Source organism: Nelumbo lutea, chromosome 1 (genome assembly GCF_056320005.1).
Source record: "Nelumbo lutea isolate HS-2025 chromosome 1, American lotus-T2T, whole genome shotgun sequence".
Lineage (NCBI taxonomy): Eukaryota > Viridiplantae > Streptophyta > Magnoliopsida > Proteales > Nelumbonaceae > Nelumbo > Nelumbo lutea.
Window position 1 is genome coordinate 149,981,622 of NC_142684.1, and position 121,896 is coordinate 150,103,517.

The 121,896-nt window shown below is 35.9% G+C and overlaps 6 protein-coding genes across 16 annotated transcripts; 4 read left to right on the forward strand and 2 right to left on the reverse strand.

Annotated features, from left to right (window-relative positions):
- Positions 1-13,270: 13,270 nt before the first annotated feature.
- LOC148878327 (uncharacterized) lies at positions 13,271-22,136 on the forward strand. 2 transcript variants are annotated; one of them, XM_088965141.1, is made up of 3 exons: positions 13,271-13,610; positions 19,358-20,659; positions 21,751-22,136. In XM_088965141.1, the coding sequence occupies exons 1-3, from the start codon at positions 13,428-13,430 to the stop codon at positions 21,976-21,978; spliced, it is 1,713 nt and encodes a 570-aa protein (XP_088821267.1). In that variant the 5' UTR covers positions 13,271-13,427; the 3' UTR covers positions 21,979-22,136. The 2 variants fall into 2 exon arrangements, with proteins under 2 accessions (XP_088821267.1, XP_088821268.1); XM_088965142.1 differs by having other exon boundaries at positions 21,807-21,987.
- Positions 22,137-31,485: 9,349 nt separating this feature from the next.
- On the forward strand, positions 31,486-41,431 carry LOC148878328 (lysine-specific demethylase JMJ29-like). 7 transcript variants are annotated; one of them, XM_088953062.1, is made up of 16 exons: positions 31,486-33,119; positions 33,247-34,037; positions 34,187-34,249; positions 35,140-35,274; positions 35,369-35,672; positions 35,768-35,904; positions 36,061-36,160; positions 36,257-36,389; positions 36,466-36,529; positions 36,625-37,321; positions 37,449-37,778; positions 39,776-40,207; positions 40,298-40,370; positions 40,453-40,538; positions 40,657-40,776; positions 41,052-41,431. In XM_088953062.1, the coding sequence occupies exons 5-16, from the start codon at positions 35,385-35,387 to the stop codon at positions 41,124-41,126; spliced, it is 2,535 nt and encodes an 844-aa protein (XP_088809188.1). In that variant the 5' UTR covers positions 31,486-33,119; positions 33,247-34,037; positions 34,187-34,249; positions 35,140-35,274; positions 35,369-35,384; the 3' UTR covers positions 41,127-41,431. The 7 variants fall into 7 exon arrangements, with proteins under 7 accessions (XP_088809188.1, XP_088809183.1, XP_088809174.1 ...); XM_088953057.1 differs by having other exon boundaries at positions 31,486-31,683; positions 34,161-34,249; XM_088953070.1 differs by having other exon boundaries at positions 31,487-31,557.
- A 17,005-nt stretch (positions 41,432-58,436) lies between these two features.
- On the forward strand, positions 58,437-70,569 carry LOC148878329 (O-fucosyltransferase 2-like). Of its 2 annotated transcripts, XM_088953090.1 has the most exons (11): positions 58,437-59,276; positions 65,214-65,303; positions 65,417-65,516; positions 65,854-65,915; positions 66,104-66,192; positions 67,197-67,317; positions 67,426-67,569; positions 67,742-68,079; positions 68,206-68,446; positions 68,537-68,607; positions 70,084-70,569. In XM_088953090.1, exons 1-11 carry the CDS (start codon positions 58,713-58,715, stop codon positions 70,085-70,087), a joined length of 1,824 nt encoding a protein of 607 aa, XP_088809216.1. In that variant the 5' UTR covers positions 58,437-58,712; the 3' UTR covers positions 70,088-70,569. The 2 variants fall into 2 exon arrangements, with proteins under 2 accessions (XP_088809216.1, XP_088809207.1); XM_088953081.1 differs by lacking the exon at positions 68,537-68,607.
- A 4,455-nt stretch (positions 70,570-75,024) lies between these two features.
- On the forward strand, positions 75,025-78,888 carry LOC148878330 (O-fucosyltransferase 20-like). Its single transcript, XM_088965886.1, has 6 exons — positions 75,025-75,649; positions 75,883-76,075; positions 76,361-76,450; positions 76,587-76,870; positions 77,600-77,867; positions 78,438-78,888. Exons 1-6 carry the CDS (start codon positions 75,048-75,050, stop codon positions 78,687-78,689), a joined length of 1,689 nt encoding a protein of 562 aa, XP_088822012.1. The 5' UTR covers positions 75,025-75,047; the 3' UTR covers positions 78,690-78,888.
- A 12,527-nt stretch (positions 78,889-91,415) lies between these two features.
- LOC148878331 (Lycopene beta/epsilon cyclase protein) lies at positions 91,416-111,548 on the reverse strand. 3 transcript variants are annotated; one of them, XM_088953141.1, is made up of 18 exons: positions 111,193-111,548; positions 109,294-109,411; positions 108,998-109,185; positions 108,789-108,896; positions 108,132-108,196; positions 105,918-106,023; positions 103,882-103,965; positions 103,260-103,406; positions 103,044-103,172; positions 101,884-101,951; positions 93,736-93,769; positions 93,557-93,641; positions 93,179-93,246; positions 93,017-93,105; positions 92,857-92,938; positions 92,656-92,742; positions 92,098-92,189; positions 91,416-91,920 (listed from the first exon to the last, which is right to left on the reverse strand). In XM_088953141.1, the coding sequence occupies exons 1-18, from the start codon at positions 111,508-111,510 to the stop codon at positions 91,824-91,826; spliced, it is 1,965 nt and encodes a 654-aa protein (XP_088809267.1). In that variant the 5' UTR covers positions 111,511-111,548; the 3' UTR covers positions 91,416-91,823. The 3 variants fall into 3 exon arrangements, 2 of the variants coding, with proteins under 2 accessions (XP_088809267.1, XP_088809274.1); XM_088953148.1 differs by having other exon boundaries at positions 92,857-92,892; positions 92,992-93,105; XR_016101787.1 differs by having other exon boundaries at positions 91,614-91,920; positions 92,857-92,914; positions 92,992-93,105.
- A 3,037-nt stretch (positions 111,549-114,585) lies between these two features.
- On the reverse strand, positions 114,586-120,363 carry LOC148878332 (serine/threonine protein phosphatase 2A 59 kDa regulatory subunit B' gamma isoform-like). Its single transcript, XM_088953105.1, has 3 exons — positions 120,064-120,363; positions 118,352-119,879; positions 114,586-115,428 (listed from the first exon to the last, which is right to left on the reverse strand). The coding sequence occupies exons 2-3, from the start codon at positions 119,624-119,626 to the stop codon at positions 115,039-115,041; spliced, it is 1,665 nt and encodes a 554-aa protein (XP_088809231.1). The 5' UTR covers positions 119,627-119,879; positions 120,064-120,363; the 3' UTR covers positions 114,586-115,038.
- Positions 120,364-121,896: the final 1,533 nt, after the last annotated feature.

Sequence of the window (121,896 nt, forward strand, 5' to 3'; positions counted from 1 at the left end):
TAATAATTTTTATTCTTTTATTATTTTTAAATGAAATTTTGATTAACTTTAAATAAATAAAAATAATTATAAAATCTAACATTTTTATTAATTCCACTAATAACTAACAGTTATATAGGAATGACAACTAAGAGAGTTTAGGGCAGGGCACCCCATCCCTTTCCCTACCCCATTGTTAAGACACTCTACCCCATCCTCGCCTTGTCCCTAATGTCACACGGGTTCAGGGCAAGGTAACCACTCCTCAATGTCGGGCGAGTTCAGGGGCAAGGCACCCCACTCTTCATCAAGGATGGAGAATCCTTGAATTTCCCAGCCCCGTCCCCAGTATTGGGCGGGTTCAAGTAGAGATGTAAATTAGGCCATACTCGATTGGCACGACACGACCCGCATGTGGCCCACACAAAGTGCGAGTTGTTTTGTGTTGGCCCACAAGGCATCTCGGGCTGTGCCTCCCTCCTCTAGGATAATTTGGGGGGTTGGTTTGGCACGGCCCACAGCCCCAGACCGCACGGGCTCGTGTCATGCCGTGGGACGGTCTGGTCCATGGGCCAGGCTTTGGGCTAGGCCATTACACACACCAAGCCAGGCTCAAGGCACGACACCTACTCCCTGTTCAAGGTTTTTAAAATTGGACCAGATAGAGAACCAACCGTTCTAGGGTCAAATGGCCCGATTGTTCAGTCGGAACGGATACATTGCTCTAACAAAAAAAAAACAAAAATTTAGAAAAACAAGAAAATGCCAAAAACTGTTGTCCAGGTTGACAGATCGACTGCCCAGGTTAGCAGTTCGCTAACCAAATAAACGATTTTTGGACAAAAAGCGGTTTTGGTGAAACGTTGTTTGGTTCCCAATTTTTCCAGTCTAGCCATCTGGTCTGATCCAGTTTTGAAAACATTGTCCCCGTCAACCCAATATTCAATTTGATGATAAAAATTACCAAAAGGACATATTGAGTATCAACCACATGGTAAATTTCTAAAAGTACACTAAATTATCTTTAATATTCAAAAATGTAATTTTATGAAAAATTTGGAAAATTTATTGTACTTGTGTAATTTTGAAAATTTATTCAAATTTATTTAAATTTTTATTAAATGATTTATTTTCTTTTTAAATGGTTTACTTACAGAATTATATTAATTTATCTTATAATTTCTAATATAAACTAACCAATAATTTCCTTTTTCCAATATTTTTCTAATTTATCTTAATAATTTGTGTAATTATTTGTTCAAGTTATAGTTTTCCATTTCCCATAGTCATTTATCTTTAATAATTTTCAATAATTTATAATGAAAATTACATAAATTTTCAATGGTTTCCAAAATCTATCAAATGTAATAAATTTTCATAAAATTTCTAAAATATTCTAATAATTTTTGATAATTATTTAATGCATTTTAAATAAACTTTCAAATACTTTATATCTTTTAATTTCAAAAATGTTATTTTACAAAAATGTAATTTTATGAAAAATTTTCAAAATTTTATTACATTTGTATAACTATGGGGATTTATTGAATTTTTTTAAATTGTTATTAAATATATATTTTTTTTTGGTAGTTTACTAACAAAATTACACTAATTTATCTTTTATTTTTCAATATAAATTAATTAATAATTTCATTTTCTAACATTATAATATTTCATTCCCCCATTATAATAATTAATTAATAAAGAGTTTGCAATTTCTATAAAATGTTGTTAATGAGTTAACTAATAAGAATATTTAATAATTTTTGGTAATTTATAAATCGTACTAATAATAATATTTAATTTTTGGTAATTTACTAACCGTACTTATTAACTTTTGGTAAAAACACTATTTAATACTCATTGAATATGGGTGGGATTAAATATTAACCATATTTAACTATTTATTAATTAATATGAATATTTTAAATGAGGGAAAGTGGATATAGATGGGGGATGCATTTTAGATATTGATTAGGGAATGAGTCAATATGATATTTTCCTATTGGTTTAAATAAGATACCTTAGGAGAGAGATTATATGAATATTTTTAGTTAGTTGGGTGACATGGCTAAATGGGAGTAGTGGGAAGGGGGGAGGAGAGAAAGTCAAATGCAGGAGCTTTGTTAAGATAAAGTAAAACAATAGAAATACATAAGAGCATATAATTGTTTTATATTTTAACGTTTTAATAAACAATCCGACCAAACTGAATCAGAGTTGGTCAATTTTCTAGTATTTTAAATCGGCTTTGGTTTAATAAATATATATTAATATTTTATATTTTATATTTAATTTCTTAATACTGGAAAGTAGGAAAATTCACATATTTCTTAGTCCAAAATATTTATATCATAGATTTAACTTTTGTAATTTATTTTTTTAATAATATCATTGTAATTTATGAAATTTAAAGTTAATTTTTAAGTTTAAATCTTTTGAACAAACAAACTAAACTGAAAATATACCCAAATTGATACAAACTGCGGACTTGACCAGATCGATTTGGTTGGCGAAACAACGTGCAACTGAATTGAACCAATCACTGAACACTCCTAATATCAACTAAATTTATAGTCTAATATCTAATAAACAATAATAGTTTAATCTCCAATAATTATTGAAAATTTATAGCAAACGTACACAATCATTGAAAATAAGTTTATAATGAAAACAAAATCGATATGTAATAAAAATACAGTAATTACAAAAATAGATTTATAAATAATTATTGAAAGCATATTTATAAAAAACAATAAATAATTACTAAAAATAAAATAAATATTAATTATAGTATATCTAAAAAATAATGAATATACACTATTATTGTAAAATTATTACTAATAAATATAAGTTTTTGATAGTGATTTTCTATAATTATTAATTGATATAAGTGAAATTAGTTATTTACAATATTATTTAGTTATGAAATAATATTGTTATTTAAATTATTAAAATATTATTTATATATTGAATTTAATAATCTATAAAATTATAATTGTACTATTATTACATAATTTGTTATTAATTTTGTTAAGTATTAAATTTTTATTAATATGAATATTATGAATTCTATTATAATTATTATTTTTTTTTACTTTTAAGATTTCTTTTAAATTTATTACATAATTTCATTATTTTAACTATTTAAAATTTTGTCATGTTAAATATTTTGTCATTCAAATATTTTAATAATTTGTTAAATATTTAAAAATTCTCATTATTTGAACTTTATTTATTTTAATGTAATTAGGTAATATTAAATATTCTGTTATATTATTTATCTATTTTTAATGCTTTTATTTAATATTTTTAGTTATTGAAATATTTAAGTAATGTTTTACTTTTTAATGTTAAATTTTTATTATTGAATAATTCCTAAAATTATAATTTATAGTTTCTACCTAATTTCATGACGAATTTTGTAAAAGTAATATGAATATTATTAAATATATTAATTTTTTGTGTTTTGAATAAATATTTTAAATTTAGTATATAATTTAATTATAACATTTAAATAGTTCTGAATTATTTTAATTGGAACTTTCTTTAGATAATAGATAAAAAGTGGGGAAGAGGTTAAATATGAATTAGAGATAGTTTAGGAGATAATCTCTCTACTAAAATTGAGATAATTTAAGAGATAAATAGGAGTTAGAGATAATTTAGGAGATAAATATGAATTAGAGACAATTTAGGAGGAAGTGGAGGAAAGTGGTGCCAGTTGGCTAAACATTAGAAAAGTTTTATGGTTGTTAGTATATGTGATTTACTTATTGGTTTAATGGGTAATTATGTAGAATTAAAAAAAATAAAAAATTCAAAAAAACAAAAAATTAAGAAGGGGGTTTCCTGCAAGGAGAGCTATGCTGACATGGTAGGACTAGTTTTAATATAAATATATAGATTATTAAAGAAGAAATTTCAATTGGTCTATGGATATGATAGATCATCCATAGAATTATAATATACTCAATTGTTATGATCAAATGATAAAATAATTAATTATTATTTATTTTTTAATTCTAAAAATATTAAACAAAAAACATTAAGGAAGAAATTTCAATTGCTCTATGGACATGATAGACAAACCCATTGATCTAAAACATATTTAGTCTTTATAGGTAGAGAAAAAAATTACATTTTCAAATTGTTTGTTAATTTATATTTTCCCTAAATATCTTCATGAAATTTCCCTAAATCTACTCATAACCCAAAAAAAATTGTGATTTTGAATGTAAGAAAATATAGATCAACATAAATTTAAACATTCAAGAAAAAAAAATCACAAGATATTATAAAAAATATAAAAAACTTACCTATTTTTCCATATTTTTCAAAATTTGAAAAATTTTCAAAAAAATTAACGATGCTTTCTCCCTTTATTTTTTCAGTTTTTTGCTGTATATTTTTCTTCGATACACTACCAATATGCGCCCAATACACCCCCGATATGGTCCGGTACATATGAAAAAAGACGAGACACCCAATTTCCATGTGTATCTCGTATCTATTTTTCAAAGATATGATACCATACACCCAATATCGTATCAAAATTTTAAACCTTGGTTAGGATAAGGTGAGTTTAATATTGTTGGTTGATAAAGAAAAGGGAAAATTCTTGATTAGTACCATGTATTTTAGAGGTTGTCTCAAGTCAATCCCCAAACTTTAAAACGTGTCTCTACAGTACCTGAACTTTCAAAATGTGTCTAATGGGTCCCTACCATTAATAGTTTGTCAGTTATCTGTATCACATAATGACGTGTCACTAGGGGTGAGCACTATTTCGTTCAAACCGAACCAAAAATTTTGGTTTTGGTTTTTTAGTTATTGGTTAAATTGGTTTGGTTATTTCAATTTTTGGCTAATTCGGTTTTCAGTTTTGGTATTTAGAATTAAAATTTTGGTTAACCGAATTAACCAAACTTTTTATTATTATATGTAATATATAATATATAATATGTAACATTTAATATACAATATATTTAAAATTCGATTTAAACCGAAAACCGAATCGAAAATTTTGGTTTTGGTTTTTATTTTTTAATTTGGTTTTTAAAATTTCAGTTTATTCGGCTTGGTTTTTAACCAAATAAACCAAATGCTCACCCCTATGTGTCACTTAAAACTTTTCAAAATGTCAAAGCTACCTTCAAAAGAAGACATTGTTCATTATCTTGTACTAAGAATCAAGAAGATTTCCCTAAGATAGGGTTTCTTCTTTATCTCCCCCAAATATAGAGCAATCCCAGTTGCAGGAATCACTAGCAAAATCTAAAAATAGAACTTAGATTACCATGAGTAAAAACCCGATTCTAAAGCACCAAATTAAGAGCACGAAATGAATTTGGTAACTGGTATGGAGAAAAATGTAGCTGAGAGAAGCAAAAGGAAAAGAAAATACCTTTTACGGATTCTTCTTTCTTTTACCAGTTTCTTAGAAATTCTAATCACTCCTTTTGCAAACAAATCTAACCAAGAAAAAACTACTAACGAGAATTGGGAAGAAGAGCGAATTCAATTAGCAATCCACAAAACTAAACCCAATTTCATAACCCACACGACCAAAACCACAAAGATGAAAAAGATGAAAGAATGGTAGGATCCATCTAATGGACGCCATAAAGGTTGCGGAATGGATGGGCGAATTTTAAAAATTTTCCTACCTTCTCCCAACTGGGAATCATATTCCCTAAATTTAGAATACAATATTCAAGGATCCTACTTGAACCATAATCAAACCAGATCTGTACCAAAAGACAAATGGGAGGAATATACCTGATCCGGAGAAGCACTATCTCCCAAAGTTGGTGTTCACGCCCAAAGAATGCTCCAAGATCCGTTCCTGCTGAAGATGACACAACTGTGGATGGAACGGAACCAGCAGGGTGCGTCCTACACACTGGATCATTCACAAGAATCCTCTGGAAGTACTAAACACTGAATCTTTTTCAGTCTTTCTTGCAAGACTGATGTCAAGAACAGATTTCTTGACTTTCTTTTTCTGCAAAGATCTAATCTTGCAAAAACAGATGGCGGCAGCAGGAGGAGAACTCCAAAGGCGAAAAAGCTGAACTGCTTCTTCCTTCTTTTTCTGGAGTATGAGATCTGATCTCAATTCGCAGGAACCTTTCTTGCGATTTCTCTTGGTTCGAAATCTGTTGTAATTCTCTCTTTCTTGGTTAGGGTTTCTCCTCCTTTCTTCTTGATTAAGAAACCTCCTAATTAGGAGTTATCCCAATCCAAATCAGTATTTGGATAGAGGATAATCTTAATCCTATCTGCAGATAAAGTTATCTTACTCTTGATCTTATCAGGAGGTTACCAGATTCAAATATAATTTGAATTTGGTCTCCAAGAGTGGATAAGGCTAAAGGCCCAATCCTTTTACTAACATTAATCTCAGATTCGCCCCAAGGATGGGTGATCATATCAGCCCACCTTGAAATGGGCTTCTGGCCCATTAAGTGTTCAATGTCTAATTACTTTCCAATCTGCTGCCCAGTTGGGCTTCTTTGTATGGCATGGGACCCAAGCATTGATCTACACACCAACCACATGGGATCGGCCCAGCCTTTAATACAAGGCCCAGTCGAATTCACTGAAAAACTCAATGAACCCCTTGAGTCCATCATATGGACCCTATGGGCCCAACACTTACATTAAGTAGTCCCTGGGCCAAGCCATCTTATAAAAACCCAGGGACTGTGGGCAGGTGCAAGATTAGCCCATCAGGTATTATCCTCAATGGTCTTACACTTAACCTCTCAGCCCTTAATGATCAAGCACTGCCCGACAAGAGAGGACCTCTCCCTCGGCTGCAAGGAACAGTGCCGCACTCTCCTCTCACATGGATCCCGGGAATTAAAACCATTTGCAAACAATTTGAAACTGTACATATATATATATATATATAAATATATTAATTTTGCAAAACAAAATTCCAACGATTGAAATCAACTACCGGCAGTTTGGTTTCCATCAGAGAGAGTGCATTCCCGATCATTACCCTTTGTCCGACAAAGTGGCTGATTCTGTCACTATGATCACCCACTCAGATGAATTCTCAAACTGCCCCAACATACCCAGGTTTTGATCCCTGCTAAGGATCTCACTGATTGGCATATCAAAGGCAGTCTGATCCAACACCTAGTGAAGTGTCATAATCGAGTCTAGGGGTCAGGTGTAACTTTCCAGTTTTACCCATCTATCTCCAATGTACAGGGCAATACTGGAAATCTGGTCTGGTTCAAGGATTCAAGTAATCCCATACTGCATGTGCCTCGGGTCTTACCCTAGTGGCTGAGACAGGCCATCCCAACACTTGGTGGCACACCAGTATTAGCCTTGGCAGGATAAATCTCCCCAGACTTATCCAACAGCTGTGAACATTTAAAACTAACACGAGTCTCTATAAATGTCCAGTTTTAGGGTTTTACACAGAATTAAACCAAACAACATGAATCAAACATGCACTTTATTTATTTCCACTAAATAACAAAAGTACATCAAATCAGATTGAAGCTAAGGGCATACAAAAACTGTCTAACAAAAGAAGCCATAGAATTTCAAAGTGTGCAAATCCTTCAAAACACTAAGATGGGTATTAATTAATTTCTTAAGTTATTCTCAAGGAAAGATGTCCTACTACCTCTAATCATTTTATTTTAAGAACTAAAAACAAAGAATCCATAGAACTTGTTAGATGGGTAACAATCTTTAACATTTCTGTCTTTAATCTCAAGGTAGAAGACAATGAATAGTGTTTTCTATCAAAAGGTAGTTTTGACATTTCCAAAATTAATTGATGGGCTGTTAACAACAGGGACCTATTAGGCACATTTTGAAAGTTCAAGTACTACAAAGACATGTTTTGAAGTTCGGAGACTGACTTGAGACAACCCCTAAAGTACAGGGCAATGATTAAAGTATCAATATCAAGCAACTTAGATACGGATACGGATACAGATACACTTTGGAAACACATAGATATGGACGAAAAATATGGAAACACTTGGATACGCTAGGGAAACACGTAAAAAATTTCATAATACATTAATAATATTATATTTAAGGTCAAATAACCATAAATAATGTATAAATACTTAGAAAATATATTTTAATAGTACTAATGGGGACCCACGCGATGCACGTGATTTATTAAGAAAAAGCTAAATAATAGAAAGGGTCATTTACTAAAATACCCCTTATAGTTTCATGGATTTACTAAAATGGGTGGAAGACGACCCGATTAGATCATCTTCTTCACCTGCATGCTCAAACGGGTCCTACGATGACCCACTTTTTTTTTTACCATTTATTCACTTTTTACAGTTTTTTTACATTTTAGAGTTGGTTTTGGACATTTACAAGTGGAAATGATTGAACCAACTTGAAAGAATTTTAATTGTACCTGTTTATTGTGTCTGTTTCTTTAAGCTTTCAAAGGCCAGAACCGACTTGAACGAAGTGTTTCTTGGTGGATTTACTTTTGATTGGCGAGAGCTGCATATTACGTGGATTTTTTTTTTTTAAAGAAAATTCAAATTTTTGAGAAATTAGGAAAGGGGTGGGGGAGAAAGGAGAGACGTGCTGACATGTCACGTTCAATTTTAATAATATATATATATATATATATATATATATAGTTAATTACTGTGGTTTATTTATTTAACAATATTTATTACATTGTTTTAAAAAATTACTATATTTATTAATTAACAGTATTTTATTTTAATTACAGTATTGTATTAACAGTATTATAATTATCTGATAATTATGCGTAATTCAATTATCTGATAATTCTAATTATCTGATAAATACTATTAAAAATAATTGAATTACAGCTTAAAGATAAATACTGTGAATTATATTACTGTTAATTAATACAATCTTAAATTATTATGTTAATTAAAAATACTATTAATAGTATTAACACTATTATAATACAGTAATAACTGTTAATACTATATTAACTACATTGTTTTTAAAAAATACCATATTTATTAATTAACAGTATTGTATTTTAATTACAGTATTTTATTAACAGTATTATAATTATCTGATAATTATGTGTAATTCAGTTATCTGACAAATACTATTAAAGATAACTGAATTACAGCTTAAAGATAAATACTGTGAATTATATTACTGTTAATTAATACAATCTTAAATTATTATGCTAATTAAAAATACTATTATTAGCATTAACAGTATTATAATACAGTAATTAATATATTTTAAATAAATACAGTAATATAATACTGTTTATTTTTAAGCTGTAAATCAATTATCTGATAATTATGTGTAATTTTATGCTATTTATAGCTTAGATTATAATTACTGTTTAATACTGTGAATTATACTACTGTTAATTAATAATTAGTGTTAATTAGTTAAATGTAATTTTCTGATAATTACTGTTAATTATAATTTATAGCTTAACTTATAATTACTGTTAATTACAATTTATAGCTTAACTTATAATTACTGTTAATTACAATAATTAGTGAATTACTTTTAATTAAAAATATATTATTTTTTAAAAAATAATGTATTTATTAATACTGTAATTATTTATGTGTAAATAAATGTAATTTTTTGAAAATAATTACTGTTTATTAGAATTACTATTAATTATTAAATTACCATATGTTGATTTTTGTTAATTATATAAATAATTATTGTTAATTATACAAAATAATTACTGTTAATTTTGTAATAATCACTGATTATTATAATTAAATAGTATATTCAATACTGTTAATTAATAGATACAGTATTTTTTAGAATAATGTTAATTATTAAAAATTATGAAAATACTGTTAAATATAAACAATAATTACTGTTAATTTTATTTTTTTTGAAAATACTGTTATTTAGTAAATACATTAATAAATACATTACTGTTAACTGCAGTTTATTTTTGTTACTTTGTTTTTGGTTATTTTTTGAAAATACTGTTATTTAATAAATACATTTTTATTAAATTACTGTTAATTAGTAAATGCATTATTTTAATAAATACATTAATTATTAATACTTGTAATTAATAAATACTGTATTTATTAAAATATTGTAATTATTTAAATGCCATTAAATGTAATTTTTAAAAATAATTACTTTTAATTAGAAATACTGTTAATTTTCTGATAATTACTGTTAATTACAGTTAATTTAATTAAATACTGTAATTAATACTGATGATTAATAAATACTGTATTTTGTTAAAATAATGTAATTTATTAAAAATTGTGAAAAATTATAGTTAAATTTAATTAAATACTGTTAATTAACAATAATCAATTATGTTGTATTAACAATAATTGATTCATTAAAAGTAATTAACAGTAATTAATCATTGTTAATGTTAATCAACATTAAATTTGTTGACGTTAATTATTGTTAATGTTAATCAACATTAATTATTGTAATTAACCGTGTAATGTATGGTTGGTGCGAACCGTCTGTAACACGGTTTGGGTTCAGACGTACACGATATTCTATAAAAAGCGGGTCATGAAAAACCCATTTTCGTTGTCTTCTTCGCCCGACCATTGAAACGGGTTCTGTGATGACCCGGTTTTTTTTTTCTTTTTTTGCTATTTTCTCTACTTTTTAATGAGTCAATTTTATTTTTAATACTCTGCATCAGAAAAACACTTAATAATGCACCCAATAATGCAAACAAAAATAATCACCTAATCAAATATGTTTTTCGCAAAAAAAAAAAAAAAAAAACACCTAATACCTGGTATGTGCAAGCAAATTGGAGAATGCAAAATAATGTTGGGATGCTTCTTCCAAGATAAATCACATCTGCTCGAGTGAATTCAAATTTGAGACTTGACTAAAGTCATACTGAAAAAAGAAAAGAGAAAACATGCTTGGGAGTCCAAGGATTTTTGTAGAAAAGCTTGGAAGTCCAAAGTTCCTAGGCTTCCTATAAGATATGATCTAATGGCAGACATGAGCGGGAGGAGCTTTGGAAGTCCAAACATTCCTAGGCTTCCTATAAAATTGCTTGTGAGATAATTACGTGGATTAAAAAATAAAATAAAAAAATAGAATTGGGGGTTTCCTACAAGGAGAGACATTCTGACAGCATGTCCAGTTTTAATATATATAGATATGAAAAAATATATTACAATTAGTATAATAGGATGCATAGATATCATAAAATTTTATTGATAATGTACCAATCAAGAGTCTAAAATGCAAAACATATTTTCCTATTATATTTTAATTACTATATCAATTGTTTTCAGTTTTACTGATTTTACTATTTTACTTTAACAAAGAGGTCAACCGAATATTAAATTCTCTATGTAAATTAAAATATCAATTAGTATTTTATTAAATGTATAATTAATTTTCTAAAATAAAAAAAATGGTATAATGTAGATTAGTAGATTTGATAGATTCAATTTAATAATATATTCTTGAATATTTTGTAAACATTTTTTTTTGTTTTTATAAATAATAAATACCTTGGTATTTAATGTAAATTAAAACATTAATTAATGATTTTAAAAATATATAAAAATTTTAAATGCATATCATGTGTAAATTTATAAATTTTAGTTACTAAAAAAATTATTCTATTATTAATATTTTATTTGCATAACTTTCTTGAGATTCAAATAATATTTTGATATAAATTTGGATTTGATATTTACTTATTCCATTATTTTATAAAATACTAATTTTGAATATTATTTATATCAAATCTATTAAAATTTTTAAGATACATATCACATGCAAAGTCATAATTTTTAATTACTATAATTACAATTCCATTATTAATATTTTTATTTCTATAATTTTTTAAAGTTAAAAATCTTTTTTATATGAATGTGAATTTGATATATTATTTATTCTATTATTTTATAAAATACTGATTTTTAATATAACTTTTTTTATTTTTTAGTTGAAATTAACTTTAATATATATTATTTACTTGAATTACATTTAAACAATAAATTAATAGAAGTTATTTTATTTTACTTATAAATACAAATAATGGATTAGCATAATGGCTTAGGGGAGTGAGCGTTAAGCACTCTCTTTGCTCTTGACTCGGGTCCCAGCAACTCTTATTTTTAGTGGAAGGGTATGCGCATGCACATGTGTCTCGCAGGTAGCGTATCTCGTATATCGTACCGATATGTATAGACCAATACAATGTGATACGGATTGCATGATCAGTATGATACATTTAGCAAATTCCGTGCCTGATAATAATGGGGTGTATCGTCTATCTCAATCCTTGATACAGGGTATTGATCAATTTTCCTTATTTTTATCCAAGTATTTGGCATCTATGTCATTACTTGAGAACTGTTTTCTCAAAAAACAGTGTTGTATGTGTAAGGTTTAAAGCATTTTTTGCTTGGCATCGATGTTGCCACCTGGGTCTGATCCCGCTGTTCTTGCTGCTTCTTTTTCATCCTTTTTCTTACATGTTCCTTCTCTTCTCCGTTATCACTACGTTTTCATATCAACAGAAGTGAAGAACCGAAGTTCGACACTGCACTAAATGAAGAAAAAGAGAGTTTCAGATCAGGACCTGATCTAACGCTGGTGTAAATATGGAGTTTTTAGACCAGCTCTATGAGCCGCTTCTAGGGTTCTTAAGGCTGCATTTTGAATCGGTGTAAATCAAGAATAGTGTAAAAGTTTACATCAGTTCGATTTTGTCCACGTTTGAAAAGAGAGTATAATCATGATCAACGTAAAACTCCACTCTGGTTCAATTTTGCATATGTTTGGATGGAGTAGAATTTTACATCAATAATCGATGTAAAATCTATTAAACGTTAAATTTTATACCAATTATCGATGTAAATACTAAATCGATTTTATCGATGTAGAACCTTACACTCTTCACCCATTGCGTTTTTCAAAAAGCAATGGTCAGTTTTACAGTTCAATGTAAAATGTCATCGGTGTAAAAGTACACAAATGACGTTTTACACTGATTCTAAACACAGCCTAAAGGAAAAGAGGAAAGCCAATATAACCAGTTTTTTGGGGCAACCGCATCGATGCCAAGCGAGTCCTGATCTCCTGTTCACAAGAACTCTGTCAATGTTTACCTACATAACATTCCAATTACACAAAGAGCATCTCATCCTCCTACGTAATATACTATGCAAAGAGATGATTCGAAATCCCAATACACGGGATAGTGTGTAATGTGAGTAGAGTTTTTTATGGGCAGGAGATTCCAAGTCATGCCAAACACCGCCTAAATGGTCTTCCGTCCCACATTACACACTAGAGCTCGAAAAGCTCATCAACTTATAAAAAATTAGATATTTTTCGGTTTCTCTTCATTGGTTTCTACTGGAATTGAAAATCTGAACTCATTTGATCAAACCCTCTCCTTCGAATAGGAAGAAAGTTCGATCATTTACTCCAAAGATTCCCGAGAGAGAAATAGAATGGATTTTGAGTTAAGAGCCGCAAGAGAGAAGCTTGAGAGAGAACTGAAGGAGGGGAAAGAGAGGGCGAGGCTAAGACTCCAAAAAGAGAGGAAAGCCAAGCAAGAAGCCATTCGCCAACGAGAAGCCATCGAAGCCGCTCAAAGAATTCGTAGGGTTGATGCTGCAGAAGCACAACTCAAGGTAAGACCTCCCTCATTATTGCTTTTAGTTTGGTTTGATTGGTCGGTTTATGCGTGTTTACGATCTTTTGTTTATCTTCATCTATTGATTCCATCTATGGATGATATTCTTCCTCCCTCACTGAGAGCATAGGTTGTGTTTTATTGTGAAATAGGTGTTAGACATTCTGGTATGCCCTTAGCTTCAATCGGATTTGATATACTTTTGTTATTTAGTGGAAATAAATTAAAGTTCATGTTTGATTCATATTGTTTGGTATAATTCTGTGTAAGACCCTAAAACTGGACATTTATAGAAACTTGTGTTAATTTTAAATGTTCACAGCCATTGGATAAGTCTGGGGAGATTTATCCTACCAATGCTGATACTGATGTGCCACCAAGTGTTGGGATGGCTTGTTTTGGCCATCAGGGTAAGACCCAAGGCACATGCAGTATGAGATTGCTTGAACCCTTGAATCGGACCAGATTTCCAGTATTGCCCTAGACCTTTGAGATAGATGGGCAAAACTGGAAAGTTGCACCTGACCCCTAGACTCGATTATGACACATCACTAGGTGAGTGGTCATAGTGACAGGAGATCAGGAGATCATAGTGACACATCATCGGGCTGTCTTTGATGTGTCAATCAGTAAGATCCTTAGTGGGGGTCAAAACTTGGACATGTTGGGTTAGTCTGAGAATTCATCTGAGTGAGTGGTCATAGTGACAGGATCAACCCCTTTGTCGAACAATGGTAATGATCGGGAATGCACTCTCTCTGATGGAAACCAAACTGACGGCAGTTGATTTCAATCGTTGGAATTTTGTTTTGCAAAAATAATATATATATATATATATGTATATGTACGGTTTCAAAAGATTTGCAAAAGGTTTTAATTCCCAGGATCCATGTGAGTAGAGAGTGTGGCACTATTCCTTGCAGCCGAGAGAGAGGTCTTCTCTTGTCGGGCAGTGTTTGATCATTAAGGGCTGAGAGGTTAAGTGTAAGACCATTTAGGATAATACCTGATGGGCTAATCTTGCACCTGCCCACAGTCTCTGGGTTTTTATAAGATGGCTTGGCCCAGGGACCACTTAATGTAAGTGTTGGGCTCATAGGGTCCATGTGATGGGCTCAAGGGGGTCACTGAGTCTTTCAGTGAATTCGGCTTGGCCTTGTAACAAAGGCTGGGCCGAACCCATGTGATTGGTGTGTAGATCAATGCTTGGGTCCCACACCATACAAAGAAGCCCAACTGGGCAGCAGATTGGAAACTGGTTAAACACTGAACACTTAATGGGCCAAAAGCCCATTTCGAACTGGGTTGATATGATCACCAGCTCATGGGGCGAATCTGAGATTAATGTTAGTAAAAGGATTGGGTCCTTGACCTTATCCATTTCAAGAGACCAAATTCAAATTAGATTTGAATCTGGTAACCTCCTGATAAGATCATGAATTAACTAACTTAATCTGCAGATAGGATTAAGATTAAGCCCTATCCAAATACTGATTTGAATTGGGATAACTCCCAAAATATTGGGAGGTTTCTTAATCAAGAAGAAAGAGGAGAAAATCCTAGCAGAAATATCAGATTTCAAACTAAGGGGTTTGAGGAAGCAAGAAACACATCCTGCAATCTGAGATCAGATCTCTCACAGACTCCAGAGAGAAGAGACAGTTCTGCCCTCTTCGTCCCTGGACTTCTCCTCCTCCAGCCGCCGCCACTCCCTGTTGGAAGATTGGATCTTTGCAGTAGCAAGAAGTCAAAAAATCAGTTCTTGATAATAGTCTTGCAAGAAAGACAAAAGGATTCGGTGTTCAAGGTTTCCAGAGGGTTCTTGTGAAGAATCCAGTGTGTAGGACACACCCTGCTGGTTCTGTTCCATCCACAGCTGTATCATCTTCAGCAGGAGCAGATCTTGGTTACTTCTTTGGGCGTGAACACCAACTTTGAGAGATATTATTTCTCCGGATCAGGTATAATCCTTAATGTTTCCTTTTGGTTCAGATCTGGTTTGTTTATGGTTCAAGTAGGATCCTTGAATAATGCATTCTAAATTTAGGGAATATGATTCCCAGTTGGAAGAATGTAAGAATTTTTTTTTTGAAATCCGCCCTCCATTCCGCACCCTTCTTGGCGTCCATTAGATGGATCATACCATTCTTTCAATAGGTACATTTGGATTTATTTAGGGGAAACTCTAATTATGAACTCTATTGATAGTAGAATCGAATATAGTATCTACCAATATGATATTGGAATTTTAACTATAACCTTCCATTTTGCATCAACTAAGTGAATATTACTTTTGGAGCTTGTTTGTCTCTACCTGAGTGGAATTGTTTTTGTTATCTAGTCAGCTGAGCTGTTACTGCAGGTTCCCAATTTAATCTGTGTGAACCATATATCATGTTCCATGCGTTTGAAATCAACTTAATTGATATTGTCGATTGCCGATGCCTCCTTGGGCAGATATTTTTTCCACTTGATTGATTTTAATTTCGAACTTGTACCAGAAATAATAGTTCTCCAACTTATTGGCTGGGTCCATAAAGAAAAATCAACGAACTGCATTGATTTTGTAAAGTTCTATAAAAATGCTACTACCTGTTAAAAGAAAAGGAGAATAAATGGAAGCAAAGAAACAAATAAACCCATATATAACCTTTGTTCACTCAATTGGATGCAATCTATGTTTGTTGGAAGCCCATAAATGATTCTCTAAGACTAGTTTGTTTATTGATGCTTTCTTTTAGGGGTATTCAGTCGCCAATTTTTTTTTTTTTTTTTTAAAACTGTAAGGTAAAGTATCTCATTATATGCCAAAAAAAGTTACAAGGATAACCCCTATACAATGAGATTCTGTACAAGGAAAAACCGAACTGACCCAATTACAATAAGCCCAATAACAACAAAAAATCTTACAAATTCCTTACAAAACGAAAATTCTGATAAAAAAAGAATTTGTATGTCTATTCTTGAACAGAGAGTGATTTGCCAACCAAGAAAACACCATGCCCAAAACTTTTTTGAGAACCTCTTCTTTTGAACCCTGCCTCCCCTCAAAAACTCTGCTATTTCTTTCACAACACAGTTGCCAGGAGACTGTTTTAGGGATGATGCTCCAAGCTACTCTTTTAACCTTGCTTAACCCCCCTTAAGAACCAAGCACCTATGAAGTCACATCAGCCGGGAAGCACATCTCCACCCCAATCAAATCCAACATTCTCCCCAAATCTAGTACACAAACTCACAATGCAAAAAAAAAAGACTAGTGTGTTCCACACTCCTATTACACATGATACCAAAAATAGTGTATTCCACCCTCATTCACTCACCAAAAATAGCAATTGTGTTCAGTGTCCTATTAAAATATATGGAGGAAAGAAAGGAAAACCAAAAGAAAAAGGAAAGCCAAAGCAAAGTAGTAAGGCAAATTTTATCTTTGACCTGTTTTGTTTTCTCTCCAAAAAGGAAGAGAATGCAAAAGGAAAACAGTGGAGCATGAGAGGGAGCAAATCTGGCTTGGCTCTCCTAAGAAAATCTTTGTTTCTTTTCCTTTCTCTTTTATTTTTATTATTTTTTGCTTGTTAAGTTGACGATACACATTAGAATTAAGTACAAGCTTTCTGCTTAGTGATTTAAAAACTGATTTTCTTTTAGAACCAAAGCCCCTATGAAGTATTGTACTATAAATTTCAAAGGATGCCTCATCTTTTCATTCACCAGTGCCAAATGGCAATATGGCAGGAAAACTCAACATCTTACATAAGATTATCCGAAATATCCATCAACTAGGAAGGTGAATGAAAATCTCCCCTTCTAGGTTTTCATCGAATCCTGAAGAAACTCTGCTGGATGGTAGAAAGAGGGCAAAGGCCTTTTTGCTTAGGCTTTATATGGTTAATAAAAGAACATTATGATAAGAGTGAAAAACCACTTGCTCATGGTTGAAACCTTGAAAATCCTTAAGAAATAAAACCTAAAACACCTACTATCTTTCCTATGAATGTGGACTCTGCATAGGATTTCCCGTCAAAGAATTTATGATTCCACTCTTCCTTGAAGCTCCAAAGAATGGAGTGAAGTTCTACAATATTCAGGAAACAAAAGTGTCTTTTCAAGATCCATGGCTTGTATTGGTCTTGTTTATTTTGTTTCCAGGTTGCTATCCTTATTTATACATTTGACCTCTAAATGTATTTAAAATGTTCTTGTTGATAAATTTCACCACCATTTATAAATGATTTAGGCTGCATTTTGCATTGGCTATTGCATATCCAGTATCCACAACAAATCTCTCCTTATGGATAAGGAGGCTTTGTGCCTTATGGATAAAGATGGATATGATAGGTAATAAATTTTGAGTAGAATCAGGTTCTTAAAAATTCTACCTAATCATTTTAAAATTGGAAAGGGTAGTCTAGTTTAATGAGCTGATACTTGTTTTAAACCATGGTCTGGAAGGTATAATGGGTACTACTGAATTTCATTAATGCTTTTAACTGAACATGTTTGCTTGTAAAACTCTTCAAAACTCATGGTCTGAAGAAGATATAGAGCAATAAGTAAAAGAAGCTTCTTTCATTCTTATCTCTTACCCGACAAAATAGTTTTTTTCTCTGTCTATAAGGATAAGAGCTTTTATTTTATTAATGCTCCAAAATCAGTCGTTTCTCCTTATGCCAAATACAGTCTTAATCCTCCAATACAAAAGTTCCATCCTGTATACCTGTCATTAATCATGTAATTTTTAATGGGTCAAATTGTTATTAAATAGTATATGGTAATGCCCATTATCACTACAAAAATAAATAATTAAAGAAATAGCAAATAAGAAGAAAACAAGGCAACCATTTAAAATAGAAATTTCAATCTCTAAATGGTAGGACACTGCGATGCAATGCAGCCATTAATCTTTTGTGGTAGCATAAGGACCTCAATGATTTGTCATTGGCTTCAACAAGAAACATGATGTATTAAGAATATTAGGGTTAATTTGTATTAAGGACCTCAATAATCAGTCACAATTGAACTGCAAAGATCCTCTCTTGGGCTAGTACATCCGACATAACAGCTGAATCATTATTTTGTAACTAGCACACTTTCAAAATTATGTGAAATCATATATGATGTACCAGTATATGTTGCCTTCACCCCCCCCCCCCCACCAAAAAAAACAGAATATTTGAGGAAACAGAACCTAGAACAAGAGAAATCCAATTATCACACTGGAAATTAACTGAGGCACTTATTCGGGTGTTTTGAAATTGAAGAACTGTTGAACCTTGAACAATCACCTATAGTATCCAAACTGCCGTTTGTTAAAGGACATTCTTTGAAACATAATATAATAGGCCAAGAGACTCCATTTTGAAAAATTGTTGTCATTCCCTAAGATCCCCTATATATGATGGTTATTAGATTGCAAACATGTTTAGATACATATACAAACTAATTTTATCACCAATAATTGTTGATTGGCCAATAAGCATATCATGCCTTGTGACATTGAATGCTTGAGAATAAATTTAAATAGTTCATAATTGAACTCCCCCCCCCCCCCCCAAGCACGCGCATGCACGAAAAAAAGGAAAATAGCACATATTGCATAAATTTATATGGTTAGAAGGAAGGTAGATGGAAATTACCATCAAAATTTACACGGACTTTTTTTTATATTTCCCCTCCAATCCGTAGTATTTTTATGGATAATTTCATGAATACAAGTAATTAAAAAGTTTTTCATTTTTACCTCAGGCTAATCAACAAATGGAAGAAAGTACGCTTGCTGGAAAAGGAGTCATACTTTTTCGTATTTTAGAAGCTGTGCCTTATCAGGGTTATGGAGATAAAATTAAATTGCCACCTTCCTGCTTCACTGAATTGTCTGATCAAGGCGCCCTTGATAAAGGACCCATGTACTTTCAACTTTCAAAAGTTCAACAAGATGGTTCTCCAACTACAGAATCCACTGAACAGCAAAATCATGGTACTACCCACTCAGGTGTTCTGGAATTCACTACAAATGAAGGATTTGTTGAACTTCCTCCTCATGTATGGAACAATTTATTTTCCTCTGAGCCTCCAAGCACTCCCTTGATTGAGGTTCGTTATGTTAGGCTACCAAAAGGAACCTATGCCAAACTACAACCAGATGGCATGGGATTCTTTGACATACCTAACCACAAGGCAGTCCTTGAAACAAGCCTTCGGCAGCATGCTACTCTCTCGCAAGGTGATGTGGTCACAGTCAACCATGGTGAGCTAAGCTATAAATTGCGAGTTCTAGAGCTAAAACCATCTTCTAGTGTATCTGTACTTGAAACAGATATTGAGGTTGACATAGTGGGACCTGACTTGGCTTCAGGGAGGGCAGATCAGCATGTCTTGGTCCCACTCACACTAGGAAAGGCTGAATCTGGAATTGTCAAGGAAGGGAAATATAACTATTACAAGTTCACGGTAGATACTGACGTTAGTGAAAAAATAGCCTCTGGCTTTGCCAATATTGAGGTTAGGATAGAAGCAGAAACAAGTAGTGGGGACACTGATCTCTATGTCTCTAAGCATCCTGTCATATTCCCAAACCAACACCAGCATGAATGGTCTTCCCATGATGTGGGTTCAAAGGTTTTGTTCCTTGGTTCCAAGGATGAGAACCTTGGTGCAGGTACCTATAGTATTGGTGTCTTTGGCTTCAAGGGAACAACAAAATATCAAATTGTTGTAGGTATTGAAGATAATAATAGTCATAAGGTAGGCGAACAGGCTGCAGCTTCCTCGTCAAAACTGGATTCAGACTCCTTGGCATGTCGGAATTGTAAACATTACATCCCTAGTAGGAGCAGTGCACTGCATGAAGCATATTGCTTTAGGCACAATGTCATCTGTCAGCATGCTGGATGTGGGGTTGTACTCAGAAAGGAGGAAGCTGAAAACCATATGCATTGTGAGAGATGTGGGCGAGCCTCCCAGAAAGCAGAGATGGAGAAGCACATGAAAGTGTTCCATGAGCCACTTCATTGCCCTTGCGGGGTAATCCTTGAGAAGGAAGAAATGGTAAGCATCAATTCCACCACGAAATACATATTCAGTGGCAGCATCTAAGAGCATGAAACATGGTTGCCTCTTTGTTTTTTTTCTTTTTTCTTTTTTACTTTTGAAGGCAAAGGCATGTATATTTCATTCGATCCAGAAACTTGAATACAAAGAATTGGTAATGGTACCAAGCAAGAAAACCCAAGACAAATTCTTAGAAAGAACAAAATATACATGAATAGTGGATAAAGGAGAAGAAATTAACTTCTGCAAAAGACAAAAGGTGAGTAAAATCACCAACAGAAGAAACAGCAATCCACCCAAAGTGAGAGAAAGAAACAGGAGGGACGCTCAAGAAAATGGCGAGGAGGCAGTAATAGTGCAACCAGGAAAGCCGCAAAAGGCGGTAGAGTCCCAAAAACTTAAACCATTTCCAATAATGCAACTGCCACCAAAAAAGCCACTAAGAAACTGCAACTGCAACTGCCACCTAGAGACTGCAACCGCCACCAAAAAACTGCAACCGGTGGCGAAAACGACCTTCGTACCAAATCGACAAAGGATTTGGGCTTTAAGAAACAACCAAGGATGGCAACCAAAGTAGCAAATGTGGCCAACGCCCGACAAGAAAAGATTGAATAGTGCATCCCCTGTACCAAGTTCCCTGCACAACAACAGCAAAGAAAAAACAAAAAATAACAAAGGAACAAAAAAGAAAAACAAGTAAAGGGAAAAAATAACAGAGGATGGAAGAAGGGAAGAAAAACGACAGATGATGAAAGGAGGAAGAAGAACGACAGAGGATGAAAAAAAAGAAAAAAACAGAGGATGGAAAACAAACACACAGAAGAGTGAGAAAAAGAGGGAAAACTAAGACTAGAGAAAGGGAAGAAGAGAATAAGAGAACCCAGTGAGAAAAGGGAGATGGGTGGATCGAAGGCGGAAGAGGAGACGAAGCAAGGCTGAGAAAGTAAAACCTCGAGGAAGTCTCGAGAGGGAGGCTCTCTCTACGAGAGAGAAACGAAGCCTCTGGAAATTGGAGGCAGTCAGTTACTTGGTAGATTGAATATGTATTTTCAATTAATCTAAATATGTTTCATGTTTTTGACCAGGTTCATCACCAGTCCACTGTCTGTCCTCTACGCTTAATAACATGCGAGTTCTGCAGGGACATGGTTCAAGCCGGGACCTCTGCAACAGATATCCGAGATAGATTGAGAGGACTTTCCGAGCATGAGAGTGTCTGTGGATCTAGAACAACACCATGTGACTCATGTGGGCGCTCTGTCATGTTGAAGGAGATGGATATCCATAGAATCGCTGTGCATCAAAAGAATTGATAGTGAATTCTTGGTTTCCACTTTCAACTTTATTTGTCACTGATTGAAAAGGCCGATTGTTATCATACAATCCATGTTCTCACTGGACATCTATATTTATTCAACTTTGTCGTCAGTTGTAATAGTAATGCAAGTGCTGGTTACTATTGTATTTGAAAGGTGAATCGATTCACCAGATCTGGTCGTTTCTGGACATGTACACGTCCATACTGCATATATGCTCATGGATCCGTAACAGGATTGTTTCTGTTCCGCGTACATGTTAAAAGGAAACGGCCTCAAAATTTGGCTGAAGTTGCTTTTGCAGCAATTTATGGCTGTTTAATGATCATCCGAAGAAAAATTTGATCAGGGCCTACAGAAGAATCACCCATTATAAGCCCATGATGACCATAGGTTGACACTTTAACCAGTTGACGATTCTCTACTGCCACACACCTTGATATGTACCACAAATTGGAAGCGGATAACTCAGGCGCAACAGCAATCAGACAGGGTCAGTTTAGTTGCTGGAATAGGGGTCTGGAATCGAATGGGCTATTTCGATTCCAACTGCTTGGTTGGGCGGAATCGAAATCCCATTCTCATTCCTGTTGGAATGGCATTCCTCCATTGCCCCTCCTTTGGGAATGAAATCTCATTCTTGTTGATTTTAATTCTCATTTTTGTTTGAACCAAACAGATTATGGGAATGGACCATTCCAATTCCCATTCCCACTATGGACCAAATGGATCCTTTGTTCTTGATCTGTCAAATCTTAGGGCCCCATTTGATTTGCATGAATAGAGGTCTGGAATTGGAATCGGAATGGGCTATTCCGATTCTAACTTTGATTGGGCGGAATCGAAATCCTATTCCCATTCCTGCTGGAATGGCATTCCCCGTTTGAGGGAATGACCATTCTCTACCCCTCCTTTGGGAATGAAATCCCATTCATATTGATTTCAATTTTCATTACCATTCCAGCTCCAAACCAAACGGACCCTTTAGACCAAATTTTGATGAATCTCCCACCCCCACCACCTCCATAAGAGCAGCGAGCAGCAGCAATTTATGGGGGCCCACGACCCATCTACACGTCTTGTTTCCCCAAAGGCCCAAACCCAAGAATACAGGATACGTTCGTGGTAGAAAGCGAGTCATCTTGCAATTTAGATGTATTTTACAAGTTTACACGACCCATCTCTCACCGCTCGATGTGTGGTGAAAATGATGGGCTCTCCCTTAACTAATTTTGGATTAATCGGTAAAGATCATGATGGGAAGTGTGTTGCTCTTCTTTTTAGCTCAAACAATGCAGTCTCTAAAATGCAAGCAGAAGCAATGGCTATAGGGATGGTAATGGGACAGGTTCCGTGAGTGTTTTATAAATTCTAGACCATACTTTTCCATACCTGCCCCCAAACCCGTAGTGGGTTGGATTTTGAGAATCCAAATCCTCCCTGCATATGAAAGTGCAAAACCCTCCCCAGTCCTACTCTTCTCACATTCAATGATAGGCCGTAGTGGTGGGTTCGGTTTAAAACCCGCATCTAGATTTTTATTATTTCATATAATATATAACCAATAAATAAGTAAAATAACACAAATAAACATCAAGATTTCTAATTATTTGATTAAGAAATATAAAAAATATATAGATTATCAATTATCTTTCATATAAAATTTAAAATATTATTAAATTCAACACATAGTACATAAAGTTTATATACTTTCCAACAATATGTGGATCAAGGAGGGTCAGGCTTAGGAGCCAGATTGCCTTCGTTTAAGCTATGTTTGGTTTGAACTTTCTAACCAAACACAGCGTTAATTCAGGCTGTGTCGAGCTCGAATACAGTTGGTGCTGCTAATGTTACGTTTCTGTTAAAACATATTGACTATTGTTGAACTCTCTTCTGCACTTTTTGTTACGTTTAGGTTTGTTTGCTGTGATAAGAAATTAAGAACACTGTTGTGCATTCAGTTACCCAAAGAGGTCTTTGGGACAAGGGAGAGTTTATTTCTTTTTTTTGACTGAATAGCTGAGATGGTCACTGAGCATTCCTCCAAATATGGAGGTGCAAAAGACTTAAGGCTGAGTTTGGAAGGAATAGAAATGTAAATATGTAGAGTGCAAAACCTTATAATTTGTATTATTTTGTATGTATTTATGTTGTCTATATTTGTATTTGTACTCTTTCCAAAATGAGCATAAATACATACAAAACATAAGGTTTTGCACTCTACATATTTGCGTTTGTATTCCTTCCAAACTCAGCGTAAAGGGTCCATTTGCTTTGCAGTCAGAATCAAAATCCTATAATTTGTTTGGTTCCAGCAGGAATGGGAATGGAAATTATAATAAACAAGAATGAAATTTCATTCCTAAGTGAGAGGTAGAGAATGACCATTCTCTCAAATGGGAGAATGTCATTCCAGCAAGAATGGAAATGGGATTCCAATTTTTCTTAATCAACCAGTTGGAATTGGAATACCATTTTGATTCTGATTTCAGACCCCTATTCCCCCAAACCAATTGGAGCCTAAATCTGTGTAACTGCAAGTTCCTTATGGTAAGATTGGTAGGTCGGTAGACCTCACGTGCACACCACTTTGTCCCTACCCTTTAATCTAGAGTTTGGATATCTTCTTCACACTAAGGGTGTCCATGAAAAACCGAAAAGCCAAACCAAACCGAGAAAACCAAACTGAAAATGTGGTTAATCGAACCAATTGGTTCGATTTTGGTTTGGTATTTTTGAAAAATGAAAAACCGGTTCAGTTTTCGGTTAACCTACAAAAAACTGATGGTTAACTGAACCGATCGGTATATATATTTATATGTATATTTTATATATATTTTTAATAAATGTCACATATTTTCTATATATTATATATAAATATATTCATTATATATAAATATATACATATAAATCTCTTAAACTACTATTGTTCATGAAATTGACAAACTGTATCCTTATTGTTTATATATTGTCTTAAAGTACCCTTAAGTTTTCTAATAATTTTCCATCACACTCACGTGAGTGGTAATTGTTTTAAAATTCCTAAAATACCCTTATTATTCACCGCCACTATTGGAACCAGCATTGGCCCCCGACACTCAGCTTCAACCCGGCCAGCTCTACTTCGTATAACCTTTCTCCGTGTTTCAGTCCAATGCCTCTCTCGTCGGCCTCGTCTCTCTAGCCACAAGGCTCACAGTGATCGCCAAACGCGGCGTCTCCGCATCCGATGCTAGACACGCAGAAAGCAATCCTATATCGAGGCTTAATAGCTCCGACCGAGTCACAAGCAGTATGACACAAGAGGCAGAGCTAGTGGCTTATCGATGTCAAACGTCAACTACGGCTCAGTCGTGGAAACCCATCCTTGAGACCATTTTATGTGAGCCTTTCTCCTTCTCCAATCTCGATCGGAGTTGTCTCCACTTCTATTCTTATCCTCTCCACCTACTTAGCCTCTGTGCTCCATTTTATGCTTCACCACTTCTTTTGGACCAATTATCTTATCCTTTATTGCTCTTGCTACATTTCCAATGGGGCTGAAAATTTTGCCCCTCCCTGCTAAACCAGTACCCTTGTTTTTGTTTTCAGAATGAGAAGATTATCCTTTTATCGCTCCTAATACATTTCCAATGGGGCTGAAAATGTTGCCTCTCCTTGCTGAACCCGTTCCCCTGTTTTCTAAATAAGAAGCTTTATCGCTCCTGCTACATTTCTTATGGGGCTGAAAATGTTGCCCCTCTCTATTGAATCCGTCCCCTTATTTTCAAAACAAGAAGAAAAGAACCAGAACCCATCAACATCTCTACATGGCTGATTAACAGCTTCCTTCACCCATCAGCATCTCCACATGGTTGATTAGAAATTCCTTCCAAGCAATTAACTGTTAATGAAGTGAACAAATGAAAGCAACTTGTTGGGAGTTACAGTTGCAAAGAATCCATGAAAGACAAGCAAGTAACACATGTCAAGAGGAATCTGTTGTAAAGTGATGAATCAGAGATGAAAGTGAGAGGTGTGTTTCTGAAGTTTATATTATGTTGTTCGATTCGAGTGTTATCATCTTCTATAACGTACGTCACTAGGTTCTACTTCTTTTCTTGTTCTGAAAATGAGGGAGATGTCTCAAATACCGTTTTGGGTTTTGGAGGTTCATTTGGAAAAAATTGAAAATCATGGGTTTTTTTATCAATTGGGTTTTATTTTGAAAATTCGATATAGTGAAGGGCAAATTTGATATTTCATTTTTCCCGTTAGTGTTTACCAGCATGTCAATTGTTAGAAAATTTAAGGGTATAGTTTGTCAATTTCGTGAACAATAGAGGTAGTTTAAGAGATTTATCGTTATATTTATAATAATCTATTTATAAATATATTATATATTTTTATAATATTTATAATATATTATATAGCATTTATTATTTATAATATAATATTATACATATATTTATATAATATATATTATAAATATAAAAAACCAAAAAATCAAAGAACCGAACATGTCAAAAACCTAAACTGACGGACCGATAAACTGGTGGTACTGGTTCGGTTTTGGTTTGGGGAAATGGAAAAACCGGTGGTACCGGTTCGATTACCGAACCGTGGACACCCCTACTTCACACCCACTTCATAGCATGTTAATGTTGCACATCAGGTTTAGTTTGGAAAGAGTATAAATACAAATATGCAAGGTTCAAAGTATCGTAAACACAAGATGTATCGGAAAGACAATTTTAAGAGATGTATCGAGATACACTTAGGATAATATGGATATGGACGAAAAATCAAGATACACATAAATATAGTAGAAAATTCAAATAAATCCCAAAAATACATTATTAACAATATTTACAAATTTTATATGATTGTAAATAAGTCACTTAAATGTAAAAAAAAAAACAATAATTTAATGGTTTATATAAAGTGTGACATATCAGGACACAATTAACAACTGTTGAAAAACGATGGAATAACTAAAATGTAAAAAACAAAAAAAAAAACTGAAATGTGAATGTCAATTTTCAAAAAAAAACAATATAATTAATCTTAATATTTATTAGTATATAAATTTTAATAATTAATTGTAGCATTTATTAATAAACACTTGTCACTCATTAAAAAAAGTAAAAGTTTACTTAAAATTAAAAATACATATGATCATAGCAAATAAATATGTGTCGCTCAATGGCAAACAGTGTAGTTGTTAAAATCAAGTGACTAAGGTTTAAACCTTGCTATAACTAAAATTTGAAGTTTTTACACTAACGAAACAAAATTAATGAGAGAAAATCATTAATTAAAGGAATTAATGAGAGAATTTGAATCAGACGCTAAAATTCAAATTTAAATTTAAATTTGCTTTGGAGTAAATGACTAATTAATAAAAGAGAAATTAGACTTAAATATAGGAATAACAACATTAATGAGAGATTTGGTATTAAATATTGATTAATGAAATTAATGATGAATCGAAGTGATCAAATGTAGTATCAGACTATTTCTTTTCTGATACATATGAAAAGAAACGAAACAAAGGATTTATACACGTTTCATGTATCGGGCTTTTGTCGAAACGACATGTATCGGCTGATACGGCCCGATACGTTGTGATATTTTGAACCCTACAAATATGTACAATACAGATACATATAAAATAATATAAAATATAAAGTTTTGTAATCTACAAATTTGTATTTATACTGCTTCCAACTGAGCCTTTGGGAGATGTTCCCAATGCATAGCTGCAAATACTGTCAAGTCCAGGTGGGCATCAGTAGGATTATGTGAGGAGAAAATCCCATGTAATGCCTAATTTGTAATACCAAAAAACAGTGCAGAGAATAGTAAAGGACACTCTTATCTTATACTTTTCACTAATTCATTTGTGTGTAGTGCAATTTCATTTTCACTAGAACAAATTCATGAGAGTGCAAATAAGAATAATCTCTGACTCATTTTGTTTTGGGTTTTATTTTAGGAAAAATCATAAAAACCTCTGAAAGTCATATAAACCTCCCATGTGATTTGATCAACATAGCAACCACTATAGGTTTCATCTAATAATTATGTTGTTTAAGAGAAGAAAAAAAAAAGTGATTGTAATTCTCCAAAGAACATTGAGGTTGCGTTTGGGAAGAATATCGAAAATGCATATATGCATTCTAGTTCAGTTTTGCAAGCATTTGATAAGAATGCATTTGAGTATTGAAAATGCATATATTCATAGACACTAGTTCAATGATATATGCATTCTTGTTCAGTTTTGAAAGCATTCGATAAGAATGTATTTGATTATTGAAAATGACAACAATCAGGTGAGAAGATGGTGTTTGATCGTAAAACTCATTTGCAGAATTGTCATCTCTAAGCCTGAAGAAACATATTTGTATTTGGTTGATAGGGTACTGCTTATTATTTAATTTGTTGATTTATAATGAGAACAAAGTAAATGATGACTAGATAGATGTTGGATATGAAGAAACTTCAAATAATATGAATTAGTGGAATCAACACCAGCATTTGAAACTATTAACATTGAATTGAATAACTGTTTTGTTGGTGTTTCTTTAATACTTACAAGAGCGCTGGTGAGAGAAACTTTGCACGCTACTACTGATGAGAGGAGCTTCACACACCACAGGTAAGATGTGTCGTGAGTTTTACGATAGAGCAAAAGAGGAAGACCAAAGAAAAATAAGGTGGAACCGATGATAATGTCCAATGCCAGTTAAGTGAGAGATTGAATGGTTATGCAGCATATGTAATTTATGACTTGTGGGGTTGGGTTGGGTTAGCCTAAATCTAACCCAAACACAGTCTGAAAAACTAGGGTTGGGTTGGGTTGAAGTTCAAGTCAGGGTTAGGGTTGAAAAGTATGAATTCAACTTAATTTTGGGGAAGATTAGGTTGAAGCGTTGACTAACTTGATCCAATAGAAAACCCAACTTAACTTCATATTTGCATATATAAATATGTATTTATGAATGTAAGCACTTACTACATGCAAATCACTATTCATGCATGTATGCAAATGCAACTATGCATCCATGTGTGTGTGTTTTGCTACGAGTATTTATGTATATATGTATTTATCCATCTTTATATGTACGCATGTACGTAAAGAATTTTTATTTTAAAGGCTAAAATGTGATAATTATATTCTTTTACACATAATAATGCTAATATTGAATTACTATGAATCCTTAGAATCGAAGAAATAAATAGATTTGGCAAAAGGAAAGTATAGAAGTTAGGCCAACCCAAGCCTAACCCAAATTTTGAGGGTTGGGTCTCAGGTTAGGTTTAGAGGTGGCAATTCTACAAGAATTTTTTGGGATGTGTTTGAATTTTAACCTTAGGGTACCTAGTATTTGAACCCAATTATATTATATTTAACGTGGGTATCCATTCCCAACACCAATTATATAAATCCATATATATATATATATTATTTATTTTATAAGAAATAATATATGTAGCAAAAAGAGTTAAGAGAGGATTGAAACCCTTGTCCTTGTATCCTATTAGAGGTATCTTTTGCACGAGTATATTATACCAATTCACATTTTGTTTATATGATGTAAAATCAAGTGTGAGGTTCAAAGTATCAAAAAATGTAAAGAATACTGAAGAGGCAGTTTAAAGAAGTGTATCTAAATTTTGGATACGCTTTGGATACACTTAAATATAGTGGAAAAATTAAGATACGCATGGATATACAATGGAAGTTAAAATATATATTAAAAATTGAATTATACATAATGTATAGCTCTAATAACTCTATACATAAAAACATGTATTTTAATAGTCTATAACTTTATATGAAGTGTAATTTTACCATAAAAGCGGAAAGTGTAAAACCATCTTAATGTCAAGGAAAAGTTAGCATAACAAATAATGTAACTAATATGGTTAGTTATTTATGCCAATTTAGTAAGGCATTGATGTTGTGGAGTAGTAGGTTAGAATACGTATGGTTGGAGTAAGCAATTTGAGTTCACTCAAGTCCCTTTAGCAGTATACTATTTTTATAAAAGATTGGTTTCAAAATAGGCTTAATAAAATTAATTATATAAAAGAGAGAAATAATGTAACTAATTAATATTATAAGTAATGCCTTAAATAATAGGGTCCTACTATGATATGGAAAAGATATGATATCCAAAAAAACAGCTAACCAATAAACTCGAATCATAGGGGTGGTAATAAATCATGTGTTATTTATCAAAATTCATGAGTGGGTTTTGATCGATCAAAACTAGTGTTTTAAAAACCAACCTAAAGGTCAAATCGCTTTTGCCTCTGGGTCATGGGCCATTGGTTTGACCATCTAAGTTGGACCGATCAGACCATGCCACGTTAGCCATATGGAAATTCAATATATATATATATATATATATATATATATATATATATATATATATATAGATAGATAGATAGATAGATAGATAGATAGATAGATAGATATGTGTGTGTAGGTATATATAAATCAATGTTTTTAAACCATCGTTGACCCGTACAGTCAGACCGTTTGGCCTAGAAACCATCCAAGCAACCGGTTTTGTTTCACCCCAAACCCGTTCTTGGATCAAAAAACGTTGACTTGGTCAGAAAACCGTTGACCCGGACAATGGTTCTAACCCAGGAACTCCCTTCTTCGTCAAAAAACATATGAACTCAGATCTAAGTTCGTGTCTTAGTTGTCTCATATCTGAGTCTGTCTCAGATTTGAGGAAGAAGAAGAGAGACAGAGAGAGAGAGAGAGAGAGAGAAGAAGAAGAAGAAGAAGAAGAAGAAAAAGAAGAAGAAGATCTGAGAACTCAAATCTGTGTATGTTGTCGCTGCCTCGCCGTCGCCATTATTGTCACCAATGAACGTCAAACAACCCTCCTCTTCCTTCTTCTTCCCTCCTTCCATCCTCCTCCTTCTTCCCTCCTTCCTTTCCTTTCTCTTCTTTTCTTTTTTCCTTTTTCTTTTTTTTTCTTAACCGATAACATCTCCTCTCCTTTCTCAAATCTCATAACTCATATAAAATAGTTGCCCTAAATATGCAAACCAGCAGAACCGTTACTACTAGCTAGAACAATTCCATTTCTGGATCGGTTTTTAAAACCTTGATATAAAATATGTATTTTATCAATAAATAATGTATAATTATATTTTGCACATAATATATGAAATATTTTATATTTAATTTATATATTTTTTAATTCAGACTTCAATTTTTTTATTTGTATAAAATATTAAAAATTATAATTTGAGGTAAGAAAAGTTTCTTTTTTCGAAAAACAAAAAAATAAAACAGAAAAAGCAACGCCTTGAAACACATTGATCTCGAAAAATTGGGCCCCTGAAATTTGCATACATATTTAGCTCATGTTTGATTCGCTGCCGATGATCTCATTCTTTTAATTCTTGCCGATTCTGAAAAAGAATGGACAGGAATGAATGAGATGTAGGTGTTTTGGATATTTATTTCGTGCCCCATCCTTTCTTTTGTTTGTTTTATTTTCGTTCGAGCTCGAGTTCTCTCGACTTGAAGTCTCTAAACCCTCGTCCCTCTCTCTGTACAAGGTAAACCTCGTCCCTCTCTCTCTCTGTACTAGGTAAACTCTCGTCCCTCTCTCTCTGCTGAGGTATCTCGATCTGGTAAAGTCTGTACAAGGTAAAACTATTCGACTCTCCCTCTCTCTGTACAAGGTAAACTCTCTCTCTCTTCGTCTTCTTCTTTTTCTTTCTCGTCTTCTTCTTCATTTCCTTCTCAAGCTGCGCACCGAAGATGGATACCTCTTCCTCCTTTTTCTTACTCTGTTTTTCCCCCTTTTAGGTTGACCACCAATACCATCCCTCTAAGCATTAAAAAAAAGCACCATCTATTTGATCAATTTTATCTCTTCATTATTTTACTTATTGGTATTTGTGTGTTCGAATTATTATGAAATTTATACATTTTTTAAGTATAAATTATTGTTGTTATTTTCCTTATTGCTTTGCTGTTATTTTTCTGCCATTGTTTATCTTGATCTTATTGCTTTGCTTTTTATGTTTGACGTTTTCCATAGTTAATTTGCACTAATACAATTAAGAGTTTCTTCGATCGCTAACCATCCATTTAGAAGTTGGAAAGACAAGTCCTGGAACTAGAAGCTTAAGACGTACCCATGGTTTTGGGTTGGCCGCGGAAAACTGCTAATCCACTATTTTGCCATTAATGACATACTTAAACAGTTAACGCTTATTTCAAGTGGTTTATCAGTTAAGCAGTCTGCTCTGAGCTGACCGCTGAGCTAGCTTTGTCATTAGGCAGCCCTGAGATTAATTTATGGTTAAAAAGTTGACCGCCCTTTAATTTAGAGTCTGGTATGGTTGAATGAATTTGATCAGCTGAAAACTAAGGTAAGCTTCGCAAATATTTTATTGCCGTAAAAAGAAATTATTTAAAAAAGAAAAACATTTGATTCTAGTAATATTTTTTCATTCTTTTTATTTATTTATTTTTTATCTTGGAATTTTATCATGAATAAGAATGAAAAAAAATAAAAATTGAACCAAACATGATCTTAGTATGCAACCTACAATCCCGTCACCAGCAACAATCTAATCGTTCAGATCAAATGATTTTTTAACCCTCTTCAAGTTTTACTCAAACCGAATCCAAAATCTTGATGAAATAACGATTCAATCAGCCGAATTAACAATGGATTGAAAAACTGGTGAAAACTGTTTCCGTACGATATTTTTACGGATCATAGATTTTGATGGAGTCAATTTGGGGTTTGATATCAAGGGTATAAGACGGGTTTGGCGATGGAAAGGAAAATTTTGGCGGGTATCCTACCCATTGCCATTACTGAGTACAGAGTACCCAAGTGATCTAACCCGACCCGACGTGCACTTGTAATCGCAAGCGTTCACGAATGGAGGTGTGCGCACCGACCCACACGACCTGCAGCAGGCGTGCATCGGGAAACATCAAAAATCTACCAGTGTGAGGTGTGATCAGGGAGCAGTTCCGGATTCTCTCGGATGCTTGCTCATCTAACACTGTCATTTCTGGGGTCGCACATGAGATGTGCGGCTGCAACGTCTTGTGGGTTCCAGATCCTTACACATGCACAATGATGAAAGCCAGTAAGGTTATCACCCTACGTCATTCTGAAGATCTTTCTTTTTTAATGACCTCAGAGGAGAGCCAGAGCCAATATCCTCGTGTGAATAAAAAATGGTTCCAATCTGACGACTTTTAACAATGGCATTTTACAGAAGAACAGAAGTGCCCTCGTGGATAAGAGATACAAAGAAATCGGGGGCGCCCCCAGGTTTTGCCGTTTTGGCAAAGTCTTCCTGTTTTTTTGAGTAAACTGGAGAATCGTTCGGATTTCGGGAATCGGAAATCGAAGGGAGACGACTGCACTGCAGCTGCACAGGCTTTGCCCGAACGAGTGGGCCCCAACAAATCCACGAGACGAGAAACGCCATTTCCCTTTCTTTCTTTCTTTCTTTTTTTCCCTTTTGGACGATGGATTGGTGGTGATTCCGCCACATGAATTTTCCGGCAAGTACGTAACGTAATTTTCCGCCAACGGTATTTACACGTGCAACACACTGCCCCCACGTTTTTTTCCTGAAACCCTAGGGGTGACCGACAACTTACGATCAGCAGTGGCGCAACATCGCACGATGAATTACCGGTCACTCTCCGGTTCCCTCGTCGAATCTTTGTTAAACCAGGCGAGTTTTCATTTCATCCCTGGACCCTGGTTAACTGGTTTGTTTTGTTGGTTTCGTTTTTATAAAGACCACAGAGTTCCTCCTTGTTTGTTTTGATGTTTGATGGGATGGGAATGGGTTGGGATAGCTCCCTTCCTTCCAACCTCTGACAAATAGCCGTTTTTGTACTTTTCTTACCTTTTCAAGGAAACCACAAACCTACTTCTTTGCTCTCTCTCTCTCTCTCTCTCCGTCATCCACATCCAATCTACCTCTAATCGAGAGAATAACGGGCGTTGGAGATTCCGCTTTCCAGCTCAATTTCTCGGAATATCGTTGTTCAGGTAATTCAGCCGATCGTTTTTCATGTAATTCTCCTCGTCTTGGAGATTTCTTTTATTTATTTATTTATTTAATTCTTCTGTTTCTCAATTGTCTTCATTTGGGGGTTTTGTTTGATGTAACAGTCCTGATTCCCGAAGTCTTGATCCAGGATATGATCTCCTCAAACTCGACAACCTGACTCAGTCTTGTTGGGTTGAGTCCCCAGTTCGAGGTAATCCTCTTCCAAGTTTGCATAATCCTAACTCGCTGTACATTGTCTTCTGCAGCGGTTGATCAGGCCGGGTTGAGTTGAGTCAACTCCTCCTTTTAGTCTTATACGTATTCAGTCGAGTTTATAAACACTTTTTTCTTGATCTTGCAATGTATGTTGTACCTTTTGACGGAGAACAAGGACATTGAATGGTGTGTGATATTCCGGATTCCGGATGGGATCCACCATTCCTGGAAATTAGGAACCAATTGATGTATTAAAGCTCATATAGCTCGATATCCATTTTTTTAGCATTAAAATCATCTCTATGCCAAACAATGTGGCCATCTTATATAACTTCATGCCTTTTCACTGCTAATAATTCTTTGTTAGATGCTCCGAAAAAGAAACAACGAAGAGAGAATAAAATAGAAAATATATTGATCACGATAGCAACTTTGAAGTTTGAAAATGCAGAGCAGCTCGATGACTTGTATAGATTATAAACTTAATCAGGATAGGAACTTTGGGAACATTAATTTTGAATTGAAATTTAAGTTGTTTCGACTGAAGCTGTTACTTTGATCTGTATATTATATTAAGTGACTTTATGATCCAAACCCAACCTATATTAGGCACCAGAAGATCACACATTCAAACGTTCTGTTGTATTAGATAGATCATGTTAAACTTGAGCTCTCCACTGGTTGGTTTAACTCCCCCCACCCACCCAAAATTGTGTGTTTTGAATTGCCAACTGTTATTCATTACAATGAATCCCATAGTTGACAATGTAATGGTTGTGATCTGGGTACAAAATTAGTCAGGTGGATATAGGAAAAAAAAACTAGCATAGCTATTATCCCAGTGCTGCTGTTTTCATAAGAATCTTTTTGGCTTTTTCTGTCCAGTTACGATGAAAACTGTAAAGGGAGCACGCTTGGAGCAACATGGTATAAAAGGTCAAATGAGGAGAATCCGAAAAATCTCAAGTTCTGTTGGGTGTTCAACAAAGAGAACATTACAGGAACTCTTGGAGACTGAAGGTAAAGAAAAATCACTAGAAGAACAATTAAAAGAACAAAATTTAGTTAAGAAAAAAGCCAGAACCCAAGTAATCAGGTTTTCAGCTGTTGATAGAATTCTGGAGAAGAAAATGTTTCGAAGAAAGAGGACCATCAATAAGAAGAAAGATCTCTGTGATGAATATGAAGAGGATATAGTTTTGATAAAGAAGAGAACCTGTAGGGGCTATAGAGGTTCTCATGTCGTGAGAAAGGCCAGAAGTTTGAAAGAAAAAGTAGAGAGAGATTCTGATCCCAGAATTTTCTCTTCTTATGTATCTTCTTCACCATCATCTCCATCCTCTTCTCCTTCATCCTCAGTTACAGTTTTGAATGGTTATGGAAGTAATGCCCAGAGATACGCTTCATGGCAAGAAAAGGCAAGCAACCACTCTTAAGTCTTTTACCATTCTTTTGTTTCCATGTGGTTTGCTATCTATTTCCCTTCTATTATACTGAAGGTTCCTGGTTCTAGGATTTGTTCCAAAAGCGGAGAAAGAAACAAAAGGGCATAAGATGCTGCCATCAGTGCAAAAGAAAAGATAGACTAATGTTCATTCCATGCTACAAGTGTAAGGAGAAACTGTACTGTCTCCAATGCATTAAAAAATGGTGAGCTTCTCTAATCATTTTCCTTCTTCCCCTCTAGATACAAGTTTTCAATTCTAGGAATCTGTCAACATCATTCCACTTTTACAAATTATGCGCAATATCACCTGTATGATCTTTATTATGCTCCCGTTGTGATTTTCTTTTTCCTCTTAACAGGTATCCTCAGATGTCATCCAAAGAAGTTGCAGAAAATTGCCCTTTCTGCCGTGGGAATTGCAACTGTACTGCATGTTTGCATATCAGTGGAAATCTTAAGGTATGTTCTTGTTTTACTCTACCAAAAAGAGAATTTTGATTTCCATGTTCCTGGGCAATGTTCTGATACTATCTCTTTCATTGTTTATTTTTTTAGATCTCACAGAGGGAGATTACACATCAAGAAAAGGCCCACCGCACTCAGTATTTGATCCACTGTCTCCTTCCATTTCTGAAAAAAATACACAGTGAACAATATAAGGAAATGGAAATCGAGGCTAGAATTCAAGGTGTTGATTTTACAACATTGAATTTTAGTGGTCTTCTGAGATTCTTTAATTATTAACATATCATTTGCTTACTCAGGGTTAACCTTATCTGAAATTGAATTGCCACTAGCCAATTGTCGCAATGATGAGCGTGTATACTGGTATACATTTCTTCTTTGCTTGGAGTATCTCATTCTATATTTTGCATTCTCTTGTTTTATCCAGTTTACAGATTCATTCCTGATTGGTGCAACAGTGACAATTGTGCCACTTCAATTGCTGATCTTCATAGAAGTTGCCCGAACTGCTCTTATGAACTCTGTCTTAGTTGTTGCCGGGAACTCCGTGAGGAAAACCTGTTAGGAGGTCCCCAAGAAGTTTTTATCCATTATCCGAACAGAGGATATGATTACATTCATGGTGGAAACCCTCTTCCATGTTCTACTTTTGTGAAGAGATCTACAGATCATCTTGATATGTTGAATGAATGGAAAGCCAATGATGATGGAAGCATTGCTTGTCCCCCAAAGGAATTGGGTGGCTGTGGATATGACAGAATGGACCTTAAGCAAATTTTTCCAAAAGATTGGGTTTCAGATTTAGTAGCAGAAGCAGAAGAAATAGCAAGGAGATACAGGGTTGAACAACCTTCCAAGAAAAACTACCACAGGGATGCCGGGATGTTAAGGAAAGCAGCTTCCAGAAAAGACTCCAAGGACAATTATTTATACTGTCCATCTGCAAGAGACATTCTTAAGGAGGAGGAACTAGTAAACTTCCAGATACATTGGGTCAATGGTGAACCTGTTATTGTTCGAAATGTGCTTGAGCAGACATCTGGCTTGAGCTGGGAGCCAATGGTCATGTGGCGTGCATTATGTGACAATATGGATACAAACAATGGATCAAAACTGTCTCAAGTAAAGGCCATTGACTGTCTAGCTGGTTGTGAGGTTAGCTTTCCCAACTTTTGACTTAAACAATGTTGGATGATTGTAGTGTAACTGCGTAGGCTTTGGTGTGTAATATGAATCATTTAAATTGTCATTGTTGTACACTGAATTTAGTAATGTTCTGCAGGTTAAGATTAACACCTACCAGTTTTTCAAAGGGTATATGGAAGGTAGAACATATGATAATTTATGGCCTGAGATGCTCAAGCTAAAGGACTGGCCTCCATCTGATAAATTTGAGGATCTCTTACCACGCCATTGTGATGAATTCATCAGTGCATTGCCTTTCCAGGAATACACAAATCCTAAGTCTGGTTTACTTAATCTTGCTGTAAAACTACCACAGGATACCTTAAAGCCAGACTTAGGGCCAAAAACTTATATAGCTTATGGGATTGCCGAAGAGCTTGGAAGAGGGGATTCCGTGACTAAGCTTCATTGTGATCTATCAGATGCGGTAATGTTTAATTGCAATTTCACATGCCTATGCCATCTGATATTTCGATGTTTCACTAAACTTCCTGTTGCTTAAGCATGACTTTGAATTTATCTAATTGAAACTGCATTTCTAGCAGACTTGTTTCCTGAGGATCTTCATTGAAAAAGAAATAGAAAATAGATGAAAAAAAAAAACTCAGATACATCCCCCCTCCCTCTCTCTCTCTCTCTCTCTCTCTATGCATGCACACCCAATGTACTGACATGCTTAGGCATGGGTCAAGGACGAATATCATATCCATACTGAAAAATGTTCAATTAGATATACAAAAGGTGCCATCAATATAGGTGTAATGTAGGTCTTGCTGGCACGGCACGAAAGTGCAGGGAGGGGCCCAGCACAGGCCTGGGCCAGCATGATTTTTCTTTTTTTATGAAGAAAAAATACAGAATATGTGGGTTGTACCAAGCACAGTCCATGGGCAGCCTGGCCTGTTTTACACCTATAGCCATCAAGCAATTAGATGACATCTTGATTTCTCAACAACAGTGTTGCCATCTAAACCAGTAATATTATTATTGCTTCTCAATATTGTTGCCCTTTTAAGCAAATAGTACATCAAATAGGGCCCAGCACAGGCCTGGGCCAGCATGATTTTTCCTTTTTTATGAAGAAAAAATACAGAATATGTGGGTTGTGCCAAGCACAGTCCATGGGCAGCCTGGCCTGTTTTACACCTATAGCCATTGAGCAATTAGATGACATCTTGATTTCTCAACAACAATGTTGCCATCTAAACCAGTAATATTATTATTGCTTCTCAATATTGTTGCCCTTTTAAGCAAATAGTACATCAAATACCAGATTATTTATTAATACGATATGGATTCTACTCATAAATTTGTGTTACCCATAAACAAAAATGGAAATATTAGTGCTATTATTTATAAAAATTTCCCCATCTATTATCTGTTTAGATTCTGAAATTGTACCTCTTTGTAGTGGATAATTATGATTTAGTTTGTAAGTTTCCAAAAGAATTGAAACATTATAAACCCTCCACCTGCAAGAAGAGTTTAACAGGTATTCTAGAAATGCAAACATATCATAAATATGTAGCATATGCATATATACATAGTGCAAATACACAAGGGTTCATATTATGTTAAAAAGGTCAAATGGGCCTGGGTTGGGTTTTATGGGTCTGGGCATGTGCATGTGCTAGGATCAGTCTACCCAGGCCAAGGCCTCAATCCAAGCACAATCCGAGCTAGGTCAAGCCTGATCTCAGGCCTAAGCCCATTCAAAGGCCCAAAATTCAAGCCCAACCCATGCAAATTCTCAGGTTGGTCAAAGCTAGGCATGGTTTAGTCCAAGGCCTCAATCCAAGCACAACCCAAGCTAGGTCAAGCCTTATCTCTCAGGCCCAAGCCCAACCCATGCAAATGCTCAGGTTGGTCAAATCTAGGCATGGTTTAGGCCCACCAAAGTTGCAGATTCTACAAGTCTAAATAGATGAAATAGTTTACCCATGGCTGGCGAGAGGGTGCTAGTTCTATTTAGATGTCAAAATTTTTAAATGTTGATTCCATTTTTGGTCCATAGCTGCTCAAATCATGCTAGCTGAAAGGGCAAAATGATTTTATTTTTTGGTAGGAAAAAAGAGGGGGATATGAATGCAATTCCAAGGCCTTTCATTTTGGTATGTTAAGGGATTGTTGCCAATTATCCAAAGTTGGTGCTTTTAAATGATTTTGTTATGTGATTTTGGATTTGTTCAAACAAATGTAATTTGTTGTCTCTTGCTAAAACCAAAATGTGACACAACATCTGAATAGTTTGGGTTATGGTCAGTCATATGTAGAATGTATAAAGACACCATCAAAGTTAATTCTTTTGCAAGTACAGTACATTCACTGAAACATATTTGAACTTGTCTTGACAAGCTTATACTCTGTTTAAGCACCAAGTATTTTTATTACCTTTATTTCTAATAGATTTTCTAATTGATTCAGGTGAATATTCTAACACACTCATCAGAAGTAGTGCCAACTAAAGAGCAGCAATCTGCAATAAATAAGTTGAAAAAGAAGCATAGAGCTCAAGATGAAAGAGAGCACCTGAGTACAATTCACTTAGATCGTGTTAGTGATGAATGTTTTGAATTTGAAGTATACACCAATAGAAAAACTTATGCTACATCCAAAACTGCAAATGTTGGTAGCATGACAATCGAAACTAGTGAAGCAACTGGAATTTCAAAAGAAGATAATGAGGAAGAGAGTCAAGAGACAACCTTTCCTGGCTTCCCCCGAGAAGGAAGCAATGAGGAAACAGGTGGTGCTCTGTGGGACATCTTCCGGAGAGAAGATGGTGGTAAGCTACAGGCCTACCTTAGAAAGCATTCAAAAGAATTTAGGCACATTTATTGTTCTCCAGTTGAGCAGGTAATGTTGTAATTACTTGTAATGCTGCAGATATACAAGAATACGAGTTTCTGAAAATCCCTGTTTATTTTATTATTATCATTTATTCAGGTTATTCATCCTATTCATGACCAAGCCTTCTATTTGACACTGGAGCACAAAAGGAAGCTAAAAGAGGAATTTGGTATGTATTCACATTATTTTTGTTAAATTTCAGACACATTTTTGGTTTCTCATTAACTTATGGGGGTCCTTAAATTTTGCAGGGGTTGAACCATGGACATTTGAGCAAAGAGTTGGGGAAGCAGTATTTATTCCTGCTGGATGTCCACATCAGGTCCGAAATCTCAAGGTACTAAGCAAAGCAATTCATTTAAAAAAAAAAAAAAAAAAAGAACAGATTTTGACCCGCATTAGTTTCTTGCTTATTGGGCAATGTTTTGATTCTTTTGTTTCTCAACCTGCAACAGTCATGCACCAAAGTTGCTCTTGACTTTGTCTCACCTGAAAATATCCACCAGTGCTTCCTTCTGTCTGATGAGTTCCGGCAACTTCCCAAAAATCACAGGGCCAGAGAAGATAAACTAGAGGTAAAGAACCTTTGCATGTTCTTCAGCCAAGGAAAAAAAAAACTCTTTTCCATGTTTCAGCCGCTATAGTTTGCCCCTACTGTAGCAACCCTTACCAATCAGACAAATCACAGTATCAAGTATGTTGATACTCAAGGGTCACTTTGGGCCAGGGCCTAGGGGTGATCATGAGCTGATCCAGCCCAGACTTCTGGACCTACAACCTTAAATATATTTCATATTATTTTACAGGCTGGGTTGATTCATTATTTTCTTGATTCTCTCATGTTGAACAGGTAAAGAAGATGATTCTTCATGCGGTTAACCAAGCTGTGAAGGACTTGCAAGACTTGGTGCCCATTTTACACTGATAATCTGTTTCAAACCGGGGAATCTATATAAACTATCTAAATGAGAAATTATAAGCCGATCACCCCAAATATTTACTGTTTATACCACCACCAACACCTCGGTTTTCAACCTGACCCTATCCCAAGGATCAACTTAAACATTTCTTGTTTTTCCCAAATGCTTAGTTTTCCTTCATTTTATTTAGGAGGGCAGGGAGTTCATCCAATCCTGCGGTGAGATTGTAATATATAGCTAAATCCAGAGGCATTTTTGTAACTAACGACATTTCAAATTAGGCATAGTAAAACCCATATCTTATTTCCCACTTTCTTTTCTTTCTTCATTTTTGGTTGGTAGAAACTCTCTCTGCTTTCTTACTTTTGAATTTGTCACATGCCACTTAAAAATTTTTAGCATGATGTGATGATAAAATTCAGAACCCAACCCTTAGAAAAAAAAAAAAAAAAAAAAAAAACAGCAAATAAATCTAAGGATGATCTTAATCCCTTACAATTGGCAGATTTCATCAGCAGTTCAAATTTCAAATCAGAAAAGGACACCGTAAATATACGAATAAAGAATTGGTTAAGCCCTTTAACACTCTAAGTCTATACTTCTAAACCAAGTCTGATGATACTTAGAGGTCTGATTAGATCTTATCTTTGAATATTGGCGTGAGGGGTATTTTTGTTATTATGAAAGTTTTAAAATGTAAAAGTTATATAAAGAAAAATACTCATGTAAACAACTAATGAGTGATAAATGATGATTTACTCATTTTTAAATCAAAAGCAGAATTTCAAATGTAAATCAGTAAATGGGCTTAATAAACAACCAATTGGACATAAATGAGATTGAAGAAGGCCATCAAATTTACACAAGGAATATCACCTCAAACTAGCAATAGTATTGAAGATTAAGCAAAAAAAAAAAAGAAGTCATAATAGATTCCAGAATAAAGAAAAGGATTTTTATGGATAAATAAACTTGATTTAGATCGTAGTACCTTACAAGTTACAACCCTATTTCTAACACATCCACAAACATTGCTATTTATCACCAACACTCAGCAATCTTGGTTTAAAGAAGCACAAATTTTGGTTAAGTTGCTTTACTGAGCTGCACTAAAGAAGCCACTAAATGAAGGTTAAAGAGAGAGAGCACGAGTTGTTTAAAAAAATCAATTTCGGCCTCTCCTGTTATACCAAACATTGCTTATGGGTTGGATGCGGGCCCCACTTCACAAAGCCAAGGGCAGCGGATACTTTGCAGCTCACTGCAGAATTCTGAATTACAGCCCCATAGTCTACTAGTAACCCTCTATAAACCACATCCTGCCTATGGATTTGGCATCAATCCATGGGCAGGATTCATGCCCCATGTACAGTGGGCCTAAAGAATTCTGAGCTGGGATGATCAGTCATTCTCCCTAATATTTACCTACTGCCACTGTATTGCAATAATTAAACTGATCGCATTAACGTTTTTTTTTCTGAAGGGTCATCTCATTTGCAATTTTGCACTGGTGTAAATGTATGAAAATGCAAATGTTACTTCATATTTGACTTTTCTCTTATTTATTTTTTATATACAAAATAGAAAGTAAAATGATGTGATTTCCACTTATATGAAATAAAATAGGGGTAGAGGAGGGTTGTTCATTTGGTAGTGAGGTAAGAAACGTGGTCAAACTATAAATAAGAGAAAATTGATGGAGAAAGGTGATGCAAATTTTGCATCAATTTACACCCCCTGAAAGTGCAAATGAGATAAAAATACAGTTTTTTACGAAGAGTGCGAATCATAATTACAAGCAAATAGATGCTAAACTGAACCGGCTGCAAAATTTGCATTTGTTCAGATTTGCGCTACAAACAAATAGAGCCAAATGGACAAAATCATATTTTGTTAATGTCCCTTGATGACATTCCACAACAATAAGTGCATATCTAGAATTTTGTCCACAGAGAAGGGACATTGCATTACTATAACGCCCCCGGAGTATCCACATTTTGTCAAATTAAAAATGTTAACACTTAAAAAATAGTTAATTAAAAAACCTTAAATGATTAGGCCTCCTTACTAAATTAGTAAATTATACTTAAAAACCACAAATAAATACCATTCGGTTACAAATTCAGCTTATGTGAACTCGCTCTCTTGCAATCTAATTTTGCAATTTTCTGTCTAAATTAGTAAATTAGTAAATTATACTTTTTTTTGAGAATAAACTACAATGCATTAATCAACCAAAAATATCACAAACAAGCAATTCCTCCACAAATGTTGGAGGCTCATGCCAGATACAAGGATTAACGAAACGACAAGAAGCCCTAGCTAAGCTGTGGGCCACGGTGTTAGATTGTCTTTTGACACAAGCCACCGAGAAGTTTACACCTTGATGTAACAACAAGAAACACTCGTGAACGAGGGAGACAAATTCGGACAGGTCCGAAGCAGGAGCACGAAGGACTTTCCATACTACTAGGGCATCAGTTTCAAATATCACATTCTGGATATCCATGCTAGTCACCCATTTAATTGCTGCTATAAGGGCCATTACTTCCCCTTCTTTCGAAACAAATAGACCAGGAACTGTGGACATGTAACCTTTCATGAAAGCACCAAGCTCATCATGTATAACTATCCCAAACCCAGTGAGGTTACAGATCATGAAAGAGGCAGCATCAACATTACACTTGAAGGAACCAGGAGGGGGAGCATGCCAATTACCGTTACCTTGGTGGTTAAGATTAATAACCATGCCCAACCACTTCTGTATTTGAGCTTGCTTCCAATCATGAAAAAGCTGCAAACTCCTAGTAACAGCATGATCAAGCAACTTAAAATTATTCCTCCACAGCTTAGAGTTACGTTGAGACCAGATGCTCCACAAAACCATGCAAGCACGTCCAAAATTGTCATAATCAGTTTTTGCTAAAAACTCAAGAAGACAATCAACAAAAGAGGCGTGATTCGATACATTTACGCTGATGCTAGCCTTAGACCAACAAGCTTGAGCATACGGACATGATAACAAGACATGGCTCAGACTTTCAACATTAGTATTACAGAGATGACATGAAGTATCTAACTGGATGCCATGCCTAGCAAGCTGGTCTTTACAGGACAAACACTCCCTACAAATCTGCCAAACAAAGCTCTTTACCTTAGGCGGAATAGGAAGCTTCCACAGTTTATCCCATCCACTCGAAATAACAGCTTGAGAGATAGTGGTATTAAGATCCCTTGCAACCCTATATCCTGACTTTACTGAATATGCCCCATTTTGTGAGAAATGCCAAATTAGTCGGTCCTCTTGACTAGCATAAGACAAGGGTATATTCAAAATTGCACTAGCATCCCTTGGGCTGAAAAGCTCATGAATCATTTCGACATCCCATTCCTTGTGGCCTGGAATCCATAGGTTTGAAACCACAATATCTTCAAGCCCCTCAACTCTAAGCGAATGAACCTTAAAATTGCCCATCTCCTTAAGCCACGAATCATCCCACACACGGATATGCTGCCCATTCCCAATTCTCCACCTATAACCCTTCTCCAAAATAATGCGAGAATGCCAGATGCTTTTCCAAGTATAACTTGGATTATGCCCACATTGGGCTGCTAGAAAATCCCCCCTGGGGAAGTATTTAGCCTTGAAAACACAACAAACAAGAGCATCTAGGTTGGAAAGGATATTCCAACCTTGCTTCGCAAGCATTACTAAGTTGAAATCTTGCATATCTCTAAACACCATACCACCTTCTTCCTTCCTTACACAAGCTTCTCCCATCTAAGTCATTTAATGCCCCCGCCATTAGAGTTGGAATTACCCCACCAAAATGAGTTCATCATTCTCTCAAACTCTTTGCTAAGAGAGACATGAATCATAAAGGTACTCATGCAATAGGAGGGGACAACTTGAGCCATAGATTTAATTAAAATTTCCTTACCTGCACGAGACAAAAGCTTACTCTTCCAACCCTGCAATCTCTACCATAGACAATCCCTGATAAATCTGAAGACTTCCTTCTTCTTCCTACCTATCAGAGAAGGCAAGCTTAAGTACCTCCCTGTCTTAATAGGATTAACAACCCCCAACATGATAGTCACTCTAGCCTTCACATCCTAAGGCACAATTGAGCTGAAAAACACACCCGACTTCTAAAAATTGATTGCTTGCCCCAATACTTCTTCATAGACTTTTAGGATATTCTTCATGGCATTATATTCCCATTCGGTTACAAATTCAGCTGATGTGAACTCGCTCTCTTGCAATCTAATTTTGCAATTTTCTGTCTACCCCATGGCTTTGTTTGATTTTTCTTTTTTGGTAATTTCAACAGGAAAAGCATAACACAAAATAAAAAATAGATAATATTTTGTTTGGTTTGACTTGGTTGGGTTAGTCTAATTTTAAAGGCTTGTACCATATAATTTATGTATTTTAATTTCTTCTAGACCACATAATCCAATTCATAAACAAAATATAGATAATACACATAATAGCATGCATATTATAGTTGTTTTGTACATATTTATGCATAGATGTGAGTTCGATTTAGTCATATACATATCGTAAATAAATAAATATACTCCAAAATGTTTTTTTTATGTCAAAAGTCATATTTCATTCAATCTAAGAAACTTGTATGAATACAGAGAAGTAAAAACAATACCAAGGAAAAAACTGCTAATACAATTCCTTAGAAAGAATGAAATAGACACAGTGGATAAAGGATAAAAAAAAAAGAACTTTTGCAACCAACATAAAGTGAGACATAATCATAACGTGAGGCAGAATCACCCACATAAGAAACAAGTGAACGCATCTCCAATCACTGAAAGTAAAGGATAAAGATGGTAGTGCCTCGCAAAAGTAAAGACAGAGTCTGAAAAGGCATGAGAGATGAAAAGCAATGACCACCAAGGAATTAGAGTCACCCAGAATCATAACTACCGTAACGGTTAATAAAGGGCAACCTAGAGTACAAGGTTCCCACCAATACTGGGTTTGTTGGTTGGAGGAAAGTTATAGATTATAATTTATAAGTACAAGTCCAATCATTGATGATGACTCAATAACTGAGATGGTCATTGGGCACGCCTCCAAAAAGAGCTCACATCTCCTCCCCACTAGGGGCCGCTCCACGTCCCACAACACATCCCTGCTGTGTATCGAGAATATCTCCCGATAATAACATCATCGGTTCTGGTAATATCATCGGAGATGTTCACAATACACGGCGGGGATGTACTGTGGACACTGTGGGGTGGCCCCTAGTGGGGAGGAGATGTGATCTCTTCCAAAAATGGATGCATGGGATCAAACCTACACAACAACATGCTCTCTAATAAGGTTAGCGGACTCCAAAATGCACTGGTAGAGGCATATGAGGTGTACACCTCCATTATTCTTTATACAAGAGGCATAAGCCTCTTATGCTTTTGTTTTTTAAGCCATTTTTTTATAATAAAGTGTTATTTAGAAAAGTGGGATAAAATGCTATACTACCTATTCGCAATCAAATCATTCAAATAAGCAACTAAGTATAAATTGCATATAAAAACATAAAAATGCCATCATGTATACACCACTTATATGTTAATTTCAATGTTTAATAACTTATTTTAGGCCAACAAAAAATAGGGAATGTAGCAAGAAAAAAATAAAAATAAAGGAGTGGAGCCCCTATTTCATTCCAAAAGATATTTCTTAAAAAAAAGTAAGAAAATAAAAATACAAGAGTGCAAGATTGACTTGGACAGTCTGTAAGCGGGTGGAGACCCTCTTTCAAGCCAATTGTTCCCTTTCAAAAAAATACATTATTAAAAATAGCTCACCAAATACAGGGAAAATTTAAAAAGTCAGGATGCAGCCCTTATTGAAAAAAGGAAAACCAACTAATAGGGTGTATTCTAATAAAATAAAATCAACCAATAGGATGAGCACCTAATAGGAAAATCATATTGGCTTAGGTGAAGAGATTAGTGTTTTAAAAGGCATGGGAGGCATACGCTTCATGCACACCTCATGCAAAAAGGCAAAAAAAAAGAAAAACAAAAGAAAGAAAAAAAAAAAGAAAAGAAAGGGAAGGAAAGGGGAAGATAAGGGAAAATAAAGTGGGTCAAGTGAGATTTATTTAATATAAAAGACTTTTATTAAAAATAAAGAGAAATGAGATCTTTCTTCCTCTTCTTCCTCCTTCATCCCCATCCCCTTCCTCTCAAGGAGGCTTATGTTCGGAAGACTTACGCCTCTTACATTCTGAAATACACCTTATGCCTCTAGGTAGTAGAATGCCCTGCATCATGCCTCCACGTTTTAAAACATTGGAGGAGACCTCTAAAAATCACCTATGTATCACCTTGACAACTATGACTATATATGAGCTGAACCACATAAAGCCATAACGAAAACATGTAAAACATGTAGACATCTCTTGTGCCTCCTTGCGCTCATGAAGCATTACACCTCTTGTGCTCTAAAACTATGTGCCATGCCTCTAAATAGTGGAATGCTTTGTATACGCTTTCTTCACTTTAAAATTTGACCTGAATTTAGGTTAAGGCCCAATTTTTCAAGCATATTCCCAAATCACATCCTATAAACTCAAATCCAACCCATCCAAAATGTGATAGATCACAAGTTTCTTACATGACTTTGTCACAAGACTCACAACCCTACACGGAACGATGGAATGAAGAAGATAAAAGAGATTTAATGATGAAAAGTCTAGAAAATTTTACGAGCCCCATGAGCATTTCAAAAGACTGATGAAATCTGATCAACATTGTACATACTTATACATTATTTTATTCTTGTAAAAAAATCTAGAAGAATACTAAAATGATTCTAACCATTGGATGTATGGCACTTGTAAAACCTATACCGTTCATTTTATTACCAAAAGGCTATACAAGGATGAGCCTCCCATTTTGTGGGGCATCTAAGATCTGTAATCTCTCTCCTAACTTCTTGACTAATACAAAGTGTGTGCTTTGTCCCTAAGTTGTCTATATGTGCCCCTAATTGTGAGTTGAGTGTGAAGCCTGATTTCTTCTTAAAGAGCCAAGTGTGCGCTCTACATAGGAAGGCTGACTTGTGAAGTAATAAATTGCCATGTAAGTGCTGCATGAGACACTTGACAAAAAGCTTAAGTTAGTTTGGGTCAAGCCCACCCCAAATCGTAGCTAATCCAAAGGTCCCAAAAGAGACTCATTTTTAGCACATTGAGGAATATCCTATTCCATTCCTATTCACTACAACTATGCTTTTCAATTCTTCTCCGATCATCCACCTTACTCCAGTTCAAAAGCAAATGTTGCTACCTATATCTTCTTTGTACAAATCAAAGAGATTCATTATTAAACAAATAGGAAGCACAAGGTAATAGAGACACATAATCAAACACAAAGAAAGCAATAGTAAGGGCATCAAGATTTACCTATAAAACCTCACAATGTGTATAAAAAGTTAAAAACCATGAAACTGAAGTTTAAATAACTTGTACCATCAACCAAATGGTAGGTTAGATGATAAATATCAAGAAAAAATACTTGGTTGGCAACAAACATCATCAACATAGATGAATAACAAATAAAAAGAATTTCACCAAAAACAGACATAATAAAGAAACAAGAATAGATCCCATATTGTGTTTCCATTTTCTTACTTGCAACCCTTGTATTGCCTGCCCTCTTTCCCAACAAATAGGTAATTAATAAGAAAAACCTCACTAAGATGAATCTCACCAAGAATGAAGATGGTAAAAACTAAAATCTTTTGAAAAGATTTGTTATTCTTTACCTCACTTGTATTGCCTTCTTCCCCTAATAATAACAATCTTGAAACAACAATAGATGTTTGCTGCCTTCTTTTCCTACCCAAAGCCATTTTCCAAAACCCTATTTTATACTTTAGTAGCAAGTGCCCAAAGACGTGTTGGTTTCTGTCACCACCAAATCCAAAACAGTACATCTCATTTATACGGAGGGAATCACCTTTTGTGGTCTTATTTTTGTCATTATTGTATGACCCCATCTAATAAAGAGATCTCCAATGGGCAAAAGATGTGGTTGTTTCAACCGACTCTGGATCTCTGGACGCGTTAGTCCTCTTCTCCATTAATAACATATATAACAACAACTTTTGGGGTTTAATATCAATAAAAGTAATATTTTTAAAAAAATTAAAAAATAGGTTAATTTTTTTAAAATAATATCAATAAAGGGCAAAACATTATTCATCATCTTCTTCTTGCCATTTGTTCATCAGCACCACTACCCACCACCATCGTCCACTGTCGCCCACTGCCGCCTCCGCCCATCTCCACCTCTACTTTCGGCAATGTTGCTGGAGGTGGCCGGAGGCAAAGGTGGCAGCGGCAGTGGTGGTGCTGGTGGTCATTCCTCTGCCCAGCGCCACCACTGCCACCTCTATCTCCACCCACCTTCGGCAATGTTGCCAAAGGAAGAGGCAGAGGTGGCGGCGGCGGCGAACGGCGGTGTTGGTGAACAAATGGCAAGAACAAGATGATGAATAGTGTTTTTGCCCTTTATTGATATTATTTTTAAAAAGTTAACCTATTTTTGATTTTTTTTAAATATTACTTTTATTGATATTAAACCCCAAAAGTTGCCCTTATATGCTATTACCCCTTTTATCTTCTTCTTGCAATGATCCTCCAAACGAGTAGGCCTGTAAATGGATCGAATTCGAATTGAATCAAGCTAGGTTCAATTTTGAAACCGATTATGAACACTAATATTCGAATTCGATTCGATATCGGATGGATATCAAATCTTTGAGTTCAAATTCGATTTCGATTATCAAATCGAATATCTGATTCAATTCGAATTCAACTAAAAAATCTAAAATTTTTAGCATAGAAACCATTCTCTAATACTGTAATCAAATTACCTTGGGAAAAGAGGCAAGGGGTGGCGGTAAACGTGGGTTCCCGGCGGCAGTCGTGGGCTGCAACACAAGAAGGTGATGCGGGCAATTCACATTGAGATTGAGAAAAGAAGATGATGGGTCCCGATACCAATCGCGGGTTGCAGGGCGATGACTGAGAAAAGAAGATGATGATTCTCAACCTCATTGTCACTGAAACAGAGAAAAGAAGGTGAATAGTGATGGGTTCCTGACTTCCCAGTAGCAATTCAACATCTCACTATCAGTGAGACAAAGACTGAGAAGAGAGAGAGAGAGAGAGAGAGAGAGAGAGGTGATGAGATGAGCGACGATGGCGATGAAGGGCGATGACCGATGACGGACCGGTGGTGGTTGCTCGGGTGGCATTCGGCGACGGCGAAGGGAGTGACGGAGGTCGTAGTGTTATGGTTTTACACTTTTAGGGTTTTGAGAAGATGAGAGAGAGGGGGTAAGGAGGATCAGGTTCGAATGAAATGAAAGAGTTTGATGAGATTTTCGAACTCATTAGTCATTATTTGTTATTTTTTATTTTCTTTTTTTAATCTTTATATTATATAATAATATAATATATATAATCTTTATATTATATATATATATATATATATAATCGGTTCAGATATTTAATGGATCGAATCAATGCATATCCAAATTCGATTCAATTATGTCGAATCTCGAATTCGAATTCGGATTTTCGAATACCGTTTATAGGCCTACAAACGAGCGAAGAAGAGGCCATATTCATTTCACGATTTTTTTGGATTTTGAGAGGGAAAAGTTGGTTCATACAATTTTAGTTATGGGAATCAGGTATAGTTTTTTTTCATGGGTATCACTTACTCACCTCATAGGTAGATAAATAACTTTCCCACTAAGGGAAAAGTATTCAACATGGGACAAAAATGATCCTTTTAATAATGGATTTTTACGGTTAAAATGGTCATTTCCTTTTTTATTTGAGAAATAAAATAACATAGGTAAATACACTTACTTGGGTAAGTGTTTCCCAAGAAAAATTTACCCAAGTAATTGCAACATTTACCCAAGTGAGTAATTTATTGAAAAACGAATGAGGTCGAAATTCATTGGTGTTGGCAACTTAATGGCATTGGGTTGTAAAATTTCTACAACCAAACCACACTATGGTTGTATTTGGTATCATTGCATTTTTACTTTCAATGTTTTAGATTAGTTGTCCAATGGTGGTGGGTAATTAATTCAATCATTTATGTTAAATTGGTTTATCAATGGTATCATAATTAAATAATAAAAATTAAAAATATACAAAAAATAAAAAGGTATTATATATATATTTATATATATATATATATATGAGAGTGTGAATTTTTTGTTTGACTAAAATACCCTAATTTTTTGAATTTGGTCTATCTCTAATTGTAATGACAAAAATTTAATTTGAATAACCACTTTTCTCCTCATTCAAATCTCTCTTATTAAGTCTTATATTTAAAGTATAAACTCTCATTAACATTCATTAAACCATTTTTACTAGAATACTCCTATTTTTGAATTTAGCCCTTCTTTGTTTCTGAGGGCAAAATATGTAATTTGAAACACTACATTTCTATTCATTTAAATCCCATCTCATTAAGTCTCATATTTAAGGTATTAACTCAAATTCTCTCATTGAATCATATATCTAAGTTATTCTTTTCACCAAGGTTTTTAAAACCAACCCGGATAACGAACCGGTTAAGGGTCCGGTTCCCAGGTCGAACGACCAACCCGTTCTGACAAAAAAAATTAAAAAAATTAAAAACCAGTCAAAACCGTTGAACGGTTCAAATGATTCAACCGCCCGGGTCAGCGGTTTGCTAACCATATCAACGTTTTTGGCAAAAATCTAGTTTTGGTGAAAAACAAAACTGGTCATTTGATTGGTTCCCAGTCTTTCTAGTATGACTGTCCAGTCTGGTCCGGTTCTAAAAACCATGCTTTTCACCAATAAATCCTATATTTAAGTTATTCTTTTCAATAATAAATTCTATCAAGTAGATCTATATCCAATACTTTTAAATAAAAGTGGAACCAAAAGTGAAACCATTCTTCAGTTCTTACATCTTGGGGGTGAGTAAGCAATTCAACCATTTGAGTCAAAATGGGTCAATCTATGATGTCATAATTAAATAAAATCTTTTAAAATATAAATAAATAATACAAAAATTTAACACATGTTATGTTTTATATTAATCATCTAAAAGAAAAATAAGTGCAATAAATTATTATTATTTTTATTGATGTTTGAATGAAATATAAATTTAAAACCAATCCAAAGAAAAAATTTGTTTTTGATTGTGTATGATCTGGAAGCTCCTAGTTGGAAGATGGCTTGGACCTTAGTCGCGTGGTGAGTTGGACCAAGCTACAAGATAGAGGATCAGAGACCCGAGGTGGCTAACCTGATGAGGTCACTCTGATGCTTAAGTCAATACTATATTATGGTTGCGAGCTGAAAGCTTGAATTCTAGAATGCTAGTGAGCAAGTAATTGTGCGTACCTGGGTCTTAGGGGTTGATGCCCTTATATAACTGGGATATAGTAGGTCTCTCAAAACGTTCTTGGAATCTTCGGCCCATGACGTTGGAATCCTTTCTGCTTTGGTAGGAGAGTAATGCATCAATTAATGAGGTTTATCGTTTCCTCCAATTCAAGCGAGGAGAAGATAAGGCCTACGGTGATGCGATGTGATCCTGAGAGGTTCGAAGATAACTAGCGACCTTCTAGGTTTGGTTACGTGACACCTCAGCGTATGTGGGTACCGAGGTGCTCTAGTTCCGAGGTCCTACGATATGCTATCGTGGCACCACACACTGATCTATTGTCTGGCTAGCAGGCCGCATCCACGTGTCCCTTACTCATTAGGTCGAGCCAGATCACCCATCATCAATTGCCCCCCATTCCCCATGCCATGGGTCCTGACCTGGTATGGGGAGTTCATGGTGAGCCCAGGTGGATTTGGCATGACTTTCAAGTGGTTCAGAAGGGGAATCTTGGGTCGGACTTGTCTGATCTATTTGGCTCGACCAGGGAATACCTAGATCACGTATACACACAGACATCACGCCATTTTTAAACTTCGTGGATGCCAAAACACGCGCTTAACCGATTTTGACCTCGGATTGTGTGTAGCCGATTTTCATGGGAGTCGTTAGATCGTATAGATCTCGACCGTTGAGCTCTAGTCGGGGTGGCTATAAATAAGGGCTAGAGGGACCCATTTTTCTCACCACATATTCCATGGTCGAGTTTGTTGAGGTCACGCTTCAGTTCTTCTAGTTCGGTGTTAGTTGCCTTTACACTCGAGGTCTTTTCGCTTCCTTCGGTCTTCTTGGTGAGTTCGTCTCTCCTCGTTTCCAATTCCTGATATCTTCTTCCTCTCTATTCAATATGTCTCATATTAGTTTGGGTAGCCTTTTATATGAGAGCAGAGAGTCCGTTGGGGCCGAGGTGGGCACCTCGGCGTAGGTTGTAGAGTCTCACCCTGCCGAGGTGGATATCTCAGTGCGGGGTGCAGACTCCAACCCGTCCGAGGCGGATTAACCTCAGCAAGAGCACAAGTCCTCTGGCAAGGGGCCTTCACTTCGCATCGGGCTCGGGGACCAAACACTTTGGCCTTTCTACGATAATGGTTGATAGGCTTCTGCCCCTGGTAGCTTGGTACAGACTGCCCGGTAGCCTTGTATATTGCATTCCCTAAGGTAGTTTTCCTTGGGATCACAGTCATGACAAGATCATGGTGTTCAAGGAGCAGTTCGTAGCCGGGCCACAATTCCTAGTTCATCCTTTCATCATTGAGGTCGTCAAATTTTTTGACATCGCCATAGATCTAAACATTCAAAAGGACCACAACCTACACTCTATGCCGCCGGTCATTCTCCCTTTTTTTTTATCTAATTATAACATCATATGTTAGCCCATTTGAGGTAAAGGTTGAACGACTGACCTAATACCTGAACAAGAAAATAGTTTTATTTTCTAAGTTGATTTTACATTTTATATTTCATTTCTCCACAAATTACCAATCATGTGTTTTCACTAACTCAGTTTAAAAAGAGGACAAATACAAATATATACAATGCAAATACATATAAATTAATACAAAATACAATATTTTAGTATTTGTACTTCTTCCAAACTGCGATTTAAAAAAAATTTGAAACTGCCTTAGGTCAATAATTTTATAAATAAAATTAACATTAATAATGAATTCGAAGGATCTATTTGAGTTTCCCAAGCGTAAATATAAGTTAAAAATGCCCGTGCAATTAATTTACGATCTGCATTGCCTGCAGCGGCACGTTTATCTTTGAAGGGAGGGGCCTCATTAATCGAGCCCATTTATAAAACGTCTAATTGCAGCAAAACGCGCTGTCAGGGATGACTTTGATTCTGAAACTGCGGTGAGGCTCTCCTTGTCTCAAACTGCGGTGAGGCTCTCCTTGTCGTTATCAAAATCGCGTGTGTTGGGAATTGGGCCTTAGGTTAAACTTTGCTGGTTTTTGGACCCACAATCAGATTGAATGGTGTGAGAAGATCCACTGGGCCGAACGCAACACTTGAATAAGCGCATATTTGTATTAGGCAAAGCAAACATGTGGGCCTATATAGCAGGCAAATTTTTTGGGGTTTCTAAGGGCAACCTTTTGCTTTAAATATAAAAAAAGTAATATTTTATAAAATAATTAAAATAAAATAACATTTTTAGAAAAATATCACGAGAAGGCAGTCAGCAATGATACTTTTCATGGAAACGACACTCTGCTTCAATCTTAAACAATCTTTTCTGCAAACGGCAGAGTATCACTGCCCTTTCTTCTCTGCAAACTCGTTTCAATCCATAGAAATTTAGAAGATTGTTTATGGATAAGTATTTAGAAGATTGAAACAGAGAAGATTGTTCATGGAAATGACTCTGTTTCAATCCATGGAAACGACACTCTCATATCTCTCTCGCAGGCGAAGTTTGCAGAGAAGATTGTTTGTGCTGAGTTTGCAGTTTCCGATTGCAAGGTCTTCCTCTGATAATGCGTCTTCAGAATCTTGCCGATTCATGTGAGTTGAAAATCCATGAAAATTTAGCAAAACAAATCCTTTAAATTTCTGTGAAAATTCAATCTCCGTTAATGGCTTGCCGATTGACGTCTTTGGAGAAATGTTGCAGGATTCATTGTAGAGACCGAAGAAGAGTCAAACCTGCGAGAGAGATATGAGAACTCGCCGTACACTCTCAGGGTGGAGGAAGAGCTGAACAGGAAAAATGACTTTGGAGTTGGGAATTCGAAGCTCGAAAACCGTGGCAGGAAACAACAGCACAGGAATTTCGGTTTGGCGAGAAACGAAGTTCGAAAGAGGTCTTCTCGTCGCTCTAAGCAACTTTTATCGACTTTCAATCGTCATCGGAGGTGAAATTTTGTTGCGCCCTGTTACTCAGAAACCAATCTGCGGAGTTGGAGACGTAGGGACGAGATGAGAGTGCAGATCCACCAAAGTCGAAGCATTATTTTATGGGTTTCTAGCAGATAAGGGCAACTTTTTGCCCTTAATATCAACGTGTCGACAAAACCATCGAGAGTAGGAAGGTGAGCAACAGTAGTCATCTTCCTACTGTAGCCGATAATCAGCTCCCGACCAACCAACGGACAAAATAAAGGGATTTTCAGTTTTTCTTGAAAACGTTGATAGAATTTTGGGTTTTTAGCGAAGGAAGACAATTAACAGTGTCACTGTCCCTTATTAATATTTTTCTAAAAAAGTTATTTTATTTTAATTATTTTAAAAAAATAAAAATATTACTTTTTATTGATATTCTGGACAAAAAGTTGTCCTCATCTACTAGAAACTCAAATTTTTAAAGTAATTTTAAAAATTTTGACAATTGGTTAAATCTTCTTTCTATTAGTACTTGTTAAACGGAATGATTAAAAAAAACATTTTATTCATTATTATTATTTTTTCATTTTTAAAATAAAACTTTTGACACCTATTGAAATTATTGGAAGTGGAAAATGGAAACCAATCCAATCCAACTACTTCCTCCTCGGCGTCTGATCGGTCGCCCTTATCGGTAACAACACATCGGAACGTCAGCTTTGCCACCACACCCACGGTGCTCATCGTTTCTTCTTCCCGTATCAAAACTGGATCGATCCGCCAATGCCACCTCCCTCTTATCCCTTCTGTGTTCCACTGCCTTTGTGTCAGATATCAATTCGAACAAAATTACCTTGAAAGCATCCGGATCGACAGTAATCTGTTAGTTAGAAAGTTCATATTTGGAGGTTCAGGCCAATTTCATAGAGATAATGGACCAATTCAAACAAAAACTCGACTCTTGTTGGGAACCTTCAGAAGATGTTGAAGACGACGACTGGAAAATGGGTTTCGTCATCATAATCAGAAGTATTCAAATAGGCGTCACCAATCGTGGGTGTCGGAGATACATGAACGGGGAAAGAAAACGAGAATTTGGTTGGGTAGCTTCGAAACGCCGGAGATGGCAGCCACCGCCTACGGTATCGTGGCGTTACAACTTAGAGGGCGGTTGGCGGGCAGGCTTCATCGTCCTGTGAGCTCAAATGTTGATGATATTTGATCGGCAGCTCATTGAGGCGGCTTCACTGCTTAGAGTTAGAGGGCCAACGGAAAGCTTCGAGGTGTGTAACTCCAGCTCGTACTCTGTTCCAACAACCCAGCGGAAGCTCAGAGGGCTGTTGGGTTGTCACAGAGTCAAATTTAGGCTATCAATGAGTCGCCATTGAACTACCTCCCTCGAGTTTTCATCCACGACCCACCGATAGTGGAACCGAATTGGGAATGCCACGACCTGCCATTAACATCGGAGAAATATCGTACCTTTGAATTATCAATAGAGTGAAAAGAAGGGGAGAAATTACCAGGTTTAAAGAAAAGGGATATTAGTATATAAAGATAGCTTTTGGGTTCTAATATCAATAAAAATACTGTTCATCTTCTTTTCTTCTAATTTATTCAACAGCGCCGTCGCCGACCGCCGCTCCGGCAACGCCTCCGGGTATCTCCGCCCACATCCGCCTCCGCCTCCGGCAACGTTGTCGGATATAGGCGGAGGCAAAGGCGGCGGCGGCGGCGCTGGTGGTTATTCTTCTGCCCAACTGCCGCCCCCTCTGTCTCCGCCTGCGGGAGCGCCGCCGCCGCCGCCTCTGCCTCCGCTCACCTCCGGTAACGTTGCCGGAGGCGGAGGCGGAGGTGAGCGGAGATAATCGGGGGCGTTGCCGGGTAGCGGTAGCGACGAGCGGTGGCGGCCGGCGGCGGCACTATAAAGAAGATGAACAGTGATTTTATCCTTAATTGATATTATTTTAAAAAGTTAACTTAATTTTGAAAATTTTTTAAATATATTATTTTTATTGATATTAGGCCCAAAAATTATCTTTATATTCTATTATCCCTAAAGAAAGCAAATAGCTCGAAATCTTCTCCTAAGATGTGGACAGAGTAAGCAGAATCTCTGTTGGTGGAACTCCTCCAATGGTAGCGTTTTCTCCTTCTCTACTTTTGTTGTTGCATTCACTAAGAGCTCACAACCAACTGGCGGTGAATTGCTTTTGTCATCTCACCTTCAAAAGATCTGCCTGGAGCCATGCATAAACAAATTTTCGGTTTGTTCAATATCACCAACATTAACAATCCAGACAATCATATTGTTGCCATCGAGCTGGACACAATCTGGAACCCCGAATTCAGTGATATCAACGTCAAACATATTGGAATCGATTTTAATGGATTAATCTCCAGCTTATCTGCTCCAGTAGCATATTTTTTGGAACCTTCTGAAGATGGCTTGCATCGTCTATTTGAACAATTCTGATTATGATGACAAAACCCATCTTCCGGCCATCGTCTCCGGCATTTTATGAAGGTTCTCCATCATCAAGTTAGTGCTTGTGCTAGCTTTCTCGATTCTAGCAAGCTCTCTTTGACAGTGTGTACTGGGATTCTTCTTGAACTCTACGTGAGCTTTATGAAAGACGAAGAGCAGAGCCCCTAGCAAAGTGACAGGTGGCCATTGATAGAATATTGTTGATGCCATTTATTTCCGCCGAGTAGGAGGTAGAGGAGCTATTGCGTCCGCAAAGAAGAATTCTGCTTGAAAACGGAGGAGTTGGGGTTGCTGGAGAGGAACGGAAACAGAAACTAGGGCATAAATGGCATAAATGGGGTGTTTGAGAGGAGATGGAGTGGATTTAAGGTTTTAAACAATTTGTTAAATAAGGTATTTTAAGAATTTTAAGAAAGTAATCAATAACGTGATGTTACATGTGGGCCCATCTTGTCTGTCAGGCGAAGAATTTCAAGAGTTGCATTTAGTCGTTGTTGACAGCGTGTCAGCGTCTTCGTAATTTTGAGACAAATAAAACGTCAGTTACATTTCCGCCTCGTTTGGACTTGGACATTCCACCACCCTTGGCCTTGGGCCCTTGGCACCTGGCTTTTCACTCGCGGAAAATCCCTTCTAGCTTTCGTCGGTTTTTCTTTTCTTGTCTGAAACTGCAAAGGGAATTTGACTAACTGTTCACAAAGTAGTGAATCAAGATTCATATCTCTTTGCCGTGCTTCTCTCTTCATTCCGTTGAAAAAGGAAGGTTGGAGAAGCACAGCCTCAGTCATGGCTTCTAATGTGTTAGTTGAAGCTGACAACGACAGAGGTGGAGCAGAAGAAGCTAGCTTATATGGCTTTGAAGAAATTAGGGTTTCGCATCGGTTTGATAGCAATGCATGGTTGAGTTCCTTCCAAAGCAGATTACATTCGTCAAGACCAAGGAGCAGACAGAGCTTGCCAAGAAATCCTACTGCCTTTCCAGGTTTCGATTTCGGACCAGGCTATGGGTCCTGCCACGGAAAATTCTCTAACTTTCAAAGATCCGGTTCTTCTCAGTCTCTCTTCAGTTCCTTCGATTTTAGTGAATGGTGGAAGCGGAAGCCATGGACTAGTTGGAATGTTATAGGTTTTTTCTCGAGACAGGAGCGACATCAGCAGCTGCAGCTGCACCAAATAGTGAAGGGGAAGGCTGGGGGAGTGTGGTATTGGAAGCGAATGAGGATTCTTGTTGTTATAACTGCACTGGTGGGGTGTCTTTGCCTAATGAACTGGTTGTTGCTTTCGCGTCTTCAACATACAGTTATCAGTCCCAGAGATGGGTTCGTAAATAGAAATTCATCCTCTGTTCGTGTAAGCATCTAATCTTATGTGTTCTAATTGGAAACCTTTTGTTGTCACAGTTACCATCATTGCACTACAAGTGAGATCTATACTTGTTTCTACCTAGCAGTAGTGACAAATAAAATTAGTTGTGAATGAAAAAATGAATCTGAAAGTAAGAAATAAATAGGTACTGTCGTATCTTAGATCCGGACCTCCGGTTCCTTTTGTTTTTTTCCCCAATTATTATATACAATGGTGACAGTTTAGGGAATATCTAGGAATAACTTATATTTCCTTGTTAGAGCATGGAATAATTTAATACAGACCCAATTTTGTAAGCATTCGCTTGAAGCTACAATAGTTGTATATATTTAGTTGTGCAGTTTCCTTGAGCTGAATGCAAAACAATCTTCCTTTGTTGACTCTCTTTTGTCTGCGAATGGCCTTCGGTTGTATTTCATAAAACAGAACACTGTAAACAGTAATATCACATAACACAGAAATTAGTAATCTCACCTTGATGATTTCGGTGAGTTCTTGGACTTGAATTTATATTGATTCTTAAGAGCACTATGTGTACAGGAGTCTTCATCATATAGGTATGTACAGGATAAGAATGCAGTAAGTTAGAACAGGATAGAAATTGACAGGTGTACAGGATAGAGTTTGACAGATGTATGACTCTTAGCATACTCTATCATCCCCCCTCAAGTTGACGGGGGTGGAACAACAGTCAACTTGTCACGCAGCATGCTGAATCGAGCAAGAGAGAGGGGCTTAGTGAAGATGTCTGCCACTTGATCATGATTGGAAATAAATCGAACGTGGAGATCCTTTTTAGCAACCCACTGTCTCACAAAATGATAATCAATTTCAATATGCTTGGTGTGAGTATGGAAGATTCGATTTGCTGTAAGATAGGTCGCACCAAGATTATCACACCATAGGGTGGGAGAAGTAGTGGATGAAACACCCAATTCACGAAGGAGTGACTGCAACCAAATCAGTTCTAATGTAGCACAAGCAAGGCTTCTGTATTCTGATTTCGTGCTAGAGCGAGAGACTGTAGCTTGCTTACGAGAGGACCAACAATTGAGATTGGAACCCATAAAGACACAAAAACCACAATGGGATCGTCTATCATTAGGACAACCAGCCCAATCTGCGTCTGAAAAGGCATGGAGATCAAGAGATGTAGAAGGAGATAGCCGCAATCCAAAAAGAAGCGTAGACTTGAGATAATGTAGAATTCGCTTAACTGCTTCCTAGTGATCAGAAGTGGGCTGATGACTGAATTGGCAAACTTTGTTGACAGAGAAAGCAACGTCAAGTCTAGTTAGAGTCAGATATTGTAAAGCACCAACGATACAACGAAAAGTAGTAGGATCAGCAAGAGGCTCTCCAGAATGTTGGACCAGCTTGGTGGTGGAAGCCATTTGTGTGGAAACATGTTTCACCCCGTCTAGTGAAGCACGACGCAGGAGGTCAACAATGTATTGGTGTTGTGATAAGATTAAACCTGTTTTGTCAAGAATGACCTCAACACCAAGGAAGAAATGTAATGGACCCAAGTCTTTAACTACAAAGGCACTGCTCATTTGATGAATGATAAGCTGTATAGCCTTAGTAGATGACCCAGTCACAATGATGTTGTCAACATATATTAAAATAAAGACGATACTGTTAGGTGAATGCCTTATGAAAAGAGATGAATCAGAGATTGACATCTTGAAACTGGCATCAAGTAAGAAGGAACTAAGCTTCTGATACCAAGCTCAAGGAGCTTGTTTTAAGCCATATAGAGACTTGCGCAGATGACACACATAGTCACGATGGGTTGGGTCCACAAAACCGGGAGGTTGCTTCATATATACATTCTCCTCAATATCTCCATGGAGAAATGCATTTTGTACATCCAATTGCTGAAGAGGCCATCCTCTAGAGAGAGCAATACTTAAAACATGTATGGTTGTGGGCTTGATAATAGGGTTGAATGTCTCTGTATAATCAATGCCAAAACGTTGATGAAATCCTTGAGCAATTAGTCGCACTTTATAGCGACTGATGTTGCCATCTAGGTTTCGCTTAATGCGAAAAACCCATTTTCATCCAACCAAATTGATGTTAGGTGGGGGTGGTACCAACACCCAAGTTTGATTGTGGTGTAAGGCATCAATTTCAAACTGCATAGCTGCTCGCCATTCTGGACTGGCATTGGCCTCAACAAATGATGCGGGTTCAGTAGACAAAGAGGATAGTGGATACTTGGAAGCCAAATATGTTTTAGGTTTGAATATCCTACTTTTGCTCCTGGTCTGCATAGGATGACGATTCAGAGGAGTAGAGGAGGGCAACACTGGAGCATCATTAGTAGAGGAGGGAGAAACAAGCTCACTGGTACTGGTTTTTGGTTCAGGTAAAGGAGATGGAGCAGAATCAGTTGATGAAGGTGAGGTGCACGATTGTACCAAATCAGGTGATGTAGATGAGGGTGGTAAGGAGAGTGGTGGGTCGACGGAATGTGCAATAGGAGGAGCAGTAGTAGTAGTGGAACATGGTACTGAAGGGACACGACTTACCATAGGAGGTGGTCCAAGAGAGAATCGTGAAGATGAAGACTGCTGTTTGGGTTCATGAGATTCAAATGGAAACACATCTTCATCAAATAGGACATGTCGAGATGTAAAAACGTGCTGAGAGGGCAAATGTTAGCACCGATATCCTTTGTAATTATCATAGTATCCCAAGAACACGCAAGCTGATGAACGAATGTCTAGTTTATTACAAGCATAGGGCTGAAGATATGGGAAGCATAAACACCCAAAAACCTTTAAGAACACATAATTAGGCTTACGTTTGAACAATAGTTCAAATGGTGATTGCATGTTGAGTGTCAGCGTGGGAAGTCTATTAGCCAGAAACACTATTGCATGAAAGGCCTCCCACCAGTAATCTCGAGGCACTGTGGACTTTGCTAATAATGTTAGTCTTATTTCAACAATTTGGCGATGGCGTCTTTCAGCCATCCCATTTTGCTCTTGTGTATGTGGACAAGAGAGTCGATGAGAAATTCTACAATGCTCAAGGTAAGACTGAAATTTCTGAACTCTCCCCCACCATCAGTTTGAAGACATTTAATTTTAACATTGAAAAGATTTTCAACCTATTGTTTAAATTTGACAAATGTAGGAAGTGCATTTGATTTGTGAACAAGAGGAAAAATCCACTGATATCTGCTAAAGCCATCAACAAAGACAATATAGTACCTGAATCCATCAATGGAGTTCACAGGAGAAGGTCCCCATACATCATTAAAAATAAGTTCAAGTGGAGATGTATATGTAGTAGAACTAGAAGAGAATGGTAATTTATGTGACTTGCCAAGAGGGCAGGAATGACAAAATGTCATCCGCTTATTAGAAGATAGAGGAAGATTATTGGAGGTGACGACATATCGAACCAGCCTTGTAGTAGGATGCCCAAGCCTTTCATGCCAGCGATCAATAGAAGTCCGAACCCCAAGGAATGCAGTAGGAGGAGGGACATTATTTGTAACTTCACTTGAAATCCCCTGTAACTCATACAAGCCGTGTTTACTATGACCCTGAAGTAACATTGCCTATCTCCCGGTCCTTCACAAAGAACTCATTGGGGTGAAATTCAAAGAAACAATTGTTGTCCTTAGAAAATTTAGCCACAAAAAGTAAATTCTTAGTAATGTTGGGAACATGGAGTATGTCTTTCAAAATAAAGGAATGTTCAGAAGCATGTAATGTAGAGGTACCGGTATGTGCAATAGATAGACCTTCTCCATTGCCAATCGTTAATTGATCTGGTCTAATATATTCAGATTGAAGATGAAGATTTGCCAAGTCTGCAGTCATATGGTGGCTTGCACCCGAATCTGGGTACCAACTGTTATCAATGACTGGACCTGTTGTAGCAGTGTATGCAGAAGGAGATGAATCAGGGCGAAAATTCTTATCAAAACGAGCCCTGCACTTGTAAGCTGTATGGTTGAAATTTAGACATATCTGGCACCTAACCCCTTGATAGGGATTAGGTTTCTTAACTTTCTGCTTACCTGGCTTTGACTTAGACTTGTAGCCATTTGTTTTGAGTGACTGAGATTGTTTCTGCATTGCAACATTGGCCTGGGGAGATATTGGGATCAAACAGAGATCTAGTGTGTTGCATTCGAATCTCATGATTGAGAAGAATAGCATGTATGTCATCAAATGATAGATCTTCTCCTTCATCAAGAGAGTAGTAACAAGAGATTCATAGTCTGGGCCAAGTCCTCCTAGCACAAACTGAATCAGTTCAGAGTCTGTGACTGTTTCACCAACAGAAGTAAGACTATCAGAGATCAAACGAGCCTTTTCTAGATAATCAGCCATTGACTGATTCATGTTCTTCAAATGGGTCAATTCAAATCTGAGTTGCATCACACGAGCTTTTGATTTTGAAGCAAACAGCCTTGACAGGGCATTCCATACGCTTCTTGAGGTTGTGTACCCAATAACCTGGGCCAAAACACCTTCTGAGAGTGAAGCAAGGATCCAACTGAGGAGCAACTGGTCCTGTTGTTCCCATAAAATGAAATCTGGATTCATGGTATAAGTACCATCCTTCTCAATGGTCTTAGGTGGGCATTGGATAGTACCATCAACGTAACCCATAGCTTAAAAACCTTTGAGAGCAGCCACAAACTGAGATCGCCATAGTAAGTAATTCATGCGATTTAGTTTGATGGAGATTAAATGGCTTGTTGTAGCTGGAAAATTCAGGTTCACAATGGTTGTGATTCCAACTTCAGTAGCGCCTGAGTTTGCAGATACAGTCGACATGATTGAGTTGCAAAAGAGGCCAACAACCTGTGCTCTGATACCATAAAACAAAACATTGTAAACAATAATATCACAGAACACAAAAATTAGTAATCTCACCTTGATGATTTCGGTGAGTTCTTGTACTTGAATTTATATTGATTCTTAAGAGTACTATGTGTACGGGAGTCTTCATCATACAGGTATGTACATGATAAGAATGCGGAAAGTTAGAACAAGATAGAAATTGACAGGTGTATAGGATAGAGATGCATAGGATAGAGTTTGACAGATGTATGACTCTATCATACTCTATCATTTCAAAACCTCCTGGAGAAACTTCCTGGTCCAAAGGAAATCCTCCTGAGTCAAGACTATTCGTGTCCAAGCTCCCTTGCTTCTTACTGTTACTGCGATTTCATCTAATGGTTTCTTCGTTCTATTTCGATAGATTTTGATCCAACTACTGCAATCCTTTTCATTTTCTCCCACGATTAAAGATCTTTTGGATGGAGGAACTGAGAGTTAACGCCGATTGCCAGTGTTAATAGTCGCCGGATTTAGTTTCACTGCAGGAGTTATCAGTCACCAGAGTTAGGTATTCATGTCTAAGGTATTCATGTGTTGAAAGGTATTCATGTCGAAGGTATTGGTCAAAGCCTTTCCGGTATCATAGATTTTTCCATAAAAGTTTGCTAAAAATTAGTGATTGCAGGAATCTTCCTAACAACATTTTTTTTTTATCAATAAAATCTTCCTAACAACTTAGAGGGGTACCCATTTCATTTTCTTTTATTTTTTATATCATACTATAGCAAGTATAATAATACTCTTTTCGTTCTTTTTATCGACATATAGGCCATTTATTAACCTAGGGGCAATTTCCTAAAAAAGTGTAGGGCATTGAGGTCTCAACCTTATGTCTTTTTTTTTTTTGCCCTATAAATGTCATATATTGAAGCATATTCTCATTTAATTATTTCTATAATACACAATTGGGGTGGAAACGAATTTCATAGAAAGAGTTAACTGGAGTTTATACTATTGTTCTATTTGGATATGCTATTATAGATAAACTTCAGCACTGCATAAGGCACCAATTAAAGTCCTTTCAATTATTCTGTAATGTTATCAGGTAAAATGGAACAAGTTTGGTAAAGGCAAGAGGAGACATGGAATTAGATATGCTAGAATGATGGCCTTGGCTGCCCATGCTTTAGTAGAGGTGGGGTTTGTCTAAAAGATTTTATCTGAATGAGGTGGAGATCAGGAATTTGTATTCCAGTCTTGTTGAATTCTTTCATGTTATTCATTACTTTTGAGTATATCTATATTCAGGGAGAGGACAAACCTGAGCCTAATGATTTATGGGAAGAACCACAACTTGCCAATTTCTCTTGGATACCTTGTGCTCATCAACGCAACTGGGAGCCTTCTGGTAAATATCAATAAGGGCCTCTTTGTTGGAAATCTTACTGCATTTGTAAATTCTGGTTGGATTTCTGTTTGGAGTCCAACATCGTTTACACTCTTCCAGTGCATTTTTTCCCTTTCATTTTTTTTTTAATTTATAATTGAAGTTTCAAGCTGCTGCTTCACAAGGTTAGCACCTAAACCATTTTCTTGCTCATATATGTCTCTGCAATAAACCACAGGGGGTGTTAATGACCCCTGCTTTCTGCTTTTATGTCAGTGTGGTGCTGATCCCAAATATTTACATGATATTTGAAATCTGATTCATCATGTTGCTTTGCTTGTGAAACATGACATCCAAGAGGGGAATAATGGATACATTCTTGTCAGTGCAAATGGTGGAATTAACCAGCAGCGAATAGCTGTAAGTAATGTTCTGATTTCTGAAAAGAAAAATTGCCTATATTATACAGTTCCTATAGAATATCCTTAACTTCTTGATTTTGCAATTATTCTCAAGACTATCCTTTTCCGTGAGTTGGGAATACTAAGTTGTAGATTCTATTGTCAAATACATGATGCCAACATGCCGTCAAGCTTTATTGGTTACAGGTATGTAATGCTGTTGCAGTTGCCCGGTTACTTGATTCGACTCTTGTCCTTCCAAAATTTTTGCAGAGTGGCGTTTGGAGAGATAAGAGGTATTTTTTTTTCATGGGATTTCTAGAATGAAAGTTCTAAAGGTTGGCATGTTGACAAAAAAGAAATGTTCTCAATGAATTGTTGTATCCTGTACAAATCTGGAAGACCAGAGGATACATTTAACTTCTATCTGCTTTGCAAGTTATGTTGGAGTATTTAGCAGCTTCTCATGGGTTTGTTTGGGCTTTCTAGGGTCATTATTGGACGTACATTGACCTTATTGAAGGTCATTTCTGCAGCATTCTTTATCTTAGAGGATGTATACTTTGAAGTTACCCACTTATCTTCTATTTGGGGTCCTTGGGAAGAACATAGTGGATTTAATGTGTCATAAATTTAAAGGATTCTTATCCAGTGGATGGTTTTGATCAGCTATATCACTCCTTGGAGGAAGGGACAAGGTTCAAAATTTTGACATGATATGCCCTGTATCAGGCATATCATATCATATTGATAGGTGGCTGATACAGCCTTTATAAGGTATTTTAAGGAAAGACTATTTTTAATAGTTAAATGGCATTAAAAGGAGCTGCCTCCGAAATTTTGAGAATAAAACTAAAAAATAATGATGCGTGAACTGTGAAGTTCAAAGTACCAATACACATCCTGCCTGCATATCGGGGTGTATCGATACTTTGAACATTGGGAAGGGAGACTATTATTATCTTGCAAAGGGCTACTTTTTTGAGGTGGCTATCCATCAAAGGATGCTACTGTTTTAGATAAGTGTCCTAATAAGCTGTTTAGGGTTATTGTGCAAAATGTTTGTGTCAAGAGTCAATTGTGCAAAATGTAAGAAAAAGTAAACTGAAATAGGTCACTTCATGTAGATAAGTGCCCTAATAACCTGTTTAGGGTTATAGAGATAGTCACTTATGCAAAATATAAGAAAAAGAAAGAAATGAGTCCCAATGCCACCAACATGTTACATTATTGATATATCAGTTTTTCACTCATCACCAAAGATGGAAAAGTGACAAAGCCATATTCTATTATTTCTTAGCCAATTTGGCGATATCTATCAGGAGAAGCATTTTATCAACTACTTGAAGCCTGATATTCGGATTGTGAAGAAACTACCTGTGGAACTACGATCATTGGATTTGGAGACAATTGGTAGCCTTGTGAGTAGTCATCTGTTATCAAGATTATTTTCCCAACTTATTGACTTGAATTTCATGATGTATTTTCCTGGTGTTTGGTTAGCATTACTTAATGGGAATTCCTGTCAGGTGACAGATGATGACATAATGAAAGAAGCCAAACCAATTTTTTTCTTGGAAAACATTCTTCCAATACTACGCCAGAATGGAGTTGTCCATTTTTTTGGGTTTGGGCATCGTTTGGCATTTGACCCAATACCATTTCAGTTGCAGGTAGTTTAGTAATTGCTTGGTTTCTGATCCAATGATACTTTGTTGACTACATCTATATTGTGCCTCTTACTGATAAAAAATCTATATTGTGCCTCCGTAATATACTGTTTTCTCAAAGTTTTATCTTTTTTTTTTCCCTTTCTTTGCTTCCTAATTGAGGGACTTCATCCAGAGACTTCGATGCAGATGCAACTTTCATGCACTCCAATTTATCCCCAAAATTCAACAAACTGGTGCTTTGCTTATTCAGAGGATACGTCAGTATATACCTAGTCAAGGGCCATTGGATACAAATCTGGTTGGTCCATTTGTGGAGGAACCAAATCTGAAAGGGCAAATGGATTTTTCTGTAAAAAATTCCAGATATTTAGCTCTACACCTGAGATTCGAAATTGACATGGTAGCTCATTCTTTATGTGATTTTGGTGGTGGTGAAAAAGAGAAAAAAGAGTTGGAAGCATTTCGCAAGAACCATTTCCCAGCACTGGCACATCGTGAAAAGACCCACAAGTATGCATTATATGGTTATCATGTGACTGCCCATGGATCTCTATGGAATTTCATAGATCTTGGTTACTAATTAAAGTGCATGTTTCATGTTACTTTTATTTATGAAAACTACTTAACATATTGCAGGCTACCTTCTGCTGCAGCCCTCCGTTCAGAGGGCCAGTGTCCACTAACACCTGAAGAGGCAGTACTTATGTTTGCTGCTCTTGGTTTCAGTCAGAAGACACGTATATATGTAGCAGGAGCACAAATTTATGGCGGGAAGTCAAGGCTGGCTGCCTTGACCGTCTTATATCCCAATTTGGTTACTAAAGAAGATTTGCTTTCATCATCTGAAATTGAACCATTTAAGAACTTCTCATCACAGGTAATAGTTCAGTTTTGTTTTGTTTTTTGTTTTCTTTTCTTTTACCTTTCAATATAGTTTGTTGATGCAACTGCCATATATACCCTATAGGGGTCCTTTTATTCAGTTAAGGGTTTATACATGAGTCATGGATGTACTCAACATCGGATCTCTACAATTACGTAAGTAGTGTTTCATCTCATTACATGATCATCCTAACTTGCTGAATGTAATCTCATTTTGGGTGAAACTTTGTATGCATTTTCTAGGCCTTAGATTGGACTTGGGTTGGAAAATCTCCACCCTGCTTTGTTGGGCTTGTCTTTTGGTCTCTAGCATCCCGACTCAAAAAAAATCTGTTGTTTGTTTTGTTCACTTTTGATTATGGTAATTTCTATGATACCAGTGAATTTGAATGAGTATCAGTTGATTGGTTACCAATTGGGTTGTACCTTTTCAGTATCATAGTTGGATTCATGATATATATCAGAATTTGAATAGAAAAGTAATTTGGCTTGATGTTGAAATATTACCAAATCAGGTATAAGATATTTTGAGTTTACTTCTTATGTGCATAATGCAATTAATATTTTGAGACATTTTAAACTATTCATCCAGCTCAACCTAAACTTTGACCAGAGCCAGTTTTGGGGTTAGGTTTGAATTTCAGCTTCAGGCTACTTAGGGGTGGCCCCACCAGACCCTTGTTGAGTTGACTTGTGCTACTATGAAAAGCTACATGTGTTTGTGTTTCTACTTTTCAGAATCACTCGGTCCATAGGCTAATGGTTGTAACTTTTTGTTGCAACAATCTGTTGCATAGTTGTTTATTTAGAATAAGAAAAATTACTTTCAAGAATCAATTTAGAACAATAGAAGGGGCTAATGCTTGTTGCAATTGGTGAAATGCTGATAGCTGGGAAGTAAGGGTGTCAGTGGACCGGTTTTCGATTTGACCCGTCCAGTCCAAAATCAATTTGGACGGATTGGATGGACCAACAAGACATATTGGATTGGACCAATCCGGTCCAAAATATTTATTAGATTGGATTGGACCTGGTCCATCCATAACAAATTTATATTGAATTGGGTTGATTAAGCCAATATCTGGTCCATTGATATAAGATAAGAAAGAATATGTATCAATGGACCGGGTTTGGGTTGAAATCAATCTAATAACAAATTGGATGGTCCAGACATTGAATTGGACCAGTCCAAATTGCTCCAAAACATTCATTGGATTGGATTGGGCTTGGTCCATTTATAATAGACTCACATTGGACTGGATCGGACACCCCTACTGGGAAGAACATCGAGTAATGGCCCTTAATTTAGAAAAATGGAACACATTAAATCATTTCGTCTGTGTTTGGTTGCAATGTAATGAATTTGCACTGATGCAAAACCATGGCAGTGCAAATGATACAAGTGTAAATTCTGATCTGTTTATTTTTTTAACTTTTAGCTAGTAGTTCAAATGAAGTAAATTAAGACATGAAGCATAATAAAGTAAATTCCAAAACAAAATTAAAAAAGAATTTGCATTTTTTACATCTGCATTTGCACTGCAACCAAATACAGCCTTTATGTTTTTAAAATACCTCTAAGTTATTTATATTTGACATTGGTGGTGGATGAATCGATTTTTTTTAATGCAGTTAGCAGCACTGGACTTCATAGCTTGTGCGGCAGCTGATGCATTTTCCATGACGGACTCTGGGAGTCAACTTTCATCATTGGTTTCAGGCTATCGGATATACTTTGGTGATGGGAGAATGCCAACAATAAGGCCAAACAAGCGCCGGCTTGCTAATATATTCCTGAAGAAGTCTACAATTGAATGGAAGATGTTCGAGAAAAGAGTAAGAAAAGCAGTCAAGCAAACCAAGCAGGCTCACGAGAGACCTGTTGCAAGGAGCGTTTACAGACATCCTCGCTGCAAGGAGTGTATGTGCACTAGAGATTAGTTTGCGGGATTTAGCAGGAAATTGGGTTTTGCGTGTTAATTAAATTTTTGTAACATTCATTTTGTTTCATTATTAAGGCTGCGCTTGGAAACGATGCAAATATGTGTGAATGCAAATGTGTAGAGTGTAAAACGGTTCATGTAAGTTGTAAAGTTGGGTTAATTTTGCATTGACAAATTTACCTTCTTATCAAACAAACTTTTAACTGTAATAAATGCTGATGATGCGCATTTTGGCAGCTCCCGGCTGGCAGGTGACTTAGATGCCTGGTTGAATAATCCTTACTTGGAATGTGACTTTGATGCTTAACTGGATGGTTCTTACCTGGAAGGTGGTTTGGACGCTTAGCTGAATGGTGACGAGCTAGAGAGGGGGTTTTGATGCCTAGCTGAATGGTGACGAGCTGGAGAAGTGGCTCTAGTGCGACCTGCAAAGAAATAGAGTACCTTGGTTGCTTTATCTGGGGTGGGCATTCTGATGCTTAAGTTAGTGAATCAAAGATTTTAAGATAACTAAATGTGAGAGAGCTTGAGAGTCGCGAGAACTAAATTGTGCATCTACCTGGGTCTCAGGGGCTGACGCCCTTATATAGTTGGGTTGCCATGGGTATAGCGAAACGCTCTCAGAATCCTCGGCCCATTACATAGGGGTCCGTTCCGCTTTGGAAGGAGGATAATGTGCTAGTTTATAAGGCTTACAATTTCACTCCGATTCGGGCGAAATGAGGATAAGGCCTACGGTTACATGACGTGATCTTGAAAGGTTTGGAGACAACTGGCAAGCTTCTAGAGAGGTAGGTTGCCAAGTCAGTGACAGAGGTAGATCGCTAGGTCGCTACGTCGGTGACAGAGGCATGTTGCCAAGTCGTTGGTAGAGGCAGGTCGCCAAGTCGGCAGCAGAAGTAGGTCGCTATGTCGGCGGTAAAGGCAAGTCGCTAGCTAGGACCCCATTTTGGCTAAGGCAAATTGTTGTCTAGGTGATGCTGAGATTTTGATTTGTCATGTGTCAGGATGTTAGTGGAGGGCCAAATCTGCCCTCATCAAATGCAAATACGGATTCTAATAAAGCACATGTTTATTTTATAAAAGCTCACTTGAATGCAAATTTATTTCTTTTTTATTGATGTACTTTTACATCTTATTATCAATGCAAATATGCATTAGTCTGTCATTTGTCAATGCAAAAATGTAATGTTGCCAAAGACAGGCAAAAGTGAACTAGAGTGCAAATTTACCCCAAACTGGGATTTACACTCTATTTGCATCTTTTCCAATTCCTGAGACCTCGCCTTGAATTTTTAACCGTTGCTTAAACCTCCCCTAAAGTTTTGTAAGTAAATCCCCTCTCTTAGAATCCTCTAAGATGAGGCATAAAATGTCTAAAATACCCATGTAGTTACTATAGAAACTAGTTTTTTGTAGAAAAAATAATTCAAAATTTATGAACAACAAAAAAAAGAGTTTAAAATTGCAGTTTTATCTTTAAGAAAAATAAATTAATTTTAGAAAAGAGATTGGAAGGGTTTTTCGGGTAGCGATTGATGCATGGGTATTCTGGACCTTTTGTGTTTCTTGTTAGAAAATTCTAACAGTGGGGGCCTACTTGCAACTGTTTCATAAAGTTCAGAAGAGGTGATTGCAATTTCTAAACACAAGGTGATGTTTCAGAAACATTAAAAACTGCAGGGGAGGTTTCAGAAATTCAAAAATTGAGATAACTTTGGCATTTGGTGGCTAACAGCCTGTGTTGTTGAAAGCGTTTTTGGGTCGGACTTGTTCACCTATTCATGCCCATTTCATTCTTTTTGGTCTTACATCCTAATTCCCCTCATTCAATACAAAATAACATGGTTTTTAATCATCATTGCCTCGGAGCGTTAGACCATTTAATCCAGAAACCATCTAGGTAACTCGTTCTGTTTCACCTCTAACTTGTATCTTGGCCAAAAACTGTAAACTTGGTTAGTGATTCACTGACTTGGGTGATCAAACTGTTGACCCATCTCTATTAATGCGGTTTTGCTTTCCTTCAATTCCGAAGTCAACCATCTTCCAGTCATGTTATTCTGCACTTTACATCAATGTTTTAAAAACTGACCTGCAACTGGAACCATTCTGGCCTCCGGTTTCTGGGTCGACGGTTTGACTATCTGGTTCAAATGGACAGCTGTTTTGATAAAAAAAAAATTAAAATAAAATCAATCAAAAACTGTTGAACGGGTCGACAGTTTGACTGACTGGGTCAATGGGTCTTGACTAATTCAATGGTTTTTTTCTAAGAACCAGGTTTAGGGTAAAACGGAACCAGTTGTCTGAATGATTTCCAATCCGAACGGTCTAACCATCCGACTCAACGGTGGTTCAAAATATTGGTTTACATATTGCCCAAGCTGTCAAAAATCAGCCAGCCAACTGAAGATCAATCTGATCATTCATTGAACACAACGGTTAGGTATGTCGATTGTTGATCTTCCTTGGAAGGCATTGGCTATTTGGCTTGTATGCTCGCCAACTTTCAAAAGTAATACAACTTTCAATAATACTGATATAGGCTTTGGATATATCAAATTTATCATTTGTCTGATTTGGATTTAATGTCAAAATTTAAATTTAATTGTATCAATATTTGAATTTGAATAAGATTAATATTCATGGGAACTGGCACTACATAAATGGACCTTGGCTAGTTTTGGGGTTTTGGTTTGGATCCCATTGGCACTATGAGTCAAGTTTCAAGGGCTGTGTTCATTTGAAGTATTTTACGTAATTGGGCCTAGGCCGGGCCTAAACACAAAACGTCCAAACCCATAAATTTTCAAGCTGGGCCGGGTTGAAAATCATCATCCCTAGTTTTTTTGATAGATAAAGTAACTATATCATTAACTAATAGTAAAATCATACAAATATTCCATAAAAAAAAGGAGGGCTATCAAATTCAAACCAAATCCTATCCTCCTCAAAAGTCTTCGCCCAACAAGCCAAAGCTATCATATGAGCCACCACATTTCTATCCCTATTTACACGGCAAAAGGAAACCTGTTCCATGTTCCAACCAACTAGAATTATACAAAATATCATCAATATTCTCTGAACAAGTACAAGGAAGACTATTAACAAGTCCATCTAAACAAGAAACTACTATAAGAGGGTCCGAATTAATAATAGCACATCTATATCCTTCCAAACAACTTGGCCTTTCTTATCGCTAACAATTCAATCTCCACACTCCATCCCTCAAGAGTCAAGATGCATCTTCCTCCTGCTGCATGCTGCAGCCAACCCAAGTGATTAAAACAAACAAAATCAGAAGATCCATAGTCAGAATTAACTATATCTCCATCACAAAAAGTAACAAATTCATTTTGACTTCTACACTCCCAAAAATTTCAAAAAAGTAACAATACATTCATTCTTATTACCATACACCCTCAAAAACTAAAAAAAATCATTCTGACTTTTACACTCCAACTCTCTCACAACATTCTGGATTTTAAATATAAAATTTTCTAAATTAACTGGCAAACCTCTAACAAAATTCTGGAGGAATCATTCAACCTAAAAGCTTAAGCTGTTAGATGAGATTCCTGAATATGCTTTCATTTTCTAATACACCCCCTCATACGAAAGTCTACCAGGCTTGATAGCATGAACAAGTACAAGCCCACCAATTAATTATAATGGAGGTGATGAGGGCTTGACATTAGACCACTTAGTCAAACAGGCTTTGATACCATCTTAAAGAATTGTTCAACCTAAAAGCTTAAGCTGTAAGGTGAGGTTTTTGAGTAGGTTTTTTATTTTCTGACAAAGAACACAACATCTGTTGATCCTGCAAAGAGGACAATGGAGATGAATGTGTATTTTATGATCTCTAAGTAGGTGATGATTAGGTGAAATGAATGAGGAAAAACTAATATGGGCAACATGAAGCTGGTGGGAGTTGAATTTTTTGGAGATAGAGTAGCTTGAGATCATCGAGGAATTTCTCAATCCAAGAATACACATGTATGTTCTTTAAGAGGAAATACAAATATAGTATTATTTATCTTTTAGAAGGAGGCTATTTTTTTCTTCTTTTTCACATTTTTCCCGCTAGGTAATGCAACATTACTGAGGCAGCCCTCCCCTTAACCCTTGTGGTGAAGGTGGGATTCAATCCCAACTTTCCAAGCCTACGCTAAGTGAAGCATGCATGGCTGTATGTAATAGGTTATATAACTAATCACGAGTGAACATGCCAGTGTTCCATACACATGGAGCCCATATATATATATATATATATATATATATATATATATTAGATAGATAGATAGATAGATAGATAGATAGATAGATAGATAGATAAATAGAAAGGAAGGGGAGATGGGTGCCATATGGTAAATAGGAGGTTTGGGAAGAGAATAGAGGATGGAGAGAGAGTTAAAGAGAGGAAGCAGGAAAGGGAGAAGAGAGAAAGGAGAGGAAGGATGACATAGACAACCTTGCTTTTTATATATACAGTATAGGTAGATTATTTGAAGTCATCATGTGAGAGAGACTTGCCACTTAAATTAGGACATAAGAGTCACATACATTATTCTGCATAAGTGATTAATTACTTTCCTTATTAAATTTGAGACTGAGACAAAAATAAGGTTTTGAATTAAATCTGCCATTATGTCTTGGTTGTCTGTTTTCCTAACATTCTCACCCTTTAATTCATTCCTTCGATACAAACCACACTCCCTTATGAGAGGAGACATCTCTTCATTCTCTTATATCTCTGTCTATCAGAAACCTGCTATTCTTTTCAAGCCTTCTGGGAGCCCAAAATCAACATTCATTTCTAATCAAAATCTTCGGAAATCAGGTTATCTGCTTTTGGTAATAGCTGTTTGCACGAGCTTAAGCGTCTTCTTGCTAGGCTTCTCTCCCCCTGTGCCTTGCACATTTGATCATCAGCGGCTACAGACAGAGACAGGCAGAGAATTCAACAATGTCGAACTTTCGAGCTCTCTTCATAACGTCTCCTACTCACAAGAGTTTTGGAAGCAGCCAGACGATTTGGGTTTCCGTCCATGTTTGAATTTCAGCGATGGGTATCGCAGGGCGTCAAATGGTGGCACAAAGAAGAGGAGGACATTCTTGATGGTCGTAGTTTCTGGAGGGCTGAATCAACAACGGAACCAAATCATCGACGCCGTTGTCATAGCTAGGATTCTCAATACCTCCTTAGTCCTTCCGGTACTACAAGTCAATCGAGTGTGGGGAGATGAAAGGTGCGTCCCCTTCCTTTTGAATCATATTTGTTGGAAATCGAGGCAATTTCCTTGGTTTGATTTGATCGATCACATCTCAGACTATATCAGTTCTGTCTGTGTTCGAGGTGGGGCTTCTTCGATAAGAATGGAACTTGATTGACCCTTCAACAACCCATCAACAGTCCGATCATTTATTCTCTTTTGTTTTGTGTTCTCTTGGCGTTAATTTTACTACTTGATTAACAATGCAGTGAATTCTCCGATATCTTTGATGATCAACACTTCAAACAGACGCTCAAGGACGATGTACATATCGTTTCAACATTGCCACCGACCACCACATACATCGGAAGAACAAGAAGAAGAAGAAGCAGATCAATCAGCTCATCCATCAAGCAGTTACACGTAAACGAAGACTGGATACGGAAACAATTCATGGGGCGCGTGAGTTGCTTCTTTAATTTTCTTTTGCATTTTTGTTATTTTTATATCTATATGTATGATCAAGCTGCACGCGCTTTGATAAAACTCAAACAACTATAAATATATTTTGATGTTACGGGAATGTTGTCTTCAACCAATTTCCTTATATATTGTATTAGTTTTCAAAGCGAAAAGGGTTTAATTTGTAGAGCAGAGAACTTCAAAATTTATACGTAAAAGACTTAGTCCACGAAAAAAAATATAATACAGAGACAGGTTCTTATGTCTCCTTCAATATAATGACAGCTTAACAAACATGGAGCGTTAATTCTTAGTGGTTTAGACTCAAAGCTTTCCAAGGATCTCGGCCCTGATTTACAGAAGCTGCGTTGCAAGGTTAGACGTGCGTCTTGAGTTTTATTTGGCCTGTATGTAAATCAGTAAATGGGGTCTTACTTAAATTTTATTTGTTTAATTTACAGAGTTAGCACTTTTTGTTTGGATACTGATAAGGGGCAAAGTGTGTGCATAGGTTGCTTTTCATGCGCTGAAGTTTAGGGCATGGATAGAGGAGATAGGAGAGAAGCTAGCAAGGAGAATGGGAGAGGGAGGTCCATACATGGCGTTGCACCTTCGGCTGGAGAAGGATGTTTGGTTAAGGACGGGCTGCCTTCCTGGGTTGGGTGAGGAGGTAGACTGTTTGGTCCAGTCGGATCGGTTAGCTCATCCAGAGTTGCTTACAAGCCGAATAAATATGACAGCCAGAGATCGATATGTCGCTGGACTTTGCCCCTTAAAGGCCATTGAGGTCACTAGGTAAGTAATTAAAGTAGGTAGCCCACATTCAGATTTAGTCAATAAACCATGGAGCTCTCTATCTCTAGCTGTTTGTTATTTGAGTTTGATGATCATTTTTCAATTAAAATGGCAAGTAGATAGGGTGGTTCCAGACTTTCAGTTGAGTCATGGACCAATACACATACAGAAAACGTCTGATGTAAGAAGCATGGTTTTTAAAACTGAATTGGTCAGGGGTCCGGTTACCGGTTCGAATGGTCCAATCGTTCAACCTGAACGGTCGGCCACTTTGACAAATAAAATTAAAAAAATTGAAAAACGGTCAAAATCATTCGAACGATTAACTAACTGATTCAGCAGTTTGTTGACCAAAATCAATGGTTTTTGAGAAAAATGGAAGAGATCAGGTGATGGGTTCCCGGTTTTTCCAGTCCAACCGTCCTCCGGTCCAGTTTTGAAAACCATGGTAAGAAGAACTAAAGCAATTAATTGGTAAGGAAAAAGATAGCGGTTGGTCACTGGGCATAGGCATGATCATTTATGACCTGGCCCGGCCCGCAAATTTCCGGGCCTGGGCAACCATATTTTTGCCAGGTCCGGCTCGACTCAGACCCACATCAAGCATGTACACAAGGTGGGCCAGGCCCGGGCCAAGAAAGCCCTAAGCCGGCCAACCTGGCCTGGCTCGGAAATTTCCCTTAACTCAGCTTTACTTGGTTTTTTTGTTATGTATATAATATAATTGAGGCTGCTGAAGGCCCTCGGAGCTTCGAATGGTACAAGGATATACTTGGCTGGAGGTGAGGCATTAGGTGGAGATAAGGCTCTGGAACCACTTAGATCGCAGTTCCCTCATTTGTACAACAAATGGGTCTTAGCAGCAGAAGAAGGAGAGCTTGACCTCGTTAAGCTTAAGCATCGACCCTCTGTTCTAGCGGCCATCGATTATGTCGTTTGTCTCAACAGCCAAGTCTTCATGGCTAATCATGGTGGAAACATGGCACGGGCGTTGCAGGTATTCTATATTGCGTCATGTCTACAGGTTTTTTTACACGTAGAGGTGTAAATCGGCCCGGCACGATTTTGAGCCGGCCCAGCCTGGTATAATTGTATGGGCTGATGGGCTATGCCGGGCTTGGGGTTTTAAGTCAGTGGGCTGGGCTGGCATGGCCCGCACTGTTATGCCATGCCGCCCATGGCTCGTGGATTGATAGTATCCATATATTTTATATATAATATATATTATATAAATTATAATTATTATAATTATATAATAATATATATTGTATAATATTAATAAAATAAACAATTTTATTTAATTATTGTATATATAAGAAATTATATACATCAAAATTCATATACAATTAAAATTTTAAGTTTTTTTTTCAATTTTTTTAAATAAATAACTTTATCCCGATCCACACCCTGACCTGCACTCTGCGTAGATCGCATATGGGCCATGCCATACTGACCCAGCATGGCCCATTTTACACCTCTAATTATATGGTTATATATGGATCCTTGAATTTGTTTACATGGCTTGTTTGGCTTAACTTTACTGTATCTCATCTTAATGAATGATTAGGGTCACCGGGCCTATCTGGGACACATGAAACACATTACACCTAATAAGAAGAAACTGGTTCAGTTATTGATGAATAAGAACTTGACGGAGACGGAAATGGTAGAAAGAATAAAGGAGATACATGTATTAAGTTTGTGGGGCTCACCGTCGGCAGGGACTAAAACATCCGGCAGGGATGTAATCGCGTACCCCATTTCGCATTGCATGTGTACGGGCCAAGAACGATCGCTTTTCACTCGCTCACTTCAGTGAGCCCACTGCCATCCAGAAGAGGGAGGCCGAAAAACATCCTCTCACCTCAGTGCTCACACTGATCTTATTTCTCTCATTTTTTAAATTATTTTTCACACATGGGGTTATTTATTTTTAAATAAGAAATCACATTAAAAACTTTTTTATGTCTTAATTAGATGATTTGATGGGGTGAGTTTGATTAAGTATGTATTTGATATAGCTTCTGTTTATTAAATAAATGTTTGTACTGGATTTGTTTTAAAAACTGAGAAAGTACTTGATAAATTGTTTATTGACAACCAGGCACCACTAGGCACCTAATGGCACCACATCAGGAGTTAAGTGAATAAAAGTTCAGCCATTGGGGGAAGCATTAAAATGAAGCCTCTCTCAATGGTAGGTGCACACATAAATCAAAACCCACTTTTGTAAATATCAACTGGTATAGATAAACATGAAGAGAAAAATATTGATTTGACGATAACATAATGGCATTTTAATAAATGCATATCATAAAACATGCATGAAACAAAACACATGCTATAGATAAACCCTAAACATGAGCCTTGCTTGGACTTATATAAACTGATGTCAAAACTCAAATTTGTCAATCCAAATCTAACCAGACATCTATTCAAGCCCATGCATCAATTGAGTTCTCTTGCTAATGTAGATTGTAGAAACTAACTATTTTGATGTAAATTTGCTAGTATAGATTGTACTAGCAAGCCCATGTGAAGCACGGGCTTTGTCAAGGGAAGCTAAAGCCAAAGAAGCTATGACATATCTAATTGGGTCCAGTCAGTCAGTCCAGCCCATACATTATTTTTAGGTTGGATGGGCTTTGTTTTTTTATCAATTACTTTTAATTTAAAATTCATTAAACTAAATAATTAATTTTATTTTTATTAATTAATCTTAAACATAATTACAATCATAAATCATATATCAATTCTTAATATAATAATCCTAGAATTGATTTTGTCAATATGGACATGGCAGAATGAACTAAAAAACATTGAGAACTAAAAAATAAAAAATAAAAAAAAAAAATTGCTGAAAAAAAATTCTAACTCCTCCAGCTCTATTGTTCTAGATGGAAGACAAGAGACTTCTTCAAAGAAACAAATTGAGTGGGAATAGACAACTCTACCCAAACTCTACTATACGTTGCAATTAACAGCTGCGGAACAGCTGGTCAATATGACCAACTCCATGGTTGGCATTGGCACTACTGTATTTAGAGTTTAAGAAATTAATCCTTTCAGGTGCCAGCTTCTGTTTAGAAAAGTCAGAGGTCGTTACTGTTTATCTTAAATTTGGAGTACTACCACTTCGTTGATCAAGCAGTAATAAGAACAAAAGAGGTCGATGGGTGTTGATTTCACACACCCACACCCATCAGATAACGCGCTTTGGCCTTGGCCTATTCAAGCATATATTATATTCATGGAAATCTAAAAGGAAAATTAGTTTTTTGACAATGGCCGTTAATTCAGTCCAGTTTTGATATTTTTTTTTTATTTGGTTGGAAAAAAGATTTAATTGTAAAAAACTGTGGTCTCAAAGAGACGTAGAAAGTCCATTTTGAGTTATTTTCTGAAAGTTCTAAATGGAGTTTTTTTTGCCTTTTTTTTCAATTCGTCTTTAGGCACGAAGAGGCGAACTGCTAATGTCCCCTCATTCCTAACTTTAAAAAGATGGTGGATCTCAAGTGTTTCTGATTCTAAGCCGGGAAGAATGGAGGTCCAGTCGCCGAGTACTGATCCACGATCAACTGGCATCGTACTCTGTCCACTCATCGACTTCAAATGTTAGTCACCCATTTGGATCGACTCAGTCATTGCATCAATACTGGAATATATTGTGAGTGTGACAGTACTAATTAGGGTTGGCATAAAGAAGAAAAAGAATGCTGGGGTCGGTGACAAAGTTGCAAAACAATGTCAAACTTGGTGATGATTTTTCTTTCTTTTTCGACGGAGCTGAGTACTATACACTGAAAGATCGTCCTGCAAGATTACTCAAACGCCTATATATAAACCTTTACATTCTAACGTGGCAAATTCCTATATATATTCATCCTCATTTTCATCATCAATTTCGATCCTCCCTTAATTTCCTGCAGAAAGAAAGCAACTAATGACCGGCCGGCCCCTGACCAGCCAATCTATATTTCTTTAGAGCTTCTTCTTTCATTCTTGGTCTTCAATTTACGCAAATTATTTTCATTAGCCCTGTGTGAAAGCCCACTATTTTTCATATCACAAGAACTGCTTGGAAGGTAGGAAATGAAATAAGGAGATAAATATTCCAAGTATACATTGGTGGATTGAAATCTACAAGAGAAACAAGTTATCACCCCACTCTCTCTCCCCATCAAAAAGGTTCCCCCCAAAAAGTCTGTTCATACCTTTTCCAGCTTCTGGTTTGGCTTGTCAACTAAACATAGAATAACGAATTAATAGATAAACTCACCCACGGTTTTCCAGTTCACCTATTAGTCATGCATTCAAGAGAGAGAGAGAGAGAGAGAGAGAGAGAGAGAGCAGATGGTTAGATATCAACCAATTAAACAACATGATGAGTTGATGACTCCAGAAATGGAAGAGCAGGCCGGTTGACTCAGCAGCACCAGGGAGGTTATAAACTTATTACCATTCCACTGGCAACAAGAGTCGGTGATTCTCATCATTGTGCAAGTGAAAGCACACATAATACATACAAAGTGCGGGCGGACAACCCGTGGCTAGTTCCTCACTAACGCGTTGTTGGACCAGAAAAAAACAAATCCAAATATGCTGCAACGACCAAAGCAATCTATTTTGGCCTTTTTCTTTGTTTCATCAAAATTTTATTTGGAAGGAAGAAACTACAAATTAATAGCCATGGTTTTGGATATATGTTGTTGTTGGCCAACGCCAATTCAGTACGTTGGCTTCTGAAACTGATGTTTGACCTTTAATTGTGTACATGGCCAAAATGGACTTATTGGAAGAGGAGGCAGTGGTTTGATTAAAACGACATTTTTTTATGTGTTTCTGAGTCAAAGGCTGCTTTGGTCATCTCAGAAGGAAAAATCCAAGGTCGTTGTGCTAGCCTGTGAACTCTTTAACTAATTAATTAAGGTTTCACATGAACAGGTTTTTCTGCAAGTCTTAGGTCACCGCCATTGTTGAAGTGGGATTTCCACCAAACCTCTGCATTCCAACTGTTCTTCTAGGAAGGTGACCCATTAATTTTACACTCAACTTTGACGTTTGAAAACCCAATCACCCATCAGATCCTGACCAGAATAGCTGATCCCACTTAATTACCAGCTATATTTGTACTGTGGTGGGCTCTCTCTCTCTCTCTCTCTGCACTTGGGCAAACCATAGCCATTTATAACCACCACAATGTAAAGCACCCTCCATCACCATTAACATAAAAGGGCCTTGTTGTACTTTTCACGACCACCACCACCAAGGACAGCTTAGCTAGCACTCCCTCCCCCTCTCTTTCATTAGCTCTATTGTATCTGTCTTTCCTCCAACACATTATTCAGATATGAATCGCTTTCATCTTTGTCTTCTTCTCTCCTTTCTCCTCCTCTCTATATCTCCCAGAATTCAGGCCCTGCGGGAAAGTTTCACCAGTCTCTCTACTGGGAAGCAGCAGCAGCAGGTCTTTGATACTTCAATTACAGCCCCAGACGCATTTGACCAAACCACCAGAGATATGGAGTCCGAGAAGCGAAAGGTACCAACAGGGTCGAACCCATTGCACAACAGGCGATAGTTCATCCACTACCCTTCTCTCTTCAGAATCTCTTCATCGTTTGATCGATTCTAGGCGATAGCTCGGTGTAGAGAACAGTGGGACGATTTAGAAATATCTCGTCCCACTGTTCTCTATAGTCAGAAGCAGAAATTCGGGCACAACACAGGGTAGATTGCATGATATACACCATAGAGATGTTGTACAGAAGGTACAGGTACTCGTTAGAAAAGAAAATCACGCATGGATATATATTACTTAGTCCCTCTAGTAATCTAGTAACTTTGCTTCCTTCTAGGCTTGTGAATTTCTTTTCAGTTGTAAGAATTTATAGAGAGAGAGAGAGGGAGAGAGAGAGTGTGCGCGTGTGTGTGTATTACCTGTCCTAGAAATTTCATTAGATAAATTGGACTCCCTAGTTGGGACCTTGCGCATTATATTTTAATTCTAGACCAGTCGATGAGAGCAGATAGTTGGAATTTAGTCTAGAAAACATTACAGCAAAGTTATTACTAGACCATGATTTCATGAACCATTTTCTTGATCTAAATATTTGTAAATGTCTGTTACAATTAGATTTTGGATTGTTTCTTCTGTTCTCCTCCCCAAGTACTCCTTGTTTGTTTTATATGGGAATGGCTTAAGAAACCGAATTGTAAAATAGATTAGCAAAAGAGACTGATCGATTGGGGAGGAAGTGGGAATAAGAGGAAATCTTTATCTCTTTCACCACAAGACCCACCTTAGTTTTCAATACATTACAGAGTTTTAGGCGCTATTCCACGGGCTTCATCATTAAATATATCCCTCTGGTTTAGTGGGAGCTCAAAGATAAAGGCCGAGCCACCACCGCGTTGGCACACCCTGCAGACTGAGTCATAAACCCGAGTTTGCCATGGAGTAACAAAAGCTGTAGGGTGGCACATTAAGCACACAAAGAAGTTGGAAGCAAGTTCAAAGTTGTAGGAAATGTATAAATTAATTCCCATAATTTCACTCAACAACCAAAGAGTAAAGGCTTTACTAGGAAAGGAAAATGTATTGGTTGTGAAGGTGGTCCACAATTGCATCGTTTGGGTCTGAGGTGATGAAATTCAAATAAATGCAAATTAGCAATTGCTTGAGCTAGAGGGTCTCAAATCAATATGGAAGAAGATAAATATATAATAACAAATTAATTTCATTGTAGCCAGCTAGCCACCCCATCCAATTTGAAAAAGATGGGTCTTTCTCTGTCCAGTGGTAAACTGGGAGGGGTCTTTATCAAAATTGAAGGATAGGTTTCCTATGACAACCCAGCGTCTGCCATTGGTTTGTGAAAAGTCGAGATCAGATCATAATAGAAAGTTGAAGAGCAGAGCCATTAAATGGATACTTGTGAGACTCAGCGATCATAGGGGTGACATTCCTGCCTAGCCATTCCCATTTATGATTTATGTAGGAATGGCAAAGTGGAGCCGTGGAGTGCGTAATTGTTTGTTCATCTTCATCCACCGCATGAAATAATTAAAAAGAGGAAGAAGAAGATCGATCTTTACTCTGGTAAGAATAAAATGATTGCCAACTAGAGCACCCACCACCATGCACTAGTGCTCACTGTTCACCGGCCGGATCCTATGGGGAACCTCGTCGTGGCAAAATCCGGGCTGGTCCCGACAATCTACCAAAGAGGGGACCGGGACAGAGACCAATACATGGGTGGAGAGTGGAGGGGAAGCGGGTGTCCTCCACATGATGATTGACTCCAATTTCAGTGGTTTGTGACTTGTGAGAAAAGAATAAAAAATATCATCTTCAATCAATGTTCCTAGAATCCATTGGAACTGCATGGTTCAATTTACTCTTTTAATTTCCCTTTCCTTTTTGTTTTATTTATGAATGGATAACTAGTGGTTCCCCTCTCTCTGCTGGGTCCCACCTGACCTGTATCTTCTGATGAACTTCGGCTGATAGAAAATGAGAATCGCTGATGCTTGTGTTTTTTATTTCTAGAAAGTAGAAAGTAGAAAGTAGAAACCACTGAAATTAGTATTACACTTTGTGGGGCTCAGATTCTCAAGAGTCGCATCCCTAAGTCAACCCCAACTTCAATAAAAGTACAAAAACAAAAGGCTTGAGCTCAAGGCCCTATAGTTTAGGTCATGGCTTTTAAAATCGACCCGGTGACCGAATTACTGGGTCGAATGGTCCGACCGTTTGAATTGAACGTTCAGCCTGTTTTGATAAAAAATAAAAAAATGGTCAAAATTATTTGAGTGGTTTAAATGATTAATCACCCGGTTCAGTAGTTCACTGACCAAAATCAACGATTTTGGAAGAAATCTGGTTTCGGGGGAAACAGATCTGACCAGTTCCTGATTTTTCTGGTCCGACTGTCTGGTCTGGTCCGGTTTTAAAAACCATTGTTTAGGTGCCACTCTTAAGTCTATATAGATAGAGCGGATTCAGTCCTCACACAAATTGTATTCACACGGTTCTCACAGCTTTTTTGGCTTTACATTCGGAATATACCTCACAGATCTGACAATTTCTTATTGATTATTTTACAAATATTTGGTTTTCAAAATTAAAAAATAAAAATAAAATAAATAAATCCATGGTAATAATTTGGGGATAATTTTGACAAATATTATTATTAGGATACAAGAAAATTTTTCTTAAAAAACTCATTAAACTTGAAGTGTGGACAAGTGCTGGCCTATTCATACCTTGTATTAAAATTTAAATAATTTATAAGGCAATAAAGATTGAACACTAGATTACTCATTTACCTGATCAAATAGTCTATAATACCATTTTAAAGAATTAATCATTTAACCATTAGTTGTGGTCCCCAAATAGATTTTGTTCTCTACCACCTTTATCCATGGTGTAAGAGAAGTTCATAGACCTATCCTTTGTTTTCTGTCTGATATCATATAATATAATTTGGACTGATGTATTAGAAACAAAACCCACATTCCTACGCCGGTTTCATAACTACTGCAACTAGGGCACGACACGCTTTCTGCCATGGTACTTCGTCGCTGGAAAAGAATAAAACTTGGAACTGATCGATTCGATTATGAAACCAGTGATTGGTCAAGTGGGACGTGCATGGAATGGATACTCGAGATCAAAACATTGTACGCATTCCACTTGGTGGGTTGAGATAAGACATTACGGTCTTCATAGAAAACGAAATGCCTTTGGCAACAGCAGAACTAATCTTGTTGGATGAATCATGAGGCCACCGTATCTAGATTTTCTATTTTTTCTACCCACGTTCTACCCACAAACATTTAGCCGCAAATCTCACGATACAACATGGAGATGAATGGCTGCAATTCAAGACGGGTAGAGTTTGGGTAGGAAATCTGGAGTTTTATTGTAAGCATGACCCGGTGACGGAATCAGTCAGGGGTCCGGTTATTGGGTCAAATGGTCTAATTGTTTGATCTGAATGGTTAGTCTTAGTCTATTCTGACAAAAAAAATAAAAAATTAAAAAAAAAATTGAAAAACAATCAAAATCATTCGAACGATTAATCGGCTGGTTCAGTAGTTTATTGACTAAAATCAACGGTTTTCGAAAAAAACGGAACTGATTCCCGGTTTTTCCAGTCTAGCCATCCGGTCCTATCCAATTTTGAAAACCATGATTGTAAGGCTGCAAATGAATTGAAATCAGATATAGGTAGATTCAAATTTTATTTGTTTATATTCAAATTCAAATAGAATCAAATTAAACTAAAAATAATCAAAATATTATATGTTATTAATAAAATAGTTTAATGACTTTGATTTCCATATTTCATGAACAAAATGAATTGAAAGTTATTTGTATGAATCTATGACACTTCATACAAACACAATGTGCAAGCCACCTTATTAATAGATACAAGATAAATTTTAAATATGCAAATATATATATTTAAATTGAATAAATAGAATTTTATCATATTTGGATAGGGGTGGATTCATATTTAATTCAATTATAAATGGATCAAATTGAGATCACCCTTAATGGAATTGAATTCGACTTTAAACAATCAATACCATTGTGTGCAGAAGCAAGTAGCATCAACAATGTTAAGAAGCGCCTACCAATCCATATTGATGCCGTCTAAATGGGGATCAAGCTGTTTCGTGATGTTGGCATACTTAATCGCGCACTCAAGATCCTAGGCCTTGAAGCTTTCTTCGGCTGCACTCCTTCCAGTCTGAACATGGCGACTGAGTAAAGAGACACCAGTAATCCGTTGATTGTATTGAACTAACTTAGCTTAGAAATTAGAATTGATGATTGGATGGGTTCTTCCCTCTCTTCTAGGATCATAAAATTCTCCTCTTTAAAAGGAGGAAGGAAATCCTTTTTTAGGGAAAATTCCTAATGAGTACCTGGCCTGTACTTTTGGGGTTGTCTGGTCAGTCCCTAAACTTCAAAATATGTCCTAGTAGTACCTTGAACTTTTAAATTGTGTCTAATAGGTTTCTACTCTTAGTTGACTATCAGTCAATACCATCATGTGACATCAAGTGTGTATTAAAAAATTTTTAAATGGAAAAATTGCCCTTTATAGTATTTTTTTGACCATTTTACTTTTACCCATTTCGTTTGTGTATTAAAAGAATGAAATGAGAAGAAGGGTTATAAAACCAAACACTGATCAACTGTTGAAGCTCCTACTCCCGAACATGCAAAAGACTGCAGGAACTCAACATTAATGAACATGATGATTCTCCACCACAGTCACCACATTTGAAGCGTTACCATTTCAAAGTGCTCAGGTTTTGAATTGGTTTATGTGGAAGTGACAGGTAAAGAAAACTAAATGACGCCTGATGGGTACTACTATCATTTCACTTATCCATTAAAAAGATAAAGACCTATTAGACACAATTTAAAAGTTCAGACTACTACAGAAACACATTTTGAAATTTGAAGACTGACTTGACAAAACCCTAAATTACAAAGTATTATCAAGAATTTTCCAGATCTACACACTAACTGTTCGCATATCGTTACCCACAGGACATCTTGACCCATAACACACTACTGCTGTGTATTGAGAACATCTGCGATGAATGGAAAGGGAGAGATCTTCACAGTGGATAGGGCTGTCCGGAACAGTCTGTCATCTCAAGTGGATTAGTACATATGGATCCCATAGATATCTGGTGTATGATACGTTAATTTGTCCATTTAAATTTTGAAAGGCATACAATAACAACTACAAGTGTACGCGTGGCATTTTCTCAACCTGTGCTAAGGGAGAAACTATGGCCTGGCCCATTTATATATTCAACGTCAACTGTAGTCTGTAGTAGCCCTTTCCTCCAGTTCGAACCATGTCACTAAAGAAGAAACCCGGGGCTCAAGTCCAGACTAAATCTATATGGACGTGGGCATGTATTGACCCCATCAGGTCCGTGATTGACCATATTGTAGCTTTGTAGGTGGAGCGTAGATTTTAGAGAGAGAGAGAAGCAAGCAAAATAAATTTCCAAAATTTATGGTTCAACGAACAAATTAAATATTTAAATCAATCGTAGAGAAAAGATTAATAAAGTTCGTGAATTGTGAATACCCGCAATTGCCGACAAGCTAAGCTATCACATTCACATATACACCATTCCCCGACCCCGGTGCGTTGTTGCCATTGAATGTGAACACCTCCTGTGACTATGATTAGGGTACTCAATTCAATGTGACAGGTTTCTGTTAGCCACCAGATTTGGCCGCTCAACCAATTGTCCATTGCAGGGTTTTATTAGTGAGAACGATACTCCAACTTTGGACCAGTAATTCTCTCCATGGAATTTCATCCGGGTAGAAACAGGAATGCTTTTCCCTTTTCTCAGAAATTTCCTTTTTATTTTATCAAGAGAATGTTTTGGGTTGCCAGCATTTTGTATAAACATTTCAAAAATTTCCACTTTACAATCAGATAATATATATGATCTAAGTTCATCTTTATATTCAGTATTATGATGTCGGAAAACGGCTCACTTGGATTGAATTTAAAATCATCACCCATCAGTTATGAAAATAGAGATCAAGGGAGCTAGAATAGCATCAAAACTCATTTTTATAGTGACTCCAAAGTTCGAGGCATCAACTAACCAGTCCGGATAAGACTTAAATGGGAGGGAAAAGATGTTAGGCACGAGCATAAGCATAAAAAAAGACAATCAATAATCCAAAAGCAAATCACAAGAGCAAGCTAACAGAAAAATCCTCTTTATTTTTATTTATCTATTTTTTGCTGTTTTTTCATTTTTTTATTTTCTCTTCATTTTTTACTTTTATTTCCTTTTTCTTTTTTAGATTACATTTCTCTATTTTTCTTTTTATTATTATTATTATTTATCGTTTTTTGTTATTTTCTTTTATTTTTATTTTCATCAATTGTTTATTGTCTTTTGTATATTATCTTGTGCATGAAACCCTATTTATAGTTTATTTCATTGAATTATTTATTTTTTGAGTATTTTCTATTTTCTACTTTTTTTAATTTCAGTTTTCCATTCTCCTATTCTCTCTTTCATCCTTTATTATTATTTCATTCATTTTCGTATTTTCCTTTTTTACTAATTATTTTATTACTTGTTATTATTATTTTTTTAATTTGCTTTGTTTATTATAACTAGGTCTTCATTCTTTTATCCTGTAAGCATGGCAACACCCGAATTCTTCCTAGCCTCTTCCTCTTTTTTCTTTCTTTTTTAATTTTTTTCTTGCAGTCAATTTTCCAACTATTGTATTATTTGTCTACGTTTCCCCATTTATTACTACTGAATTACAACATATCGAATAGCTAACTAACGAGAACCTCAACCACACAGCAATTAACGATTCAATCTATATACTGAGACCTAAACATTATTATTCTTTCATCAAACCAAATCGGAGCTTGATCTTCAAAGCAGAAATAGACTAGAATAAGATTAAACGCATGGACATATGATCAACCACATTCATGAGCTCATAAAATTGGTTTCAGGAAAAAGAAAAAAGACTAAGATAACATTATTAGCATTCAGTAATATTCATCAGAGAATGACAAAAAATGACTAGAGATAACCTCGTCGGCAATATTCAACAGAGCAGGGGGTCAGTTTCGGAAAGAAATTAAAGAAAACAATGATGATTCAATCTCTGAAACAAACAAATTCGAATTGCATCCAACACTACTAACATCTAACACGAAACAAAGATCGGATTGGGTTGGGGATGAAAGTCTATGGGAGTGAATTCGATGGAACCTGCTCCATCGACCTGCTCCCCAACCTCAAATCCTCACTATCAAAGAAAATACAGAGAGGACTATCTGGGTGATTCCCGATCGACGGTAGAAATGCAGAAGATGAAAAACAATGAATTCCAGACGGCGGTAGCTAGGCTTGGCTTTTCTTCGTCGTCTTCGAATACGGAGAACCGGAGAAACGAGAAAAAAATAGAGGAAGTTCAACCCACTTTAGCTTCGGGTACCTCTTCCTTGACGGATGTGACCCCAAAGGGAACAACCTACGCTGTCGAGACTGACCAGTTGTGATGAGCCGACTTGGATTGTCTGGCGAAGATGTTGTCGATGTTGCGTTTAGATTTCGTCTGGACAGGAGCTCGCTGCAACTCCTCTGTTTCACGATATAATGGGCTGTGAGGGGAGCAGGAGAGGAGACTGGGAGGAGAGAAAAAGAGAAGGGGGAAAGATTTCGGAGGGTGATAAAGGAGTAGGAGTAGGAGGAGGGAAATGGACACGAGGGAGCTGGTATTCCGTTGTTGTTCGCTGAAGGAGACAATGAATATTGGCGATGAACCGTCTAATTGCGAACCCCGCTGTTGTTCGCTGAGGTGGATTGCAGTCCAAGACTCCAAGGGGGTCAACGGTAATCTTGTAATTTTTGGAAAAACTAGGGGTAATTTTGTAATTTCATGAATTCAAGACAAAAATGACCCAAGGAGAGTCAACCGAGGTTCTGGTTCAATGGTGGGGGTTTTGTGTCAATGATCATAGGGTTAAGATCGGTTTGACCCAGAGATGGGTTTTATGTATGCTGCCCGTTAGTGAGATTGGTTGAAATGAATTTTTTTTTGGATGAGGGGGTAAATGAGGGTACTTTTTACTGAAATTTGATAAAATGGATTTTTTGGACATTATGAATTGATTGGTAGAGTCAGATTGGGTCAATTGGGCATATCTAGAGGGGTAGTGGTTTGATTGAAATGAAATCTTAGTGAAATAAAGGGGCAAACAAAGGTATTTTGGATTGAAATTTTATAGGTGGGTATTTTAAATTACCTAGGATCTGATGATAACGTTTGATTGGTTCAAGGGGGTCAAAATCATAGGAATTTGGGCCAATGAGTAGATCTGAAATGGAATCTTGGTTTGATGAAAGGGTAAATGGGGAAATTTTGAATTGAGATTCTATGGATAGGTGTTTTTGAGGTTCTGAGTCTGATGGTGGTGTCTAATATGAGGGTCGAGATGCAAATAGGGGTTAATCAAGGCCATTGAATTGGTATCGGATAGATTTAAAGGCTCTTGAGGCAAAATTTGAATTCATTGGGTTTTTTTTTACATTTCGGAAGGATTAGAAGAGCTCGATCGAGTAAATTGGAGGTTCAAACAGTGGACCGAACAAAAACCAAATGCTGACAAGCATATACCCCACCACATCACAAAAATGGTTTTTAGATGCAAAATACCCTTTTTATTGAATGCTATCAACCTATCATTGTTTAGGAAAAAGCTCCACCAAGGGAGTGGCCTTTTTTTATTCTTTTTTATGATTTAGTAAAAGACCAGAGTACGCTTTTTCTTTTCTATTTTACTTTATCATATTCATTTAATTAATCATTTATCTATTTGGGTTTCCGAAGATGTAATTCCAACAATCTATTTTTCAATCATAATGATAGGGTGACACAATAAAGAGAGGGCTTAGTGAGCATATAGCTTTAAGGAATTCCAAATATCTTGAGTAGACAGTTGACCCGTATCTAAAGGTGGATAAGCTACTACTAGAATTCCAAAATAATTCATAAATCAGATCCTCTATACATGGAAACCCTGCAATTGAAGTGAAGATACTGCACCTCATTGTCGTAATGATGCGTCCACACCCTCATCGTAGCTTGGCTCTTCACATATTAGTGAATAGTGATCACACGTGAACCTTCTTTTGTAACAAAATATGAACAATAATAGAAAATTCTTCCATTAGTAACCCTCAACAAAGACTACCACCCCCAATATCACCTTCTGGGCAAACTCATAGAATACATGTTTTTATATGTTTCTGCATCCGTATCACAACATTTCAAAAGATAATACTTGTTTATCTCTAAGGCTACGAGTGCAGGTATATGCACCCTTGCGTAACACGTTGAGCAATTCCTTGATCCTTATTGCTTGTAATCTAAACCAGATCCATACTTCCAAGCATCAAGGTGTCGCTTCCATTCATACTTCCTTTTGTCTGGAAGTGTGTTTAGCCATGGCCTTGTAAAAGATAAAATATGAGGTCAAAATGAAAACATCTATGACTTGAAAGTTGTAAGATGACAGTTGTTCTAATGGATCTTCCATAGCAAGCATTACTCTTTTTTTCTTGCTTATGAATAAACCTACTCTTCAGACAAACCCTAAACCAAATGAAAATTATCAGACCATTATTACCTTATGACAGGATCAATGAGGAGTGAGAGAAACGTATAATAACCCAGCATGACAAAATGTCCAAACCAGTCAAGAGGCACAGAGACTCCAACCTGAAAAGACAGATAATAACCAGGTTGGACCATTCACTCTTTATTTTTTTTTTTTTAAAGCACATAGCTGAATCATCCATTCAAGCAGGTTTTGCCCCCCGTAATTTTTCAGGGGGATCCTCAATTGTCAGTTCGGATCATCTGACAGGAGGATACTTCACAGTTTATGGGAGCACAGACCATTTCAAAAGTTATGTATCACCATACCCAGGATATTGTATTCTAATTATCCTTCTCCAATTTTTCAGCATAGGACTTAGGAACTTATGGTTGTTTTTCTTTTAAGGCAGTTAAAATGCCAAAAAAAAAAAAAAAAAAAAAAAGACAAAAACTCCATGTAGTAAATACAAATAAAATACCAAGTGCTGGAATATTATATTTCTTTTATGGGCATTAATAATTTTGCAATAGTAAAATAAGACTAATCTTATAAGCTTTGCAAAGGAAAACTCCTGCAGTACTTAACCTGTTTGAATATTGATGGAATAATTTGAGGTTTACTGAGCATAACTAAACCCAATGTCTTCACCAGAGGCCCAAATTGTATTACATCCTGCCAGAATACAGAGTATCAAACGGAACATGAGTTTGGTAAACTCAAGATGACCATCAAGATGATATGCTTGGCCAGTAAGTAGGGAAAGAAATTGCAAAGATAGAAAGCTACCTGAAGAAATGGTCTTAGTATTGGATCCCCTAGCCTCTGGTTAGAGAGAATCAATAGGCTTTGTAAGGAACAAGTATGTAAACTGGGGAAAAGGAATTGGAGTCATTAAAAAATAAAAAATAAAACACAATTTACCTGCATACAGTGAAAATTAACATACAGAAGCTCATTAATGAAATCTGGTGAGACATCAGCTTGTTGTTTTGCGGACATTGCTCTTTGAAATAACCAGGATGCACTTAAATTGGGCTGCACAGGAAAGAACTCAATTCAGATATCCAAGATAAAGCTACATTATTGTTTACATGACAAGGAAACCAACCATGTAAGGATTTAATAGGGATAAACTGTATGAGTCAAGAAAATTGCCATCAAATGCTTCATATATTCCTGAATCCTCCAAAGAGAAAACAATATATTAGTTGAATTTCAGACATAATAAACAGTCTATATACATCAGACATTTAACTGTGAATTTTGACCTAGAAAGAAAATGTTGAAACTATTCAATTAATCAGCCAACTTTTGGATGAGCCATAACCTCAAGTAGCATTCATTTACACAATAATCACCTACTCAAGAGTTGCAACTTGGAGAATAATATATCTAGGATACAGGAAGATCTCCATAAAGTATCATTTGATTGCACAATATATATCTATATCTATATATATATTATACATTTTACAACAGAATATACCAGTTGATAGTCTGCCAAGGTGACGAGTCAAACTCCCAAAACCACCAAATGAAACTGGGGATTGTATGCCACTAGCATCACCAAACTGCACAAAATGATTTGTCATACATGCATCAGATTAGACACAAGGTTCCATGATTCTGAGGCTCATAAAATTATATAATATGGTAGTACATCACCTGTAGAATACGATCGAAAGAAGCTGGCAGTGGACTGTTAAGTTGATCCTCCCCCAATAAGAGAAACATGTCAGATTTAATGACTATAGTTGCAACAGTGGCTTAATGTTACAGGATGGAAATAAGCTGACATTGATTTAATATTTTACCATCCAAAGATAGACAAGTATTATAATCAAATGCAGTAAGAACTTAAATGTTTCATGGATATGAAACAGAGAGCTACTCTGGTGACAGACTTCAAAAGAAAGGGAAACCGCGGTGCTTATCCCCACATGTGTGTTCTTTGCCTCAAAAGTGGAGAATGTGCTAATCATCTATTCCTTTTCTTGTCATTGCACCAGCCAGGTATGGAGTCACTTCTTTGCTTTATTTGGAAAAAAAATTGGGTTGCACCACAGAATATTATGGACTTGTCTCACAAGATATCTTGGAATGCCACACAAAAAGAATTGAAACTATTATGGCACCATGTAACGGCTGCAGAGTTGTGGAGCATTTGGAGGGAGAGGAATGCAAGGGTGTTTGAAAATAATGAAAAGATGTGGGAAGCTTAACAGAATTATCAAAGACTGTCCATTGGGTTTTAACTTGTGAGGAGTTTTTTATGATGTGAAGATGGATGACCTATTAAGAGGCTGGGACATTATTGCTAATGTGTCAAGTAGGAAGACCACAGAGGGTAATCAATTAGCAGCCAAGCTCAATTTCAATGGCTCATGCTTACGTAATCCTGGTCAGTCTGGTATAGGAGGGTTGGTAAGGGATGATAGGGGCACCATTATGTTGAGCTTCTAAGGTTCTGTGGGTTATGGAAACTCTTTGAGATAAGAGATGGTGGCTGTAATTCAAGGTCTAAACCACTGTGGTGGTTCCTCTAAAGCTGTTGGCACAGCAAAGTTGGAGAAATGTCTTAATTGAAGGGGATTGCCAAGTTGTTATATCTTGGCTTGATGTTGAAGAGGAACCACCATGGTGGTTTAGAGCTTTGGTTAGGGAAGCCAAATCCATTGGATTTAGCCTGAACTTCTCATTCAGGTAGATCCCTAGATCGGCTAATACCTTAGCAGATAGCTTAGCTAGAGCAGGAGTTGTAGAGAAACAGTATAGTACAGTTATACCCTGCCATATTCGTTATTTCTTTATTTACCTTCTGTTATCTGTTAGGGCCTTGTCATGGGCCTGTTAATTGGACCTACATTAGTTACTATTATATCTGTTAAGTAGTGTCTTAGTAGGCAGGGGTATAGTAGTCTTTGTAATCTATTTATGATAGAAACCGATAAATATCAAATCTGGGCGGCAGAATAGTTTGAACTGCTCCCTTCTTTTCATTCTTTTCTCCCCTCTTCTCTTATTCTCTTTCTCTTCCGTTTTTCCTTTTTCTTTCTGTGTTTTCTTGCAGAAACTGAACCAGAATACAGGCCGAAGGTGATCAATATCAGACTTCTTGGTATCAGAGCAAGGTGTAAGACCTACTAGGGTTCTCATGTAGTCTTGTTCCAGCCGGCTGCGTGAAAATAGACTAGGGCTGGATTTTTGAGTCAGATTACCTGATTCTTGGAGGTTTGTTGGAGTTTGTGCTGCCCAAGATCTGGAGTCTTGGAGATCATCAACAAACCAGGAAGGATCAGGGTTGTCTTGGATCAGATTAAGGTTCAGGAGTTAAACCTTCAGTTGGTGCTGGCATATAGGGTTTTTTGAGAAAAAAATTAACTCTTTTTCTGAGACCAACAGCTTGGAGGAGACTGGGCATTTCAGGAAGGTACGGCTAGGGTTTTCTGAGTAGAAATCAATCTTTTTTGAGATCAGCAGCTAGGAGACTGGGCTCTCCTGGAAGGTGTGGTTGATTTTTTCTTTGATTATTTCTAGGGCTGGTTCCAGTTTTTACTGAAAAAGGTGCGGCTGAACTTTCTTGATTATCTCTAGGATCTTGGTATGAAAAATATCAGTTTTTTGAGTGCAGCGGAATTTTTTCCTTGACAATCTCTAGGGATAGTGCCAGACTTCGCTGAAAACATACCTAGTTTAGGGTTCTGGGTATTTCAGAACTGTTTTTTGTGCTCGACTGCTATAAACTACTGAGAACAGATCAGCTCTAGGGTTCTAAGCATTCTAGAACTGTTTTTTGTTGGGATGAACTGCTATACAGACTCTTTTTCAGCCTCCCTTTTTTTGAATATTTGTGAACCTTGGTGGTGTGCTTAGCATGGAGGCAGTTGGGAAGGAACCAAAACCACTTGGGGAAGTATCTATGGGGTCTAGAAGTATGTCAGGCAACATTTTTCAGATCACTATTGTTAAATTTGATGGGACAAATTACTTGGAATGGACTCAATTGGCCATCATGGCCATGGGAGGAAGGGGAAACTGGGATATGAAACTAGAGACACAAAACAACCAGCAAAGAAAGATCTAACTTATCCTAAATGGGTTTAGGAAAACTATCTAGTGATGACTTCGCTGTGCAACTCTATGCAGCCTCACATCAGTAGAAATTACTTATGGGTGAAAATTTCTAAGGAAATTTGGGAGAATATGAAGGAAACCTACTCATAGCCCTTGAATGTTGCTAGGGTCTATGAGCTAAAAAGTGAAGTGAATAACTTTAAATAGGGGAAGCAACCTATATTTGTATATTTCTCCCCTTTGAAATCTTTGTGGCATGAGATTGATCACTTGGAGACTATTGAATGGGAGAGCAAAAAAGATGCAACAACATATAGGAAGCTGGTTGAAACAAATAGAGTGTTTGAATTCCTTATTGGACTTAATTCAGAATATGACATTGTGAGGCAGCAGTTACTTATTAGGGACAGTGTTACTTTGTCTTAGGCCTATTCACTAGTACATAGTGAAGAGAGTAGAAGGAAGGTTATGTTACAGATCCCACCCATGGAATCAGCCTTGGCAGTAGTGAAACCAAAACCTATTGGTAATAAGGAGAAAGAAATAAAGAGGAAAGACACGAGGGAGATGGTTTGTAATTATTGTAAGAAGCCAAAGCACACTAGGGACACCTGTATCCCCATCTTATCCTAGCAAAACTTAGGAATAAGAAGGGTAGTGCAAATCCAATTGTTACTTCTGATGGTGCATCTTCCTCTACTACAAAATCTACATCCCTAGATGCCTTAGCTGCAATTAGAGCTGCCTTAACTCAATTAGAGTGTAAAGTTGGACCCTTAGGATCATCCCAATCATCCAGATCAACTACTACTACTACTCTCACTTCAACTTTTGCTCACTCAGGTACAAGAGCTACTGCCTATCATGCTTCAACCCTAGGTAATTCTAGTCCTCCATGGATTATTGATTTAGGAGCTTCTAACCATATGACTATTTTATCTTCTATATTTATTTCCTATTCATTATCTTCAGGTAGAGACAAGGTTTTTATTGCCAATGGCTCCCTTGTACCTATTACTGGCAAGGGAGATATCAGAGTTTCTAATTCCATCTCCTTGTCTTTTGTCCTTCATGTCCCCAAACTCGGCACTAACCTAATTTCAGTGAGTAGCACTACTAAAAACCAAAATTGCTCAATAACCTTTTTCCCTTATCATTATGTCTTTTAGGATCTAGTGACAAGGAAGGTGATTGGGACCATGGTATCAAATGTCGCTAATGTTGCCCAACACATGTCGATGTCGAGGCTCACCAACATGAAAATGGATGGTAATGTAAAAATTACATTATGTCGGTCGACCAAATCGGTCCAAATAACAAAAAAAAAATATAGTTTTTCCTATTTTGCCAACAAGATGTTGACCAATGTCGACTAATGTACATTAAAAATATAATATATTAATATAATATAGTATATTAATAAAGATTATTTCATTAATAATTTCTATTTAATATTTCAAATAAAATATTTATAAAAAAGAATTAACAAAATATAAAAACAAAAGAATAAATTAATTACTTTATAATATAAAACATAAAAGATTTTTCAAGTAATAAAATATTAACTAGTTAGTATTTTTTTAAAATATTTATTAAAATCAGAAAATGTTTATTAAATTTTATAATAAATCATATTCTACATTGACTTTTAACCTGTTGTACCTCGATAAGGACCAATTCACTATTCCCCTTAAGACTTTTGGGTGCATTTGTTTTGTTCAAATCCTTAGACCTCATCGTTCCAAATTTGATTCTAAGGCAGCCAAGTGTATTTTTCTTGGATATGCACAAAATCAAAAGGGGTATTGTTGTCATGATCCTATCACTAGAACTCATTTGTGTCTATAGATGTTTTGAAAATATCCCTTATTATTGTAGGATTTCTTTTCAAGGAGAGAGTGGTGAGCAGGGTGCTTTTGCTCAATAAGTTCCCTTGCCTATTCTTGTCACCGAGGGGAAGAGTAATGAGGGAGGTTGTTAGAAGTGCAAGGAGTTGAGGGTGTTTCACAGACAATGGTGGAAACAAGTTGATTCCAATCATTAGCAATTTAGGCCACTTCCAGTCACTTCGCAACTTCATATTCACATATTACACCCTTTGTACCCACAACTGTTGTAGGAGATATGCCTACCACCATCGTTGAACCTTAACCACCCACAAATGATTTTGACCTTCCTATTGCAATACACAAAGGGAAACGTCATTGCACCTCATCAACTACCCATTGCATCTCTCAGTTTCTTTCTTATGACCACCTCTCACCATCATACAAGTCCTTTTTGGTGTTCATTGTTGTTGTACTCATTTCCAGAACAGTGCATGAAGCCCTGGTAGTACCTGAGTGGAAAGAAGTAATGAAGGTAGATATGGATACATTTATAAAAAATGATACTTAGGAGCTAGTAGATCAACCAAGAGGAAAGAAATCGGTTGGATGAAAATGGATATTTTTTGTGAAGTACAATGTAGATGGCTCAAATTGAAAGATACAAAGCCCAACTGGTTGCTAAAAGATACACATTGACTTATGGTATTGATTATATAGAAATCTTTGCACTAGTTGCCAAAATGAACACAATCAGAGTGATGTTATCACTTGCTGCAAACTTCTCAGGGTCGTTATTTCATATGAATGTTAAGAATGTTTATTTGAATGGTGATCTCTAGGAAGAAGTATATATGCAGTTGCCCCTAGTTTCTATGATGAAGATAATGGAAAGAAAGTTTGTCGACTTAAGAAGGCTTTGTATAGTTTGAAATAGTCCCCAAGGGTAGAGGTGAGCATTCAGTTTATTCGGTTAAAAACCGAACCGAATAAACTGAGTTTTTTTAAACCGAAATATAAAAATGAAAACAGAAACCGAAACCAATTTTCAATAAAACTGAAATTTTTGGTTCGGTTTTCAGTTATTTCGGTTAAAAACCAAATTTAGTTATTATTATATATAATGTTATATATTATAACCTATAATATATTATAAAATTTAATTTCATTATAATAGATTATATATAATATACTAATATATAGATATATATAGCATATTATATATTGTATATTATATAATGAGTTTTATCTAATTCGGTTCTTTTGGTTAACCGAATTTTTAAATCTGAAAACCGAAACCAAAAACCAAAATTATTAAAAATCGAATTTCTTAAAAACCGAAAAAAAACTGAAACCGAAATTTTCGGTTCGGTAATTTGGTTTTAACTGAATAATGCTCACCTTTACCCAAGGGCATGGTTTGACAGGTTTAGACGTGCCTTGGAAAAAATTGGCTATGTACAGGCTCAATCAGATCACACCCTATTTTTTAAGAAAACAGGTTCAACCCCAACTCTCCTAGTTGTATATGTTGATTATATTAGGGTAACAGGTAGTGATGGTGATGAGATTGATTCCCTCGAGAAGTTACTTAGTAAGGAGTTTGAAGTGAAAGATTTTGGTGATTTGCAATATTTTCTAGGAATTGAAATGGCTAGATCTAAGCATGGCATCTTCATTTCTCAAAGGAAATATGCCCTTGATCTCCTAGAAGATATTGGAAAATTGGGAGTTAAATCAGCAAACACACCAATTAAGCCAGATCATAGGATAAATGCAAAAGGAGGTGAATCACTTGAAGATAAAGCCATGTATCAATGATTGGTTGGAAAGATTCTCTACTTTTGCCTAACACGGCTAGATATTTTTTATACTGTCAATGTAGTCAGCCAGTATATGTAGTCTCCCAGAACATCCATCTTCTTGCAGTTGAAAGGATACTTGCCTACTTAAAGAGTTAAATCAACAAACATATCAATTAAGCAAGATCATAGGATAAATGTAGAAGGAGGTGAGTCACTTGAAGATAAAGCCATGTATCAGCGACTGGTTGGAAAGCTTCTCTACCTTTGCCTAACATGACTAGATATTTTTTATACTACCATTGTAGTCAGCCAGTATATGTAATCTCCCAGAACATCCCATCTTCTTGCAGTTGAAAGGATACTTGCCTACTTAAAGAGGTGTCTGGGTAGAAGTATACTCTTCAAGAATAAAGGTCATATGAAGATATAAGTGTATATTGATGCAGGTTGGATTAGCCATGTGGACAATAGGAGATCTACTTTAGAATACTATGCCCTTATTGGAAGCAATCTAGTTTCTTGGAAAAGTAAAAAACAAAATGTTGTTGCCCGCTCTAGTGTTGAAGCAGAGTATAGATCTATGGCTAATGGGGTGGCTGAAGTGTTATGTCTGAGATCACTACTTGAGGAGTTAGATGTGAATATGAAAGACCACTAATGTGGTATTGTGATAACCAGATTGCTATTAATATTGCTCATAATCCCATACAGCATGATAAACCAAACATATTGAGGTGGATTGACACTTTATTAGAAAAAGAATTGCCTCCCAAGAAGTTTTCCTTCCGTTTGTTGCCTTTGATATGTAGATTGTTGATGTCTTCACCAAAGCAGTTACAAGGGTCAAGTTGGAAATGACCAATATCTATTTCCAACTTAAGGAGGAGTGTAGAGAAATAGTATAGTAGAATTATACCCTGCCATATTAGTTATTTCTTTATTTACCTTCTGTTGTATCTGTTTGGGCCTTGTCATGGGCCTGTTAATTGGGCCTACATTAGTTACTGTTGTATTCTGTTAAGTAGTGTCTTAGTTGGCAGGGGTAGAATAGTTTGAACTGCTCCCTTCTTTTCATTCTTCTTCTCTCCTCTTCTCTTCTTCTCTTTCTCTCTTCTCTCTTCTGTCCTTCCTTTTTCTTTCTGTGTTTTCATGCAGAAATTGAACCAGAGTACAGGCCGAAGGTGATCAATATCAGACTTCTGGAGTAATGGCACAAGGATATATTTGGGGAATGCCAAGGCCTGGGGTGAATTTGTAACTTGAAAGTGATTTTTTATACATCTGTGTATGGTCATTTTAAGTTGTTTGTTTTGTTTCCCCTGTTGTCGAGCCTAGACATGCATGAGTGTTTCTTTTAGGGCAGATAATATAATTTCACTGTTATTTATAAAAATTAATGTTGGTTACAGAAACATATAGTTAAAATGGTAATAGTAGTATACATTCAAATTATTGTCAAATACGTGGTGTAATGGTAAAATCATAGGTTGGAAATTCAGAACACTGGTTTAAATCTGAGGGTAGACACTTTGTGCCAAAAAATGTCAAAGGTTAGGATTGTACCCAGTCCACCCCTCCCAAGACTCCCCAGATAGCTGGGACCAACATTCGGTAATGGCATTTTACTATGTAAGCAAATGGATAACAGGATTTGACATTGGGAACTTATAGTAAAAATTAATATAAATATGATATAAGATTGGGGAATGAAGGAAAAATGAATGTCCTTTATCAATTACTGGCTGCCCATGAGACTCCTTTAACTGCTACAAGAAGCCAGTAACAATTCAAACTTATAGAACACATTATTCATATAGAAGCCCAGAAACAGCAAGAGTTTTCCTAAGACATGCACTCAATACGAACCCACTAATACAATTCTTCAATGATGTCATTTGAGCCTTCAAGATAATTAACTTTTTCATGCTAATGTTTAAACCATATCAATGATTTTCAAAATAAGGCTGCTCAGTAGTTTTTTTTTCCCTTTGCAAAAGCCATTGCGCAGTTAACTAGTGAACATATTGTATTGTCTCACTGTTGCAACTTACAAGCATTCAGCAAAACAAAATCTTAAAAGCAATTTGTGTAGCAGGTGCACCTTTTACCTGTCACAATATGTAGGGAAAATGCCAAAAATAACTCTAAGTATCTCCAAATCATCAAGCAACACTCCCTGAAAATCATGGATACAGCCAAAACATCTGTTAAATAGGAGGTTATCAGCTAAAACTGAAGATGGATTTTAGCTTTGTACTCCAAAGTTGCTGTTCATCTGGAAATTCGTATGCGTCATGGGTTTACATTCCGAAAAACAAATGCAGCAAGAAAAAAGGCTTTCTAAAAGTTTATCACTTTTCTTTACGTGCACCTAGAAAGAAATAATGTTGAGCTATCAATTTATGTTGGAAGCTAATGGAAGTCACAATGGCTATAAGCCTTTCATCACATATCAGAGACAGTTTTTGTAGTTAAATATAGTAATAACAAAAAAAAAAACACCTCAGAGAAATAAAAAATGTTATCAATAAGTGTTTGTCTTTTTCAAAAAAATAAAAGTAACCCCCCCCCTAAAGGTCGTTTTTCTCCTCTCTCCCTGACTACCTTATAGTAACTGCATGATTATATCGATTAAAAAACAAGAAGCTGCTCTCAGATTTGAGTATTTTAGTTTCCTTTCTTTTAATATCTCTGGATATGACAAATTAAATTGAATTCTGGCTGCCAAGCACCAAGGACCCTAGGATTTTTGCTCTCATAGTTCAATAAAAATATTTTTACTCACCAAGAGTCTTTCAATAAGCTGTCTAACATTTACAGAGACTGACATTATAACCAATTGGGCAAAGAAATTGGATTAATATCCTTTAACATAACAAAATTAAGAAAATAATTATGAGAAATAGGAACAAAATTTACAAATAAATTTAATGAGTTTATTTTATCATAACTAGGCATTTGTTGTAGTTACTAATCAATAAGAAACTGAATTAATTTCATTTGAAATTTAAAAGCAGGAAAACAATGATCACTAGGAAAAGCAGCCCCAAACTATATTAAGGTGAATGAATTAAGGACCTGAAATTTGTGGATGTTGATGTACAGAAAGACAAAATATAATAGTGTCTATTGGGTCTTAGAAAGCAAATAGTCCAACCAGCCCCCTCCCCCAGCAGAAAAGAATGAAAAAAAAAAAGATTATAAAAGGAGGCAATACCATAACTTGGAAGCATAATTGCAATGAGCATGGAAGAATACAATTAATAACCTGATAAGCAGGCATAAGATCCCAATAGTCTTCCAGTAGTTCTTCCAATTTTGGACATCCCGGTTGAGGATCAACATAAGTGAACATATAAGTAGTTCTATCAGTGGGACCTGAGCCAGCGGGAAATGCCTGTGAAAAGTTCAAAATCTCAATTCCCATATACAAAGAAACCTCTGATTCAAGCATTTAAGAGCCTCCGGAATAAAATTAATTCACCTCCCAAAAATAATGTACTTGAGAATTCCCAACTTTCTTCACTGATGAACTACTAAAAATTACATCACTTGTTGAGTTTTCTTTGAAACCACGAGCACAAGAACCAACAACTAGGCAAACACCATCTGGCTTCCTTCCTGATCTGATCTGTTAATAAAATCCATAATTAATGATTCAAGAAATCCAATTATATGTGGATCAAAAAAATATCCATAAAGTTGCAAAATAACAGGCTAGGCATCTTCACATATAGTACATGTAAAAATTGCATATAGAACTTTATGTATGGAAGAATCATGCATCCATAAGCTAGTAGGACCATTTTGTGCATGCATCATGCATGCATACAGTTTGTTGCATAATTGTGACAGCAATAATAATCTGCATCATTTAATAAAAAAGAGAAGATATATCAAGGCTTCAATCAGACATGTGCAAATATGTGTTTCAATAAATGCAAGTGTTGAGCATAGGTAATCCTACATGTGCATGTTCTCAGAAGGATTCACACCATTGGTGTGAGAGAGAAAGAGAGAAGCTATATTTATAGCCACTGATAATGACAATAACTGCATATATGCCTAACTGTATGTATGTAATAATAATAACCACAAAAGCAGACCTGTTTTACCACAGGGGAGAAGTTTCCCATTGCATCAATGATGAGGCGTGATGACAAAACTTTTCCCTCAGTAAGTTGCATAACCTTATAAAGCACAAAGTCATTAGTGTTCAAACTTTTAAAGCAATCCATTTATAGAATATTAAGCATTCTAACATTCAGGTTGAACAGCAAAAATCTGAAAGGAATACAAAGAATGCATAACTTCAAAATTTAACGTTCACACAATTGACATTAGTTTCAGGACCATCTATGCTAACATATTGAACAAAGATTAGATGGATGCCCCAAATTTGTTGCTATCTGATTTCCTAAACTGCCAAAGCAATTCCAAATTGATGTCAATCACTTTAAGCATATAGGAATTCCATCTCTATGCATATCTGATGCCATTCTTCTGTATGTGCCTAAAGTCATTTTAATATGACTTTCAGTTATTAGTCATGTCTTGAACTATTTGCATAAATTTTTAAAATGTATTTTTCTCATTATCCCTTACTGTTCTTCCAGATCACTTTTGGAGGTTCAACTCTTCATTCAGTCTCATAAGGTCTCTGTAACAAAGGTTTTAAATTCTGGTACTAAACCAAAGTTCAATCTGGTGAAGCAAATATCTTTCTGAACTTCATTCTGGTGTCTCTTGAAATCAGAAAATATTCCCCATTTTCAAGATACCCAATAAAATGGGGCTGATTGGACTTCTTCTGGTGTCAGTAGAAGAAGTCCCTGGCTCTTCACCCATATGCATGGAACAACTCACCAATAAATTCATAGGGTCAAACAGCCAGGGAGCAAATATCCCTGGCTCTTCTATTATTATTTCTTTATGAGTAGGGGTGGACATGAATCGAGCTTTTTACGATTTATTCGAGCTTGGCTTGTTTTAAACCGAGCTTGGAGCTGAGTTCAAGCCAAATAATGTAGGCTTGTTTGCTAATTGAGTCGAGCTCAAGCCCAATGAAGCTTGGACCACAGTTGAGCTCGAATCGAGCTGATTTTGAACGTATGAGCTTTTGAGTCAAGCCGAATTCGAGCTCAAGTCTCTAGCTCGAATCGAGCTTGAGTTTCATATTCTTTTGGCAAGCCAACTCAAATAGCCAAATATTCGGCTTAGATCAGCTCGAATTCACCCCTATTTATGAGTTCAAAACAAGTTTTACATGTTGATACTCTTAGTTTCAATATTGAAAAGGAAACCATAGTTTTAAGTTGAAAAATGGCAATTTGATTACATTAATAAAATCACAACTTTGTAAGTTTCAAATTTTGGGTTTTGTTATTTGATTTCAGCTAATAAATAGTTTGATAGAGAACTATGAAGAATGATTTGAAGATTCTATTTGGGTCAATAAATACCTTCATGTCTAACTTTCTAACTGTACATGCGAAACCACCTATGAATTATGATTTGAAATTTGTTTTCTCCCTATGATTGTTTAAGTTGCTTAGTTGCTGCATGGAACTTCTAATCATGTTCCTTATTAGGCAGGGTTCTCTTGAATCAGTTCAGTATTGAAACAAATCCTGTTTGGGTTGAGCAAGAAGATTGACAAGAAGCTTGCCACAAAGTAATTGAGAATAGGTATTTTCTACCTGTTGAATATTAACTATAAGTGTGCTTAACATGGGGAGAGGTGGAGACCATACAATTATCACACCTAGGCAATCCCCTGAAATAAAAGCTAATATGATCTATTTTATCAGCAATAAAAGCAAATGTGATTTCATAATTAAATCCATCTTATTTACCACTTGATCTAATATTTTTCACCATCACAAAAATAATACCCAGAATGTGGAAGGTTTGTCTGTTTCTGCCATTGGTAGATTATTTTAGAGTCAAATCAATGGCTACCCTAATAATGAATGTTAATTTATGCGAAAATTAATACAGAAATAAATTGTAGAAATACTTTTAATACATCTGAAAAAGGATGACATTGAAATCAGCTGATGAAACAAAAGATTAGATAAACAGTAAAAAACATCAGTTGAATAATAGCATAATATTAATCAGCAAAAGTTGATGAGCATACCGCAGAATCTTCATATATGGATATGTTAGACACACTATAACCCTCCAAAATTACTCCGCCAAGGGAAGTAAAACGTTTCTTCATGATCTCTATAAGCTTAAATGGCCTATGCTGACAAATAGAGAAGAAAAAAGTAGTGATTATATTCCTAATGATGAGATAAGGTTTAGAAAGGAAAACCCGATACCTAGTTACATATCAGTGTAAAGAGACTGGGCCGAATGGGTCCTAGTATCTTCTCTTGTAATATCTTTTCTTTTTTTGTTGGCTAATGGGCCTCTCTTAATGGGCCTGTTATTTCTTTTTGTTTAATCTCTTTATGTTATTGCCTAGCTGGCTGCCCACTTAAGGGCATACTTGTTATTACTCTAACATTAATTCTTAATAAAAAAGGATTAGAGGAGAAAGGGAAGATAATTCGAATCTTCTTCTTCTTCTTCCTTCTCTTTTTGCCATCTACTTCTCTTGTACTGCTGCTCGTACTTCTCTTCTTCCTTTTTTCCCTCTAATCTTCAAATTTACACCTAATATTTGAGGACTGATTTACATCTATCAGTATCAAATTTTCTTACTACATATAAGATATGAACAAATATATACTCAATTAAGGCATGAATTTGTCAGGAATAATCTAACCAAAAACCGATAGAGTAAGTAATAGCATCATAATATATAATGTAGAAAATAGTTTTTAAAGCATTAATGAAGCTTATAAAGATTGAGGACTGAATAAGCCATTCACTTATAGATTGTTTAGAAAACATATGGTGTAATATCATTTCATTTTGGACTTTCATAGCATTTCAAAGCTTACCTACCAAGAGAAGAAAAAGGCATGCGAAGGCACAGGATCATCATCTAAAAGACTAAAAATGGATCAATTGCAAAAAAAAATCATAGAAATAGAAATGATTATTTTTTATATTATAAATGATTCCATTTTGGAATATGTTACTGAGATGTAGAAAGGACATAGCTGAACAAGAATAATTTATTTCAAATATTATCTAATACAATTTTAGATGATAATCTAATGCTTTCAAATGCTGTAAATAAAAAAAAAAAGAAAACATCATTTAGTTTCAAGTGAATTTTCTTCACCCTCTTCTTGTTGGTAGTAAGGTTAAGCTGTTAATTTTCCAGTTATTATAATGTGAAGATGGGTTTGAATTGAATCTGTTGTAAGCAATGTTTTAAAACTCAGCCTGGAGGATGAACCATTTTCCTCTCCAAGTGGATGGGTCACCGGTTCAACCATCTGGGCCAATGGGTCAACATGCGACACCATGACAATAAAAAAATTCAAAAAAAAAAAACTACTAACCAAGTGAACAGGTTGAATGGGTCAGCAGTTCAATCATACAGGTAAATGGATCGTAAGATGTTAAACCAGCGCACACAATTTAACTGACTATCCCCCCCCCCAGTTTTGCTGACCAGAAGGATTTAAACAACTGAGCAGGGGATGTTGAGTCATATTCTGAAAGCTAAAATGGAGCTGAATGGAACAGTTTTTTTACATCAGCTTTAATTTAACTGACTATCCCCCCCCCCCTCCACCCAGCGCACACAATTTGTGAATGCACTGCTGAAATTAGACCAAGTATGGGAATTCCTAGAAACCACAAGATGAGAAAACCATGCATGCAAATTCCACAGATCTGATGACAACTATTCCATTTAGTAGTTGTTGACATAAAGGTTTTAGAGTTTGCACCATTTAGTTAATGGTTGTAAAGTGCCAAAAGAATCCCATGAAACAAATTATCTATTATAATCAAATAAAAAAATGCATTTCCCCTCTGTGAAACATTAATACTTCCTACCCAAACAAAGAAGTCAATAAAGAAAGATACATAGAAACCTTCACTATCCTAAAATGTGTACAGCAACTTGCACAGATCCAAGAGAGTTCCAATAAATAATTCAAAACCAGGTCATTATTACTGGAAACAAGATAATTGAGAGACTCAAGGCACACAAGTACCTTGAATGGTAAAAGTAGGAATGCAACACTGGTTTTGGCACACTCTTTGGGGTTACTATAAACCTTATGCATTTAACTTAAAAACCATGAGAGAGAGAGAGAGAGAGGGAGAGAGAGACTAGTATCATACCAAAACCACAACCAAAGAGGGTGGGGCAGAATGAAGTAAGTTATAGATTGAAGATACACTACCATGGAAATTCAGAGATATGAGATATGTGACTTACGAAATACCAAGGTTAAGAATGTCCTCAACCCAAACCTCACCTTTCCCCTCAAATCCACATCTGTTCTGTAGAAAGCACAAAACATAAACAGTTACAAATATATCCCATATGGGATACAGAAAACTATATGAGGAAGAGTACTGCAGGGTATTACACTGCATCCTGGTTTCTGTATGCAAGAAATAAGTTCTTATCCAGCCATCCAATAAAGGCCATTACCTTACATTGGTCCCAGCTATCTGGAGTCTTGGGACTTGGGAGGAGTGAACTGGATGAGGACCTAATCTTTAGCATTCTTGCACAAGACTCAAGCCAGCATTCTCATGCTTGGCATCCAGGACTTTACCATTGCACCACAAATGTCCCCTTCCAGCCATCCAACGGCTTGGCAAAGTAAATAAGCACCAACTTTCAAGTTCGATCATTTCTTGGAGCTAGACTTTCCACAAAGTAAATGAAAGAATTTCCTAGAACTTGGTGAAGATAGTCAATTCAAATGGGAATTTGTTTCATTGGTGCAGTCTCTGAACTATGGCCCATTTGGTTCTGGTATTTGGACTCCTGAGGTTGATGTGCAGATGCGTGCATTCACCGCACATCTGATCTGACCTTGCATCACCAACTCCTAATAAATGTGTATAAAGTTCAAAAACTTACAGGATTAAACTTTGCTGCTGTAATTTGTTCAATTTCATCTTCTACTAGAATGCCAGCCTCAACAAGTTCTAAGAGCTCTTTCCTTGAGATATTCCATTCTTGTTCTCTCTGTGTATTTCATAATAAAATGTTCTCTCTCAGTGCATTTCAAGACTTTTGAGCAATGATGTATGTTATGAAGTATTTTGAGAATAAATATCACAGTATACCCCTTTTAGTAGATTCCTTTCCACAATGCCTACTCGAAGGCCTTTGATACTCAATGCTGTAGCAAGAAATATGCCCAAAGTACCCCCACAGACTATTATGTCAAATGTATCTACTGCTCTTTCAGACATATCAGAATGGCTAAATAAACCTGGAAAACAAGAGACTACGTTCCACTGTTCCTGCAGAGCTGCCAAAATATTCATATTAGTTGATATAAAGTGGTGGTATTGTTTCAGTCATATTCATTCATATAATTACAAATCTATTTCAGAGAATTTATGTGTTAAGAATATACCTGCAGGTGCAGAGCAAATACTTGACCATAATTGGTCCAACCTTCTTAAAGCATTATATGAGTAAGCCCCACCAGCGCCCCCTACTTCACTACTTATTGAAATACCTTCCATTATTCTCTACAAAATTGAAAAAAGCGTGCCTAGAATTTAGGCCATATTCAATGTAGAACAACAGACTGGCAAGATCGAACGGTATCTAACTATCTATCTATCAAACTGAAAAAAAAAAACAATTCAAATAGAAAGAAAATGTATGATCAGAGAAAAACACAAAGCATGCAACAGAAAAACAAAAGAAAAAGAAAAGGAAAGAGTTTATAGAAAGGAGTACTCATAACACATAAGGACCCAGAACACCCAGAAATAGCTAACCCATCCAGTATGCAAATTACCAGACTTGGAAAACAAGAGAATTCTGATCATAGATGTACCAAAGCCCTTTGGAGTATGACATAGCATACAAGTAATAATATTCTGGCAATCCAAGTGCATATCATTTGCCTGAAGGGGAATGACCATGATGAAGTTTTATTGAAAAATTAACCCTTGTTTCAGTAATGGTCAGACTACCAATGATAATGATAATTATCTGTCTTTAGTCCCTGTTTCATTGTGAATTCCACATCAACAAAACAATAACTTGCATCTTTTTACGAATTGATGATATAATATATATATATATATATATATATATATCCCTTTTTCTCTTCCCTTACAGTACGAAAATTAGTATATCCATGCATTAAGAATTCTATCTTTTTTTATACAAAGCCTCTAGGCTGCAAGCATAATACGCATGCACTTTTTTCTGCCTTCTCTTTAGAATATTTGCACATTTCTTTACATATCCCATCATTTAATGCAATATAATACTTTCTATAGTGGAATCTTTATTTTTATGTGCACAAACAATAACTAGAAATTTTCAAATTGAAAAACTTACTGCCCCTTAGATGGAGCCTATATGAAAATAAATTTCTCAAGATTTATTTCAAAATTTTAATCAACTTTCAGGTCCATATATTCCATATTTAGAATATGCCCAAGATAAATACCCTAACCCATTACAGGTGCTGTCACTTCTACTTCTCTCAAGGTGCACATATAGAAATAGATTTGGTTTAATATACGAATGTAAAATTTTGAATTCCATGAATGATAACGTTTGTTTGTTTGTTACATAAAAATTCGGTAAGCTTACAAAATTCTATAGGAAAACTGAGGTTAGGAGAAAATTTCTAAGAAGAAATTAATAACAAAATGGTTCATAATAAATTTGTAATTGCCAAAGCAGAGGTACAAATACAATTGAAATTTTTTTTTTCAATTTGAGGAGCAAAGAAGAAGAAGCACCCCACCCCACCCCCATGATTAAAGGAATGAAACACACAAAGCCTATATTTGTTAGGCACCTATAAATGAGTCAGCAGAACAAAGTCCTCTAATTCATGGTTGTCCTGCTTGCGCATTATTTTTCGTGAAATTTTCTTGCTTAGTCAGAACAATACTAACGGAGGATAGGTGTCAGAGTGAAGCAAAAAACACTTGGATCAGTTGAAAGCCTATGCTTTCACAACTATGGGTATGCAAGGGACCAAGATTTTAGTTCAAGAGAGTATATAAAACATCAAAAAACGCTCAAAGTGGAACGCCGAATCCACCACAAATCCAGCCCCATTTCAACTTTGTCTTTGTTTCTATATTTATTCTAAACGCATATTAATATGGGTAGACACTCCACATATTTAGTTGAAATAAGCTTGTTAGCTAGAATTTTGCTGAATTCGTATTATTTCCTGTGCTGCCAAGTGCCAACAGAACCGACATTTGAAGAAACAAAAACAATCAACGAAGATGCAAGCAACAAAGAGTAAGAGAGAAAGAAAAAAATTATCTACTTGGGTTCTAGAGGAAAGTGCTTGTGTTTGCAAAGCTTTGCTACGAACTCTTCCTCGTCCCTGAATTCGAGCTGTAGATGGGGATTGACATAAGCCACTAATGGGTTGTAGCTGCCGAAGCTGGAGCAGCAACATAGTCCAAAGAGACCGGCTGTTTGGTTTGTGGTGTGGCGTCTTCGACTTATGAATGGTAAATGGAGCCTGCTCCCGCACCTCAGAAGTCAGAACAAGCTTCCTTCTTCCTCCTGTATTAACTCTTAAATCAAATTCGAAGGCTAAGTATTGATCTCGGATAAACGGAAGCGTGCGTTCAGGCATGCGACACGTTAACGACCTTTCTATTTCGTTAAAGCTTCCTTCCAATTATCGTGATCCTCATGAACTTTTATTGACCGCCCGTATTCTTTTTATTTTTTTTTTACGTCCGTCTTATATTTCTATGTTATGGAGTTACGTCAAAGGATGGACTTATATGACATTTCCAACTAAGCAGTGTTCATTTAAATTTAATTCAAGAATTATTTTTTTGGTATATCTATTTTATCCAGTCACAATTTAAGTTGAGTTTTAGTGAGAATAGCCAATTTTTTATATAAATTTCTGTTATTTTTTGTATCTTAATGTTATTTTTTATTAAATTTTATTGGTTTATTATTATTTTTGTATTATTTTTAGGTAAAATTATAAAAAGAAAAAGAATAACTCTTATTATTTTTGTATTACTTTGGGTCTAGTGTCACTTTGGTCCCCAAACGTTAAAATGTGACAATTCAGTACTCAAACTTTCAAAATGTGTCAATCTAGTACATGCCATTAATCAGCCCGTTAATCATTCGTTGAGTGTCATTTGAAAAGACACAAATACCCCTCAGGTGTCATCTAATTCTCTTTACCAATCATCCAAACATTGACAAAAAATGAGTAGTCCCAAATCCTTACCTCTTCTATTCAAGAAAGTTGGGGTCACTAGAATGCTCACTGAGACGTAACCCCAACTTTCTTGAATAGAAGAGGCAAGGATTTGGGACTATTCATTTTTTGTTAATGTTTGGATGGTTGATAAAGAGAATTAGATGACACATAAAGGGTACTTGTGTCTTTTCAAATGATACTTAACAACTGGTTAATGGCATGCACTAGATTGACATATTTTGAAAGTTCGAGTACTGAAGATGACACTCAAGGGGCATTTGTGTCTTTTCAAATGTCACTTAATGGCTAGTTAACGAATTGGTTAATGACATGTACTGGATTGACACATTTTGAAAGTCTGGCTACCAAATTGTCATGTTTTAAAGTTTAGGGACCAAAGTGGCACTAGGCCCAAAGTACAGGGTACTAATCAGGAATTTTCCTTATAAAGTATAAACCGTTTTGTTGTTTTGACCCTAACAAAAGCCTCCCCTATAATTTTGAAAAACAAAAGTGCAAATACATTATTCCCCTTCACTTTTCATTTTAGTAATAAAGACATTGAAATTATCAAAATACCCATATCATTGTTAAGGCATTATTATACACAATTTAAAATTTCAACTTTACCCTCCACTAATTTTTTTTGCCAGACAACTTTCAAAGAGTAATTCTCCCTACTCTTCTTAGACAAAGGTAATAAGGTTGAAATGAAGTAAAAGGAAAGAAATCTTTTTTTCAAGGTATTTTGGTAAATTCACAATGAATGCAATTGGTTAAGGGTAAATTTGGTACTTAACAAAAAATAATGCATTACATTTGCATTTTTTATTTGGAATGCTAATGAAAGGAGGGTATTTGCACCTTTTTTTCAAAACAATATGGGAGGTTTTGTTAAGTTAAACACATGGGAGTTTCAAAGGATTATTAGAAAACCCAATGAGGCTTTTATAATTTCCCTATTTTTAAATAGAATTTAAATTGATTTTAAATTAATTAAACTATATTTAAATTAATATTTTTATTAATCCTGATTAAATTTAATTAACTATATTAAGTTTTTATTTTTCAATGGAACTTAAGTTGGTTTTAAATTAGTAAAAACTTAACTATAAAAGCAATAATTGTTAGATAATTTTGTATTAGCTTTTATATTAATTTTAAATTGATATTAGTTTTTATGTTTATCTTGTTTTTTTATTAATTAAATTATTACTATTATATTAATAGAAATATTTTTATCAATAACAGTAATTAATAGTTATTTTTATTTTCTTTTAGTAACTTATTAAATTACTTTCATTATGGTTAATTAATTTTTATTGTTTTCAAATAGAATATAAATGGATTATGATTTATATGATGTTTTATTCAATGTTTTTGACTTGTCATTGACTCAAATGGTTAAACCATTCAAACCATCACTCAACCATATTTCTAATTTTGGGTTTCCTAAAACCCACCTTGTTCAACCTAGAGATTTAACCATTGACTCTTTTGACCTAACCATTGGATCACAGGTTACAAAATACAATGTACTAAAAACTTCTAGAAGATTCGGCAAAAAAAAAAAAAGAAAACTTCTAGAAGATTTAACTTTGTGCTTGGTTGTTTGATTGGAGATGTCCTTTTTTTTTTCTTATCTTAGATAACTTTTTGCTATCTTTGCAGCCCCGCTATATATATATATATATATATATATATATATATATATATATATATAAACCCTCAATTATTAACTTTTTTGGTAACTAATTCAATTATTGACTTCAAATTTCATTTTTTGACGCTTATATTTATAAAACAAATAGATCTTATATTTTACATATATAAATGGATGATGTATCATAGTTTGACTCATCCAACCTGGACAATTGAAATGTTGACCTATGACTTGGAGGCAAAAACCATTCAGCCTTAAAACACCAAATTTATTTGTTAGGTGAAGTAAATAATATTTATTCTAAAATGCAAATTACTTGATTAATTAACTTAAAAATTAATTATCTTTTAAATTAAAGTAGATTATTTTGCCTAATAAATCATTGAATACCTCCATTTTAGTAAAAATCTTTATTAATAATTACAATTTAATGTAAATATATATAGTTAAATTGAAATAAATATAAACATAGATAAAATTAATGAATATTATGTTATTGAAAGAGAGAAAAAGAGTTAATAGTGAGTTAATGAGGAGAGTTAAAAGTCTTAAAGGTGATTGGACATTTGTGTTATTTTATTTAATTTTAAAATTCAAAATTTCAAAAAAAAACAGAAAAAGATAAATACCTTTAAGAAGAAACTAAAAAAACAATACATAGATATGGATTTAGATTTTTTTTTTGTAAATAATACATAGATATAGATATAGATTTGGGTTATTCCATCTCATTATCAGTGAGGGAGAGACTCCTTGGACACCGGACAGCCCCATCCTTGAATTGGACCAACTATACATCATAGATCATACAGTAAGAATTAAGCAAAATTATGAATGTCAAAATATAGAAAATAAGTAAATAACAACGGGCATTAGCGCAAAGGCCAGAATCTTTGCATCATTACATAAAATAAAGATCATCAGGTAGGATATACGCAGAATTACGACCTCTATAAGACTATAAACCAAATCCTTTATGATACATACACACACTTACACTTTAATGGCTGAAACAGAAAAAAAAAAAAAAGGATAATAGGATTAACATAACAAAAAAAAAAAAAAACACCAACCACTTAACAGCCACATAAACCCACCTTCTCCTTCTTCATATTCTGCACTCTGCAGGTGTGACTTGACTAGAATGTATGCAACATAAGTACATAACAATGGGAAGGGGAATCCAGCCTTCTGTAGACTCCCCAATTCTGTGCCCCCTGTATCAGTCAAGACTCAATAAAATTCGTGCATGTTTCATGGATTAACAGCTCTTAACTACCCACTGTAGCTCGTGGATTTGTCCCAGCAGAAGGGGCCAGCGAGGAAGCAAACCTGGAGACAAGCACAGCCTCATTGCTAACAGCCTTGGAAGCTGCAACATCTTCCAGACGCTTCCAAGTGCATTCCCGCTTTTCCCGTGTCTCTTTCTCCTTTGCTTCATCTTCCTGGAATCTGACCAAGCACTCCTCAAAGAGCTCTTGGTCGGCATCTGAGAAGATCTTCCTTACATTCAATGTCAGGCTTTGGACCGCCTGGTTCCAGTGGCTTCGGGTGTTTCTCTCTAAGGCCGGAAAGATTATAGGCAATATCACCTTACGATTCTGTGTGATCAAATTCCTTATATGGTCATTATTCCAAAGGAATAATGCACGCTCTGCCACCTGCAGACAAAAACCATAGATGATGCATTACCGCTTTGAGCACGGGAATTTTATTCAACAACAAGGTCTCAATCAGGAAAAATGTAATGGAATCTTAACATGCAGATCTGCTTAAACCATGATAACTTTTTGAGCAAAGGAACTTAATTCAACAACTCAATCAGGAAAAATGGAATTTTAACATGAAGATCTGCTTCAGTTTTTCCAAAGATAAATCGCATGCATCTTTCAGAAAAGTACTAATAAACCTCCTCCATTTGCTACGCACAATATGCTTTTAGTGGTTCTTCCAATGTTATAAACCATCAAAAAGGATATTCTTCCAAACTGTCCCTTCAAAATATAACAGTTCATATTCAAATAATTAAAAATGGAAAAAAAAATGAAATCAACAAAACTTTGAAAAGTAAGAAACCAGAAGGGAAAAAAACAGAACTATGAAAGTAGATAGAGCCAAACTAAGAATCAAACATCATGTAAAAATGGTAGTTTCATATCATAATAATATCAAATAATTTTAAAAACAATTTAAACACCACAACAGTTAAATTGTGAGAGGTTCTGCAGAGTCCTGAACCATTATTTCTTAATTTCTATCACTATTCTAATATCCTCAGATATGCCATTTCTGAACTATGACCTCCCAGTCTTACTCCCTTAGGTGTTGAGCAGAAGTGATGTGTGCACTTACCAACCTTATGGAAAACATTATTCATAGCTCACAAACCATAGATTACTCAGGGATGTCGATAGGAATGAGTTGCTGGATTTAGAATACTTTTGTAGCTCTTGCTTTGCTGCCTATTCGTTTATTTTGTACAGAATCTCATTGTATAAATAGCATACTGTATATTTCTTTTTTACATAAATACAATACTTACCTAACATTTTCCAAAAAACGAAAATAGTATGCAAAGCATGAATAGGGAACCGGGTATCATAGGGAAAAGGCATAAAATAGAAAGAAAAGAACAATAACACCAACCCTCATCCCCATACAAACTTCAACCTTTCATATTCACAGAATCCATTTAGACTCAAAAAATAACCTAAAGGCTAAACTAACTCCTAATTGTTATAAAATTAAAGTGAAGCCAATATATAGTCCATACACACTTAAATATGGACTCTAATTCCTAAAATTCCAAGTACGATGGCTCATTGACTAAACACAAGAGCTTGGATAATTTCAACTAGGAAGCTGGCCTAAAATAGCTTCTAACCACTTTAAAACTAAGGCAACCCAATGGGTAACCCATACATTTTTACTCCTAAAATAATTATAGTGACTCATTACTAATCCTACTAAAATTAACTTAATGTAGAGAAACCAGAAATTACTGAAAATAGTAATTTGCAATTTTACTATAAATGGTAATTATGAGAATCACTATAAATAGCAAGTCCAAAGGTTATCAAACACTAAGTAGTTATTCTAACGATAAATCTCTATAAGACTTAGAAACCCTGTCCCTAAGGCACCAACAAATAAGAAGATAAATTTGAAAAGACTCAAAACAATAAAATCTAAAACATCCAAAATTACAAAATTGCCACTGGATGAGGAATCAGGAGAAAACTGATTTCTTTCTCCATGGATTCTATCATTGCCTCCATACCTAAATCAGATCCTTTTTTTTTTTTTGCCTTTAACTTTGGTACTAATTCTCATTCCTTCCCATTCTACCATCTGTTAAACTTCCACTTGCCAAGGCAACAATGTGCAAGAAGCATTGTTTTATGCTAATCTACCATCTCATGTCAGTCTATTTTTCCCATTTATTGAATGCTTACATTATTAATCAAAGGAAATTTTAGATAAAACTTACAATATAAGGCATGTTGCTAGGTTAGGCTCATCAAACCAAATGTTTTCCCCCCTTAGAAAGGTGAAAATACCAAACAAAAAAAGCAGCATATTAAGTCCAAACCGATCTTTTCTCAAATTGAGAAAATAAACAAGGTATTAGTAAATTAACCAAGTTTCCCTGTGAACTGTGCAATAGGTAAAGGAAATGAAACCACAAATAGTCACTTCCAAAAAAGCAGCAGATTAGGTCTTATGGCTATGCTTATCTTTCCTCAAATTTAGAGAAGAAACTAAAATAGAATTAAGATGCTAAAAAATTGTCTAATTTTACCCGTGAACTGTGCAATTGGTAAAGAAAATGAAACCATGGATAAAAGATACATCAACTTGCTCCAACTTAAAACATGCAATAAATATGTGTAGCCGACCAATCAATCTTAGTTTTCATGATAGTGATCCTACTGCTATCAGAAGATGAAATGGAGGTGTTTATGATTCACGTTATACAAGTGAAAGTACAGACATAACAATATTGGATGCCATATCACTAGCTTATAATCTACTAATTTAAATTAGAACACAATAGGGCATCTGCATGATAATTGACAAAGGTATAAAGAGAAACCTACATTAATAAGCACCTCTAATTCATTCAAGAGTACCATAAAAAATTGCAATCTGTATCACAAAGTTCAATATGAAGAAGTTTGAAAAATAAATGTTTAACAAATAAAAGTCATCAAACAGAGAAGAAAAGCCAAAATAAGTTTACATAAAAAACCAACTACAAACATTAAAGACAATGACAAATTCCACCAAAGAAAAAAATATGCTAGAACAAAGATATTAGGTAATGGCAATAATGGAAAAAACTATAATTTGATAAAGATAATGAATGATCTAGGAATCATAGCCTTTAAGGTGAAAGTGATAATCAGAATTTGCAAATCTGGGCTGGGAAGGGATTTTTTGTATAGTGATCATACTTTGTCAATGTAGTGGGCTTTGTCTTTTGTTTTTTGTTGACAAGGCTCTGTACATCTCACCCCCTTTTTGATCTTTAATGAAATCTGTTTCTTTTCTCAAAAAAATATGCAAATCTGAAATTAATACCTGGAAATGTGAGCTGTTGAGGCACCGTCCAACCTGGCAGAACAAAGGCACCATGCAACGCTGGAATTCTGCTGCCTGAGTGGCCTCGAGAACTTCCTCCAGCTCACTGAGGAACATAACCTCCTTTGAACTATTAGTAATGGGCCAGTATTTCAGAAGACCTCTAATAACTATATCAGCTAGCTTGAAATCTTTCTCCACGAACTGAGAGATGCAGTAAGAAAGCTGTTGATGGTACATCGATACACATTTGGGCTTGTGAAGAGGGATCAATGCCCGAACAAGGAAAAGCTTGTGCTCTTCCTTCAGTGGCAAAGCAAAACCATTGATTATACTGCCCAATATCTCAAGTAATTCTGCAATCCCGTTGTGCTTCTCTGTCTCGAATATGAAACGGTAGAATATATTGTTGATGGTTTTTCTGATGAATGGGCGGTGGACCATGAATTTCCCATAGATGCGGTGGAGTATTGTCTTCAGGTACTCCCTCTCCCTCTGGTCTTCAGAATCAAAGAGATCAAGTAACCTCAACACAAATGAATGATCAATATATCTCTTTGCTAGCTTAGCATCTGTCTCTGATGAGGCAACAAATCTCAGCAGAAATTCATACACAATCTGAAGATGGGGCCATCCAGGCTCCATTGTAGGCTCCTCCTCCTCTAGATCATATGTTTCTGGGAGCTTGTTCTCGTGGTTTGAGGAGGGAAATGTGCGAAACAAATTGGCAGCTACCATCTTAGTAATCTCCTGCATGGAAATCTCATTGAACTTGGACGTGACTGAAGCAATATAGTCAACAAGCTCTAGCAGGGTCTGCCTCTTAATGTCTTTCTCCTTCAGGTTCTTGGAGGGATCAGTGAAGTCAAACAAAGTACAGCACATGTTCAACTTCCGAATAAACAGGTTCTGCTTCTCTGAGCTTGGAACATCCCGAAAACTGGGTAGTGCCTCGTAGGCAATAGAAGCTAACACCGGACCCACTTGGGAAGTGGCAGAGCCAGATTTCTTCCCTTGGTTTGATTTATTCACACCAGACGAGTGCGGTGCAGAAGCTCCATTGTTAGTGCGGGAAGCACCAGAACCTGAATTTGGAGCTTTTCCGGTAATCGAACCACCCTTTGAGTTGTTGAGGCCACCAGTAACTGAGTTTGGATAATGCGAAGAGTTTATAGATGAAGGGACAGTAGCCCCTCCGTCACTATGGTTAATGTCATTAGGTGACGATTTTGATGAGGGTTTCCGAGGTAGCTTCCCAAGTATTTGCTTAATCATATTTTACGGACCCTAACACCTAATCCTCTTCCTAACTTCTCTCAACATTCAACACCCTTCTTTTCAAGATACCCCCTTCCAGACAGAACGCGTAAACAAAGCTTCCACCTTCTAACTTCTCAGAATGAAGGCATTCTTATAAATTCACCGAAAGGTGCTGTCGAACAAGAACATGTGTTCGAACTAAAGCCTATTTAGACGTCAGAACCCTATCCCTTCGCCCAAACAGCGAAATCGGAAAATGGAAGACTCTCTGCGCATGGAAATTATTCAAATGCCCATAATTCGGATTCTAACGACCCCTCGGAATCAACCAAGAAGCAAATGTAATCGAAATTGGAGAAGCGGAGATGCGTGCGGAAATGTGAAAAGCAGTGACAAAATAATAACAACAATGAAAATTCGGTAAATAACAAAAAATGAAGAAAATGACTTACATTGATAGCTCGATCGATGATCTGAGATGAACGAGAAACCCTAGAAGTCGAGCTTCAGGTTCTTAGTAATTTCTGTGAATGATATCCATAAACCCTAATAATCTCTAGTCTAGTCATAACCTTTACGAACAAGCTCTCCTCCTCCAACGATGCAAATCGACGGGGAGAGAGAGTGAACGCGAGGGAAACAACGCAAGTCCTCTCGCGCTGTAATGACAAATAAAAAGATAAAATTAACAATAGTAATGAGAATGAAAATAAATAAATACTCTCTCTCTCTCTCTCTCTCTCTCTCTCTCTGAATGACGAATATTTTCAAAATTAAACGAAATTTTGAATATTCAGAGGCTTGGGATTCCTGAGTCAGACCAGTAAGAAAAATCTTTTTCCGACGACGTGGAACAGAGAAATGTATGACAAACGACTTACTCTCATGCCACGTGGAGAAGATAATGACTTAATTGGCACTTGATGTGAGATTTAAGTGAGTATTTGTTAATATATATGATTTTGTTTTACAAAACAAAAATAACTGCCACATCAGTAATATAACGTGGCAATTTTTGGAGGTGTTCTTACAATTTCACCGTAATGGCACGTGTAATAAACAAGCCATGTTGTATACCTATACCACATGTGAGACTTTCCACATTAGAAAGTTGCTGAAAATAAAAGAAAAAATGCTGAAAACAGTAGGGTGTTCACATTAAATGTCAAACCGATCAAATCGGCCCAATCCAATCCGAGCTGGTGGATTTTTTAAAACCATCAGTTGGTTTCAGTTTTGATGAGAAAATAAACCGATAACTTGGTTAGGTTTCGGTTTTCATGTAATCAAATCGAATCGAACCGATCTTATATGTTTAAATAATTATTAATTAGTCTTTACCCTATATGTTAAATTTTGATATTTTTATTTGTGTTTTATTTGAACTTTGAAAAAAAAATTAGTTATTCATGATAAAAACTAAAAAGTAAAACCAATACAAATATAATACAATGGTACAATATTTAATTCAGTTTTTTATAAATTTAAATATATATATATATATATTGACAAAAAAATCCGTTTTGCATAAAAAACTAATTGACTTAAATATATATTTTGATTTTGCATAAAAAATAAAAAGAAATAAACTTAAATATAAATAGATAATTTAGTTTAAAATATATATATAGAAACTGACTAAATTGATAAACCGACCCAAACCAATCCTTCATGTTTGGGTCGGTTTTACTTCAGAGTTGGTTAGTTTTGGTTTTTGCCAATAAGTAAACTGACTAGATCAAGTTGGTTGAAGAAAATGACTCAAACTAACCCAACCCGACCCGTGAACAACCCTAATCACCAGTCTAGTGTGCAAACTGGTTTTAGACCATGTTGATTTTGGATTAGGTTGGAAAATGTCAATTTGATTGGTTACCATGTTTATAATTCTAGTTGACTGGTCTGAAGTTTTTCAGATATCATATCCATTGGGAACCCATTTTTAATAGATGCACATTAGTTTTCATATAAAATATGCCATATTTTCAGTTTGTATTTTTTTAAATAAAATTTATGTAACTTTTGATTGGTTTTTCAACATAAATCTCACTCTATAAACTACAAATTATATAGGATTTTCATCACGTTTTGATGTTTATTTCTTGTAGTTCTTTATTTGTTTGTTGGTTGTATTCATCCTTTCTACTAAAAAGTCTTTTGGTTTTGAAGTAATGGGATTATTATGCATGGAAGAATGAGTGACACAGTTTTTAGGGTTCGTTTGGCTTGTAGGAATAGGGGTCTAGAATTGGAATCTCCCACTCATTTGGTTAGGCATAATGACA

Bases quoted from the DNA above. Each gene is read 5' to 3' on its own strand.
- LOC148878328 (XM_088953019.1), top strand. From the start codon at position 35,145: ATGAAAACTGTAAAGGGAGCACGCTTGGAGCAACATGGTATAAAAGGT. The intron at 40,208-40,297 runs GTAATGTTGTAA...TCATTTATTCAG, and splicing joins ATTGTTCTCCAGTTGAGCAG to GTTATTCATCCTATTCATGA. The intron at 40,371-40,452 runs GTATGTATTCAC...TAAATTTTGCAG, and splicing joins GAAGCTAAAAGAGGAATTTG to GGGTTGAACCATGGACATTT.
- LOC148878327 (XM_088965141.1), top strand. From the start codon at position 13,428: ATGGATTTTGAGTTAAGAGCCGCAAGAGAGAAGCTTGAGAGAGAACTG. The intron at 13,611-19,357 runs GTAAGACCTCCC...TTTTTACCTCAG, and splicing joins CTGCAGAAGCACAACTCAAG to GCTAATCAACAAATGGAAGA. The intron at 20,660-21,750 runs GTAAGCATCAAT...GTTTTTGACCAG, and splicing joins TCCTTGAGAAGGAAGAAATG to GTTCATCACCAGTCCACTGT.
- LOC148878330 (XM_088965886.1), top strand. From the start codon at position 75,048: ATGTCTTGGTTGTCTGTTTTCCTAACATTCTCACCCTTTAATTCATTC. The intron at 75,650-75,882 runs GTGCGTCCCCTT...TTAACAATGCAG, and splicing joins CGAGTGTGGGGAGATGAAAG to TGAATTCTCCGATATCTTTG. The intron at 76,076-76,360 runs GTGAGTTGCTTC...ATATAATGACAG, and splicing joins GGAAACAATTCATGGGGCGC to CTTAACAAACATGGAGCGTT.
- LOC148878329 (XM_088953081.1), top strand. From the start codon at position 58,713: ATGGCTTCTAATGTGTTAGTTGAAGCTGACAACGACAGAGGTGGAGCA. The intron at 65,916-66,103 runs GTAAGTAATGTT...TATTGGTTACAG, and splicing joins TTAACCAGCAGCGAATAGCT to GTATGTAATGCTGTTGCAGT. The intron at 67,318-67,425 runs GTGAGTAGTCAT...AATTCCTGTCAG, and splicing joins TGGAGACAATTGGTAGCCTT to GTGACAGATGATGACATAAT.
- LOC148878332 (XM_088953105.1), bottom strand. From the start codon at position 119,626: ATGATTAAGCAAATACTTGGGAAGCTACCTCGGAAACCCTCATCAAAA. The intron at 115,429-118,351 runs GTATTAATTTCA...TTTTGTCTGCAG, and splicing joins TCAACAGCTCACATTTCCAG to GTGGCAGAGCGTGCATTATT.
- LOC148878331 (XM_088953141.1), bottom strand. From the start codon at position 111,510: ATGCCTGAACGCACGCTTCCGTTTATCCGAGATCAATACTTAGCCTTC. The intron at 106,024-108,131 runs GTAAGTCACATA...TTGTCAGCATAG, and splicing joins ATTCTTAACCTTGGTATTTC to GCCATTTAAGCTTATAGAGA. The intron at 101,952-103,043 runs GTTATTAATTGT...CATGATTTTCAG, and splicing joins ATCTTATGCCTGCTTATCAG to GGAGTGTTGCTTGATGATTT.